Genomic DNA, 144,179 nt, shown 5'->3' with positions numbered 1-144,179 from the left:
GGTGCCAGCAGATAAAATTGCTTGAGGGAAATAAATCGATTTTGCATCAATCCGACATTGACGAAGATGAAAAGGAAAGGGAGTTTTATCCATAATTTTTATCCGTTTCAGTTAGTTTAATAAACACAGTACAGTTTCAGTTAGTTATCGTTTTTTTCTTTTAATTATAGTTTTTATTTATTTCAGTTAACGAAAGTGTTTTTACAATTCTAGTTTTCATCATTTCATTAGTTTTCGTTAACTGGCCAACAACAAATTTATTGTTTCAGTTTTTTGAGCTGATTTAGGATCATTTTGGTGCTGAATCCAAAAATCACATTCATTTTGCTCATTCAGGTCAACTTTCTGAACTATGCTACATATTGGCTTTTCAACATTTTTGCTTACATTTATGGGCATTTTCACATCATATGATACAAAATTCTTTCATATTTCTAGCAATAAATGAGCTCTGAAGATTTGACTTTTGCCAATTTATGATTAATGTTTTTTTAATATTACAGGTGAATGAAATGGCTTCGACTAGAAGATCTTGCAAAAATAAGCCTGACGTATTCTGCTACATCTGCGGTGAATACACCATTGTACCTAACAGGAATCAAGTCACAAGTTTCATAAAGTGTGCTTACCAATCTGATTTTGGTATTAATTATTATATTTTTGAGAAGATCAAATTTTTCCAAATCAAATTAGCAAAAAAACCTGACCTGATTGAGAAAAACAGATGTCATTTTTGGATTTAGCGCTGCAAAATGGTCCTAATTCAGTTGAAAAAACCTAGACAACTTGCAAAAAACACTTTTTTGTAACCCAGTGTAATAACCTTGTTGGCTGTATAGTATTTTGTGTATGTGCCTATATTCACACTTTATGATATTCCATCTTAGACTTTACATCTCCAAATAAGCCTGCTGACATCTGTGCTGGAGTATATATCTTTTTTTGCCACAAAAACCTTTTTTTTACACCTCACTTGTGAACCCAATCCTGTTGTTATTCACCAAAGTAGCCGTCACCTGTATGTTAGCGCATGAATTATTGATGCTCAGCTCAAATCAAGTCATGGTGATCATAGCACGGTGTCAGCGTGGTCGTCCATTTAACTCCGATTTGAAACCTGAGCTGTCATCGAAACCTTAATGCGTGGAAGGCCACCTGTAATGACTATGTCAATACAATCTGTATTCTGCAGTGGTGAGTGCGACCCCATTGTGGCCATCAGAGGAGTCCCCGGGGAGTGTGTGAAAAGTGTGTCTATCCTCTGAATGTGTGAAGTTGTGTGAGGAGCCAGCAGCAGGCAGAAGGCCAGGGGCTGTTGTCTGACACTGATTTGTAAAGGGAGACAATACGGCTCATTGACCTGCCTGGCTCCACTGTCTGTTGCACATACCTCGCCCAGCCCTCCCCAGTGGCTTCGCTGAGCTTTAAACACGAGGAGCAGATTGCCACAGGCGCAGGGAGGGGAGGACGACGGGACACAGGTTGCTTTGACAATGAGAGTCCTCAGAGAAAAGAGTGACGTGACTCTCAGCCAAAACTTTATTGAACACAGTCAGTGGAAACGAAACATCCTAAAACCGCCATCTCTTTTCTATGTGAAAAAAAAAGTATGTATCAGAAAAATTGAACATTCTGTATGACTGTAAAGATGAGGTCCTTTATTATTTCCTCCTGAATTTTGATCTTCTTAAAAAAATGCTGACGTTGGTGGAGGAAGTACCCAGATCATTTGCTAAAAGTAGCATCATCAATGTATAAAAGTATAAAAATAAAAAACAAATAAAAGTGAGAGTCCCATGTTCAAGATGTTACTGAAATAAAGATAAATAACAGAAAGTACTAAATGTCAAAGTGTGGAATGTCAGGTTATTTTTAATTAGTAGTAATATAAATCTGCCACTTAAAGTTACTATAATGGAGTAAAACTTTTTTCCACATGTGCCAGTATGTATGTATTTCTTTCTTTCTTTCTTTTTTTTTTTTTTTTTTTTACTTTATTGCTATTATCAGCAAAAGACAGGTAATTACCAGTACAGAATACTGCCTTATATAAGTGTATATATGAAATTTCATCATACAGTAAGAGGAAAAAAAAAGAAAAATAAAATGCAGCCTTTCATGTATTTTTTTTTTTTTTTTTGCACAAAATAAAAACAGCAATAGAAAAAACAACATTCAAACAAGTAACAAAAATTGTGCAGGAGAGGTTAGAAGCCAAAAAGAAGGCTTATATGAATACCACCCCCGAAAAGAACAATACACACAAAAAAAAAAAGAATTAAAAAATACAATATAATCTTAATGTAATGTATATATCTTCCATTCGTATTAGTGTAGATACAGTGTAAAGATAAATTTACATTCCTATCATATATACTCCTACATTCTCCACAGTATGTATTTCTCAAAAAAAAAAAAAAAAAGAAAAGATAATTCATCAGTATTTACTTTGACAAAGAATGATCTTTTTTTTCCCTTTTGTATTATTCATCTCCTAACCCTGTGATGGTTTGATTTTTTTTTTTTTTTTTACCAAAATCGCTCTTGAAATCAGATTCATTTTAAAGTTATATACTTATTCTCTATTTACCTTTAACTGATGGAATAATAACAAACGATGAAATCATTGTCTGGTTTGGTAATAATATAAAAGTATATATATTATAAATATATAACTTTTTTTTCAGCAGCAGGCAGGATTTAACATCCATCCAGTGTTTGACATCTTTGGTCACATGGTCACGTTGTAAACAAACACCCTCATCCTTTTGTCATCCATTCCCATTGTCAGAGTCTGGAGATGACCTTTTGTCTCTGGTTTCTCCCTCTCTCACCCCTCGTAGCCTTTTCTTTGCCTCCCTTCTCCTTTTCAGAGTCGAACACAAGCTGTTGCTCGTCCCCTGCGGGCCACTCCCTCTCTTGTCTACTCCTCGTCACTCCTCCCCTGCCTCCTTCCCTCACCCCTTCTCGCTCTCCCCACCTGTTGAAGCAATTGTTGCACAGACCATATTGCTGTCTTCTTATTATTTTATGTCACTCACGAGAATCTCCACCCCTTTTCTACGATCTTTTCCTTCCCCTCTCGGCCACTCCCTCGCTCTCCCTCGACTGGGTATAAAACTCTGGAAAAAAAGTGGATGATTCGACAAAGCACTTCAGACACACAGCCTCAACCAGGACAAACAGAGGATCTGCAGGGATTTTTACATTTCTGATCAGCTACAAAAGAGACTCTTCAGGTGACGGTCCTCCGCTGTCACCCTCTGGGACGGGAATAGGTTCATATTTTAGCCAAAAGGCCGTGCAGAAGGACAGAGGCATGTCGTGTCTCTGTGGTGTGAAGAGGTGGAGGATGACCCGGTTCAGGCTGAAGCACCAGCACCAGCACCGGCCCCCGTCCACAGCAGAGGTCCGGCTCAGCTCCGAGCTGCCTGGGACCCCACTGTGTCAGGGCATCGTGTGATCCAGAGGCTGCTTCAGGTGGAGGAGCGCTACATGCCTTCCATGCTCTACGTCACTCTCATCCAGAGGGATCCAGAGCGCAGAGAGGAGCTCACCAAATGGGCCATGGAAGTACGCAGCTGTCACCTCCCAGTTTGTTACCGTCATATCATCAGTGTAGCAGGACACAGCGTTTATAAAAACACTTTTGTTCCTGTCGCCATCACTGAGCTCAATAAGAGATAGTGACATTGCACTTTATTAACTTATTTATTTTATTTATTTAATAGGGACAGTGCATATTAATGAACATCTACAACAGTTGCAGCTGTAAACATGCCAGATTGTAGCAGCAGTGCTAACTTCCATCTGTAGTCCCCAGGCAGGTGACAAGAAAGACAGTTGACAAAAAGGCAAAATATTGTAAAAGACATCATAAAAAGACAGTAGACAGAAATGCAAAACATCCTAAAAACACACAGAACAACACAGTGTTGATGATCTACTGATGGTCACAGGCTTGGTTTTCCTTCATCCAATGTTTAAGTTGTGATTTGAAGGTAGTTCAAAGGTAGTTAATTTTAGTTATTTATTCTATTTCTTTGCTCTATTTATTATTATTGCGACTTCTAATTTTTAAATTTTATGTTCTTATCCTGGTTTTTATTCCAGACTGTTTTTATCTTCTCTGGGTTTTTATTGTGTTTTATTGCATCTTATATCTTATTTATTTATTTAATTCTTTTCCTTATCCATGCTGCTATACTGATGAATAGTGGAACACTGAACACTTTTTGTCTGGACGCTCGATCAAGTACCTGCCGAACAGGTTCAATATGTGTCTTGCTGTAACGCCAAAAACAGTCACCTCGTCTGTAAAACAAATCTACCCACAGGTACAAATAAAGTCACCTGGAACCTTGAACCTTAGCAGTGACGCTGATCCTCTGTGGGTGTTCTTTTCCTCTCCAGGTGTGCAGTGAGTGCAGCTGTGACGAGGCGGTGTTCCCTCTGTCCGTCTCCCTGATGGACAGGTTCCTGTCTGCCTGTCTGTCTGTGCCCGTCTCACCGTACTGCCTGGCCGCTGGCTGCGTCCTCATCGCCTCCAAACTCACAGAGTGTGATAATGTCACAGCTGACACTCTGTGTGCAGCCGCTGAATACAGTTTTCTGCCATTTAACCTGAGGGTGAGTCAGTCATGCAGCGTCCACGCAAGGATGAAGTGAGGTGTGAAGGAGGTGTAGCTGGAATAATGTGTGTGCTGGCTTTAGTTTTAGCACATTCATCACTGTACCACTCCTTCACCATGCTTTACGTTGGTTATGGAAGCAGTTTTTATGTTACAGAAAAGAGCAACAGCTGAACAGAGCTGAACATCACAACTTAATATTCATGACTACACCTGCTCTGTAGTTTAGTTATTATTAGCCTTTAATTAACCAGGAAAAAAATCACATTGAGATTAAAAAACTCTTTTACAAGGGAGTCAGCTGCAAATACACAAGACTCAACTCAACTCAACTAAACTAAAACTAAAGTAAAGTAAATTAAAACTAAACTCAACTCGACTAAATTAAAACTAAAGTAAAGTAAAGTAAACTACATTAAAACTGAACTAAATTAAAACTAAACTAAACACAATTAAAACTAAACTAAATTAAAACTAAACTAAGCTAAACTAAACTAAATTAAAACTAAACTAAGCTAAACTAAGCTAAACTAAACTGAATTAAACTGAACACAATTAAACCTAAACTAAGCTAAACTTAGCTAAACTAAACTAAATTAAACATAAACTAACCTAAACTAAGCTAAACTCAACTAAGTTAAGCTAAGCTAAGCTAAACTAAACTAAATTAAAGTAAACTAAATTAAAACTAAACACAATTAAACCTAAACTAAGCTAAACTAAACTAAACTAAACTAAACTAAATTAACATGAACTAAGCTAATCTAAATTAAGCTAAACTAATCTAAACTAAATTAAACATAAACTAAACTAAACTAAGCTAAGCTAAGTTAAGCTAAACTAAACTAAATTAAACCTATACTAAATTAAACTAAACCTAACCTAAACTAACCTAAACTAAACTAAACTAAACTAAACTAAACTAAACCTAAGGCAAGCTAAGCTAAACTAAGCTAAACTAAGCTAAGCTAAACTAAGCTAAACTAAACAAAATTAAAACTAAACTAAACAAATCTAATCTAAACTAAACTAAGCTAAGCTAAACTAAACAAATCTAAACTAAACTGAACTAAACTAAATTAAAACTAAACTAAACTAAACTGAACTAATCTAAATTAAAACTAAACTAAACTAAACTAAACTGAACTAAACTAAATTAAAGCTAAACTAAACTAAACCAAACTAAACTAAACTAAATTAAAACTAAACTAATCTAAACTAAACTAAACTAAATTAAAACTAAACTAAACTAAACTAAACTAAATTAAAACTAAACTAATCTAAACTAAATTAAACTAAACTAAACTAAATTAAAACTAAACTAACTAACTAAACTAAACTAAACTAAACTAAACTAAATTAAAGCTAAACTAAACTGAACTAAACTAAACTAAGCTAAGATAAACTAAACTAAATTAAAACTAAACAAATCTAAACTAAACTAAACAAAACAAATCTAATCTAAAAAACTAAACAAATCTAAGATAAACTAAACTAAACTAAACTAAACTAAATTCCACAGTACTCCTAAACTTTCTTTGTGTGTCCTATTTTCATCCCTTCTGACTTGCCCCGCCCCCTCCCCTCAGGAAATGGAGCGTGTCATCCTGGCCACTCTGCGGTGGGACACAGCATCAGTGACTCCTCAGGACTTCCTCCCACACTTTGTTGCGTCTGTGGTGGAGAGCAGAGCGGCAGACAGTGACTGTGAGGAGCTGCTGTCCACCCTGCGGCGGCACAGCGACACTCTGTCTGCCATGTGCGCCTGTGACTCGGCTTTTCTCGGAGCTCCACCGTCACTTGTTGCTGCAGCGTCGTTAAACTGCGCCCTTCGAGGTCTGGGAAACAAGGAGGCCTCTGAGCTGGTGCACATGACTGAAGCACTGGCAGAGCTGTGTCAGACTGACCCAGTGAGTACACCCAAACATTTTCACACATTTTAGACCACAGGTGTCAAACATGCGGCCCGGGGCCAAATCCGGCCCGCAAAGGATCCAATCTGGCCCGTGGGATGGATTTGTGAAATACAAAAATTACACTGAAGATATTAACAATCACAGATGTCAAAATCATTTTAATTCAGATTTCACATACAGACCAATTAGATATCAAGTGGGTCAGACCAGTAAAATACCATCATGTTAAACCTATAAACAATGAAAACAGCACATTTTTTCTTCATTTTAGTGTAAAAAAAAGGAAAATTACATGAATATGTTTATATTAAAAACTGTTATTTTACAAAATATGTGAATAACCTGAAATGTCTTAAGAGAAGTAAATGCAATTTACCAATATTCCACTTGTTATTAAATGTTTGTGCATTTGTATTTGTAATGTAAATTGTAATCCACATGTGTAAAGGATAAACTGATAATCTGAGGCAGAATATTGTTAAAATTGCAGTTGTTTTTCTTAAGATGGTTCCAGTTGTTCATGTTATTCTGATTTTGTAGATGTAAACATTATCATAATGTAATTTTACTTTTTTCACTGTTTAATTTGGATTGTATTGGATTGTTTGTTTTATCTTGTTGTACAGTGTCCTTGGGTGTCTTGAAAGGCGCTTATAAATAAAATGTATTATTATTATTATATTATTAAATTTGACTGCTCCGGCCCACTTGAGATCATATTGGGCTGAATGTGGCCAGTGAACTAAAATGACTTTGACAGCCCTGTTTTAGACTAATTATGAATAATCAAATCAGAAGAAAGTCTATAAATGATTTGAGAAATGCATGCAGTTGATCAGAAAACTCACTTTCTTGTCTTTAATTCCAGGCAGTGCTGCAGTGCTACAGTGAGATGATCGAATACGCCCTCCGTCAGCGGCTGAGGAGTGGGCTTCAGCAGGGCCCCATGGAGAAGGATGAGGAGATGGAACCTGAAAGACCCGGAACACCTACTGACATGAGAGAGATTGATTTCTAAACGCTGAATCCGTTGTTGCATTGAAAGTGTGAATCAATCAAAAACCCTTCACCTTCATCAGTCAAACTGATATAAAATTACCTCAAAGTGCTGTGACATGTTTCTATACTTATATTTTTAAAAAATAACATTTTTGAGTGCTTGTTAATTTATTTGGACTTAATTTATTTGTGTTTGCAAACGTGTTTTCCATGTGCCATACTTTATGTCAGTTGTCTATTTTATTGTAGTCCTAGATATTATACGGATGCATCATATTTATACATTTTATTTATTATGTGCAATTATTTTAATGTTAATTTATTTCAAACTTACAAGTGATTTATGTCTTTGTTGTGAATTAAACATAGAACAAGTCTATTTTTCAAGGAATTAAAATGGTTTGTACATAACCTTTGCATTCATGTTTTATTTACTGAATTAGGGATGCAACAGTTGTACATGCTTTCATCACATAAATCAAAGATAGAAGTTATTAGATATAGTTACTAATTCTGTGACATTTACTGAGATGAGGCAGTGTCGATATACGTAGAATGGGGATAGTACAGACTGAAAAATATTCAAAAGTGTATTGGATATTATAGCTAATTTTTACAGTCCAAGCAAGAAACGACATTAAATTTTTTTAAAAGTCATGCTAAAATAGTTACATTTGATGATATATTTTTCATTTGTATGAATAATTTAAAGGGGAAAAGGTGAAAACAAGTGCTGCCAGACACAACAAACCCCACCCCCGCATGTATTTCACCTTTCTGAAGTAAATGGGAAGATTTTAAAGAATCATAACAAATTTGATCTTTGGCCTACCTTTCTATTCTGGGTCACTGGTAACACTGTTCAACAACAAGTTTATTGTTTAAGTTTTTGAGCTGATTTAGGATAATTTTGGTGTGCTGAATCCAAAATCACATTCATTTTGCTCAATCAGGTCAACTTTCTGAACTATGCTACATATTGGCTTTTTAACATTTTTGCTTACATTTATGGGCATTTTCACATCATATGATACAAAATTCTTTCATATTTCTTGCAATAAACGAGTTCTGAAGATTTTAATTTTGCCAATTTATGATTAATGTTTTTTTTTTTTTGCACAATGACGATTTAATGTTCAATTTACATGTACTTACCTTCATCAATATCTATTATTCAATTTACAGGAATTAAAGTTTGCAACACTTAATAAATACATCCTGTTAGAAAATGATTTTTTTCTCTTAAAAACCTATTTTGGGTGAGAACTATATAAAAAATCAACTGATAAAGTCACAAAAATGTAATCAATTTTGCGAGAGGATCAAATTTTTCAAAATCAAATTAGCAAAAAACCTGACCTGATTGAGAAAAACAGATGTCATTTTTGGATTTAGCGGTGCAAATGGTCCTAATTCAGCTGAAAAAACCTAGACAACTTGCAAAAAACATTTTTTTGTAACCCAGTGTAATCTATAAACCCTTATCTGGTTTGAATTGAACCAATAGTTTTGCTGCTAACCACCAAACCGAACCAAAAACAATACCCCTTGCCTCCCTGTTTTTTTGTTTTGTTTTGTTTTGTTTTTTTGTTTTTTTTTGTTTGTTTTTTTTTTGGAGGGGGTAATTCTTTAGAAATTAAAAAACAAACAAACTATAATACAGGAAACCCAGCCAACAGAACAATGAGCAACAGCTGTACCAGCAAATGAGTGATTTCCGACGGTACCTGAACGCAGCACGGTAGTCAATCTCATGACGTCATTTTTATCCGACGCAAATGCAGATCGTGTCAGGGGGGCATTGGATCAAACAACCACCTTACCTGTGGTAAGAAACCACCTACTTAAAGCTATTTTAAGCTAAAACACGTTTAATATGGTTATTATCGGCGGACTTTAAGTGATGATTGACTGGAACATCGTAGACAGACTGTAGAAGAACAGACCTGTGCTAGATGTTTCTACAGCCTGCGGCGACAGAAATAGACACGAACCTGCGTTTGATCTTAAGGTAACACTAACAGGACGTTGGTAAGGACATACAATCAGACTTCAGAACATAGGTTAACTGGCACATTAGATTCCAGTCACAGAAGGCTTTTTGGTCGTGAAGGAATTCACATGTAACAACGTATCTGTGTTAAATTTGAAAACAGTTTGTCGTGTTTTCCTTTCTTATGCTAGTTAGCACTGCAGCTAATATAACACTGGATAGTAATGCATCATGCTCAGTTCTACCTGGAAAACACCATATTTCTCTTGTTTTCCACTTAAGACTAGTCCAAGAGTCCGATCCGACAGTTGCTTTTTACTGACAAATAAAGACACATTTACCATGAATCATTTCAGACTGCTTTTAAGAATCCCTGAGATCTTTTTATACTTGACGAACACCTGGTCATAGTTAACTAAATGTAAAATGACACATTTATATTAATTGAAAGCATATGTTTGCTATCTGCCTGGGTATGTTTTTGGTCGAGGTGACAAAAGTGGTAACTTAACAGAAACATGATAATATTATGATCATGTGTAAACTGAAGAGTACATGTGTTCATCAAGAATAAGCTAAGCTAATGTCAAGAAAATCAGGAAACACTGTGTTGTACGTGGCTGTTCTGGAGCAAAACCTTAAGTAGGATTATTCCTGCATTTAGAATTTGGAAGTGGCCGCTGCTGTCTCCACCTTAAGCTCTTGACAAAAGTCTGATGGGGTTGACACACAAAACACTGTTTTCTTAAGCATTGCCTCACTGAACTTTTATCACTGGATGATGCTGACATGGTGATGCTGTAATTATATATTTATATATATATATATATATATATATATATAATTATATATTATATATATATATTTTTTTTTTTTTTTTTTTTTTACAGAATAGATATATTACATTTCTGATGTAGAAAGGAGGATATTAAGGTCTTGAGTAGGGTTAAAGCTCGAAGACACTGATCCCCTTTTAATTTGTAACCTGTTTTCAATGATCGTGTGTGGATTGCTACTCACAGGTTTCTGTCTTTACTGATGAAATGTTAAAATCAAATGTGGTTGGTTTTGTGAAGAATGGTGTAGAGAAAAATAACAATAAGAACATAAAACCTCTGGTGAATAAGTGTATGGGTTGGGAATAGTCTTGACAATCCGCTAATCATTCAGCTGAGGTTTTATCAAGACTAGATAGATAGATAGATAGATAGATAGATAGATAGATAGATAGATAGATTTACTTTATTAATCCCCTAGGGGAAATTCAGAATACAAAATGTGATCACCGCTCCACAAACACAGCCATACCACATCAACACTCAGTAAACATTCTCTTCTACACTGAAGGAGGATGAACGGGACACCTACCTGGCTGCTGCTGCTGCTGCTTTCTCTCTGTGCCGTGGCCTGGTCTGTGCCTGTTGACCGCAATGGAGCCAACCAAGAACCAAAAGAAGAAGTTCCAGAGGAGAACATGGTAAAGGAAAAGAAGAAGTCTCAGTGATGTTTAATACATTTTTTTATTAAATCATCTAATGTATACTTTAAAGGTTAGAGTTGCATCATAGATTAAAGCTGTTGTAAATTACAGGACACAGGCCTGTACTACGACAGATACCTCAGGGAGGTGATCGAGGTTTTAGAGACAGACCCTCACTTCAGAGAAAAGCTACAGACAGCGAACACAGAGGATATCAAGGTTAGCATCCAAGCAGCTGCTCTTGTCTCTCTGTCTTATTTTCACAGCTTTCTTGTTTACTTTTTTGAGATGATGTAAACATCTGACATTTTGTATTTTCTCATAATTGAATTTTTTGCTTTTCCATCAGAATGGTCGTCTCAGTAAGGAGCTGGATCTGGTCAGCCATCATGTCAGAACGCGCCTGGATGAGCTGAAGCGGCAGGAGGTGTCTCGTCTGAGGATGCTGCTAAAGGCCAAACTGGACAGCACCAACACACAGAGTGAGTGGTGTAACCTCCTGTACATCACAGAGCAGAGGGAATGTTTTCATTGATATACTGTGTATACAGTCAAGATAGCTTAACTGTTTCACTAAGAAACAAAGGAGGTAACACTTATGTCCACCTACAGATGATATCTGTAACATTGATTTTTTTTTTTTTTTAAGATAAAAAGAATATGAAAAAAATTATTCATGCATGAACGGCTGAAAAAGTGTCTTCAACAAATGATCTATAGATAACTGTGTATGTGATGATTGATCTGCAGACTCCTGTCACTGGATTTTGGTGTTCATGGTGTTATAATTGTTTTTACAAAACAGAAATATTAGGTAATTGTGTTGAAAAGAGGCTTTTAAGGTTTTTCTGCCAATTCAAAGACAAATGTTGCTCTCTGTAGAGGAATCTGCATCACAGTAGCTTTAAAATGTTCCCTGGTTTTGTGGAAGTTTTGTTCAGTAAGTAATAGTATAAGTGGTTCACATGAACAGGAAGGGGCCACTTCTGCCTCATTTCAACAGGAAGTTCCTGTTGTTAATGATTAATCCGGACATAAAGAAGATAAACTGAATGGTGGCTGATAAAACTAAAGTCTTATTGCAAACTTTTAAGACAAACTCTGTTAAAGGCCTTTTCACTTGATTTTTTTCATTATGTATTGTTTGCTATATAAAATAATAAATACTGACATAGTCACATCCAAACTAAAATTACTGATGCAAAAGGTACAGTCTTATTAATAAACAGTAAACCTGAAATTTCATCCAGGTTTTAAAAAAAAAATAGAACAATCTATAATTTGTGGAAACAGATCAATCTGTACTAATTTTGGTTGATCCATCCGAATAGAAAACAAAACTACATTTTGCCATTCATGAAATCATGCAAAGTTACATTTTAACCCTTTTATGCATGAATTATGAGAACCTTAATCAAGATTTTTTTTCCTGAGTGTTTTTATTCCTCTTTAGGCATGAAAAAAAAAACAATGTGATTGAATTTTGTTTTAAATCAACCTGTTTTTCATGGAGTTACAAAAATGTCCACTTGGCTACACCATGAATTTTATTCTTGAAGCAAAGAAACATGTATTTAAAACCCAATATCATAAAGTGATATGAAAACAGTGAAATGAAACCATGTTTGCTGCTAATCTGATGTTTTCTCACATTTTAACATATTCTTATACTAGTTATTACTCACTTCATGGAGATAATATGCAAAAAATAAATATTAACAATTGATTTCCACTCAAGAATCAATCAAGAACAGCAAAGTTACAATAGTGGTATGAATTGCAGTTTATGAGATGATGCATAAGTGTCCACTGTGTTGGTTGATATGGAACTAAAACAACAAAACCCATGAATATACAAGAGTAAAGCTGTAGAGTAACTGTCCACTGTAGAGACCACTATGCATGAAAGGGTTAAACAGTCCACAGTTTCTTTGACATATACAGTGTGGAATTGCAGTGGTTCACTACAAATATGTACTCAGTATATTCGCAGAGTGAAAACATACAGAAGTGCATATTCAGGTCATGTTCATGGATCCATATAATTAATCTAAGCAGAGCAGATGGAAGGAGCATATGAAGCACGGACATGATTCTTGTGCAGATTAGCAGGGTTAGCATCAAGCAGTGAATGTAGCATCTACGCATTTAATAATATGTACATGTGCAAGCATAATAAAATATATATTTGTGGAATACATCAGTGCAGATCAGAGTTCTCTCTGATCCGTTCACATCTCAGACCCACAGATGAATTACCATGTAGGTCGTAATTGGTGTACTCAATGTGCTGTGCAGGTCTGCAGATGGACCATGCCTCTCTGCTGAAGCAGTTTGAACATCTGGATCCACACAATCAGAACACCTTTGAGGCCAAAGACCTTGAGCTGCTAATCTCCACGGTAACGCCTTGCAGTGATAAACAAATACCAGTGTCCTGTTGTCCTCTGTGGTTAATTTCCTCTGCGTTGTGTCTATGTCTTCATTTGATGAAACCCTTCAAAGAATTTCTCTTCCATTTCTCTGAATCTCTGCGTAGGCCACCAAAGATCTGGAGAACTATGATGCTGAGAGGCACGAGGAGTTCAAGCGTTACGAGATGCTGAAAGAGCATGAGAGACGGGAGTACCTGAAGGGCCTGGACCAGGAGAAGAGGGAAAAGGAGGAGAAGAGAATGCAGGAGCTGAAGGAGAAACACCGCCAACATCCTAAAGTCAACGCTCCGGTACGCACAAACAGGCCCATGTCGGTGGTGTGAAACTGAGGGAAGAATTAAATCTTACTTATTTTTTATTTCTGCACTTGGAAACACTCAGGGTAGTGTAGCCCAGCTGCGGGAGGTGTGGGAGGAGACAGATGGACTGGATCCACAGGAGTTTAACCCTAAAACCTTCTTCAAACTTCATGGTGAGTGACACTTATTTCCTATTTACCTCCTCTTTTTTTATTTTTTTTATTTAAACTGCACTTAATAAAATTTCTTCTCTGTTCTTTTCAGACACAAATGAAGATGGAGTTTTAGATGAACAGGAATTAGAAGCTCTCTTCACTAAGGAGGTAATTTTTCAGCTAACTAACTAAAAGATTACTAAAGAAGACGATGTATAAAAGTGGTTGATTATCAGTTTGAAACTGCAGTTGTTTTATGTGTTCACTATTAGCTTCTGGAGACCCTCTAAAGTTTTACCTTAATAGTAGTCATATTCTCAGCCTCAGTGTTGGCAATCAACATCTATTCTTTTGCCTTCAGCTGGAGAAAGTCTATGACCCGAAAAATGAGGAGGATGATATGATGGAGATGGAGGAAGAACGGTTGAGGATGAGAGAACATGTCATGAAGAATGTGAGTAAGACTGTGCTTTTATCACATTCCATCATTCAGCCTAGTTCAGTACTTATAAACTGATACTGCTTATTGTTTGTGTCATGTTTTAAGGTGGATACAAATAAAGACCGGCTCGTCAGCCTGGATGAGTTCCTCAAATCCACAGAGAAGAAGGAGTTCAATAACCCCAAAGAGTGGGAGGTAAGGAGCTCAGAGACGGCCAGACGGTCTGCGGTTCAGATCTTAGGATGAGATGGGAAAATGTGGAGAGGAAGTTGAATGGTTAATATTGTCGCATTGATCCAAAAGAGACGGGCAATAGTGTGGCCATGTTTATTACACTGATGAATCAGATCTGGTTCTTCACAAGATTCTGCAGAGTCTGAGTAATGTCATTGTGTAACAGTTTTACAACGACCATGTCTCAGTTTGTCAGTGAGGAAATTATTGACGTAAATCAAAAGTTTTGATGTCATTACACAGTAGAAGAAGCACACAGGTCATATGCATATCAGCTTCACAAACTGCTCCATTCCTCTAAAACGAGCCTGTTTTTGCAAGTTCAGTGGGCTGGAAGATGTGTCTGGGTATGAAGAGGTGTTTAGAATGAATTATGACATGGTACAAGTGGAATTAAAGCAGAACAACAATGAATAGACTGTTAACTAAGTCAGCGATCAGTTTGGATAACACCAACAGCGGAAAGGAAAGTGTTGTGATGAAAAAGCTTCATCTACATCTAAGACACACCTGTACAATAATGACGGTGTCCAGTAGGGATGTAACGATTACCGGTATAACGATAAAGCACGGTAAAATTGCCAACAGTTAGTACTACCATTTAAATTCTAATTATCATGATAACCGTGTTTGATTACCGCACTTTTCCAGAGAAAACGCCAATGTAGAGATCTGTTCTTATGTTAAATATTTGAATATAGTTTTAATTTATTACAATTTTAATTTCCTATACCTAATATTTGGAACCAATATTCACTTTTAAAGTCTTTGAAAAGGTTCATTAAGCATCTGTGTGTTATTTATGCAATAAAGTATATACATTTTCAAATCGGATTTTATATATTTTTTTGTGTTTTCTGGCCTTTTATGTTGATGTAGTAGGTTAAAGTGAAAAAAATGATAGACAGATGATATAAATTAGGTTGTTCTGAAAAAAAAAAAGATACCAAACATGGGTATAGTAAACATTTCTGTGTATAGTATGTAAAGGAAAAATCAAAAGTATTGAAAAACAGACAAAATAGGCTCAGATCACTAAGAGTTAATACATGAATGTTTCTGCAACAGAAGGTACATGGTGCCAGTTATTTTAGTTGTTTTTTCTTGTTGTTTTTTTTCTTCAAAATACAACTTTGTTAAATTATTTCAGTGTGTGTATCAGTACTTTTTGAACATTTTGAGCACAATTTCAACAATACCGTGATAATAATGATAACGTGATAATTTTGGTCACATTAACCGTGATATGAAATTTTCATATCGTTGCATCCCTGGTGTCCAGTCGGCATCCTGATAGGACGCAGGTGGACACAATATCTCAGCACAGTAGATTTTCTTGGTAACACAAATTTAAACACATTTGTGACAGTTTGAGAGGAATAGGTCTGATGTGAAAATAGACACAGTTTCACATACTTGAATTTAACCAGTCATTAAAAATTAGAGCAAAAGCAAAACTGTTCAGTTATATTGTTGCTCAGTGTCATATCTAAAAGGAGAGGAGGTGTTGTTTGCAGTATGTGACATGTCTGACATTGTATTTGAATTACTTGGGGTGGATCAAATCAGACCTGATATTCTGCATTCTTACAATTGGTTTTATTTATTAAATTCAGTAAAATAAATTAATTTATGAAGGTGTTACTTTGTCTTTGATAAAGCCTCCTCTCTCCGTCTGCTCAGAGGTCTATCTGATGACTAAAGCCTGAATACTCCATAAGAACAGACACATTTCACTTGCTCCTAGGGCTGTGAGAACAAAATAACCTCCAGTTTTGGAGTTCTCCTTCTCGTGCGGTGTCCGAGAGCTATTATGTGACTGGTCAGAAATTCAAAGTGGGCGTGGTTAATGTGGAAAAGCAGGAGGCCGCCCATTACATCAGCACTTGAGTTTCTCATGAAGTATGAAGTCTCCTGGCCAGGATGAACTTTATCGTTTTTGTCACCTCAAGAATGTAGCAGAATTAACATGTCATGAGTGGTGAGCTCATCAATACTCAAATGAGAAATTAAGTGTTATTTCTTCACTAATATTTAATATTTGTGCTCCCGTTAATGGTAAAAATTAATTCTAAATATCACAGAAGTATTACAGAATTGTACTCAAAAGACGTTTCGCAAGTTTTGCATAAATTGGATACAAGGTTATTATCGTTAACGAAAACTAATGTAATGACGAAAGCTATAATTGTAAAAACATTTTTGTTAACTGAAATAAATAAAAACTATAATTAAAAGAAAAAAAAACGGTAACTAACTGAAACTGTATTGTGTTTACAAAACTAGCAAAAATGGAAAAAATTATGGATAAAATTCCCTTCATTTTCATTTTTGTCAATGTCGGATTGATATGAAATTGATTTATTTCACTCCATCAGTTTTAGCTAGCGGCACCGTATGACACTTCATGGTCCGACACTTGGTTTAGAGTTGGAAACATGGAGACTAAAGCACCAGAGTCCTGTCTGGGATTTACATGAATACGACGGTGAAGAACAGAAAAGATATGGAAAAAAAAAGAAGCTAAAACCAATACTTGAACTAATCTAAAACTAAGCATTAAAAAAAAAAAAAAAAACTAATAAAAACTAGCAACTTGCTCCAAAAACTAATTAAAACTAACTGAATTAGAGAAAAAAGTCAAAACTAAATAAAACTAAACTATAATGAAAAATCCAAAACTATTATAACCTTGATTGGACACAAAGATTTAAATTTTTAATGTAAGTGCAGTTGTAGCAAGTGCTATATAATTAGGTAGTTAGCATTAGCGAGTGGCTTTGCTATAGGCTAATTTAGCAGTGAACTTTAAGAAAACACAGAAGACTTCTAAGATCAACTACTGTGAGGGAATGATTAAACAGATGCACAGAACTCAATGAAAACCAGGAGACATGAAATGCAAGTAAAACAGTGGCACCTGTATTGACAAGGAAAATAATTGGCTTACACAGTGCTACATTATCTCCTCACAGCAACAAGGTTTAAATCTAGCATCAGCTGGTGTGGGTCTGTCTGTGTGGAGTTTGCATGTCCTCCCCATGTCGGTGTGTGTTCTCTCTGGGTTCTCCAGCTTCCCCCCACTGTCCAGACATACACCTCATAGGTTTATTGGTTAATATAAATTGCCTGTAGGTGTGAATGTGAGAGTGAACGGTTATTAGTCACTATAGTCAGCAATGAACTGGTGATACTTCCAGATGTGTACCCACCTTCACCAGAGCTTTGATAGGCTCCAGGACCCTCCACATGATGAAAAGATTTGTAAAATGAATGAATGTTGGTTTCAAAAATCAGTTAGTTGTTTCCCTGATCATTAGTGTCAGTATCAGCCCTGATAAAAAACTGTCCCTCCAGACTCTGGACACTAAGCCGGCGTACACAGAAGAAGAGCTCCAGCGATTTGAGGCCGAGCTCCGGGATAAAGAGGAGCTGAAGAGGAGAGCCGAGACTCTGCGTCAGGAGCAGGAGCTGCTGAAGGAGAGAAAAGCCCTGGAGGCTCAGAGGAGGGAGTATCAGCAGGTAACACCCTCCGTCTATCACTCTACATCACCTCAGACTTAACCGAAATGTCTAATACGGATGTTTGGAAACATGCTGAGGAGGGATGGGAATCGATAAGACTTTAACTATTCCGATTCCATTATCGATTTTGCTTATTGATCCGATTCCTTATCGATTCTCTTTTCGATTCTCATTGAGTGACGGAATAAAAGAGTACAGACAGGTGTGTTGGCATTAACTGTCTTTTATATTTCCATCTGCACAGAAAATAGAACATATACAGTATGTACAAATAATAAGAACAGATGATGCCGGGCCTGGTGGGGGGGTACAGTACAGTGAAAGTGAAACTAAAGACGCTTTACTGATTCCTGTATTGCTGCATTCCCACTACATGGAGGGGGTATAATGTTTGTTGCCCGAACCAGAACTGGGCCCAGATGACGGCCTGGCCTGGCCTCTGCTACTAGATTCACAAGCTCCACTAAGTAGAGAGTCAAATGAATCACATGTGGACAAATGTTTGAGCAGATTGGAGGGATTCCACAGTTTAGAACAAATGGAAGCTCTAACAGTGTTCCAGTGGACCTGGTGTGGTCTGTTTGACCTGGTCTGGTCTGTTTAGACCTGGTTGGTCTGTTTGGACCTGGTGTGGTCTGGTTGGACCTGGTTGGACCTGGTGTGATCTGTTTGGACCTGGTGTGGTCTGTTTAGACCTGGTCTGGTCTGTTTGGACCTGGTGTGGTCTGTTTGGACCTGGTGTGGTATGTGTAGACCTGGTGTGGTCTGTTTGGACCTGGTGTGGTCTGTTTAGACCTGGTGTGGTCTGTTTGGACCTTGTGGTCTGTTTGGACCCGGTGTGGTCTGTTTGGACCCGGTGTGGTCTATTTGGACCCGGTGTGGTCTGTTTGGACCTGGTGTGGTCTGTTTAGACCTGGTGGTCTGTTTGGACCCGGTGTGGTCTGTTTGGACCGTTTCTGCCTCAACACCATGTTGGCTACATTCTGACCAAAACAATGCAACGTATGCATGATGTCATCGCGCATGCGCAACAAAGGCGGAATCGATAAGCAGAATCATTAAGCAGGCAGGCAAACGATTCCAAGGAATCGAGCTACTGGGATCCGGTTCTCAAAAAGAACCGGTTCTCGATTCCCATCCCTAATGCTGAGACTTATGAAATAAACAGTTTTCAGTCTGCATTAACTACAGGTGATATCTGTGAGATCTAAGCCTTTAGTCTTTGCACGTTTTCAGGCAGTATTAGAGATGTCTCAGAGACAGAAGGAGCAGCCGGTAGTGGACGGTCAGCCTCCTGCTGGTCCTAATGGAGAATTACAGTTCCAACCAGAGTCACAGAAACAGGAGGATAAAGGTAAACACCTGAGGTGTCATACAGGATATCAGTATACAGTATGTTGTGTGTCATGGATTTGTGTTTTATTTCTGTTATTCCTCTTGTTTCTCAGAGGCTAAAGCACCAGCTGAACATGAAGCTGAGGTCCAGAATAATCTGCCTGCAGAGCCTCCACAGAACCTGCCAATACACACCTAATACAGCACACTCTGACAGCCTTAAAACACACACACACACACACACACACACACACACACACACACACACACACACACACACACTTAAACTTTGATTGCACTGTCACAGACATCCAGATGGGTTCTGCTAACTGAATTATGTGAATTGTATATAAATTCAGACAGACTGGCTTTTATCGTTTTATCATGACATATTGTATTGTGTTCATTGCTGTAGTTGACATTCAAGGTGTTGAAATAAAATATGTGATATCTGTATTTATGTCCTCAAAAATCTTTATTTTAAAAGAAGTTTTCATTCTTGTGCCACCTTTTGCATTTCTTTGGAAATCTCTCAAATGAAAAGCATGTATGAGAGGTTCTATTTTTATCAGCAGTATTGTTGTCATTCTTACATTCATGTCAATATACACACATGCCTAAGGAAAAATAAAACTTAATCAAATACTAATGGGGTTCTATGTAGTATTGATATTTTAAACTTTCAATAAAAGGGGAAATCACCTACCAGAACACACTTCGGATCAAAACCACCAACAAATCAACACTGTTTCCACAGACTGTATTACTAATTAAAGTATAAGACTCATTATTTACACACCTGAATTATGGTATCATCAAGATCTCTTCTTCAAACTAAAACTCATAGATGCTTATTTTAACAGTCACTCAAAATAACACTGCTTTATAATCTTTGTGTGCTGCATCAGCTGATAGTTTACATTATAGCTCTGCTAGCTTAGCTCTGTTTTAGACTGAAAACAGCCACATTCAACCACAAATCACCTGTTTTCTGTACAGTTCGTGTTGTCAGTAGCTGAACTAATAGATCTGTTTGGATTCCAACAAACAGTTTAGTCTGAACCGTGGATCAACAAATGGCACCTTAGCAAAGAAAATAACATCCCATAATAACTTCATGCCTTCATAAGCCTCACAATCAAACTCTTCCACGTAGAAGAAATGCTGTCATTTCAGCATCAAACTCCATTCTTTGCATTTACAGCTGTGTCCAGTGGTGAAAACAGCAGTGATTCAGAAAATAAATGAATGATGTCAGTTCTAAATATATTCATTTCAGATGTGAGAGAATAGCACCACACATGCACATCTGAGAAAGAATTAGTTAAAGTTTTGGGATTTTCCTTGAAAACAAAACAAAAAAAAAAAAACTAAAAATTAATTATTGCTGCTCTGAGCACCTCATTATAATAATTTGTACCATTTATGTAATTAAATGAAAAATACATAGAGATAAATATCCAATTTGCTGTATACCAAATAGTGCATAAACCAGGGGTGTCAAACATGCGGCCCGGGAGCCAAATGCGACCCGGCAAAGGGTCCAGTCCGGCCCTTGGGATGTTTTTGCAAAGTCAAAAATTCCACAGTCTTGAATTGAATCAAGCAAAAAAAAAAAAAAGATTAGCTTGAATTAAAGAAAAAATCTTGAATTAAGCAAAAAAAATCTTCAATTAAGTAAAAAAAACCCAAAGTCTTAAATTTAGCAAAAAATCTTGAATTAAGCAAAAAATCTTGAATTAACAACTTCAAATTTCTTTCTTTGTTTTAGTGCAAAAAATAACATTAAATTATGAAAATATTTCCATTTACAAACTATCCTGTAACAATAAAATGTGGATAACCTGAACAAATATGAAGAACCTGAAATGTCTAAAGAAAATTAAGTGCAGTTTGAACTCTTTTCTTCCTGTTCCTCAGTGTTTGTGTCTTTGTAGATCTGATCCAGAATGCACATGGACTAATGAGAAGTGGAGGAAGAATACTGTTAAAATTACACTAATTTTTTCTCAAGAAATTTCAGTTTTTTCAGGTTATTCACATCTTTTTGTTTGGATAGTTTATGAAAGTAAGTATTTTCATAATTTAATGTTTTTTTTTCTTTACTCTAAAACAGTGGTTCTTAACCTGGGTTTGATCGAACCCTAGGGTTCGGTGAGTCAGTCTCAGGAGTTCGGCGAGGTCAAGACACACACTCGACTACAGCAGAAGTCACACTGATTTGCAGTAAATATTCATTACTATTGTAGCCTGATGGAAATTAGGTTATGGTGTGTTAAAATGTGAATGCACATATGAAACTGGTGGGGTTCAGTACCTCCAACAAGGTTAAGAACCACTGCTCTAAAACAAAGACAAAAATTTGGAGTTTTCATTATTTATATATATTATGTTATTTTTTTACTGGTCCGGCCCACTGGAGATCAAATTTAGCAGAATGTGGCCCCTGAATTAACCCTCTGGTATCCAGGTGTGCCTTTTAGGCACACTATGCACTTCCTGTTAAAAAACTTCATATTATTTTTCACAATTTAAATAAGGTTAGAATTCAAAGTTGTTCATTTTTACATGATCTTTAAAATTCTGTCCACCAACTCAAATGTGCACATTGTAAACAAAAGAAAATGACCACTAGCATCTGTCTACCAAGTGTGCATAAAACGCACTATTTCTTCCATTTGATCTGTATGATTAGGACTGAGCTGGATTTACAAAAATAAAATCAAATTAGAGCAGAAAAATAAATCAATATATAATATTTAATAGTTTGATTTATAGGTGTGCATTTTACGCACACTTGGTGACAGATGCTAGTATTTTTGAACATTTGACCTAGCGCCAAAAAATATTATGCAAATTAGCCAATGTTGGGTTAATCACTGACATGCCAGGATGAGAAAATCAAATATGTGATCCACTTTTTATGTAGTATATTGAAAAAAATTATTTTTTGGTGTTTTTTGCATTAAAAAATGGTTTGTTTACATTACAAACACGGCATTTAAAGGGTTAAAAAATGTGACAATTATTGAGTATTTGGTATTTTTATTTACAGCTCAAGTTGATGAAATAGGAAAAAAGTGTAAAAGAATTAAAAACAAACTGTATGAATTTTTTTTTTTTTTTTACATTATTCCACACGTGTGTTAGTAAGGGCCTTGGTGGACGGGATACAAGAGAGTAAAAATGAGTCTGACGGCCCTGGCATAAACCATTCTCTTTGCTCATTTCCTCTTCCTTGTAGTGTGTATTTCCTCACAGTTTTTTGGTATTTTTGTGTTGCGAGTCCTCCTCCTTCCCTCCTCTTCCTCCTCCTCCTCTTCCTCTTCCCCTCCTCTTCCTCTTCCTCCTCTTCCTCCTCCTCCCCTCCTCTTCCTCTTCCTCCTCCTCCTCCTCCTCCTCCTCTTCCTCCTCCTCCTCCTCCTCTCCTCCTCCTCCTCTTCCTCCTCCTCTTCCCCTCCTCTTCCTCTCCTCTCCTCCTCCTCTCCTCCTCCTCCTCTTCTCCTCTTCCTCCTCCTCCTCCTCCTCTCCTCCTCTCCTCCTCCTCCTCCTCTTCTTCCTCTTCCTCCTCCTCTTCCTCCTCTTCCTCCTCCTCTTCCTCCTCCTCCTCTTCTCCTCTCCTCTCCTCCTCCTCCTCCTTCTCCTCCTCCTCCTCTCCTCCTCCTCTTCCTCCTCTTCCTCCTCCTCCTCCTCCTCCTCTTCCCTGGATCCCTGTGTGCATTTAGGGGCCCGTTGTCCACTGTCACGGCCCCCCTGGGACCTGCTGATTCTTGTTGTTGTCCTGCTGATGAGATGCTCCTCTTGCTGCCGCTCAGAGCTTTCCTATCAGCATTCCTCTAACCCGATGACCTCCAGTGACCCCACGCTGCCCCTCCTGTCCTGGTGTCCACGCAGCTGCCTCCTGTCACTCACCGCGGTCATATCGGCCAAATAAAGCTGTGGGCAGGAAGCTGCACGGATCATGAAGTCACTGTTTATTATGATGCGGTCTCCAGGAGTAGCACATATTTTCCTAAACTTAGAGATAAATACAGCTGTTCCTGCACATGATAAAGATTAGACTGCAGCAGATTCAGTATGCACAGTTTCTTATTTCAGATTTTTCATTCAATAAAAAAAACCTGATGGAAATAATCCTCTAATCTCATGACTATCATCAGAAAATAATACTGGATGATGGTCAATACTTTAACATAGCTTTAGCTGATGCTGATAAACATTGGCAAGTCTGGTCAGGTGGATGTAACCATGCACTTTTTCTTATGCATATTCATTTTTAATCCATTTGCATCACAGATTTTTTTGACATAAACTATAAAGGTAATATGATGCATATTTGTTAAACATAAAATGACTTAATATTATTTAAGAAAACATACAGATTCACTCTGTATGTAAAAATGTATCCCAAATATTAATTTTATCCTAAATATCCAGCCTGAGATTTTGTATTTGTATTTATTTATTTAGTTGCAGGACAGTGTGTATTGGCATTAGTTGCAAAGAACAAGATGCATGCACCAGATTTAGCAGAGAAGCTAATTTCCATCTGTGTCCTGGACGAATGACCAACATAACAAAACATCGCAAGAGTACGAAGTACTAATACACTGGAAAGAAACCGTTAAACATGACAGAGATAGGAAAGTTTGCTTCAGCTAAAAGGTTACAGCCAAATACATAAAAAAAGGGCATTCTAAAAGTACAACAACATTTCCTAGAATAAGAATAATATTTTAAAAAAGGAAGAAGAAGAGAGAGGACAAAAAAAAGAAGAAGAAATAAATAAAAATAAATACGTAGGCCACAGGTGTCAAACATGCGGCCCGGGGGCCAAATCCGGCCCGCCAAAGGGTCCAGTCCGAGCCTTGGGATGAATTTGTGAAATGCAAAAATTACACTAAGATATGAACAATCCTTTTAGTTCAGGTTCCACATTCAGAACAATTCAATCTGAAGTGGGTCAGACCAGTCAAATACTATCATAAGAACATAGAAATAATGACAACTCCAAATTCTTCTCTTAGTCAATGTAAATATTTTCATGTATTTACACTAAAACAAAATATAATTTTGCAAAAAAATGTGAATAACCTGAACAAATATGAACAACCCGAAATGTCTTAAGAGAAGTAAGTACAATTTTAACAAGATTCTGTCTGTTATTAAATGTTTTGCATATTTGTTGATCCACTGTGATCTGTAAGTTCTAATGTACATGTGGAAATGATAAACTGAGACAGAATATTGTTAAAATTACACTGATTTTTTCAGTTTGTTCATGTTATTCACATTGTTTGAAAGGATAGTTTGTAGATGTAAACCTTTTCATAATGTAAATTTACTTTTTTCACTCTGAAACACAGAGAAAAGTTTGGAGTTGGTGGGAGAGTGGGTTGTCCAATAACCGAAGGGTTGGCGGTTCGAATCCCACTCTATCCTAGTCAGTCCGTTGTGTCCTTGGGCGAGACACTTCACCCTCCTTGCCTCCAGTGCCACTCACACTGGTGTATGAATGCGTATGAATGTTTGGTGGTGGTGGTGGGAGGGGCCGTAGGTGCAAACTGGCAGCCACGCTTCAGTCAGTCTGCCCCAGGACAGCTGTGGATACAGATGTAGTTTACCACCACCAGAGGGAGAATGTGAGAGTGAATGAAGAATGGATCAACAATATAAAGCGCTTTGGGTGTCTAGAAAAGTGCTATATAAAATCCAATCCATTATATTATTATTATATTATTATTATTAATATTATTATGTTATATTGTTATACATGATAACACTGGGTTACAAAAAAATGTTTTTTGCAAGTTGTCCAGGTTGTGACTTTATCAGTTGATTTTTTATATAGTTCTCACCCAAAATAGGTTTGAAGAGAAAAAAAATCATTTTCTAACAGGATTCCTGTTAGGTACAATGGTGTATTCACCGCAGATGTAGCAGAATACGTCAGGCTTATTTTTGCAAGATCTTCTAGTTGAAGCCATTTCATTCACCTGTAATATTAAAAAAAACATTAATCATAAATTGGCAAAAGTAAAATCTTCAGAACTCGTTATTGCAAGAAATGAAAGAATTTTGTATCATATGATGTGAAAATGCCCATAAATGTAAGCAAAAATGTTCAAAAGCCAATATGTAGCAGAGTTCAGAAAGTTGACCTGATTGAGCAAAATTAATGTGATTTTTGGATTCAGCACCCAAATCCTAAATCAGCTCAAAAAACTTAAACAATAAATTTGTTGTTGACCAGAGTCGTTATTCTTCTTCTTCTTATTATTATTATTATTATTATTATTATATTATTATGTTATATTGTTATATATGACATATTATTTTACTGGTTCGGCCTAGTTCAGATCAAATTTAGCTGATCATGGCCCCTGAACTAAAATGAGGTTGACACCCCAGAAGAAGGCTAATCGTACAATAGCAGCCATGTTAGCCATTTAGTGTTTTTCTTGAATTCCCCATTAAACACTAGTGTTTAATATACTGCACCATGTGCCAAAGAACATTTTAAGGGATCACTTTACCTCAAACTGTGGTTCACTAATGGTAGATGAATCCGCCTCTGGTTAGGGATGACAAAGAGGGTTTCTGCACCTGATGCACGAGCTTTTGTTACATAAGAACCACCTCCTAACACACCCATTTCCTGCTCTGGATCCTCAGGTCCCAAATGCAGAAGAGCACAATAGCAACACTAAATATTACATCATTTTTGGAACGTGAAATAACAATCCAATGAGACTTTGTGAAAACAGAATCCTGAGCTGACTCTGTTGTATTGTGTTGTGTTGTTTGTTTGTTTGACCAGTAGCAAACTACGAAAATTAAAGTAGAATGAATCCTGTACTGAACCAAGGTTCTAATAATTTTGGATTTTTCATTCTAGTTTAGTTTTATTTAGTTTTGACTTTTTTTCTCTAATTCAGTGCATTTTAATTAGTTTTAGAGCAGGTTTGCTAGTTTTTATTAGTTTTCATTATTTTCTTAATGCTTAGTTTTAGTTTAGTTTTAGTATTAATTTTAGTTTAGTCGTCTCTTTTCTCTTCTTCTGTCGTCGTATTCAAATAAATCCCAGACAGGACTCTGCTGCTGTCTCCCAACTTTAGTCTCCATGTTTCCAGGTAGAGTGGGGACCAGAAGACGACTGGAAACCACAAGTGACGGACCTTTAAATATCATATGGTGACAGCAGCTAAAATTGCTTGAGGGAAATAAATCAATTTTGTATCAATCCGACATTGACAAAGACAAAAACGAAGGGAATTTTACCCATAATTTTTATACGTTTTAGTTAGATTTATTAGCACACAATACAGTTTCAGTTAGTCATCATTTTTTTTTCTTTTAATTATAGTTTTTTATTTATTTCAGTTAATGAAAATGTTTTTACAATTCTAGTTTTTGTCATTTCGTTAGTTTTTCGATAATAACCTTGTACTGAACGGCTTATTTTATCGAGAGGGAAGATGACCCTGGAGCATGGACCTGAACTCTGTCTGGTCTGTTATGTACTGGGTCTGCTGGTCTTCAGAGGGCATCATCCACACTCAGAGCTCCTTAACTGCAGATGGTTCTGATAATGTATCCTCAGTGCTGCATGCACTGTGCAGAAAGTGCTGGAGGGGTCACCAAAATAACCTAATGATCATAATCAGACTGATGAATTACAACCACAATGACACTAATGCTATTACAATATACATCTACATTCACATCCATTATTTAACTTTTTAAACCGGATAATGTAAGTCTGTGTTTCCTGTGAGTGAATGAATGGGTACCTGACTGGAATGACACACTGGCACTGAGGTTCAGTTCCAGTTCAGTGGTACATGTTGTTATTCTGATTCCACTTTGCATTCATAGTTTGTGTTTTTGTTTGTTTTTTGTTCAACATACCAGTGTGTCTATAAACTCATGGTATGCACTTTGATTTTGTGTGTAAAAAATGCATCTTTATTTAGAAATGGGTGCTTCTATGAAACTGGGTTCATTTTGGTACCCAGCACTGGTACCAACTTTTTAGACCCAATAATAAAGAGAAATTTAGACATATTTAGACATATTTCTCCTCAGGATATACCTAATGATGACCTCAGATAAATGCAAAAAAAAAAAAAAAAAAGAATACTCTTGCTCTGAGCCATCCCTAAATTAATGAATTTTTGATCAAATATTTGGGCCAAAAATAGGACCAAAATTAGGACAGGAAAAACTACCCAAGTGTCAGTGCATTTGATCTGAAAACATGGCTGTAAATGATCCTATATAGACTACAAATAAAGACACTGTGTTAAATTTGTTGATCCTACTGTTTTTTTCTAATCCAAACATGTGGGTTTGTCATGAATCTCAGTCTCATTCTGGGTTTTGCATGTAACCCATTGTCCACTTGCGTTACATACAGAACCTGCCCATTTAAATGCATATAAATCACAAATGATTCACATCAGCGGTCATTTTTGTGAAACACTCTGCCTTGCATAATTAGTTTAATTCCCAAAATGTACCTGTGAGAGAATAAAGAGATATTTTAAAAAAAATAGTAGTGTGTAATTTTCGTGTCCTTTTGACCGTGTTACATGCAGATTTTTGTATTAAATATAATGTAAAATAATATAAAAATATGTTTTACCTGAAAAAATACTTTCTCTTTTATCACAGTAAGCATTTATTTTTAAAAAGACCCAAAGTGCTTCCAAACTTGCTTCGTAACTTTAGTCTACATCTGGTTTGAATTTTTAGCCCTCATGTCCTGGTTTTAGGACCAGTTTCATAGAAGCACCCAAATACAAGTTCCCTTCCATTAATAACACTCTATATCAGGGGTGTCAAACATGCAGCCCAGGGGCCAAATGTGGCCCGCCAAAGGGTCCAGTTTGGCCCCTGGGACATTTTTGCCAAGTGCAAAAGTTCCACAGTCTTGAATTGAATTAAGCCAAAAAAAAAAGTAGCTTGAATTAAGGAAAAAAATCTTGAATTAAGCCAAAAAAAAATCTTCAGTTAAGTAAAAAAAATCTTCAATTAAGCAAAAAAAAAAAATCTAAAATTTAGCAAAAAAAAATCTTGAATTAAGCAAAAAAAAAAAAAAAAAAAAATCTTCAATTAAGTAAAAAATTCTTCAATTAAGCCCAAAAAAATTCTAGAATTAACAACTTATTTTTTTTCTTTGTTTTAGTGCAAAAAATAACATTAAATTATGAAAATATTTACATTTACAAACTATCCTGTAAAAATCAACTGTGAATAACTTAAACAAATATGAACAACCGGAAACGTCTAAAGAAAATTAGACTTAGACTTAGACTTAGACTTAGACAGTTCCTCAGTTCCTCAGTGTTTAGTGTCTTTCTAGGTCTGATCCATAATGCACATGGACAAATGAGAAGTAGAGGAATAATATTGTTAAAACTGCATTAAATTTACTTATGTTTTTTAATTTACATTTCAGTTTTTTCAGTTTTTTTTTTTTTTGGATAGTGCATAAAAGTAAGTATTTTCATAATTTAATGTTTTTGTTTTTGTTTTGCACTAAAACAAAGACAAAAATTTGGAGTTGTCATTGTTTATAGGTTATTATGTTTTTATTTTTCTGGTCCGGCTCACTACAGATCAAATTTAGCTGAATATGACCCCTGAAAGAACATGAGTTTGACACCCCTGCTGTATATGGTTACACTACTGAACTAAACTACCACAATATTTTCATTTTAATACATTTTGTCTTTGCTTCTAAAATAGATCATTTTACTATGTGTGGATGGATGGATGGATGGATGATTTTATTTTGGTTACATATGTAGAACAAAGTTTATTTCATGTAGTTTTTTCTAACAGTCACTAACTGGAAAAGGAAGAAGCCAAAGCATAAGGTTTATTTGTATATCTTTTTATGCTTATACGTTTCCTTATATTAGCGATCACCACAGCTGTGCTCCTCTGCTACTCTATAAACGTTTAAAGTATTGCAGTGTGTGAGCTCGGTCAATGTAACAGTTTTTAAATTTGCACAAATGATTGTAAGTTTTTGTATTAGGTATGTGTTGATTATGTTTATGTTTATGTTTATGCATTTGGCAGACGCTTTTTTCCAAAGCGACTTACAGGGAAAACCAATCAAATCACTCAGTCAATCAAATTTTATTTATATAGCACCAGATCACAACAAAAATTATCTCATGACACTTTATATGGTATATACGGTATATGATTATGTCTTGTCTTGTCTTGAAGCTGTGTGTTATGCCTCTTTTCTTGCCCAGGTTACTATTGAAAAGAGATTTGCAATCTCAGTGAGTCTTTTTTTTTTTTACCTGGTTAAATAAAGGATATATATTTGTGTGATTTCAAGTCCCAGAGTTTTAACAGACAGTGGAGTACAGTCTTATATTCCCATGTGAGTAAGAAAGGAAATAAAACAGATGAAAAGAACAAATGTTACTTTATGTTTGCTATTCAACATTTAACTATATTTGGGACCTAAGAGATTTAAAATGCAAGTTTTTACTTTTAGGTACTGTTTCATGATATTTTACACACTACAAACAAAAAATTAAGGATATTTCTTTTTTTTTTTTTTTTTTGTCTTTTTTTTAATTTTTTTTTTTTTTTTTTATCATTTTTGCCATTTGTAAATAAAACTATGTCTGGTCATTAAAAAAATGTGTTTCAATTCAATTCACACAAAAAAGTAAAAAGCGCTGTGCAAGAATCCCAGCTGAAAAAAAAAAAAAAAAACCCCAAAATTAAAAATATCCTTAACTTTTTGTTGGCAGTGTATACTTGTCATCATGTTGAAAGCATGTTGAATTTGTTAATTTTTTGAGAGTGACTTAGACGTTAGCATATACTCACTAAATACTGCATGTTTATTAGTGAGGTAATCTGTGATTCAGAGCTTCCCTATTTGCTGACTCATCTCTCTGGCTGCTTTGATCAGTAATAGACTTTAGAGTAAAAGACAGGAAAGGAATTTAGCAAAACACAGTGTGGGTGAGTGCATGCTCCTCGTCTGGCCTGTGCATTTTACTTTTACAACTTCAGTGTCCACAGAGGCGAGGCAGGTTTATTTGTGTTGCACATTTCAGCAACAACGCAATTCAAGGTGCTTCACACAGGACATTGAAATACGACAGGGGAAAAAAAACACATTTAAAACATTAGAAAAGAAACATGTAAAAGGTGATTAACCCTTTCATGCATAGTGGTCTCTACAGTGGACAGTTACTCTACAGCTTTACTCTTGTATATTCATGAGTTTTGTTGTTTTAGTTCCATATCAACCAACACAGTGGACACTTATGCATCATCTCATAAACTGCAGTTCATACCATTATTGTAGCTTTGCTGTTCTTGATTGGTTCTTGAGTGGAAATCAATTGTTAATATTTATTTTTTGCCTATTATCTCCATGAAGTGAGTAATAACTAGTATAAAAATGTTAAAATGTGAGAAAACATCAGATTAGCTGCATTAAACATGGTTTCATTTCACTGTTTTTATATCACTTGATGATATTGGGTTTTAAATACATGTGTCTTTGCTTCAAGAATAAAATGCATGGTGAAGATGAATGGACATCTTTGTAACTCCATGAAAAACAGGCTGATTTAAAAAAAAAATTCAATCACATTTTTTTTTTTCCAATGTGTTCAGCCCTGCGATGAACTGGCGACTTGTCCAGGGTGTAACCCGCCTTCGCCCCTATGTAGCTGGGATAGGCTCCAAGTGACCCTAGTGAGGATAAAGCAGGTTCAGAAAATGAATGAATGAATGAATGAATGAATGGGTTTTTTTCATGCTTAAAGAGGAATAAAAACACTCAGGAAAAAAAATCTTGATTAAGGTTCTCATAATTCATGCATGAAAGGGTTAAAAACAGCAAGTAAGAAAACAACACATAAAACCCCAAAAATATAAACACACATTAAAGTTAGAGTTGTATGCAGAGTTTGGAAGGAGAATCTAAAATGTAAAAAGTCCAAATCCTTTTAGTCAGCGGCAGCAGTGAACAGGTGAGTCAGGCAAATCAGTAAGAAAGAAACCAAATAAAATATCTTCAGTTTTGAAGTTAAGAGAAATATCCAGCTTTCTATTTAAAAAAAAAAGATTGATATCACACCAAAATATTTGACAAAAAGCACATTCCCAAAACAAATGAGTTAATGTTTCATCCGAATTATGACAAAATGAATAAAAAGGGTCGACATTGATCTTATACTTAATCAGAGCTGAATTAGTTGGATAACACCTACGGAACAGTTTTAAAGATACCTCTCTCACTTTATTTGAAATAAATAACTTCCTCGGTAATAACCATACCTTTTCTCAAGTCTTTTTTTTTTTTTTTTAATTTTTTATTGCAACAAGTACAAATACAAATACAAAACAAAAAAAAAAAAAAAAAAAAAAGTGACACTCATTTCCGTCCATATGTGCAAATATAGCAAAGAGAATCACACCTCCAACATGTTACATGAATCAGAAAATATCTGAAAGCATAAGGTAAAATAAAATAACTAAGACTATACAAATAAAAGATAAATAGATTAAAAAAAAAAAAAAAAGGTACAAGGGGTTCAGCACAGTTGAAGATTTTTCTATGAGTGTGTACAGTTTCTCAGCTTGGGCATTATCAATTTTTCAAACGTTTTTGAAACAAAAGGAGTTGGTTTTGAAGTGCAGACCATGAGGGGGAAGTTTGAGCACATCTGCATTTATGTATGGAATATTGTGTTACTATAATTATGTTATTCATCAAAAACTCATCTTTTTTATTTTTGAGGATTACACCCATCTGAATGTCATTATAAGAGCGGAAGTCCATTTCCATAGAACTAGAGGACAGCCAATCATGAACACATCTCCATACATTTTGGACAATTTCACAAGCATAAAATAGATGTTCTGTCGTTTCCACATTTTTATCACACATCTGACAATTTTCTACTTCAAATCTGAATCTTTTTTAATGAATTCATTTGATGGATATATGTTATTAATAGTTTTGAAATGTATCTCCTTATATTTTGGAGGAAGTGGAAATTTTAAAAAATGTTGTTCTTGTCATTGATCTATCCCAGGGGTGTCAAACATGCGGCCCGGGGGGTCAAATGCGGCCCGCCAAAGGGTCCAATCCGGCCCGCGGATGAATCAGCAAAAATTACACTTAAGATATTAACAATCAAGGATGTCATAGTCGTTTTGTTCAGGTTACATATACAGACCAATGTGATCTCAAGTAAAATAATAGCATAATAACCGATAAATATGACTCCAAATTTTCTTAGTTTAATGTGAAAACATAATATTACATTATATCTATAAATAAGTAAGGACAACTCCAACTTTTTCTCTTTGTTTTAGTGTAAAAACTTACAGTAAATGATGAAAATTAACATTTACAAACTATCCTTTAACAATAAAATGCGAAAACCCCCAAATTTTTAAGGTGAAATTTTAATTATTCATTTTTCTTCCTGTTATTAAATATTTTGTGCCTTTGTAGATCCAATCTGTAATATGCATGTATAAATGGTAAGTTGACATGTAATATAGTTAAAATTGCACTTATTTTCTCAAGAAATTTCAGTATTTTTTCAGGTTGTTCACATCATTTTTGTTTGGATAGTTTGCAAATGTACATATTTTTATAATTTAATTTTGATTGCACCAAAACAAGAGAAAATTTGGAGTCGTCATTATTTACAGGTTATTATGCTATTATTTTAGTGGTCCGGCCCCCCTGAGATCAACTTGGGCTGAATGTGGAACTGAACTAAAATGAGTTTGACAGCCCTGATCTATCAGATTTGCTGGAAACTTTGGAGGAAGAGTGGTGCTCCTAGTTTTTCTTGGGTATATGGAGGTCAACAAGGTGTTTCTCTAATAAATGTATTATTACATTTGTTATTCAAAAAATCTACACACCCGATTTAATTTTGGCAGTCTAGGTGTTGTTAATACCTTTTCTCAGTCATTTGATGCACTAGTGGGGCTCTCTCACATTACTTCACCCTCAGCACCCCCACGTCCCCACCCCTTCCCACCTTACCAAAAGAGCTTTAGCCCCGCCTTCCTTCTACTCTGATGGCTGACAGACTGAGCTTTTCATAAGTGGTTTAGTGTGCATTTTCACTGACTTCTCTGTCAGGTCTGCAGCACAAACAGCGGGATGTTTGACAAGGAAGACATCAGCATTTGTCAAAAATAATCTTCCTGCTCTGTGCGTCATGGACAGTTCATGGATAAGCCAGAGGTGTGGTCATAGTAAAACTGTGCCTTTTGGAAGCTGTTCTCAGCCCAAACATTCTTTAAAATGTCTGTGATGGCTGTCTTTAAAAGAGGTTTAGAAATTGGAGAGGAGTTGATTGCATTTAATGTGTTCAGGCGCCAGAGGGTGCAATTGTTTAATTATTTTTGGCAAGTTTCAGATCTCACAGTCAGAATAAATTAAGGAGATGATTCTTCCGCTTTAGGTCTGGGATAATGGGCAGTGATTCTGTGCAGAAAGGAGGAACACCAACACTGTGCAGTGGGAGGTGAGAGGGAAGAGCTGAAGGGTTTTCTGCTCAAAGAATCCTATTTCTTTAAGACCCTGCATCTTTCGGTGAAGAAGAGATGAGGGAGGATGAAAGGCGGATGGTCAAGTTGTGCAAAACACACCAGACAGTGGACGGAAGTGCTACTGCGGCTTTTCAAAATAAAGTCTCCATTTGTGTGGTCTTGGTGGCACCGTCTAGAGTGCGTCTATGATGTTTCACCATCTGTCCTGGAAAGCAGGCCACCTCTCCTGACACTGTTCTGATGTTCTTTGTGACAGGACACAAACTTTCCATATTTCACATCATAAGAGGAGATTATCTGCCAAGAAACATGAAAGCTGCTTTAATATATTCAGGAAGAAATTGCTTTTATAAGTACAGAACTTTTACTTCTTCTACTCCTTTTCGAGCATGTCTAATTCTATTTCATTGTGTATTATATTATTATTATTATTATTATTATTATTATTATTATTATATTATTATTATTATTATTATATATTACTATTATTTTATGTACCAGTACTTATATTTTGCTGGTTGTTTTTTTTTTTTTTCAGTGTTTACATGTCAAATAAATTCATTCATTCATTCATGCACGTAGCTGTACAATACAGTCAGCAAGATAATACATATAACAAACACAAGGGCTTTTTGATGGATCATGTCATTTCGATCATGTAAATGACAATTTAAAACAGAAATGCAAATAAATGGTAATCAAGAGAATGAGAACAAAACAAGACAGTAACTTAAAACTGCAACGTCTTAAACCTCAAAAGTGACATGAGCAAAAAGGAGCAGAAAGAGAAGGATAAACTTATGTAATCCTACCCCTTCAAACCTGTACATACATACTGAAAACAACACTGTCCCAAATTCATCAGTGATTTTGAAACATGTACATTTAGTCACTCATCCATATTACAACACATTCACCATACCCTGCAAAACTGAGATCCAGATAACAAGCTTTCTATGGTATTACCACTAAACCAAACCAAACCAGTGTGTGGTGTCATTTTACTGCACATACAGTGTAGTGCAGGTAGAGAGAAACTATGTTATTTAAAATGACAAGGTTAAAATAATACATAATGAACAAGAACGACTATGATGACTGCTGGTACTACTATACTACTAACTACTACTACTACTACTAATAATAATAAATAATATAAAGTACCATAAATAAAATGGTACTACTACGACTACTACTAATACTCTAATAATAATAATATAAATAATAATAAAGTACCATAAATAAAATGGTACTACTACTACTACCACTACTACCACTACTACTACTACTAATAAAAGTACCATAGATAAAATGGTACTACTACTACTACTACTACTAACTAATTACAATAATAATAATAATAATAATACTAATAATAATAATAATAATAATAATAATAAGAATAAAGTACCATAAATAAAATGGTACTACTACTACTACTATACTATTACTATTACTACTACTACTACTACTACTACTACTACTACTACTAATATAATATAATAATAATAATAATAATAAAAGTACCAATAAATAAATGGTACTTACTGCTATACTACTAACTACTACTACTACTACTACTAATAATAATAAATAATAATAAGAATAATAAATAATAATAATAATAAAAGTACCATAAATAAAATGGTACTACTGCTACTACTTACTACTACTACTACTACTACTAATAATAATAATAATAATAATAAAAGTACCATACATAAAATATAAACATATGTTTCATGTTTTGCAGTTGTTGCTGACATGTCAGTAGGTTGCTGCTCCTCGGGTCATCCTGTTTCTCTAGTGGAAACTTCATAGTTGTCATTTGGCCTTTACCTAATTAAAAAAAAATGGACATGAATATAAGAATAACCATCAAGTAATGTACTTTAAAGTTAACAGCTATTAAAAACAAATATAGTCAGACTAGGTTTCCTGCATGTGCCAGGCCTGGTGTTCTCCTGTGAAAGTCTCCTCCGGATGGCGCCGCTGTTCATTACGCACAGCCTGACGCCACGCCCGGACCGTGCCGTCGCCCCACAGCAGAGAGAGGGGAGGGGATGGTGCAGGCTGGTAACCGGGCTGGAACGGGGATAACCTGCAGCCTCCGTCTCTCAGATGTTCTGATGGAGTGAATCGGGGGACGATGCGCGTTTATTTTCCTACTCTGTCGATCATGGAAATGGTAAGACACACGAATCTTCCGGTGGCTGGCGAAAATCCACGGTGATGTTCGTAGATCCAGCCGTGCGTTAGACCGTCCAGCTGTTTTTAATGGGGGGGGGGCAGGGTGGTGTGTTGTGTGGGAGGGGATGGAGGGGGAGGGAGGGGGGAGAGAGGGGTGTTGATAGGAAATAGACGCCGTGCAATAGGAATAAAGCCCAAAAACGTCTCCTTGTTATCCGACCATTTAGGTTCATCACAGCACAAAAAAAACACCAATTGCGTAACATCTCCTTATTAATCTGTTAATTGGGCCTACATAATTTGCAGGATGATTGGCACCTCCCACCATGATGTGATAGGCGGTGTGAGGCTATCTGAACAGCATTAAATCGCCTGTTTCCCCCCACATCCCCTCCTTTTTGGATCATGATTCTATTTTTCGTTTTAACGACACTGGAGAGGAATAAGCGTTGGAGACTGACCCAGAGTATTTTTTTTTTTTTTTTTACAGAGGTTCCGGAGCTGTAAAAAAAAAAAAAAAAAAAAGGGAGCCTATTTCCTCCTGGATACAGCCCGTAATTACAATTCATGATGACACCCTTTTTTTTCCACATCAATGTATGAACAGCGCCGCAAGTTTTATCCAACCTATAGGCCTGCTAACTGTCCATATTCGGTTGTTTGGAAGCTGCTAGAGGTAAGCTGCCATTCCCCGACTCATTTCCGTACATCATGCGCATTCATTATTACCATTATGACTAGGGGCACTCAGATACATAAGCCGACACATGCACTGATGGATGAATTACTCTGGACGTTGAGTATCGCGATCCCAGTCAGTGGAAGAGACAACCCTGCTGCAATAGCAAATGCTTCTTTACCAAAAAAAAAAAAAAAAAAACACGCCTAGGAGAAGGTGATGTCCTGTCTGTGTGTCAGATATTTGTAGCGATACACAGTAAATTTGCCAGTGTAAAAAATGCAGTGTCAAAGTATTTTAATTCTTTCGGATGTATTCCAACAGAGTCAAATTTGACAAGATAACCTTCCAGTGTTGGTGAAAATAAATTGGAGTAAAAGAGGTTTACACTGTCAGCTGTCATATATTCAGTGTTACAATAAGTTGACTCTCAATTTAATTCAACACCAATAAGAGCAAGATACACAGTAAATTTGCCAGTGTAAAAAATGCAGTGTCAAAGTATTTTAATTCTTTCAGAGTTATCCAACAGAGTCAAATTTGACAAGATAATCTTTCCAGTGTTGGTGAAAATAATTGGAGTTAAAAGAGGTTTTACACTGTCAGCGTCATATAGTTCAGTGTTAAACATAAGTTGACTCTCTCAAATTTAATTCAACACCAATAAGAGCAAGATACACAGTAAATTTGCCAGTGTAAAAAAATGCAGTGTCAAAAGTATTTTGATTCTTTCGGAGTTATTCCAACAATGGACAGAGTCAAATTTGACAAGATAACTTCCAGTGTTGGTGAAAATAATTGGAGTTAAAAGAGGTTTTTACACTGTCAGCGTCATATATTCAGTGTTAAAATAAGTTGACTCTCTCAAATTTAATTCAACACCAATAAGAGCAAGATACACAGTAAATTTGCCAGTGTAAAAAATGCAGTGTCAAAGTATTTTAATTCTTTCAGAGTTATTCCAACAGAGTCAAATTTGACAAGATAACTTCCAGTGTTGGTGAAAATAATTGGAGTTAAAAGAGGTTTTACACTGTCAGCGTCATATATTCAGTGTTAAAATAAGTTGACTCTCTCAAATTTAATTCAACACCAATAAGAGCAAGATACACAGTAAATTTGCCAGTGTAAAAAATGCAGTGTCAAAGTATTTTAATTTCTTTCAGAGTTATTCCAACAGAGTCAAATTTGACAAGATAACTTCCAGTGTTGGTGAAATAATGGAGTTAAAAGAGGTTTTACACTGTCAGCGTCATATATTCAGTGTTAAAATAAGTTGACTCTCTCAAATTTAATTCAACACCAATAAGAGCAAGATACACAGTAAATTTGCCAGTGTAAAAAAATGCAGTGTCAAAGTATTTTAATTCTTTCAGAGTTATCCAACAGAGTCAAATTTGACACAGATAACTTCCAGTGTTGGTGAAAATAATTGGAGTTAAAAGAGGTTTTACACTGTCAGCGTCATATATTCAGTGTTAAAATAAGTTGACTCTCTCAAATTTAATTCAACACCAATAAGAGCAAGATACACAGTAAATTTACCAGTGTAAAAAATGCAGTGTCAAAGTATTTTAATTCTTTCAGAGTTATTCCAACAGAGTCAAATTTGACAAGATAATTTCCAGTGTTGGTGAAAATAATTGGAGTTAAAGAGGTTTTACACTGTCAGCGTCATATATTCAGTGTTAAAATAAGTTGACTCTCTCAAATTTAATTCAACACCAATAAGAGCAAGATACACAGTAAATTTGCCAGTGTAAAAAAATGCAGTGTCAAAGTATTTTGATTCTTTCGGAGTTATTCCAACAATGGACAGAGTCAAATTTGACAAGATAACTTCCAGTGTTGGTGAAAATAATTGGAGTTAAAAGAGGTTTTACACTGTCAGTGTCATATATTCAGTGTTAAAATAAGTTGACTCTCTCAAATTTAATTCAACACCAATAAGAGCAAGATACACAGTAAATTTGCCAGTGTAAAAAAATGCAGTGTCAAAGTATTTTAATTCTTTCGAAGTTATTCCAACAGAGTAAAATCTGACAAGATAACTTCCAGTGTTGGTGAAAATAATTGGAGTTAAAAGAGGTTTTACACTGTCAGTGTCATATATTCAGTGTTAAAATAAGTTGACTCTCTCAAATTTAATTCAACACCAATAAGAGCAAGATACACAGTAAATTTGCCAGTGTAAAAAATGCAGTGTCAAAGTATTTTAATTCTTTCGGAGTTATTCCAACAGAGTCAAATTTGACAAGATAACTTCCAGTGTTGGTGAAAATAATTGGAGTTAAAAGAGGTTTTACACTGTCACCGTCATATATTCAGTGTTAAAATAAGTTGACTCTCAAATTTATTCAACACCAATAAGAGCAAGATACACAGTAAATTTGCCAGTGTAAAAAAATGCAGTGTCAAAGTATTTTGATTCTTTCGGAGTTATTCCAACAATGGACAGAGTCAAATTTGACAAGATAACTTCCAGTGTTGGTGAAAATAATTGGAGTTAAAGAGGTTTTACACTGTCAGTGTCACATATTCAGTGTTAAAATAAGTTGACTCTCTCAAATTTAATTCAACACCAGTAAGAGCAGATACACAGTAAATTTGCCAGTGTAAAAAAATGCAGTGTCAAAGTATTTGATTCTTTCGGAGTTATTCCAACAATGGACAGAGTCAAATTTGACAAGATAACTTCCAGTGTTGGTGAAAATAATTGGAGTTAAAAGAGGTTTTACACTGTCAGTGTCATATATTCAGTGTTAAAATAAGTTGACTCAAATTTAACCCTTTCATGCATAATGGTCACTCCAGTGGACAGTTCTTCTCCAGCTGTTCTCTTGTATATTCGTGGGTTTTGTTATTTTAGTTCCATCTCAGCCAACACAGCTGACACTTATGCATCATCCCATACACTGACATTCAGACCATTACTGTAACTTTGCTGTTCTTGATAAACCTGATCTGCACTGACATGTTTCAGTGTAAATCAACTGTTATTTGTTAGGGAAAAAAAGCTTTTTTTTCCTTTTTTTTTTTTTTTTTTTGCATATTATCTCCATGAAAAGAGGAATAATTAGCATTTGAATATGTTAAAATGTGAGATTAAAATGTGAGATGTAAGATTTTATTTCATTGTTTTAATATCGATTTCTGATATTGGGTTTTAAACACGTTTCTTTACTTCAAAAATTAAATGCATGGACATTTTTGTAACTCCATGAAAAAAAAACAACAACTTGATCACACTGTTGTTTTCATGCCTATGGAGGAGAGAAAAATCTAAACTAAGGTTCTTATGATTAGTGCATGAAAGGGTTAATTCAACACCAATAAGAGCAAGATACCTTTCAGTGTTAAAAAATAATGACTCTGAAAAGCCCCGCCCACCAACCTCCGCATTCAAACTGAGTGACAAGTTGGACTCTGGCATCGCCATCTTCCTCGCATCGAAAAATTGCGTTTGTAAGTTTGTGTGAATAAACTATAGCTTTTGTTATTTCATCCAAGCAGAATCTGTGCAAGAATATAGTTACGTCGTCGTTGTCAGTGTTGGGTACGCATTTTCAAATACCGAATTTCAAATGGATAATGCGATATCGGGTTGGCGGCTTCCATTTTACATGTCATTTTATGTTTACTTTTAATCGCAATATTTCATTTTTACTTGGAATAAATTGGGTACAGAAATAATTGTAACTTTTTTTGGCCCCTGCAGACACTGGGACTATAGTACATCATATGTAACACCGGTAGGAGGTAGTTAAAAATCAACACTCTTTAGAGTAATTTATTTATCAACATGTAGTGTTAAGTAGGTTTAACACTGGAAAAGTTATTTCTTAACACTTAACTCTTCAGTGTTGAATGTGAATAACACTATGGGTGTTACTTTTCACATAGTGTAAAACTTGATTGACACTAATAAGTGTAGTGTAGTGTAAAATATTAACTCTTACTAGAGTAAAGTTGACTCTGAAAATGTAACTCTATGTTCAGTGTAAATTTTACACTTTGTAGATACGGACCATATGTTCACTGAGGTAGTGTTAAAATTAACTCTTCAAGTGTTAAATAAACACTGGCAATTTTACTGTGTATGAGAAAAATGACAGAATACAGGTGGGAAATACAGGTTTACATCATGTTTCCTGTTTGGAATATATGCTTCTAACATGGTCTCTTTTTTCATCCTTTTCCCTCCTCTTGTGTCACATCCTCTCATATATTTGCCTATTTCACCTAAACTCTGTTGTTTTTTTTTTTGTCTCGTTTCCAGGTTGCATCTCTGTGAAGCCTGGACCAGGGGTCAGAGGTCATCTACCAAACCCACACTTCTCCCTCTTCACCCCTGCACCCCACTCCATCCCTCCACCAAACCTCAGCCCCCCCTCACCCTCGCCCTGTTTGCACCGTTGCACCCCAACCACTCCCTTTCCCCGTTTTCACACACATACACCCTCACAGAACTGCCCCATCCATCATCACCCACCACCCCCCCCCCCCCCCCACCCCCTGAGAGGAAAGAGCCCTATAACTGAAGTAATTATTGAAAGTTTCATGACAAGACGTGATTGGAAGTTCACAAGACACTGCGCTCAAGTGTCCTAAGCAGCTTCTCAGTTAACACCTCCCACACCCAGGCCTCAAGATGATGTGCGAGGTGATGCCCACCATCTCGGAGGACGGGCGCGGAGGAGGAGGTGGCTCTTCTTCCCCGGCCAGTGGCGGAGGAGGGATGGGCGGAGGCATGGGAGGCATCGGGGGCTACAGCGGCAGGGATCCCGCGGCGGAGGCGGCGACGAGGGGGGCAGCACGGGCAACCTGGAGTCACTGATGGTGAACATGCTGACGGAGAGAGAGAGGCTGCTGGAGAGCCTGAGGGAGACCCAGGAGAGTCTGGGGACGGCCCACCTCCGCCTGCGAGAACTGGGCCACGAGAAGGAGTCCCTCCAGAGGCAGCTGTCCATCGCACTGCCACAGGTACGTAGTGACGGGACCGGGGGTTCTTTGAAGGGAGTCGTTCGATCAGGAGCGGTTCGCTGAAAAGAGTCGTTCAACAGAGTGGCTCTTTTATGTTTTTGGCATTATTTAGAAACACTGATATTTTAACCCTTTCATGCATGAATTATGAGAACCTTAGTCAATATTTTTTTCTTGAGTGTTTTTATTCCTCTTTAGGTATGAAAAAAACAATGCAAATGATTTTTTATTTTTTTTTTATGAACCTATTTTTTGTGGAGTTACAAAAATGTCCACTCAGCTGGACACCATGGGTTTAATTTTTGAAGTGAAGAAACGTATTTAAAACTCATCAGAAAGTGATAAACTGTGTGAAAACTATGAAATATAAACATTTTTAATGCCGCTAATTGCGACATCGCTACTGTTTTCTCACATTTTCTCATATTCTAATATCAGTTATTACTCATTTCATGGAGATAATATCCTCCTGAGACCCAGGAATTTCACAGTTCAGGCTTTTTTACATTAAAAAATTGTCTTTATTGGAAACTGCATAATGCAACAGTTTTTTCAGATATATTTTTAAAATAATTTTTATTGATTGTTTTTTTAATGGAATGTCCTTTGCAATGGACAGCATTTAAGTTAAACTGTCAAACTTTGTCCCCTATGGAGGACAAAATATATTGTTAGGTCTCAGTAGGATACACATGTATATATATATATATATATATAATATATATATATATTATATATATATATTATATGTGTGTGTGTGTGTAAAAGAACACTTTTTATTTCAGAAAATTGTTAATTATAGTCTAATAACAATTAGCAACTGATTTACACTAAAACATGTTAGTGCAGATCAGGTTTATTAAGAACAGAAAGGTTACAATAATTGTATGAATGTCAGTGTTTGGGATGATGCATAAGATCCACGGTGTTGGCTGATCTGGAACTAAAACAACAAAACCCATGAATAAACAATAGAACAGCTGCAGAAGAACTGACCACTAGAGTGACCACTGTGCATGAAAGGGTTAATGACTAAATAGGCTACATGTGATGATTGACATTCCATTTTAACCCTTTCATGCACAGTGGTCACTCCAGTGGTCAGTTCTTCTGCAGCTGTTCTATTGTTTATTCATGGTTTTGTTGTTTTAGTTCCAGATCAGCCAACACAGTGGATCTTATGCATCATCCCAAACACTGACATTCATACAATTATTGTAACCTTTCTGTTCTTAATAAACCCGATCTGCACTAACATGTTTGAGTGTAAAAAAATGTGAATTGTTAGACAATTTTTTTTTTTTTTTTTTTGCATATTATATCCATGCAGGTATGTTAAAATGTGAGAAAACATCAGATTATCAGCATTTGTTTCATAGTTTTCTCACAGTATATCAGTAAATATGTTTTCTTTACTTCTAACATTAAACGCATGGTGTTCAGCTGAGTGGACATTTTGGTAACTCCACGAAAAATAGGATCATAAAAAAAGCAATCGCATAGTTTTTTGTTTTGTTTTTTTCATGCCTAAATGTCTAGAATAAAATTTTGATTAAGGTTCTCATAATTCATGCGTGAAAGGGTTAAAGGTGTTTAATTGGTGCGGCAGTAAATATTATCTTACCATAAAAAAGAAAAGTTAGTTCAAATGTGTGGAATAAATCCATGACATGAGAGGTGACATTAGACAAATGATGGAATTGGACCAAAAACATCACAGTACATTATGAGAAAGATAGATTTGAAGATAATGTTCTCGATAAACCTGATCTGCACTAACATGTTTGAGTGTAAAAATGAATTAATTGTAATTGGGATTTTTTTTTAAATAGTTTTTTTGGGGTTTTTTTGCATATTATCTCCATGAAGTGAGTAATACCTAGTATTATAGTATGTTAAAATCTGAGAAAACATCAGATTAGGAGCATTAAAAATGTTTTTACGTCATAGTTTTCACACAGTATATCAGTGAATACATGTTTCTGTGCTTCTAAAATTAAGCGCATGGTGTCCAGCGGAGTGGACATTTTTGTAACTCCATGAAAAATAGGTTCATTGAAAAAATGTCAATCACATTAGTTTTTTCATGCCTAAAGAGGAATAAAAAATACTCGGGGGGGAAAAAAATCTTGACTAAGGTCCTCATAATTCATGCATCAAAGGGTTAAACTGAAGTTACAGCAATAATTAGACTGAAGTAATGCAGTAAATACTTGTAAATCAGATTCATCCAGGCCTTTCTCCCAACATACGCTTGTCACAGACTTTTCTGCAATGTTTTCTTTTCCACTAAAACAATATGGAAATGAATGCACACATTACAAAAATTATTAAGGATAATATTGTAAAAAAACACATGTAGAAAATACAGTTGCGGAAAAAATTATTAGACCACCCCTTTTCTTCAATTTCTTGTTCATTTTAATGCCTGGTCCAACTAAAGGTCCATCTGTTTGGACAAATATAATGAGAACAACAAAAATAGCTCATAGTAGTTTAATTTCAGAGCTGATATCTATCCATTTAACATGTTTTCTTGATAAAAAACAAAATCACCTCAGTTCTTACATCAATATCTATGGCATTGTACTGACAAACACAGTGCTTTTAGGCATTCCTGGTTTTCTTTTCTGTCTGTTTTAGTCACATGATACACACAGGAGTTAGGACTTGATTGCATAACCATTGTTTTTTGGTGACTTTTGGTGGTCTAATAGTTTTTTCCACAACTGTATAACACAAGCTAGAAGAGAGCACACACCCCACTCTTCTTGAACAATATCATTAAAACAAAATCAAACCTCAAATTAGTCACCTATTTGATCATGCTATAAACTGCCGTAGTTCTAAGTTAGACTGAGGTTGAATCACTGTTAAATATTAAAGAAATTGATAAAAAATTCCACCTTCCTTCTAGTGCACAGGTGTCAAACATGCGTCCCGGGGGCCAAATCCGGTCCGCCAAAGGATCCAGTCTGGCCCGTGGGATGGATTTGTGAAATGCAAAAATTACACTGAAGACATTAATCATTTTAGTTCAGGTTCCACATACAGACCAATTTAATCTCCAGTGGGTCTAATCAGTAAAATACGATCAAAATGACCTATAAATACTCACAACCCCAAATTTTCCCCTTTGTACATATAAACATTTTTATGCCATTTTATTGTATTTACACTACATTTCCTGGGATGGATTTGTGAAATACAAAAATTACACTGAAGATATTAACAATCACAGATGTATAATCATTTTAATTCAGATTTCACATACAGACCAATTAGATATCAAGTAGGTCAGACCAGTAAAATACCATCATATTAAACCTATAAACAATGAAAACAGCAAATTTTCTCTTTGTTTTAGTGTAAAAAAAAAACAAAGTAAAATTACATGAATATGTTTATATTAAAAAACTGTTATTTTACAAAATATGTGAATAACCTGAAATATCTTAAGAGAAGTGAATACAATTTTACCAATATTCCACTTGTTATTAAATGTTTCATGCATTTGTATTTGTAATGTAAGATCTAATGCATGTGTGTAAATGATAAACTGATAAACTGAAGCATAATATTGTTAAAATTGCAGTTGTTTTTCTTAAGACGTTTCCAGTTGTTCATGTTATTCCAATTTTTGTAGATGTAAACACGATCATAATGTAATTTTACTTTTTTCACTGTTATAATTTGACTGCTCCGGCCCACTTGAGATCATATTGGGCTGAATGTGGAACTGAACTGAAATGAGTTTGACAGCCCTGTTCTAGTGGAACTGCTTCAAACTTTCATGGGTTTTAATCGTAGCCCAGGCCCTACCTTTCCACCGGACTTTGTTAAAACATTAAACCTTGAAAGCAGGGTTGGTAGAAGTATTTAATTCCTGTACTCATGTAACGTTATTGCTGCTAAATTAGGATAAATTACAGTATGTTTACAATCTGACTCTACAAGGATGAGCTGATTGTATTTTTGTATGAAAGTCATCAGTACTCTTAGTCTTGAATCATTTCTAGTGTTTTTAATATTGTATCTGTCATAGCTGAGTCTGAGTCTTTCTTGTTCAGTTTCTACTTTAACCCCTTCATGCATAGTGGTCACTCCAGTGGACAGCTATTCTACAGCTGTTCTCTCGTATATATTCATGGATTTTGCTGTTCTTTTTTTTTTTTTTTTTTTTTTTTTTTTTTTTTACACATATCTTTATTAAAGTTTTAAGACACTACATATCTTTTCTGGCATGAATTGGTAACATTATGTAGATCTCTCCTGAGCATAAACCCCCGGAATCACAATCTCTCCCCATAGTTTTTACATAATTTATCAGTAAATACATGTTTCTGTGCGTCAAAAATTAAACCTGTGGTGGACATTTTTGCAACTTCGTGAAAAATATGCTCATAAGATTTTTTTTTTTTTCATTATTATTATTATTATTTTTTATTATTTTTATTTTATTTATTTTATTTTTTAACTTATTTTTCAGAAGAAAATTTTTAAATCGCATTGTTTTTTTCATGCCTAAAGAGGAATAAAAACACTCAGGAAAAAAAATTTGATTAAGGTTCTCATAATTTGTGCATGAAAGGGTTAAACTATAATAACACGGATCAAAACCTCATATGTTGCATTTTGTGGGTTTTGGTGCTTTAATCGTACCACACAGTACTACACCGACTGAATACCTGACTATTTCTGTCTCCAAAGTTTGGAGATAATTTTGAAATGTGACACATTGAAGCTTGAATTAGGTTATGTCATCATTAAAAGGGCAGGCAGTCAAATCTTACACGTAAAGTTCAGATAATTGTCATGAGGTCAGTGCTAATCAAGCAGTAAAAACAGTTGTATAATGTTTTCTTTGCCTCTGAAGGGATCTGTCTATTGTTTGAGAAAAGAAACCCTGATGATGTCACTGGGGTTATCTCAGTGTAGATTAGGGACAAAAAAATAAATAACAGAAAGTCTTTGTGACAAACTGAGAGTGTTGAGTTTTAAAGATTCGTCATTTATCAAACTGAGAAGGTCTATTAAAAGATGCTATCGAGTTGCTTCATAGGATGTGAAGGATTTAACGTTTTTCAGGTGTGACTTCTGTTCATACAGTGAGAAAATCAGATATGTTTGTTAAATCACATCTTTTCGGATGGGTTCGTGTCCATTCTATCTGCACAGGTTTCTGCGGTAACGGTGTACACTGTTCCCCATAAAGTTGGAATAATAGTTTTCAGACACATTCTTCTTTTTATTCCTGTTCATACACATCAGTAACGAGGTTATTATCGTTAACGAAAACTAACGAAGTGATGAAAACTAGAATTGCAAAAACATTTTCGTTAACTGAAATAAATAAAAACTATAATTAAAAGAAAAAAACGATAACTAAATGAAACTGTATTGTGTGTTTACAAAACTAACTAAAACGGATAGAAATTATGGGTAAAATTCCCTTTGTTTTCGTCTTTGTCAACGTCAGATTGATATGAAATCGATTTATTTCCCTCAAGCAATTTTAACTAGCAGCACCATATCGATGGCCAAAAAACAAAACCTCCTATCTGCAAATTTTTAGATTTTAAGTTTTCACATTAAATGGTGAGAACAAGGAGGATATTGTTAACACATAATATAGAAAGAGAGTCTGAGAACAGTAGAATATGCTTGGATATCTGTAACAAAGACCATACTATAATAAAACTAAACGTTTTTTTTTTTTTGTTTGTTTCCTGAAAAAAGTCATTTTTTCTGATAGGAGGTTTTGTATTCTGGCCATCGATATGATATTTAACAGTCCGTCACTGGTGGTTTCCAGTCGTCTTCTGGTCCCCACTCTACCTGGAAACATGGAAACTAAAGTTGGGAGAAAGCAGCAGAGTCCTGTCTGGGATTTATTTGAATATGACGGCAAAGATATGAAAAAAATAAAACTAAACTAAAACTAAGCATTTAGAAAATAACTAAAACGAATAAAAAGTAGCAAATCTGCTCTAAAAACGAATTAAAACTAACTGAATTAGAGAAAAAACGTCCAAACTAAATAAAACTAAACTAGAATGAAAAATCCAAAACTATTAGAACCTTGATCAGTAATCACCTTTGTCCAGGTACAATTCGAACTGCACAATATATCATTAAAGCATCAACATCGTGATGTACGTGTGTGCAAGGGCTGCACGATATTGGAAAAAACTAACATTGCGATTTTTTTTAACCCTGCGATATATATTGCGATATGAAAAAATACTTAGGAGGATGTAAGAGCTGTGTGGCGCCGACATAAATGATCAAACAAATTAGATGTGTTTCCTCCTGTTGTGGCAACAGGTGGAAGACACTGTCGACACAACATGCTTCAGTATCATCCTTCTTGTGGCCAAAATAATTCCAGATAACTGACATTGCTTTTCTTTTTGGCACACTGTAAAAAAAATCTGTAATTTAACAGAATTTTCACTGTTTATTTGACAGATTTTTTTCTGTATTTTTAAGATACAGGAAAATATCAATGAAATGACAAAAACAGACTGTGATTTTACATGTCAAATGTAAAATAACATGAAAAAACTGTCACTGTGAATAAGCATAAAATTTCAGGTTTTTAAAAGAATTTTTTTTCTTTTTTCACAGAAAGATACAGTTAAAATGTATTGTAATTTCACAAATATTTCTTTTCTATTTATGAGATTAAACTGTTCATTTCAAGTTTAATACTGTAAAAAAAAAAAAATTTAAAAATTAAAACCAGATAAAATTACTGACAATTAACTGTAACAGAAGTATTTGTTCTGTCAGTTTAACCAGACTTGTTTGTTAATTGACAAATATCTTGTGTAATTACAGGAGGTTTCACAACAAAAATGTTGAATAAATGTATTTTTGTGAATGTATAACATGTATAAGCACTGATAAACTGTCCAAATATAGTTTTTATCAGTGGATTGGACAACTGAGTCTCACTGAAAATTATTTATAATTTATAATTTGATTGTTTTAATACATGAAAATATTCTTTATTAAACATTAAAAAGTTATAAAAAAAAAATACAAAATCTCATGTAAAGTTAGTGCAAAAAAACTGTATTTTAATTATGGAAAATTACCATATTTTTATGAGATGGTTATTTTACGTTATTTAACAGTATTTTTTCAGCACCCCCTGCTGCCAGAATAATACCGTTTTTTTACGTTTTTTTTTTTTTTTTTTTACAGTGCACTAAGTCTTCATTTACAGTCATTTTTTCTTGTTTGTTGCCCATTTTTCAATATTGTTACAAACAACAGACAAACAAACACCCCCCACCCCCCCACCCAGTCACCACCAAAATTTAACCATTTGTTCCTTGTGCCGGTATCAACATTTCCTGAAAATTTCATCTAAATCCATCCATAACTTTTAGAGTTATCTTGCTAACAGACAGACAGACAGACAGACAGACAGACAGACAAACCCCAATGAAAACATTACCTCTGCCGTTTCATTTGGTGGAGGTAATAAATTACATTGTCACTATTACTTCATAAAAATAAGTAAAAATGTTTTATTCCAATTTTATGGGTAACAGTGTGGATGTAGCACTGACCATGTAGCTCAACTAGTAAAGCATGTTTTCCACTTGGCCTGTATAGAAATGGTTTGTAAGTACCAGCAGACAGTTTATTCTGGGGTCTGTCCAACGACTTTTGCTCTGTATGTTGTCCTCCATAGCGCTCTGCCAGTAACCGCATGGATTGTCCTCGACACTTCAGTTTTTCTGGATGTTGTGCATTGAGTGTGTCACACTGTGAATCAGATAAAATACAGTTGGAATCGTATTTTAACGCTCAGCTAATCCAGACTGAGATGCACATGTAGGAATGTGGTTTTGATTGCATTTCTAACCCCCTCAAAATGTAGTTTGGATCCAGTTTGACAAAATCACACTTGATGTCTGGATATGTCAAAAAAATGAGAGTCTGAACAAGGCTTTAGTCGTGGATAAAAGTCAGGATATTTCAGTCTCTGCAGCTTTGCATACACATGAACATATTTATATAAAGTGTATCTTCTAAGTCCTCCATCTTTATACAAGTGAAATCAGCTGTGTGCATGTTCAGTTAATGCTGACTGATGCTGAACTGTTTTGTTTAATGGCGGTATTTCATGAGCTCAAACCATCTTGAATAGGGGTGTAAGAAAATGTCAGTTCTGCAATATATCGCGATATTTCCTTTCACAATACTGTATCGATATTAAAAAGTACTATATCGATATTTATAGGTATTGATTCAAATGCAGATATTGTGGAGGTTCATATTTGTTTTTTTTGTTTATATTTTCTTTATTCTTATTTAACACTCTTTTATTAAATAATATTAGTTCCTTTGTTTCGTTCTGATCTAATAGAATCTGAACATTTGAACAGGATCTGAAACTGTAATGTCTGTAAAACACAATTTCAGTTTCAACACAGGAACATTTAATGATATAACATTAGATCCTGTTGGGATCAAATAAAAATGTGTTTAGTATTTGTGCAGATTTCAGGTGTAATTCAATTCTTCCAGGAAAAAAAATATTTAAAAAAAAAAAGAAACGAACAAAAAATGGCCTTTTTAACAGTAGCATGATATATCGTGGTATATTGTATCGTGATCCCAGTATTATGATTTGTATCGTATCGCCAGATTCTTGCCGATACACAGCCCTAATCTTGAACTTAAAAGTCACTTCTGTAAACAAACATAAAACAGATGTACAACTTAAACATGGAGCCTTTTAAAATGGTAACTAATTCACTAGAATAAAGTTTTGTTATTGTATGTTTTTGCAAACTTTGATTACATGAAGTCTCACAATTTCAGAACCAAAAATATGCATCATATCAACATTTTTACACATACCTGTATTGGTGTTATAATGATTTAATTACTCATGGACATGGAGTGTTGAAGTCCTGTCCCCTCCAGTTACAGTCAGTGGCAGTTAAATAACACTGGTCAACAACAAATTTATTGTTTCAGTTTTTTGAGCTGATTTAGGATCATTTTGGTGCTGAATCCAAAAATCACATTCATTTTGCTCAATCAGGTCAACTTTCTGAACTATGCTACATATTGGCTTTTGAACATTTGTGCTTACATTTATGGGCATTTTCACATCATATGATACCAAATTCTTTCATATTTCTTGCAATAAACGAGTTCTGAAGATTTTACTTTTGCCAATTTATGATTAATGTTTTTTTTTAATATTACAGGTGAATGAAATGGCTTCGACTAGAAGATCTTGCAAAAATAAGCCTGACGTATTCTGCTACAGTTTGTAATACTTAATAAATACATCCTGTTAGAAAATGATTTTTTTTCTCTTAAAACCTATTTTGGGTGAGAACTACATAAAAAAATCAACTGATAAAGTAAAAAAAATGTAGTCAATTTTGTGAGAAGATCAAATTTTTCATAATCAAATTAGCAAAAAAACCTGACCTGATTGAGAAAAACAGATGTCATTTTTGGATTTAGCGGTGCAAAATGGTCCGAATTCAGTTGAAAAAACCTAGACAACTTGCAAAAAACATTTTTTTGTAACCCAGTGTTATGCATCATTTATATGTATGATATTTGTCAATTAAAAAGATATTTTTACAGTCAAGAAAGTCAGAGTTTGTAGTAAAACTGATGAACTGTCGTGCTGTGAAAATGCAGTATTATACAGACTACACACCTGAAAGTCATGGAGGTGACATCATCGTCTCTCTACATGGTCTGTTCATTGTCTGAAGATCTCTCTGCAGCTTCAACATGAACAGACTGGACAGATTTTCACCTATTGTAATACTTTTTGTCCTTGCTTTTGAAGATTATAGTAAAAAAAAAAAGCTCCAAGTTAGTCTGACAAGTTCACAGAGCTGTTTAATTGAGAAATAGATGTTTATTTACTATCTTTACCGCAAACTGTGCCACTTTCTTGTCTCATAAATTATCTTTTAAACTGACAAACATATGTGTGAATGGTGACACTGCGCAGATCGAAGAATTATTTGCCTCTCTTCATTGACTTCATTCATATTTTTTCTGGAGTTAGGTCCCATGAGGCATTGCAGAAGAGGCGGGATGTTAGCTCTTTATAGGGAATAAAATGAGGCTAAAGTAGCAACTATTTCTTTCAGAAGCAATTTGTAAAGTTTTTGAAGTATTTGTGGTTACATTTAGTGACAGACAGGGCTTAGTTTAATACAGAAAAACTTAGGTTATTTAGTTAAAAATTAGTTATTCTTCATAACGTAAACCAACTATGGCACAGGTGTCAAACATGCGGCCCGGGGGCCAAATCCAGCCCACCAAAGGGTCCAGTCCGGCCCTTGGGATGAATTTGTGAAATGCTAAAATTCCACTAAGATATTAACAATCATTTTAGTTCAGGTTCCACATTCAGACCAATTCAATCTCAAATGGGTCAGTCCAGTAAAATACTATCCAATAACCTAGAAATACTCATAACTCCAGATTTTTCTCTTTGTAAATGTAAATATTTTCATGTATTTACACTAAAACAAAGTATAATTTCACCAAAAATGTGAACAACCTGAAATGTCTCAAGAGAAGTAAGTACAATTTTAACAATATTCAACCTGTTATTAAATGTTTTGTGTATTTGTAGATCCACTGTGATCTGTAAATTCTAATGTACATGTGGAAACAATAAACTGAAGCATGATATTGTTAAAATTACACTTATTACACTCTAAAACATAGAGAAAAGTTTGGAGTTGACATTATTTATATATTATTATGTTATTCTTTTACTTCAGATCAAATTTAGCTGAATGTGGAACTGAAGTGGAATGAGTTTGACATCCCTGAACTATGGTCTTTAACATTTTTAACTTTAACATTGCAGAGTGGCTGGGGCTCAGTTGGTAGAGCAGGTCATCCCATGACCAAAGGGTTGACGGTTTGAATCCTGGCTCTGACTGTCCACATGTCAAAGTGTCCTTGGGCATTGAACCCTAAATTGCTCCCAGTAGGGTCTGGGAGCCATCTGCTGGTGTATGAGTGTGTGTGAATGGGTGAATGTGAGACCTTTTAAAGCAGTTTCTGCACCATGACAGTGTATAAAATATAAGTTCAGTCCGTTTCCCATTTTGGTCTGATGACTGGGTTGAGTATGGAAATACTGAACAGGGCTGTGTATCGGCAAGAATCTGGTGATACGATACAAATCACAATACTAGGATCACAATATAATATATCATGATATATCATGATACTGTTAAAAAGGCAATTTTTTTGTTTGTTTCTTTTTTTTTATGATTATTTCCTTGAAGAATTGAATGACACCAGAAATATGCACAAATCATAAACATATTTTTATTTGATCACAACAAGCTCTAATGCTATGTCACAAAACTTTCCTGTGTCAAAACTTAACTTCTGTTTTACAGACATTACAGTTTCAGATCCTGTTCAAATGTTCGTATTCTATTAGCTCACAACTAACATCAGAACATTATTTGTGTGCAATCCCAACAAAGGAACTTACATTATTTAATAAAAGAGTGTTAAATAATAATAAATCAAATATAAAAAACAAAACAAAAAACAAAAATGAACCTCTACAATATCTGCATTTGAATAAATACCTAAAAATATTGATACAGTACTTTTTAATATCATTGAACATTGTTGTTATACTTTTAGTACCTTTTAAAATTATGGTGATGTTCTATATCTATGTTCTTATCAGTTTTAAGTTTGTTTTTAGTACTGACTTTCATTGTGTTTATGTATATGAGTGTGGATGTATGGCTGTGATTTCCATTTTGTGTAACTTCTGCTGCCGCTTCTGTCTTGGCCAGGACGTACTTGAAAAAGAGATTTTTAATCTCAATGAGCTTTTTTCCTGGTTAAATAAAGGTTATTTAAAAAAAAAAATTAAATAAAAAAATAATAATGATAATAATAAAAATATCAAAACAGTAATGTGAAAGGAAATGTTGCGATACATTGCAGAACTGATATTTTCTTACACCCCTCATACTGAACAGTTAACAGTTGCTTTGTAGAATATATTAGACTAGCAGACCGGACCAATTAGCAGTCATGTGAATGGGTTTAGTTGTTGACGTGTACTGTACAGTATTTTACTGCCAAAAGCTGCTGTAAACCTCAGGATGATGGCAAAATGTTGCCTTTGCTCCTGCAGTATAGAAGCCAATATTATCCCTCATCCCAGTGCCTGAGAGCTAATCATTTTGTAATTCCACTCAACATATAAGGGCTCCATCTCTATTTTCAGGCAGGAGTCATTGTTGGATGCCTCAGGCAGTAACGAAGCCTCCCTCATTGTTAGTACCTATTTTTCTCTGTCGCTACGCCTGAAATATCAAAATGAAATAACAGATGTAGCAATGCTGCACATTCTCAAAGGCAGTGACTGGACATTAAAGGGCCATATTACCTCATGGAGAGGGGGATCAATATTGCACACACATCTGCAGAAACACCCATACACAGATAGAGGAACACATGGAGCTGTGATACTCTCCACTGTAGATGAGTTCACTGAGTTTGTCTGTGTATGGAGACGTTGCCAAGAGAGAAAAACAGGAGAGAGAGGAATGGAGAGAGCAACAGCATGGTACAGGGGAAGAAACTGGTGATATGAAACACACAGACGAACAAATCAACTTTATTTGCATATCGCTGCATATGAATAAGGTGGCTTCTGGAGTCTGTTTTAGATGTTGTGTATCATGACAGGAGAAAGATCGGAATAGGTGAAGGGTGGAAAAGGCAGGATGCACTGTAAAAACAAACCTTTATAATCTATTCGATAATAGTGAGGTAACCATTTGTGCTCATTTTGGTTGAGTAGATTTGACCCCATATTTGGAGTAAAATGTGACTAAATTTAACAGAAATGAGGTCAAATCCACCTTTCATATCCCAATAGATTACACAACAAATGACTCCTAAAAAGTGAGTAATATTAACTGTCAATTCTTCATAGGAATATGTTAATGTAGGGCAGGGAGTATCATTCTAAATATTAATATTATCGATACTAAGGTGTGTGTGTGCGTATTGGTATTGGATCATTACTAGCGTGATGAGATCGATACTTTTGTTGCAGATCCTCTTCTATACGTTCACCAAATCACTCAAATATTCTCTCTCTCTCCTCTCTCTCTCTCTCTCTCTCTCTCTCTCCTCTCTCCTCTCTCTCTCTCCTCTCTCTCTCTCTCTCTCTCTCTCTCTCTCTCTCTCTCTCTCTCTCTCTCTCTCTCTCTCTCGTATTTTCTTTTAATCCACTGTTGTCTGGAAGGCCATTACAGAAAATAATGAAACAAAGAATCAACTTTAGCTCATGGTGCAAGAACATGCAACGCAACAGAAATATTCATTCAACAAAAAAAAACCTAATAAAAACAGTCAAACACACCATGACTGTGCTATATAAAAAAACCTCGGCACTTCTGATCAACTCAGAACACTGTAAAACACATCAAAACTGTCCCAAGTAATTTGTCCCAATGCATGCTGGGAAAATCCCCCCAGCTGCTCCTCCAACACATCACAATATTATGGAGTAGATTTTAGGGATACACCGGTACCACTTTTTTCCAGACTGAGTACGAGTACGAGTACTTACATTTGAGTACCGATCCTAGTCCTTAATAATCCCATTCCAGTTGTTAGTTCCTTTTGTAAATGTGCTTTATTGTCGTTGTCATTAGTCTGACTGGAACAAAGTGCTGCTACTGACATTTAATGTGTTGGAATGAGCGTTTGTCAATTATTCCACTGGGGGCGCTGCTCTGAATTAACCATACTGGACATACTGGTAACACTACTGTGATACTAATGTTGCAGCGTTTTCTCTGGTAAGGTTTAAAAGTTTAGCTTCAGCAGGAAGAGAAAAGACAAATGAGACACAAGTTTGGTTTTCACTTCCGCTGGCGGCGGTCCGCACCGCTCCGTACTCCCGGTTTCTGACTCTGTCTGGGTACACATCCTCCATCACCTGGAAAATGAATGGAATGTACGCAGAGGACGGACAGAACGCTGCGTCTGTATCTGTCTGTGTCTTTAACGTTACTGTCAGTCGGCGTTACTTTTATCAGCGTCATTTATTTGGTTCCATCTCCACACTCTTCACACTCCACACACATTATTCCTCCTCCTCGTACCTGCTGCACTGAACTGGGAATGTCACACGGAAGGAAGTGGTATCGGTGCAGTTGTATCGGATGTCTTTTACGAGTATAAGTACGAGTACACACACTGAGTATCGGAGCCGATGCCTGATACTCATATCAGTATCGGTGCATCCCTAGTAGATTTTATTATATCATTTTAAGTAGTAATTGTTACTGTTAACAAATAGGTCAACTTTAACCAGTCAGAACAGATTTCACTGGCTAAATATTACTGTTGATTAAAATAGAACTGATTTCCATAGTTTGTATTTACCAACCCCCCAAAACCCTTTTTTACAGTGTGGAGACAGGAGGGAGCAGAGAGGAATCTACAGTTTGGTATCAGTGGTCCATCTTGCACCGTCTTTTACATGAATTAATCCCAGAATTATGATCTCCTTTGGGCCCTGAACATGCCATCTGTACACAGCAATTTTCTCCCTGATCCATCCTTTTCATCTTTTCAAATAAGCATCTTTCTTTCACTTCTTTCTCCCCATCCTCACCCCAGTGAACACATCTGCTCTGGAGCTTGTTATATACTGTACATGCTGTACTCTATAAACTCATTTTAAATGGATTTTTAGCAGGAAGAGGGTGTGAGGTGAGGTGCCTATCTGCTGCCGTGTGGGTAAACTGATCACTGTTAACACACACAGGAGAAGATAACAGTCGCGCCGCACACGCATCGGTGCACTTTAATGGCTCGTTTGCATAAGCATTTTTGAAAAACACACATGATTCAGCGCACACGTGTTTGAGGATGGTCATGTGCTCGGTGTGTATCATGTGTATCGTGCCACAATCATGCATGAGTGGTGAGTCAATCTGAGTGTGGTCAGGCGGTTATGGTACAGTATGTTTTCATAGTCAGATGCACAGTCTAGTTGTGCTTTCTTTGCCGGGGGGGTGTTCACAGCAAGGTTATTATCATTAACGAAAACTAACGAAATGATGAAAACTAGAATTGTAACTGTCTCAGAGCAGTGGCGGCTGCTCGTCTTTCAGAGGGGAAGCTCGTTGTCGGCTTATATAAAAAAAAAAAAAAAAAGTCAAGTTATTTAAACATAAATTCGTCCTTCCGTTCATTTTTAAGAAAATGCTCAGTGACCTTATCGTACCAACTAAACAAGAAAACATTGAAATTATGTTAAATTGAAACAAGGAAGTGCAATGGTTGTGTTTTATTTACAGTCCAAGAAATGAACAAGTCATTTGGTAGTGGTTTCTCTGATTTCACAGCAGAATGTGTGACGGTATTAAACTGAACTGTGTCAGTGAAGGAGCAGATCTGAAAACAGCTGTCAATCAAACGGGATTCCGCCTTTCAACTGATCCTCCAATCAGCACGTGGAAGCCTGGCATCCAGCCCGGCTGAGCTCCGCCCACAGCTCCATTCACCCCCAGAGATGCCGGGCGTCTGGGGGCGGGACAACATGGTGTCATTTATCCAATTACCATTCAGTTTAGAGTCAATGACAAAACCAGTTCCACTCAGTCCCATTGAAGTGCATGGACGCTGAGCGTCTACGGACAAATGCACTGAGCAGAGATGGAGGAGAAAACACAGACACGGGAATGGAGGAGAAGTGAACAACATCCAGTCCACTGATCTGGGATCAAACTGATTCTGAACAAACTCGTCTGTGAGATGAACGTGTTCTAACACATTTGTAGTCAATGAAATGTCAACACAACCAAACAGATTTAACCATTTAATTTTCATAATTTTAGGGGAAGATGAGCTTCCACTGCAGTCTGAGAGAAAACACCACAGCCTGAGAGACAGTGTGGTCATTAGAGTACAGTGTTGTGTGTTAACAGAGTATTAAATGTTACATTCATGATTTTATTTTGTTTAAAAATGACTTCTAGTTTTTACTTTAAAAATGAGATATTGTCTCATGTACCGTTTAAAAAAGAATATCCATTTTATGTAAGAGTTTGTTTCGTAAAGGTCATAAAAGGGTCATGAGACGAGGATTCTGGGAAGAGTGCGTGAAGAGATGCAGAGCAGTGACTGACTCTGAAGAAAAAACGGGACTCTGCATTCGGTTTATGGCGCTAACGTTGTCACAGTGTTTATAGGATTTTTCGTTGGAGTTTGTCTGATGACGAGTTAAAATAAATCTTCGTAAAAACATCAGTATGAAACGTGGCCGTTCATTAAACCAATGCAGCTACAAGAACTGAAAAAACATTTTCGTTAACTGAAATAAATAAAAACATTAATTAAAAGAAAAAAAACAATAACTAACTGAAACTGTATTGTGCACTTACAAAACTAACTAAAACATATAGAAATTATGAATAAAATTCCCTTTGTTTTCGTCTTTGTCAACGTCAGATTGATATGAAATCGATTTATTTCGCTCGAGCAGTTTTAGCTGGTGGTACCATACGACACGTCACCATCCCTCACTTCTCGTCACTTGTTGTTTAGAGTCGGCCTCTCGTCCCCACTCTACCTGACAACGTAAAGATTAGAGTTGTGAGAAAGCAGCAGAGTCCGGTATGGGATTTCTTTGAATACGACAGCGAGGAAGATAAAATATATAAAAAAATTAAAACTAATACTAAAACTAAACTAAAACTAAGCCTTTAGAAAAAAAAATCTAAACTAATAAAAACTATCAAACCTGCTCTAAAAACTAATTCAAACTAACTGAATTAGAGAAAAAAAAGTCAAAACTAAATAAACTAAACTATAATGAAAAACCCAAACTCTTAGAACCTTGGTTCACAGTCACTGAAAGTTAACTTCAGTTCCAATGTCGTCTACTTGATAATGTCACTCACCTTCACTTTGTTGACTTGTCGCTATAGATACCGTTTCATTGCACAAAAAAAAAGATAATCATAACTATCACGTAGCTAACCTCACAATTATACGTAATTGGAGTAAATTACACCAAATCACAACAATTCGACTGGACCGCTGTCAGTTGGAAATAGAAGACGTTAGACTGTATGGACCATAATTCCTGTAGCTCTCATGCTTATTTAACCTCCAGGCATTTGTTTTAACGACAGGCATACGCACAGCCACTCACGATTATTGTGCAATTAAACCAATTTCAGGTGCAGCACGTGCAATAAACCTGGTTGTTAGATTTTATATCAGGGTCTGGTTTAAGACTCCTGGTGGCTATGAAATGTGAACGCTGTGGTGGATATGGCAAAGATTATACGTGCTGTTAGGCCGAGCCGCAAGCATGCATGCGCTCAATTCAATGAAATTCTCTGTGTGTTTGCTTGAATGTGTTAGTTGGCTAATTAAATCAAGACATGTCAAATTATTCATTGTAGTTAACTGTGCTGTGGGGATTAAGGGGGGGGCGGGGGTTGGCAGTAAACCAAACAGACATTTTCCTCACTTACTGGTGTGATGGTTCTTATTCTGTACAATAACTGGGCAAAGTTTAAAGAGGTAACATCATGCAGAGATAATTTCACAACGGAGTTTGGTCTTAACCCTTTCATGCACAGTGGTCACTCCAGTGGACAGTTAGTCTACAGCTGTTCTCTTGTATATTCATGGATTTTGTTGTTTTACTTGCATATCAACCAACACAGTGGACACTTATGCACCATCCCATAATACACTGCAATTCATACCGTTACTGTAACATTCCTGTTCTTGATAAACCTGATCCGCAGAAACATATTTGAGTGTAAATCACTTGTTAGTTGTTATTAGACTGTAATTAACAGTTTGTTGTTGTTGGTTTTTGTTTTTTTTTTTTAAGTTGTTGTGTTTTGTTGTTTTTTGCATATTATTTGAGTGAGTAATAACCACTATTATAGTATGTTAAAATGTGAGAAAACATCAGATTAGCAACATTAAAAAAAACATTTATTTAATAGTTTTCACACAGTATGTCAGTAAATGCATGTTTCTTTGCTTCAAAAATTAAACGCATGGTGTCCAGCTGAGTGGACATTTTTGTAACTCCATGAAAGTAGGTTAAAAAAAAATAAAATAAAATAAAATCAATCACATTGTTTTTTTTCCATGCCTAAAGAGGAATAAAAACACTCAGGAAAAAAAAATTGGATTAAGGTTCTCATAATTCGTGCATGAAAGGGTTAAATTTGTCTGTAATCGTGACATCATGTTTGTGGTCGACCTCTTAAGAGTCAAAAAGCAGCTTATTCTTTCTTGAGGGGCCGTATTTGCAACAACATTTAACAGTGTAAGAGAAACAAAGAATAAGCAGACATAAAAAAGTGTCTCTGGCAACAAACGTCGATGTAACACAGTCATAAGACTTAAGACATTGTTTCATTCTTGCGTTTTTCCATCCAACTATCCCACAAGATTGCTACCAGTTGCCTGTATAACCAACTGGTTTTTACCAAGTCTTTGAGGGTTGCATTCTGAGAGGTAAAGGAGGTTAACACTTTACCACTTTTAATCAGAAACAGGCAGGACATGTTTAGAGAAACTCTGTAAGTCAGTGTTTTTCAACTGTGGGGTCAGGACCAAGGGTCTAATAGTTTGGGATTTTTCATTTTAGTTTAGTTTTATTTAGTTTTGACTTTTTTTCTCTAGTTCAGTTCGTTTTAATTCATTTTTAGAGCAGGTTTGCTAGTTTTTATTAGTTTTTGTTATTTTCTAAATGCTTAGTTTTAGTATTAATTGTAGTTTAGTCGTCTCTTTTCTCTTCTTCTCTGTGGTCGTATTCAAATAAATCCCAGACAGGACTCTGCTGCTTTCTCCCAACTTTAGTCTCCATGTTTCCAGGTAGAGTGGGGACCAGAAGACGACTGGAAAGCACACGTGAACACAAGTGACGGACCCTTAAATATCATATGGTGCCGCTAGCTAAAATTGCTTGAGGGAAATAAAACGATTTCATATCAATCTGACATTGACAAAGACGAAAACGAAGGGAATTTGATCCATAATTTTTATCTGTTTTAGTTTTGTAAACACACAATACAGTTTCAGTTAGTTATCATTTTTTTCTTTTACTTACAGTTTTTATTTATTTCAGTTAACGAAAATGTTTTTACAATTCTAGTTTTCATCATTTCGTTAGTTTTTGTTCGTGATAATTAGGGATGTAATCATATGAAAATTTCATATCACGGTTATTGTGACCAAAATTATCATGGTTATCATTATTATCGCAGTATTGTTGAAATTGTGCTCAAAATGTTCAAAAAGTACTAATACACACACTGAAATAATTTAACCAAGCTGTATTTTGAAAAAAACACAACAAAAAAACAAATAAAATAATTGGCACAATGTACTCTCTGTTGCAGAAACATTCAAATATTAACCCTTAGCGGTCTGAGTCTTTTTTGTCCGTTTTTCAGTCCTTTTGATTTTGCCTTTATATACTATAGAAACAAATGTTTACTATACCCATGTTTGGTATCTTTTTTTTTCAGCACAACTTCATCAATATCATCTGTCCATTATTTTTTCACTTTAACCTACTATAAAAACATAAAAGGACAGAAAACACACAACAAAAAATAAAATCTGATTTGAAAAATGTATATAATTTATTACATAAATAACACACAGATGCTTAACGAACCTTTTCAAAGACTTTAAAAGTGAATATTGGTTCCAAATATTAGGTATAGAAAATTAAAATTGTAATAAATTAAAACTAACTAAATATTTGACATAAAAGCAGAACTTTACGTAGGTGTTTTCTCTGGAAAAGTGCGGTAATCAAACACGGTTATCATGATAATTGGAATTTAAACGGTAATACTAACCGTTGGCAATTTTACCGCGGTTTATCGTTATACTGGTAATCGTTACATCCCTAATGATAATAACCTTGGTCGGGACCCCATGTAGGGTCGCTTGAAATTTCTAGTAATTGATAAAAATAAAGATAAAAAAAACTTACTAATAAAAAATATATGTTGAGTTGACAGAGACAATCACAATAACATAACAGACATGACAAACTGTGGTTGTGAAACTGCAGCGCTGTGGTTCTGTTTCTGTGTCAAATGTTCACTGTGGTCAGTTTCAGATGCTGCAGCTCTTTCATAATTCATAGTTTCAGTTCTTGTTTGTTCAGTATTAATTGTCCTCCTTGTAAATCACAGCTGGACTGACTGGACAGATCCTGACCAAGGGAAATCAAATTCTCCCTTTGTGCAGTAATCTACACCTGGATTTACTGCCTCTGTCCACAATAACAGACATTATATAGACTAGGGATGTAACGATTTGAAAATTTCATATCACGGCTATTTTGACCAAAATTATCACGGTTATCATTATTATTGCGGTATTTATACTTATACACACAATGAAATAATGTAACCAAGTTGTATTTTGAAAAAAACAAACAAAAAAACAAATAAAATAACAGGCACAATGTACTTTTTTGTTGGCAGAAACATTCAAATATTAACATGTAAACATCAAACATACAAATGTGCATTAAAGATGGAACCTTATGGCCAGAGTTTGACCATTTTCCATATTAAGTTTGAGTTGTTTTTGTTTCTTTTTCAGGGATGGATGGATGGATGGATGGATGGATGGATGGATGGATGGATGGATGGATGGATAGATAGATAGATAGATAGATAGATAGATAGATAGATAGATAGATAGATAGATAGATAGATAGATAGATAGATAGATAGATAGATAGATAGATAGATAGATAGATAGATAGATAGATAGATAGATAGATAGATGTTGCTTCTCCAGGAAATGTGCAGTACTGTGAGTTTTCAAAGTGCGGTAATCAAACACGGTTATCATGATAACTAGAATTTAAACGGTAATACTAACCATCGGGAATTTTACCGCGGTTTATCATTATACCAGTAATTGTTACTTCCCTAATATAGACTAAATGTCCTCTAAAATTAACAGTTGTTTGCAACATAGTATAGCAAACTATTACATGATCAAAAACAAATTAATTTTAGCAAAAAAAAAAAAAAAAAAGTCTTCGTTTTGAATGTCTGCGGTTGCTAGAAATTTGTGATGTTAAAATGAGGTCAAGCAAAAGGCTGGGAACCACAGAGCCTCTTTACAACGTCATGTGTATGTGTTTTAGATATGTATATATGATCTTGAAAATGTAAAGACTAAGTAGTTTGATGCACATGTGTCAGTTCTCAAACAACACCCAACCTTGTCCTGACGTTTACGACAGTCGTTACAGCAGAGCAGTTCACCTAATGCATTCTCATGTAAATGTTTATGTTTATTAGGCTACGCCGAAGACGTGGTAGGCTACATGACAGAGAGTAGAGCTGCTGGAAATGACTCCCATCTGTCGCAACACCTCCAACTGTCACTTATCGCACATTTTTACATTTTGGAGTATATCAGTATATCTGGTATCATAATTATGAAGAAAATGTTAAACATCACCACAGTTTTTACAGAATGGGCGTTCGTTCAGGGGACTGAGCTGCTTCTCTCATAAGTTTCTGTTCATGTAGAAAAATCTCTTCAAACAGCTGTTTTGTCCTGAAGTTTGGGAATCCAACCTTCTTGACGAATATCTCTATATTCTTTTTTCAAATTTTTTTTTTTATTGAGCAACAATTTTACATACAGAATGAGTGAAACATTCAGGGCTCATTTTCATAGTTAGGTGCTTCTATGAAACTGGGTTCATTTTGGTACCTGGGACTTTTCCAGCTTTTTAGACCCAATAATAAAAGAGAAATGTAGACATATTTGGCCCCAGAATGTACCTAATGATGACCTCAGATAAATGCAAAAAACTTATACTCTTGCTCTGAGCCATCCCTAAATTAATGAATTTTTAATGAAATACTGGGGCCAAAAATAGGACCAAAATTGGGATATGAAATAGTAGTGCATTTTATTTGGACCACATGGCTGTAAATGGTCTTATACAGACTATAAATAAAGACATTGTGTTAAATTTGATGATCCTAGTGGTTTTTCTAATCTACACGTGGGTTTTTTATGAATCTCAGTCTCAGTCCAGGTTTCATGTGTAACCCATCGTGTCCACTTATGTTACATGCAGAACCTGCCCAGTTAAACGTATATAATTTGTGAATGATTTTGCAACAGCGGTCATTTTTGTGAAACACTCTGCCTTGCATAATTAGTTCTATTCCCAAAATGCACCTGTGAGAGAATAAAGAGATATTAAAAAAAAATAGTAGCACGTCATTTTCATGTCCTTTTGACCGTGTTACATACAGATTTTTGTTTTAAATATAATATAAAATAATATAAAAATGCATTTTATCTGAAAAATAGTTCCTCTTTTTTCTCAGTAAGTATTTATTTTTAAAATAGACCCAAAATGCTTCCAAACATGCTTCGTAACATTAGTCTATATCTGGTTTGAATTTTTAGCCCCTCTGTCCTGTTTTTAGGACCAGCTTCATAGAAGCACAAAATTACATAATTGTGTATACAGTGTTGGAGACATTTAAGTTTGAATATAGTTTTGAGCACACAAATTACATTTTTTGGAGAAATAAAAAAAAAATACAACATAGGTAGAACAACAATAAACTAATACAAATCGAAACTCTTGACCAGTGAGGACCTCTTGATCTTTGACTTGTATTTTGTGTTTTTGGTATGTATTATTATATCTGACTTATAACTGCAGCATATGATATGAAGGGGTTCCAGGTCTTATTAAATAGTGAAAATGTATGTTTCAGACTATATCTTATCCGTTCTAGGTGAAGTGTGTTGGTTACCTCTTCTAGCCACCTCTTCAGTGTAGGGACAGTTGCATTTCTGCAGACCATAAGGATTAGTGTCTTTGCTGTTACTTCACACTGACTGGACTGGACTGACTGACCGACAGACTGACTAACTGACAGAGCAGTGAAGACAAGGCGTGAGTAAAATCCTTTTTTTTTTTTTTTGTTTTCTTCAAAGCCCTGACATGGAACTGTGCACTTGTTTTTTTTATACATTTCGTGGATGAACTGAATCTTTTTTTTTTTTTTTTTTTTCTGAGAAACTGTGGAAAACCCGGAGTGGAATTTTTAGTTCAAACGAACTGAACTGGTTTTTTTCCCCTTTTCTTCTAAAAGATTGATATAAAACTAAAGTGGAAATTTTGTGTTTGATTTTGCTTGGTTGGTGGATTTTTTTGAGTTTGAACTTTGTGGGGCGGGGGGGGGGATTTATGATTTGAATTTGTGTGTTTTTGTGCATTAAATGTTCAATACATGATTTTGAATTTTAATTGGTTTAAATGTGTGATTTCTTTTTCTGTCATTTAATGTGTAGGGTGTCTGTTTAATTAAGACTTGCATCCTTTGTGTAGTTTGAGGTATAACAAACAGACAAAAACTAAATAACCAAAAACAAAGACTTAAGCACATACAAAAGACTGAATAAAACCGACAAACTGACTTTACATCTTAAATGCCAGGAGAGAGACCTGGCTGGCACCCCTTAAAAAAAGAAATAAATAATACAAAATAAATAAATTGAAGCTTCAAACTCAAACTGTCACAACACAGTAGGAGAGGAAGTGGTGCTGAGTCACATTTAGATTCTCAAATATATCGGACACACCCGATGTGATAAGGAGGGGTTCGGGCTTAATGGGAACATTAATGATCTTGGATATCAATCTTTGTATTCTTTTAAGCTTAAAATGTCATGAGCGTGATCACTGTGGTTAAAATGCACTCATGACCTCATGCAGCAGTGAGTCGATAACAGCGCCCTCTTGTGATCCTGCAGGAGTTTGCAGTGCTGACCAAAGAGCTCAACCTGTGCCGGGAGCAGCTGCTGGAGAGAGAGGAGGAGATAGGAGAGCTGAAGGCCGAACGGAACAACACACGAGTCAGTATTCTGGGGACCAGTGTTTATGTGATATATACAGGGATGTTTATGTGTGATATATACAGGGATGTTTATGTGTGATATATACAGGGATGTTTATGTGTGATATATACAGGGATGTTTATGTGTGATATATACAGGGATGTTTATATGTTATATATACAGGGATGTTTATGTGTGATATATACAGGGATGTTTATGTGTGATATGTACAGGGATGTTTATGTGTGATATATACAGGGATGTTTATGTGTGATATATACAGGGATGTTTATGTGTGATATATACAGGGATGTTTATGTGTGATATATACAGGGATGTTTATGTGTGATATATACAGGGATGTTTATGTGTGATATATACAGGGATGTTTATATGTTATATATACAGGGATGTTTATATGTTATATATACAGGGATGTTTATGTGTGATATATACAGGGATGTTTATGTGTGATATATACAGGGATGTTTATATGTTATATATACAGGGATGTTTATGTGTGATATATACAGGGATGTTTATGTGTGATATATACAGGGATGTTTATATGTTATATATACAGGGGCCAAATGTTTATATGTGATATAAACAGGGATGTTTATATGTGGTATATATACAGGGGACCGAATGATTATATGTTATATATACAGGGATGTTTATATGTTATATATACAGGGGCCGAATGTTTATGTGTGATATATACAGGGATGTTTATATGTGATATATACAGGGATGTTTATGTGTGATATATACAGGGATGTTTATGTGTGATATATACAGGGATGTTTATGTGTGATATATACAGGGGCCGAATGTTTATATGTGATATACTGTATACAGGGATGTTTATATGTTATATATACAGGGGCCGAATATTTATGTGTTATATATACAGGGGCTGAATGTTTATATGTTATATACACAGGAGCTGAATGTTTATATGTTATATATACAGCGGCTGAATGTTTATATTTTATATATACAGGGGCCGAATGTTTATATGTTATATATAAGGGGCCGAATGTTTATATGTTATATATACAGGGGCCGAATGTTTATGTGTTATATATGCAGGGGCTGAATGTTTATGTCATATTATTATTTTTATTCTAATTGTAGTCTTTTTGTTTTTCCTGCTCTAAAAGACTTTAACATGCACCCTGTGAGGTTATCAGTAATCATCTGAAGCACTACAGATGACAGATTTATTTATTTGTTTATTTAGCGGGGACAGTACACATTAATGAACATTTCTGTAAATGTGCCAGTATTAGCAAAAAAGCTATTTTTCAACTGTTGTCCCTGGGTAAGATGTAAAATACCAGCATTCATAAAATTAGAAACACTTTAAAAATTATGGCTACACCCACACTTTCCATGGCATAAGTTCACACATACATTACATAGAATTAGTTCACATACACAGTATACATTAGGGTTCTAAAACTCATGTTCTTTCAGGTTCCACATTCAGCCTGATTTGATCTGCAATGGGTCGAACCAGTAAAATAATAACAGAATAACCTATAAATAATGACCGCTGACAATTTATGTCTTTGTTTTAGTGTAAAAAAAAACCCCATTAAATTATGAAAATACTTCTTTTTATAAACTATCCAAACGAAAGAGATGTGAATAACCTGAAAAAACTGAAATTTCTTCAGAAAAATCAGCGCAATGTTAACAATCTTCTGCCTCCACTTCTCATTAGTCCATGTGCATTCTGGATCAGATCTACAAAGACACTAAACACTGAGGAACAGGAAGAAAAGAGTTCAAATTGTGCTGAATTTTCTTTAGACATTTCAGGTTGTTCATATTTGTTCAGGTCATTCACATTTTATTGTTACAGGATTGTTTGTAAACGTAAATACTTCCATAATTTAATGTTATTTTTTGCACTAAAACAAAGACAAAAATTTGAAGCTGTCATTATTTGTAGACATAATGTAATTTTTTTTTTTTTTTGTCACATCAAACCCAGTAGTAAATCTGCAGTCATTCTTTTTTGTCGGTTCTTCTGCTGTTATTATTTGACTGTTGATCAGATTGGTCTGTTTTTGGAACTGCAACTAAAATGAGTTCCACAGCCTTGACTGGAATTTTTACACTTTGCAAATTCATCCCAGGGGCCGGATTGGAACCTTTGATGGGCCGCATTTGGCCCCTGGGACGCATGTTTGACACCCCTTTTATGCACAGTTCACCTTTAAGTATTAGCACCTGAAGAGACTCTGGCGCATGGGCAGGTGGTCCTGCAGCACAAAACAAAGAAAACTTGATTCCAATGAAGATGAATATAAACATGAACAGTTCACCTGGTTCCAAGCAGCTCTTGTTAGGGAGGGGCAGTGGTGCAGATTATCCGGACACACAGGAGAAAACATGCAATGTGCATCAGGAGACCTGCAGAGCTCCAGTGTGTACGATGTTGATTTGATTTCAGACAGTTTTTCAGTTAAATGCCGTGTGTTTTATTTAACTTAAACCACATGTTCTTCCAGTTGCTGCTGGAACATCTGGAGTGCCTGGTGTCTCGTCATGAGCGTAGCCTGAGGATGACTGTGGTGAAGAGGCAGGCTCAGTCCCCAGCCGGCGTCTCCAGCGAGGTGGAGGTCCTGAAGGCCCTCAAATCCCTGTTCGAGCATCACAAAGCATTGGATGAAAAGGTGCGGGAGAGGCTACGGGTGGCTTTAGAGCGCGTAGGAGTCCTAGAGGAAGAGCTGCAGTCCTCCTCTCAAGAGGTGAGTCCACGTGAGAGGTCAGTGGTAGGGCTGTAAGGAAATATCAGTTCTGCAATATATCACAATATTTCATTTCATTTCATAATACTGTATCGATATTAAAAAGTACTGTGCTGATATTTATAGGTATTTATTCAAATGCAGATATTGTGGAGGTTTATTGTTGGTTTTTTGTTTTTCTGTTTTGTTTATATTTTATTTATTGTTATTTAACACTCTTTTATTAAATACTGTTCGTTCCTATGTTGGGATTGAACTAAAATATTGTTCTGATGGTTGTTCGGAACTAATAGAATATGAACATTTAAACTGTAATGTCTGTAAAACATCATTTCAGTTTGAACACAGGAACATTTTGTGATATAGCATTAGATCCTGTTGTGATTAAATAAAAATGTGTTTAGTATTGGTGCATATTTCTGGTGTAATTCCATTCTTGAAGGAAATAATCATTTAGAAAAAGAAACAAACAAAAAATTGTCTTTTTAACAGTATAATGATATATCGTGATATATTGTATCGTGATCCTAGTATTGTGATTTGTATCATATCGCCAGATTCTTGCCGATACACAGCCCTGTAGTCAGTGACCCTGATGCATGCAGCCCATTGAAAAAACCCTTAGTATGTGGGATGGTGTTTACATTATGGTTAAAGAAAGAGTGAGACAGAATTATCTATGACTATCCTGATCACCTATCTGTTTATATCTGTAAATTATATTCATTTTCCATCTATATACGTGTATTTGTTTTTATTAGAGAATTTTGAGATCCAGGTTGAGTTAGTATGGGGGTCGCCATTGGTTCTGGGTGGGGTGGGGTGGTTTATACCAAGGTTATTATTGTTAACGAAATGATAAAAACAAGAATTGAAAAAAAACCCTTTTTGTTTACTGAAATAAATAAAAGCTATAATTAAAAGGAAAAAACGATAACTAACTGAAACTGTATTGTGTGTTTACAAAACTAACTAAAATGGATAAAAATTATGGATAAAATTCCCTTCATTTTCGTCTTCATCAATGTCGGATTGATATGAAATCGATTTATTTCACTCTAGCAATTTTAGCTACTGGCACCATATGATATTTAAGGGTCCGTCACTTGTGGTTTCCAGTCGTCTTCTGGTCCCCACTCTACCTGGAAACATGGAGACTGAAGTTGGGAGAAAGCAGCAGAGTCCTGTCTGCGATTTATTTGAATATGACGACAGAGAAGAAGAGAAAAGATATAAAGAAACTAAAACTAAGCATTTAGAAAATAACAAAAACTAATAAAAACTATCAAACCTGCTCTAAAAACAAATTAAAATGAACTGAATTAGAGAAAAAAAACAGTCCAAACTAAATAAAACTAAACTATAATGAAAAATCCAAAACTATTAGAACCTTGGTTTAAAATTTAGGTGTCACAAAATCATGTATCATAAAATGTGAATTTCTTTCTTTTTCTGTGTTGTACTTTTGAATATGCACAATGAAAATAAATTTAAAAATTATCAAAAAAAAAAAAAAGAAAAAAGAGGTGAGTCCACATGTGTGATAGTGTTTCTGCAGGTGGTAGTGGACGGAGTCTCTGACTTTTGTCATGTCTTATTTCAGGTTGTGACTTTAAGAGACCAAATCAAACGAAGGCAGCAAGGACTAGACAACGGCAAAGAGGTAAGAAATGCATTTAATGTGACACTTTCAAAATGATCCCTGTTTCTGCACCTTCCATTTTACTGAAATGAAACTTCAGGATAATTGTGTTTACAAATAAAACTAGTTTTTTTTATTGAAACCACAGTGAACGTCTTAAAGTTATCCAAAAATGCAGCGTCATACTCAGTACAAAATTATGTGTGTTACTGTCACTCTCTCGGCTGAAAGTATTTTCTATAATACCCTGCATTTTGTGATACACACTTAAAATAGATTGTGTTATAAATTTTGCACTGTTGGTAAAAAGTATTGCATATGGTGAGGGTTATTAAAAAATGTAAGCGTTACCCTTTTGTGATGAGTATTGGAAGTATTATTTAATAACCAACTAAAATGGATGTCTTTACCTGTTAAGTTAAATTTATGTAAGTTATAACAATCCTGCTAAATAACGCTGTAAGTCCAGTGTTGTGGTTGACTCAGAAGTTATTCATAAAAGGCAACTTATCATACGCTGCAAAAATAGAAATCTTACCAAGTGTATTTTTCCTCATTTCTAGTCAAAATATCTCATCACACTTAAAATAAGACCTAATCACCTAAAGAGGAACTTTTCAGTGAGATATAAGAACTTATTTTTAGACAATAGATCTTGAAAATCTTATTTCAAGAAATCTTTCCAAGATAATTTTCACTTGTTCCACTGGCAGATTTTTTGCTTAATTTAAAATTTTTTTGCTTAAAAAAATCTGCCAGTGGAACAAGTGAAAATTATCTAAGTAAGATTTCTTGAAATAAGATTTTCGAGATCTTGTCTAAAAATCAGTTCTTATATCTCACTGAAAAGTTACTCTTTAGGTGATTATGCCTTATTTTATGTGTGATGAGATATTTTGACTAGAAATGAGAGAAATACTCTCAGTAAGATTTTGATTTTTGCAGTGTATTTATCCCACAGTCGGACTTCATCAAAAAGTTACAACTTGCATCACAAGTTGCTCAAAGTGTGACTCAGGTGTTTAGCAATAATCACTGCAATGTGTAATCATGTACTCTAAAATTCCAGGAATATTTATTTGCATATTACATTCAGGTTGTTTATTATTGCAAAATATAGAGTTACGTTGCGTTCCAGTCCACCTGTAACTGGTGTTTTTCCATCCTTCTACCAGTGAAAATGCACTGGAATGTTCAGTCAAACCTGTGACTTCCACCCGTGAACTGGTACTAGATCCATGTTCTCCCAGTTCCGAGTTCTGACGTCACATAGCAATGGTGTCCCCTCATGGATGCGATGTTTATGCAGATTGTTTATTAAAACAAAGTATTGCTCTGATATTATTTATCTGCAAATGTTCTGCCTAATCAGCTGCTCTAGTGTTAGCTAGTTTTCAGTCCAATGAGTGCAACAATAAATTAATACCAAATATGAATCCAAACATACAAATAACATAAAAGGTGGAACAGCTTCTCTTGCCTAAAGGCGTCCATACACTGTGCGATTTTAGAGACGATTTCTCACTCGTGCGACTATTTCTGGGATGGGTCCAGATGTGCTTCTAATGGTGTGTCGTGCCTCCTCACCACCACCTCACCACCAGCAATCGTGTGTTCGCAAGGAAAACGGAGCTGTTTGAAATCCTGCTCGCTCCTCGTGAGGGTATGGTACTGTCAAAGCAGTGCCACGAGCCCATGGGCCTCAGATTCTCACACTGTGCATGTGCCAATACAATAACAGCCAGCTACTGTAAGCTAATGCTAAGCTAACAGTAACTGGCTATTGTCCTAGTGCAGTTTATCTTTTTCATCTTCCCTCTAGTTCCCTTTGCTGTAGGACTGACAGCCCATACTGTCCACGTCTGGACAAACGATTCCTGCACCAAACACGTGGTCGTCTTTTCTTCTTTTTTGATTCCTCACAGATAATGGCACATATTACCAAAGCAGCTCGTTGGTGTTTGTTTAGCATGACCATTTCGTGACTCACGCCAATACACAATCGTCTATGCACTTCCGGATTCCTTGGTATTTTAACGCTGTATTTCCGGATACAACACTGGAACGTATGGTGCGTCCTCTGGTGTTTGGTCCTACAGTGTGGTGCGTCCTCTGGTGTATGGTCCTACAGTGTGGTGCGTCCTCTGGTGTATGGTCCTACAGTGTGGTGCGTCCTCTGGTGTTTGGTCCGACAGTGTGGTGCGTCCTCTGGTGTATGGTCCTACAGTGTGGTGCATCCTCTGGTGTTTGGTCCGACAGTGTGGTGCGTCCTCTGGTGTATGGTCCTACAGTGTGGTGCATCCTCTGGTGTTTGGTCCGACAGTGTGGTGCGTCCTCTGGTGTATGGTCCTACAGTGTGGTGCGTCCTCTGGTGTTTGGTCCGACAGTGTGGTGCGTCCTCTGGTGTATGGTCCTACAGTGTGGTGCGTCCTCTGGTGTTTGGTCCGACAGTGTGGTGCGTCCTCTGGTGTATGGTCCTACAGTGTGGTGCGTCCTCTGGTGTATGGTCCTACAGTGTGGTGCGTCCTCTGGTGTATGGTCCTACAGTGTGGTGCGTCCTCTGGTGTATGGTCCTACAGTGTGAGCAGTCGGGTCGCATACGAGCATCGGTCCGTACAGTGTAAGAACATGAATCGTGAGCCTGACTTTACCATTGATTCGCACAGTTTGAGATGGACCTGCGTGCAATGAGCGAAATAATTGCACAGTGTATGGCCGCCTTTATGCGCTGTTTTTCATCCTCTGTTTTCCTCAAATAAGCAAAGAACAAACACCTTTGGCGATACAAAATGATTGTAAATGAGCATAATGTACGGTCCACCATGCTGGTTTGTTTACATCTAGCTCCCACAATTCCTTGCGCTCGGGCAGTTTGGTGTGACTTGCCTGGAACGTTACAAAGTCGTGAGTCGTGGTTTGAAGTTGTGACTTACAGGCTCAAAAAATGGCCTGGAATGCAGCATTATTATATTATGAAGTGAAAATGTCGTACATTTCTTCACGTTATTACAATGTTCTTACATAACATGTATGAAACTGCTGTACAGCTGATTGAATTTTTCTCCTGCATTCAGCGACTTCCCAACGGACCTTCTTCCATCTTGGATGACGGAGACATCGACAGGCAGAGAGAGGGCGAGATCGAGCGGCAGAGGTCAGAGCTGGGCCAGCTGAAAGAGAGACTGGCCCTCATGTGCAGACAGGTATTTGATTCAGGGACGCTCTTCTGCTCTAATGCTTTCGCCAAAACAAACACAATAGTGCGAGCTGAAGATGGTAATGGACGGAAAACGATGCGTGCTTGCTCGACCTTATATCTCACAATGTAACTCCCCGTCAGGTCGGTGAGATCGAGGAGCAGCTGACGTCCGCCAGGAGGGAGCTGGCCAGATCAGAGGAGGCCAACCAGAAACTACAGAGAGATGTGAAAGAGGTGAGACTGGCTGAGCTGTTGACAGACAATAAACTGCCACTATGTGTGTCTCTCACAGTGGCACAGAGCACTCTATTTTGCTCATATTCAGAAATATGTAACAGTTTGCTATGGTAACAAAACCATTTGCCTACTTGGCAGCAGCGGCTGCTACTGTACGCACAAGAGCCTCTACCCTGTAGCCATGGTGACAGTGCCATGAGTTGAGCTGCAGGCATGTTTGCATGGATGCAGCCCTGTTAATCAGTCAGTGCACTGGTAGCTGATTGAAAGGTGTGTGCAGCATTTTGTGCTGGGAGGCGGTCGAGCCAGTTTACTCCCTGTTTGATTTGTTTCATCTCCTTCATCTTCCCACCGTTTGCCTCCACCTTGTTTCTATTTGTTTCTCGGGCTTATGCAGCTGCATAACTGGATGTCTCTGAAATCTGTCAACACCAACTATTCACTACTATTAATCACTCATCATTGTTAATTAAATAAAAACAATGATAATGACCAATTCCAGTGAGTTCCCTTTGATGTACTTGTAAACATGACTTCTGACCTCCTCTGTGTTTGGCTTTGTTTTCTGTTGCTGTGTTAGTTGTTCAGTGGCAGTGTTCCATTTTCAGATGCTTAATTTAAGTTGTAGTAGTTTAGGTAGTAATACTAATACAGTACTAGTAGTAGTAATACAACGGTCTGAAAAGAGTAAACCTCTGGACCTCATCCCTTGAAAGTTGTTACAGATTTCACCCCTCAGATAGCTACCAAATCCTGGTCACTTCGCTAACAAATCAGTATTTTTGTCGAGTTTTTATCTATGTAATGTTTCTGAATGTGCAGATTTTCGTCTTGTGCTGCGCTGAGTTTACCTTTATGGTATTTTGTTGTTTATTTTGTTCTTTCGTCACATTTTATTTCTTATAGTCTTACTAAAACCCCTCTGGAGAATACTGGTACAAATATTATACTTAGAGTTTATCTACATGTACACCCTCTGTTCTCATCAAATTAACCATGAATGCAGTGAATACAGTAAAAACGCTCCTATATAAGTAAACGCTCCGCTTGAAAAAAGTACATCTTTAGTAGCAAAATGTAATTAGAGTATTGTTGTATAAGTAGTGGTTTGGTCCCAATGACTGATATTAGGAAGGACTGACTTTGGAGAAAATATTAGTTAAAACATAAAAATCCTACCTAGAACACCAAAAGTTTTGACAGTTGGATATTTAGCTATAGATTCACTGATTGATTTACTTGGTTACAATTGATGTTCAGTTATTTAGAGTTATTTATTTGGATACTTGGATGCTAACAATTATAATAATAAAGTTGAAGTTAGCTCATTGCAGAAGCTAATGGAAACCCTGATTTTCTTTTGTTTTGTTTTTTTGATCAGATATCAGAGAATTTAGACGTTTTTTTGACATGGAACGATGTGAAAGTATACATGGAACCTGGGGCACCAATAAGGGGGGGTAAACATGGCAAATTCATGGGGCCCAGCATTTGTGGGGGTGCCATAGAGCAGAAGAGGGGGTCCAGTGGATACAGGCTAGAAGTTGTGAAAATGTCCTGTAAGATCCGCTGTATAATAGAGGCATAGAAGTCGGGAATCGGATGTTCAAAGCAAGTTTCAGTTTCGTTTTCACACTAGCACATTGATGTTACCCTCCCCCCCAACACACACTCCGACAGATAGACAAAATACTGAATTTTATGAAGGGGCTCACAACATTTAGCTTTCATGAGGCCCAGAACTGGTAGTGGCACCCCTGCATGGATCAGCATTATTAGATGGAGGTTTTAACAGCTCATAGATACGTGGAATATGAGCTGACTACATGCTTTTTTTTGTAGGACTATGTGTTGCATTGAAAAAAACTTTACCCATGATGTAAAATAATCATCGCAGAAGTAAATAAAGCTGACATACAATATTTTGTACAAGTTTGTAATAAAGTACACAATAGCGTGAAATGGAAGTACCCTATTCAAATAAAGTATAAGATCCAATTAAACAGGGGTGTCAAACTCATTTTAGTTCAGTTCCACATTCAGCTAAATTTGATCTGCAGTGGGCTGAACCAGTAAAATAATACCATAATAATATAGAAATAATGTCAACTCCAAACTTTCCTCCATGTTTTAGAGCGAAAAAAGTAAATTTACATTATGAACAGGTTTATATCTATAAACTATCCTTTCAAAAGATGTGAATAACATGAACAAACTGAAAAAATAAGTGTAATTTTAACACTATTCTGCCTCAGTTTATCATTTACACATGTACATTATAACGTACAGATCACAGTGGATCTACAAACACACGAAACATTTAATAACACGCAGAATATTGTTAAAATTGTACTTACGTCTCTAAAGACATTTCAGGTTGTTCATATTTGTTCAGGTTATTCACATTTTTTGCAAAATTACACTTTGTTTTAGTGTAAATACATGAAAATATGTACGTTTACAAAGAGAAAAATTTGGAGTTGTCTTTATTTCTGTGTTATTATGATAGTATTTGACTGGTTCTGACCCACTTGAGATTGAATTGATCTGAATGTGGAACCTGAAATAAAAGGGTTGATAATATCTTAGTGTTAATTTTTAGTTAATTTTTGCCTTTCACAAATTCATCCCAAGAGCCGGAATGGACCCGGATTTGGCCCCCGGGCCGCATGTTTGACACCTGTGCATTAAAACACTTAAATGTACTTGTTTGCTTTTACTGCAATGTTTACAACTTTTTTTTTTTTTCTTTTCTATCTCCCAGGCACTCTGTCAAAGAGAGGACATGGAGGAGAGGATTACAACATTAGAACGGAGGTTTGTGTTTTTCCCTGGTCTATAAACTCTCATATTTAGCCTTTTTCCCAGCGGTTCCTTCCTCACTCCTCCCATCTGCCTGCTGTTTGTCCTGGTTTGTAGGTACCTGAGCGCCCAGAGGGAGGCGACGTCTCTCCACGACATAAAAGATAAACTAGAGAACGAGTTGGCTAGCAAAGAGTCCCTCTACAGACAGGTGTAGTCTTTCATCCCTCTGTGTATCCATGTTTCTGCTGTTGATTGGCAGCTTGGCTACGTTTCACGTTGGCACATAGATTGCGCCTTTTAATGCATTTTCTCTTCCCCCTGACTGCTTTAATCATGCTTGCTGCCCTTGGCAATGTTCACCTGTGCACCCTGGTTCACCTCCGCTCCCTCTCATGCTGTCTACTTGCAGAGTGAGGAGAAGAATCGACAGCTTCAGGAGCGTCTGGATGATGCCAAGCAGAAGCTGCAGCAGACCTTGCAGAGGGCTGAGACGCTGCCTGAAATCGAGGCCCAGCTCGCCCAGAGAGTGGCGGCGCTCAACAAGGTGTGTGTGCATGTGTGTGTTCATTAGAAAAACTACGAGTAAAGTCAAATAAACAGCAAAAGAATGAGTGAAATAAAACTAAAAACACCACTTTGCCCAAATAATTTGCTAATTTTCTGAATGAATTAAGGATGTAGCAGTGGAATAATTCAGTTTTTTTCAAGAAACAGGTTTGCAAATCATTTTTTATGTCAAGGCTTACCTGAAAAAACATGAAAAATGAATACAAAATGAATTAAAACTGGTTAATCTGCAACATAAATCAAAAATATTTATGCACGTATAAATTTAAATAAAGCTAAACTGATATTAAAAACATAAAGACTAAATATAATCTAATAATTAGGGGTGTAAAATATCGGTTCTGCAATATATCCAATATTTCATTTCGCAATACTGTATCGATATTAAAAAGTACTCTATCAATATTTTTAGGTATTTATTCAAATGCAGATATGGTGGAGGTTCATTTTTGTTTTTTTTGTTTTTCTTTGTTGTTTATATTTTATTTATGATTATTTAACACTCTTTTGTTAAATAATGTTAGTTCTTTTGTTGGTATTGCACTCAAATACTGTTCTGATGTTAGTTGTGAACTAATAGAATCTGAACATTTGAACAGGATCTGAAACTGTAATGTCTGTAAAACAGAATTTCAGTTTTAATAGAGGAAAATTTTGTGATACAGCATCAGATCCTGTTGTGATCAAATAAAAATGTGTTTAGTATTTGTGCAGATTTCTGGTGTAATTCAATTCTTCCAGGAAATAATCATTTAGAAAAATAGAAAGAAAACCAATTTAAAAACTGCCTTTTAAACAGTATTGTGATATATCGTAATATATTGTGATACCGTGATCCTAGTATTGTGATTTGTATCGTATCGCCAGATTCTTGCTGATACACAGCCCTACTAATAATAGCTCTGTCACACCTTAACCATCCTCTTTTTATGAGGTTAAAAAGGATTTAAAAAAACCAAAACATTTTCACAGGTGCATGCATATGTGGACAGATGTGTGCAGTTGGGAATATGTTTCTGTGCAAAGGCCTGATCGCATGAGTGTGTATTTTTGGGGCATGTGTGGGCATGTGGGTCTGCGCAGCCAAGAATACGTGTGTGTGTGTGTTTTGTGTGCATTCGTGCATGAATGACATGAAACATAAGATCTCAAATGACAGATTTATACCAAATATTTTCATCAGGCAGTTCCAGTAATTCCTAAGAAAACAATTGAAGATGAAAGGCAGTTCAGGGCACAGTCAGCGCAGCTATTTGATCCTGGGGCGTTTAACACGTCAAGAGCTGTACACTGCGTAAATTCTCTATGACTGACTGATTTAATTGCTAATATGTTAACCTCTAGCATTCTTGTAAACACTCCTTCATACATGGCAAATAACCGGCATTAGCCAAACTTTAGGGTCCTGGCCTTAACTTTTCACATGTTCGGGCAAGATGGCTCCTGTGGAAGGATAAGATTAATGCCCTGTAAGACACAAGCAAACAAAATTTTCTGTTGCGCTGTGATCTGTACAGGCATGTAACTAATTGGTAGACTGAGTCAACAAGCTGTTTCCTTTGTGTTAATTTGTATTAGTGTCGCACCATAGTTCACGCTCCAACCCTGCTTCCTTCCTCTCCAATCATTCAGGCGGAGGAGCGTCATGGCAACTTTGAGGAGCGACTGCGACAGATGGAGGCGCAACTGGAGGAGAAGAACCAGGAGTTACAGAGAGTGAGTCATGCTTGTTTTTCTCTCATTCTCTTAGTCTGTTTTCATCCTCCTCCTCTTTCATACCATTTCTTTGTCGAGCTTTACGCGGCACAAAGGCGCAGTAATTTTCTAAACCTTCTATTTGACCGTGCACATTCAGATAGAAATCTTTGTCTCTCAGTCAAGCAGAATGCTTGTTATTAACTCTCCTCCCACCCTCTCTTTTCTCCCTCCTCACACTCATTTTTTTTCTTTTCTCGCACTCGCCCGTCTTGCTCTCTCCCCCTTAGGCGAGGCAGAGGGAGAGGATGAATGATGAACACAACAAGCGTCTCTCCGACACAGTGGACAAGCTACTGTCTGAGTCCAACGAAAGGCTGCAGCTTCATCTGAAGGAGAGAATGGCTGCACTGGAAGAAAAGGTGACGTCCAAAAACTAAAGCAAGCGTCAACACAGTGCACATCTCACACCTGCACTAAAACCAGAAGATCGATTCCTTCTTTCAATGAACGTCCTGATTTCAGTTTATGATCCAAATTGTCTGCCCTCCAGGACGGAACTTGAGTGAGTTTTGCTGTTGTGCCACATCACAGGTGTCAAACATGCGGCCCGGGGGCCAAAACCAGAACCAAAGCCAAAGGTTCCAATCCGGCCCGTGGGATGAATTTGCAAAGTGCAAGTTAGGGCATCAAACTCAAAAATAATATCATAATAACCTATAAATAATGACAACACCAATTTTTTCTCTTTGATTTAGTGCAAAAAACATTAAATTATGAAAATGTTTACATTAACAAACTATCCTGTAACAATAAAAAGTGAATAACCTGAACAATTATGAACAATCTGAAATGTCTAAAGAAAATTCAGTGCAATTTGAACAATATTCTGCCTGTTATTAAATGATTTGTGCCTTTGTAGATCTGATCTGTAACGCATATGTAGAAATGATAAATCGAGGCAGAATATTGATATAATTGTACTTATGTATCTTAACAAATGTAATTTTTTTCAGGTTATTCACATCCTTTTTGTTTGGATAGTTTGTAAACATAAATATTGGCATAACTGAATGTTATTTTTTGCACTAAAACAATTTGGAGTTGTCATTATTGGTTATCATACTATTATTTTACTAGTCCGGCCCCCTTTTGATTAAATTGGATTGAATGTGGCCCCTGGAAGAAAATGAGTTTGACACCTCTGTGCCACATGAAGATTACTTAACACATGAATATGGGTGCTTCCATGAAACTGGTCCTAAAAACAGGACAGAGTGGCTAAAAATTCAAACCAGATGTAGACGAACGTTATGAAGCAAGTTTGGAAGCACTGTGGGTCTATTTTAAAAATAAATACTTACTGAGATGAAAGAGAAACTATTTTTCAGATAAAACACATTTTTATATTATTTTATATTATATTTAATCCAAAAATCTGCATGTAACATGGTCAAAAGGACACGAAAATTACACGCTACTATTTTTTTAAATATCTTTTTATTCTCTTACAGGTCCATTTGGGAATCAAACTAATTATGCAAGGCAGAGTGTTTCACAAAAATGACCACTGTTGCAAAATCATTCACAATTTATATGCGTTTAACTGGGCAGGTTCCGCATGTAACGTCAGTGGACACGATGGGTTACGCACCAAACCTGGAATGAGACTGAGATTCATGAAAAACCCACATGTCTGGATTCGAAAAACCACTAGGATCATCAAATTAAACACAATGTATTTATAGTCTGTATAAGACCATTTACAGCCATGTGGTCCAGATAAAATGGACTCACACCTAGGTAAGGCAAGGCAAGGCAAGGCAAGTTTATTTGTATAGCACATTTCAGCAACAAGGCAATTCAAGGTGCTTCACACAGGACATTGAAATAAAAGAAACAAAAACAAACACATTTAAAACATTATAAAAGAAACATATAAAAGGTGATTAAAAACAGCGAGTAAGAAAACAACACATAAAATCAAAATAAAATAAAATAAAAATAAAAACACACACATATTAAAGTAAAAGTTGCAGTGCAGAGTTTCAAAGAGAATATAAAATTTAAAAAGTCAAAAGCCTTTTAGTCAAAGGCAGCAGTGAACAGGTGAGTCTTTAACCTGGACTTAAAAGAACTCAGACTCTCAGCAGACCTGATATTTTCTGGTAGTTTGTTCCAGATATATGGAGCATAGAAACTGAACGCTGACTCTCCATGTTTAGTTCTGACTTTGGGAACACAGAGCAGACCTGCACCAGATGACCTGAGTGGTCTGGATGGTTCATACTGGACTAGAAGGTCTCTAATGTATAAGGTCTCTAAGGTAGTTTTTCATGTCCCAATTTGGGTCCTATTTTTGGCCCCAATATTTTATTAAAAATTCATTAATTTTGGGATGGCTCAGAGCAAGAGTATATATATTTTTTTGCATTTATCTGAGGTCATCATTAGGTACATCCTGGGGCAACATTTCTCTTTTATTATTGGGTCTAAAAAGCTGGAAAAGTGCCAGGTACCAAAATGAACCCAGTTTCATAGATGCATCCATATTTAAATTAAAGGAAATACCAGTGATTTGTAATTAAAAAATGCTTATTGGAAACCAGATAGAGAAAAGGATTGCACAATACAAAACCAGTACAACCAGGACAAAAATATTGTCTTTTATGCACAAAGTACCCGCAAAGGGTAGAAGTCACTGCAAACTGCATGGCAAAACAGATAGCGCCGCTGTAATTTAAGGAATATTCGTATATTTGATGCAAAATCAGCCCCATTCTATGCAAGTAAACAAGCATATACAAAAACTGCTTAGTTCACAGAAGATGAGCACAGGTGCAATTGGACTGCTGCAAATACCGCCTGCAGCAAGCTGGTGTTAAAGCATGCAAACCCACCTCTGAGTCACTACTTCTTTCTGTATTTGTCTCTCTCTCTCCAAATCTTTGAATTTTTTAAGCTTGATTTCATTGAGTTCACTTTTTGTAAACTCTTAAGACTTTGAGTTTTTTGTAAGTGATTATAAAAAGTACTAACGATCAGGCTGCTCCTTATTAGCCCACAGTCCAGTCTAACAGTTGCAGAACACACAACATCAATCACTTTCATTCGCCGTTACAGCTGCTGCGTCATGTGCATAAACACACACAACCTCCTCTGGGGTTCAAAGAGGTCGTGACACACATCCAGATGTGACACCAAACAGAAAATCGGTACTATTGTTTCAGCAAATACACAGATGGACGCTTCTATGAAACTGGGTTCATTTTGGTTCCTGGCACTTTTCCATCTTTTTAGACCCAATAATAAAAGACAAATGTAGACATATTTCCCCCCAGGATAGACCTAATAATGACCTCAGATAAATGCAAAAAAATATATACTCTTACTCTGAGCCATCCCAAAATTACTGATTTTTTTAATAAAATTTTGGGGCTAAAGATCGGATCCAAATTGGGACATGAAAAACTACCTAGGTGTCAGTGCATTTTATTTTGAAAACATGGCTGTAAATGGTCTTATATAGACCATAAATAGAGACACTGTGTTAAATTTGATGATCCTAGTGGTTTTTCTAATCCAGACATGTGGGTTTTTCATGAATCTCAGTCTCATTCCAGGTTTCGTGTGTAATCCATCATGTCCACTTGAGTTACATGCAGAACCAGCCCAGTTAAACGCATATTAATCACAAATGATTTTGCAATAGTGGCCATTTTTGTGAAACACTCTGTCTTGCATAATTATAAAAATAAAAACAGTAGCGTGTAATTTTCATGTCCTTTTGACCATGTTACATGTGAATTTGTGTATTAAATATCATGCAAAATAATATAAAATGTGTTTTATCTGAAAAATACTTTCTCTTTTATCTCAGTAAGGACTTATTTTTTTAACTTATTTGTTTTTTTAACATTACTTTAAGTGTCACACATTAATCAGACACATTTCATTAATTGCTGGAGCCTATTTGTAATATTTCATCAAAGGCATGTATTTGGAGGGTTACTGTTTTCATTATGAACTGATCGGTGCGCAGAGAAACAAAGGGCAAATTGAGCTCAGGTGCAAAACATCATGGGTGTGTTTGAGCCAGCATGGAATTATCCCATGTCTTTTGTGAATAGGTGCATAAAACAGAGCAGACTCTGTGCACAAATTCTGTGCAATTCCATGAACAATTAGTGGATGTAAGCCATTCTTTGTGGATTCAGACCTTGTTTTAGTGAAAAAACCCGACTTCCATTTTCTGGTTATTTTTCACATTTCAGTAAAAAATTTGTAACATTTCGATGCTGCCTCTAATTTTCCCCTTACAAGATTTCCAGGTGCTGGAAATTACTTTCTCTAACCGTGGTCATCATTTCATTCACAAAATTCTCCTGTGCAGCTTTAAATAATTGCATATTTTTCTTGCTAACCGTGCTTTCCAGTATGAAGAAGCTTAATTAAAATAAGAGTAAATTCATTGTTTGTGCTCCAGAATGCCCTGTCTGAAGAGCTTTCCAACATGAAGAAACTCCAGGACGATCTCTTGGCAAACAAGGTGACTATGCCTCAGGGATTCATTTTTAGTTGAAGTCAGTCGACATATTCTCTGGTTTTTTTTTTTCAACAACTCGGTCTTTTTTCCATGTCCAGGACCAGCTGATAGCTGAGCTGGAAAGGATTCAGCTGGAGTTAGATCAGCTGAGAGCGAGACCCGGGGGTTCTTATTCCAGGTTGGTTCCATTTAAACATCAACGCCACAGGAAGAGTGAAACTCGCACCATTATTTTGAGTCTCCTGCATGCACTGTGTGTCTGTTATCTTGTCAGACATTGTAGATAAATCAGTCAGTGTTGGAGGCGTTTAACACTGTCAGCAATCGCAGGCTGAAACAGCGTTGATATGTATACACACTCATTGACTGACTGAAAACACATTTTTCTCATTTGCACTTTATCATCATCACACTTACAGACTTCTGCAGAGCAAGGTTCGAATAGTTTTGGATTTGTCATTATAGTTTAGTTTTATTTCGTTTGGACTTTTTTGTCTCTAATTCAGTTCGTTTGAATTAGTTTTTAGAGCAGGTCTGCTAGTTTTTATTAGTTTTTGTTATTTTTTAAATGCTTAGTTTTAGTTTAGTTATAGTTTTTTTAATATCTTTTCTCTTCTTCTCTGTCGTCGTATCCAAATAAATCCCAGACAGGACTCTGCTGCTTTCTCCCAACTTTAGTCTCCATTTTTCCAGGTAGAGTGGGGATGAAAAGATGACTCCAAACCACAAGTAATGAGAAGTGACGGACCGTTAAATATCATATGGTGCCAGCAGCTAAAATTGCTTGAGGGAAATAAATCGATTTTATATCAATCCGACATTGGCAAAGATGAAACGAAGCGAATTTTATCCATACATTTTATTCGTTTTAGTTAGTTTTGTGAGCACACAATACAGTTTCAGTTAGTTATCATTTTTTCTTTTAATCATAGTTTTTATTTATTTCCGTTAACGAAAATGTTTTTACAATTCTAGTTTTCGTCATTTCGTTAGTTTTCGTTAACGCTAATAATAACCTTGCTGCAGAGCTGTTAATAGGAAGATGATGCACCTTTCTACATAACATGAAAGAAAACCTTTCATTTCATACATGCATAGATTTTTTTTTTTGTGTTGTATGTTTTGTTCTTCTCCATTTTAGTATGCAAATTTTTTTTTTCTTAATCTTCTAACCAACAACAGTGATCCCTTACTCCCACTGTACTCACTTTAGTTTCACTCTTTGTGGGTGTGTTGTGCTATTTACGTGTTTGTTTTTCTGTGTGGTTTTATACTGTAATTACTGTCACAACCTGATTTCCCCTGCAGCAATAACAGTCGTTTCATCTTGCGTTCAATCATCTTATCCGCCCCTCCATCTCTTCAGTCGCTCTCTGCCAGGTAGCGCCCTGGAGTTGAGGTATTCCCATGGGGGCGGGTCCCTCCCGGTAGGTTCCACCGCTCATCTGGATCCCTTTGGCAATGCCTCCACTGGGGGCGTGGTCAGGCGAAGTCACCGGGCCCGCTGGAGCTCCGCCCGAGAGGACTCTACCAAGGTAACCACGAAAATACCTGAGTCTGGAACCACACAGTCACATGATCCCCACACTTATCACCATAGATCAGTGGTTTCCAACCTTTTTTGGCTCGTGACCCCATTTCAACATCACAAATTTCTGGCGACCCCAGACATTCAAAACAGAAGACTTTTTTTTTTTGTTTTTTTGTTTTTTTTTAATTGATTTGTTTTTGATCATATAATAGTTTGCTATACTATGTTACAAATAAACCTTAATTTCAGAGGACTCGATAGACAACCTTTGTATCTGTTTAGCTGGTGTAACTGTTACCTTTATAATAATAATAATAATAATAATAATAATTATAATAATAATAATAATACATCAGTTTTATATCGCGCTTTTCTAAGTACTCAAAGACGCTTTACAGTAAACAACCAAGGGACAAACATACATCCAACGAGTAAACAGATACGAGGTTAATACTAAATGGTAATCGAAGAACAAATACAGAGACAAATACTGACAAAAGAAAAACACACAAAAGAAGGTAGGTGAGAGTGGAGGAGGTTGAACGGGCGGTCAGTTTCTGAATGATGATCTGAAGAGGTGGGATTTAAGTTGGCTTTTGAATGAGGTGAGTGTGTCGGAGTTCCGGATGTGAATGGGTAGAGAATTCCAGGGGGGGGGGGCAGCAATGGCAAAAGCCCTGTCACCCAAGGTGCGGAACTTAGTCTTTATTCTTATTCGTTAGTCTTCAACTTATATCTAATTCTTTAATGCCTTTGGAAGTTAAACTAATAGACTGTTCAAACAAATACACTTTCATCTGGGAAGAAAAGCAGTTAACATTTTATCAGCATATTTTTTGCATTTATAGCATTTAAAAAAAATTAAAATAAATAAACTCCAGTTAGTATAAATGTTGAAGGTTCTTCCACTTAACTCATCCATCCTTATTGGAGTTTGAAATGGTCATAAGTTGTTAATAAATGCATTTTGGTTCAGATATTTCCTAATTCAGTGGTTCCCAACCTTTTTTGGCTCGTGATCCCATTTTAACAAATTTTCACAAATTTCTAGCGGCCCCAACTGAGACTTTTTTTTTTTTTTTTTTGCTAAATTTTTTTTGTTTTGTTTTTTGGATCATGTCATAGTTTGCTATACTATGTTGCAAATAAATGTTAAGTTTAGAGGACATTTAGTCTATATAATGTATATTATTGTGGACAGAGGCAGTAAATCCAGGTGTAGATTACAGCACAAAGGGAGAATGTGATTTCCCTTGGTCAGGATCTGTCCAGTCAGTCCAGCTGGGATTTACAAGGAGGACAATTAATACTGAACAAACAAGAACTGAAACTATGAATTATGAAAGAGCTGCAGCATCTGAAACTGACCACAGTGAACATTGTGTGGCAAAACAGGTGTGAGCCAATCAGCCCCGTTATATCCCAAAAGGGGGTGTGGCCACAGTAAAACAAAATGAGAAGAAAATCCAACAGAAACCAGAAATAAATTTTTAAAAAAAAGAAGAAAAATCTAAAATGATAAACCTATCAACCGGCCTCTAACAGTGTTACTACTTTTGTTTTTGTTACATGTCATAAAGTTGGATACATCAGTTTCCTAAAATGTCCTCATGAACCGTAGAGGCAGATGTGAGTTTGAGTAATCCTCCTCTCCTGTTGTTTCTGTGCAGTACCCAGACTGGGAGAGTGGAGGTCTGCTGGGGACTGGATTTGAAGCGGGTGTGGACGTGGGCTGCTCTGATGATGAGGAGGACAGGGAGACTCTGTTCGGCTCCGAGCTGCTGTCCCCCAGTGGACAGACGGACGTGCAGACCCTGGCCATCATGCTGCAGGAACAGCTGGAGGCCATCAATAAGGAGATCAAGTAAGGAAGCCAAACTAGATGAAGCACGGAGGGAGGATGAGTCTACGACAGGGGTGTCAAATATACGGCCCGCGGGCCAAAACCGGTCCTCCAAAGGGTTCAGTCCGACCCAAGGCGGTGAATTCGCAAAGTGAAAGAATTACAGATGGTTAAAGGAGTCACTGAGGCTTAACAAGTTGTATTAACCCTCTGGTATCCGGGTGCGCCTTTTACGCACACTTTGTACTTCGTTTTAAAAAACTTTATATTGTTTTTCACAATTTAAATAAGGTTAGAATTCAAAAGTTGTTCATTTTTGCATGATCTTTAAAATTCTGGCCACCAACTCAAATGTGCACATTGTAAACAAAAGAAAATGACCAGACTAGCATCTGTCTGCCCAGTGTGTCTAAAACGCACTATTTCTAACATTTGATCTGTATGATTAGGACTGAGCTGGATTTACAAAAATAAAATCAAATTAAAGCAGAAAAATAAATCAATATATAATATTTAATAGTTTGATTTATAGGTGTGCATTTTACGCACACTTGGTGACAGATGCTACGATACGAGTATCGGCATCGGCTCCGATACTCATTGTGTGTACTGGTATTCGTACTCATAAAAGTAATCCAATACAACTGCACCGATACCACTTACGGCTGTGTGACATTCCCAGTTCAGTGCAGCAGGTACGAGGAGGAGGAATAATGTGTGTGAGTGTGAAGACTGTGGAGATTGAACCAAATAAATGAGGGTGATAGAAGTAAGGCTGACTGACAGTACCGTTCCAGACACAGACAGATACAGACGCAGCGTTCTGTCCGTCCTCTGCGTACATTCCATCTGTTTTCCAGGTGCTGGCGGCAAGGTTATTATAGTTAACAAAAATTAACGAAATGACGAAAACTAGAATTGAAAACTGAACGTTAACTGAAATAAATAAAAACTATAATTAAAAGAAAAAAAACATAACTAGTCCCCACTGGTCCCCACTCTACCTGGAAACATGGAGACTAAAGTTGGGAGAAAGCAGCAGAGTCCTGTCTGGGATTTATTTGAATACAACGACAGAGAAGAAGAGACCACTGAACTAAATTAATACTAAAACTAAACTAAAACTAAGCATTTAGAAAAAAATGAAAACTAATAAAAACTATCAAACCTGCTCTAAAAATGAATTAAAACGAACTGAATTAGAGACAAAAGAAGTCCTAACTAAATAAAACTAAACTAGAATGAAAAATCCAAAACTATTAGAACCTTGATTCCAACATTGTTTGGGCGGCAACCTGTCCCACATATCTCAATAAGATTATTTTAATTCAAAAGAAATTTTTAAGAATGATCAGTTTTTCTAAGAGACTCCACTCATCTGCTCCTCTTTTCAAAAAATTCAGTTTTCTCTCAGTTTTTGATGTGAACGTTTACCAGACCTGTGTCTTCATGTACAAATATGTTCACTTTACTCATATTCTTCCTAAAGTTTTTCACAATTTCTTTATGTTGTCTTCTGTTATTCAAAACTTTCGGATACGATTTTCAAGCAAATTTGATCTTCTGTACTGCCGAACTTCAGTCTGTCAGTATTCTCTGAAATATGGTGGACCAAATCTGTGGAATAATCTGACACCTGAACTTCAATCAACATCTACTTTATCGTTGTTTAAAAAGCATCTGAAAAGGACTTAAAAAATGTAAGGCTGTGTATTACTTGATTTGTATTTGATGATTTGTAATGTGGATTACATTTTTATTGTTTTTACTTCAGTTTATTATTTCAGTTATATTGTATTTTTTAAATTCTTTTTTTGTGTATTGTTCATTTCGGAGGAGGTATTCATATAAGCCTTCTTTTTCGGCTTCTAACCTCTCCTGCACAATTTTGTCCCTTGTTTGAATGTTGTTTTTTTTCCTTTGCTGTTTTTATTTTGTGCAAATAAATAAAAAAAACAAAAAACACATTAAATGTCAGTAGCAGCACTTGGTTCCAGTCAGACTAATGACAACAGCAATAAAGCACATTTACAAAAGGAACTAACAACTGGAATGGGATTATTAAGTACTCGTATCGCTACTCAGTATCGGCAAGTACTCAAATGCAAGTACTCGTACTCGGTCTGGAAAAAAGTGTTATCGGTGCATCCCTAAGATTTTTAAAATAAGCTTAGCAGTAACACTGTGAATTCTCCTTGTCTTATTCTTCTTTTTGTCTCTTTGCACATCCAACAACTAGACTGATCCAGGAGGAGAAGGAGAACACAGAGTTGCGGGCTGAGGAGATCGAAAGCCGGGTCAGCAGCGTGGCGTTGGACAGTCCTCCCATCCCTCCGTCCTCCCTGGGGAGGGACAGCACAGGCCGAGGCTTCATCCCCTCATCTATCACCTCCTCCACGCTGGCCTCCCCCTCACCCCCCAGCTCTGGACACTCCACACCTCGCCTGCCCCACTCCCCGGCCCGAGAGACAGACAGACAGGTACTGGTCAATGTGGGAAAGTCCTATTCCTGTCAGCGTTTTTTTTTTTTTTTTTTATCTCTGTGTCCAGCCCTGTTTATGCAAACAGCTCCTCCAGACAGTGACTCATGTAAATAAAGCACAAGTAAATCATGCAGTCGAGGTCAAAGAAGTTCAGTTACTTTTCATGTTAGATTGGCCAAGCAACTTCCAGCAATGGTGTGATGTTTTGTGTCAGACAAATAGTTAGATGGGTTTCAAAATATGGTGCAATTCGACCCCCAAAAAAATGTATTCTGTGGTGATTGTGCAAGAAAAATATCTATGTGAATGGAAGAGAAATGTCTCGAAGCGCAATACAAATAAAGAAGGATCCGCGATGTAATTTCTCAACCAAAAGACAATAATCTCATAGGTAACAGAAGCAGAAAATTATCTCAAGAACAAAAAGATGAGGTTAGAGTTGGACCTCCGTAGCCAAACTTATGTAACAGATAAATGGAATAACATCACCTGGCTCAGTCTGTCCTAGTTTCCGTTGTTTGGGTTAAAATCAAGAGTAGAAAGTATTAACAAATCAGATCCAATTTGCATCAGAATTAATACCAGTGTCATGTTAGTGTTAGTGATACTCTCTATATTTTGATGTATTACATGAATGCATCGTACACATTAACAGCGTTCTACTTAGATTATTCATTTATTAGACATTGGTTGTGGATTTACCTTTTGAAATAAATCATTTTCATGTCTGTAACACAAATTTAGAAAAAATACATAAATACATAAAAGAGAACAATGCAAATACAGACAAAAGAAACTCACACCTACTGATTCCCCTAAAATGCCAAAATGTTCAGTAAACGTACCCACACAGAGCTCTATACATACTGTACATTAACATGCACCCACACAGTATTATTACATTATTTCTTTTCCTCATGTATGATTAGAAACAAGAGCAGGTTGTTAATAATAAGAAGATGAGGGAAAAGATGCCTTTAAGTAATAAAAGGAGGTAAAGCAAACTGGGCAGGCTATTCCAATTAGATGGAGTGTGTTTTTTTTGTTTTTTTTGTTCCATTGCCCAGTTTCTTTATAAGTTTTAGAAGCAAAGACATGAGGATGGTAAGAAAATGAACTCTAAGATAAGCTGCAAACAGTGAAAATGTCTTCTTGAGTTAGGTTTTAACCAGTCATCCATAAAACAGTGATGTAAAAGGGAAGTAAAATCAACATAATATGAACCATGAAAGCATGTGAGATGTTTAAATGTATTATTTTTATTCTGTTTTGTTGTTTTTAATTGTATGGCTTTTTATGTTTTTTTTTAATCAATTCTTGTATTTTATTCTTTTATTTGTGTTTTACTCATTTTTCTGTGCAGCACTGTTTTCTTTTTTTGTACAGTTCTATGTCTTTTAATCTATTCTGTATTTTTTTTTTTTTTATTTTGGTTTCAATTATTCTTCTGTACAGCACTTCGGTCCACTGCGGTTGTTTTAAAGTGCTTTACAAATAAAGTTGGATTGGATAATAAATATGCTGATGACATGACCATCACCTTAATGTGCTATTATATTAAATTTATACAACCCAGATACTACCCCATGTAGGGGTGGAAGAAAATATCAGCTCTGCAATATATCGTGATATTTCATTTCACAATACTGTATCAATATTTTTAGGTATTTATTCAAATGCAGATATTGTGGAGGTTCATTTTTTTATTTTTGTTTCCATTTTATTTATTATTATTTAACACTCTTTTATTAAATAATGTTCTTTCCTTTGTTGGGATTGAACTCAAATCCTGTTCTGATGTTAGTTGTGAACTAATAGAATCTGAACATTTGAACAGGATCTGAAACTGGAATGTCTGTAAAACAGAATTTCACTTTGAACACAGTTTGAACATTTGGTGATAGAACATTAGATTCTGTTGGGATCAAATAAAAATGTGTTGAGTATTTGTGCATATTTCTGGTGTAGTTTAATTCTTCAAAGGTTATAGTCATTTAAAAAAAAAAAGAAACAAACAAAAAATGGCCTTTTTAACAGTATCATGATATATCGTATTGTGATCCAAGTATTGTGATTTGTATCGTATTGCCAGGTTCTTGCCGATACACAGCCCAAATCCCAAGACAGAAACTATTAAAATGGACTGAATTTGTCTGAGTGACACCTAAACAGAGCTGATATAAAAATAGAATTTTAATGCGATCCAGGTCTGTGATTTCTGCTTTTCTGGAGTTAAAATCCAAGTGACATGTTGCGAGAAATATTTATTTAAACGATTTTATTGCGTGTTGCAGAATAATAAGGACGACGATCGGTCCCTGGCACTTCTTGACTCGACGCCTCCTCCCACTCCTCGTGCGCTGCGGCTGGACAGGATGACTCTCACACATCCAGGGGCGATGCTCGACGACCCCCGGGAGTTCCGCAGGTAAAGCAGCCGCACATGAAACATAACGATGTGAAGAAAAGCTTGTGATGTGCATAAGGCTGAGTGATTCCCTCGTCCCCTCCAGTCTTTCAGCAGATGGCAGCAGCTCCAACAGCAGCCAAGATTCACTGCACAAGGCCAGTAAGAAGAAAAGCATCAAGTCTTCCATTGGCCGCCTTTTTGGGAAGAAGGAGAAAGGAAGGATGGGCCAGCCTGGACGGGACGGATCCGCATCCCTCGGTGAGCAGATTGGGAATAATTGAGCGACATAATGCTGACTGTATATCCACACAGTCAGTATTTTCATTTAAATGTGTCTGAGCTGCCAAGGATGAGAAGTTCAAGATACAACCTCATCAATATGTCATATATGTGACCTTTAACCTCCCCGTGTCTCTCTCAGCTTCTACACCCTCTGAAGATCTGGCCTCTGGAGACCCCATGGGGATGAACAAGACCGGGACTCTGGGTCCTGCAGATAAAGACCGCCGCAGCAAGAAGAAGTGAGTCCAGGAATGATTTCAGACTTACTCCTGTTTGGATTTTGGATCCGATTACTTTGGTATCATTCACATGACTGTTTATTAACCCCTTTAAACACCAAAGTCGCACCATTACAAGTAACATAAATAAAACAGACCATAGCTATAGAAGGAGCTGCCAAATCTTGTTACCAGTGTGCCCCTTCAGTCCTAACACCATTTCAGGGCATGTTTCTATTCAAAGTGAAGAAGAAAAGTGAGTTTAAAGGTGTGGTCCTGAGCTGGTTTTGTAAGTAAGGAAGGTTTATTTACACTAGCCGAACCGTGTTAAAAACTAGTGTAATAGACTAGTGTAATAAGCAACGTGCAACAAACACACAGCACTTTAGCCCTTTTTTTTTTTCCCTTGCACTTTAGGCGTCTTTATATGTTCTGTGTTGTGGTTCTCAAATACAGTCCATGTCCGTTTGATGTGACAGACTAACTGTCGTTGTTGTAATGTGTCCATGTGATGATGTTTTTTATCTTGTCTTGTGAAGTAATGATATGTGGCACTGTGCCCAAGATGAATTTCCCTCAGGGGACAATAAAGTTTATTTTACTTTACTTTTACTTTACTTTACTACCTCTGCCAAGGAGGTTCTGTTTTTGTCAGCGTTGGTTTGTTTGTCTGTCTGTTTGTCTGTCTGTGTGCAAGATAAGTCAAAAAGTTATGGACAGATTTGGATGAAAATTTCAGGAAATGTTGATACTGGCACAAAGAACAAATGATTAAATTTTGGTGGTGATCAGCGGTGGGGGGTGGGCGGGCCCATGGGGGGGCCCACTGATCGGCCTTGGCGGAGGTCTGCGCTCTCCAGATGCTTCTAGTTTAGTTTTAGTTTGGATAGATAAGGACAGATGTGGCTACTCTGCTGCTTGGATGAAAAGCTACTGAATTAAATCAAATTTATTTATATAGCACCAAATCATAACAAAAATCCTAACATGACACTTTACATATAGAGCTGGTCCAAACCAGACTCTAAGCCAGTTTACAGAAACCCAACAGAATCCTCCAGGAGCAAACACTAGTGACTGGTGACAGTGGAAGGAAAAATGTCCTTTTAACAGCAGAAACCTCAAAACCTTAAGTATGAAGTAGGGATGTAAAAACCGGGGGGGGGTTTTGACCCCTGCCACCCCCCCGCCAACAAATCGCACCGATGTAACATGTTACCATTTGATCATATGACACTAATTAAACCCCTGTAACTCTTCCTCCTCTTACCAGGCATGAGCTACTGGAAGAAGCATGTCGCCAAGGACTTCCCTTTGCATCTTGGGATGGACCTACTGTTGTGTCTTGGTTGGAGGTACTGTCAGGTTTCGAAACGTTTTAGACAGTAAAACATACCCAGATAGCAAAGAGATACTGGGAGGGATCTGGAACAGAATCGCACCCCGACTCGGCCCGAAACCGTTTGGCAGATCCGTCCCGGCGTCCAAACGCACATCGGGCCAAAACAGGTACTGCTCCGCGAAACAGATCTTCTACAGAAACGGTCCAGCTCTGGCCCAGCTCTGTTCAATCACATCTAGAATATACACAAGTATCATGTTGGCCCAGATTTGTATTACGACTCTGGTCCAGATTCATATTACGATTCTGGTCCAGATCAGCGTTACAACTTTGAAAACCAGTCTTGGTTGTGAGATGGGAGACTGTTTTGGGCCGAATCCGTAAGCCAGCACAACTCTGGAACTGCTAGAGAGAGCTGAAAGACAGATCAGATGCAGATTTGGTCCAAAGTCAGAAAACGGATGTAAGCTATAAACGGATGTAAAGGCTTTAATGCGGGTCCGGCCCAAAGGTAACTGCTATCTGGGTAGGATGTAACTGAGCCATAAAACATGAGGTTTCACTCCTCTTATTCCTTGTGTGCTCTGCTTCCTCTCAGCTGTGGGTGGGAATGCCGGCGTGGTACGTGGCAGCTTGTCGGGCCAACGTGAAGAGTGGTGCGATTATGGCCAACCTGTCTGACACGGAGATCCAGAGGGAGATCGGCATCAGTAACCCGCTGCATCGCCTCAAACTGCGGCTGGCCATTCAGGAGATGGTGTCCCTCACCAGCCCCTCTGCCCCCGCCAGCACCCGCTCTGTGAGACCCCCCACATCAGCCACACACACATTTAAGATTCACAAAAGGAGGCGTTAGAACTGCAAATATGAGCATACAGTTAAAATGTCCTTTTAGCTTTAAAGGGGTCATATTTTTCTAAACCCAGTGTGAAGTGTATTGACCTAGATCAAGGGTGTCAAACATGCGGCCCAGGGGCCAAATCTGGCCCGCCAAAGGTTCCATTCCGGCCCGCGGGATCGAAGTGCATAAATGAACCTGAACAGTCCAGGTTGTCCAAATCCTTTTGGTTCAGGTTCCACATACAGACCAGTGTGATCTACAGTCAAAAGAACAACACAATAAACCATAAATAATGACGACAAATTTTCTTTGTGAAAAATTAGTGAAAGTGAAAAAAATAACATTACACTGTGAAAATATTTACGTTTACAAAACTATTCTTTCACAATAAATTGCAAATAAATACGTCAATTAAAACACAGATGAACAACCTGAAATGTGCAGTTTGAACAATATTCTGCCTGTTCCTAAATGTTTGGTGCATTTATGGATCCACTGGGATTTGGAGTTGTGTTCATAATAATAATAACAGATGGAATATTGTAGAAATTGTTCAAATTTTAGTTCCAAACTCCAAAATTTTAACAATTTTCTGCCTGTTCCCAAATGTTTATGGAACACTGTGTGTAAATGTACATGTAGAAATAATAAGTCGAGGCAGAATATTGTTAAAATTGCACTAATTTTTCAAATGAAATTTCTGTTTTTTCAGATTATTCATATCTTTTTTGTAAAATGTAAATATTTTCATAATTTAATTGGGGGGTTTTTTGTACTAAAACAAAAAGAAAAACTTGGATTTGTCATTATTTATAGGTTATCAAGTCATTATTTTACTGGTCTGGCCCGTTTGAGATCCAATTGGACTAAATATGGAACTGAACCAAAATGAGTTTGACAGGCCTGACCTAGATAGAGCATATGTTGAAAAATAATCATCATAACTTAAACCGTTTTTTTCCACTAACTATTTAAAGCCCCTTCTTATATAATGTTAAAGGGCTCATATTTGTCTAAACCCACTTTTCTTCGTCTTTGGTTCATTTATTTGTGTATTTGGACCCTAATAGTTCAAAAACTTTGACTTTGGACCCTCCAGGTGTTGCAGCAAAGCTATGTTTATATTCATTTCGGCAACAATCAAGTGGATTTCTATAACCCGTTTTAATTCCTTCTTAATTTGTTACGTTTTATAACTAGTTACATCATGACATTTGCACATATAAGGTCAAGACTTCCAACGAATATTTCTCCAAGTACGCCATAATTGTTTATCAGCAGCAACGGTTGTAGTAAAAACTGAAAATATGTCCAAATTTCGAGCCGATTACCTAAAATGTTCAGTTGTTGGTTGTATTAACAAACACAAGTGGCTGAACGGGACAGAAAACACGGGCAACAACCTGGAGGGGGCGGGGCCTGAAGTGGCACATGTGCATTTAACCCTTTCATGCATGAATTATGAGAACCTTAATCAAGATTTTTTTTTTTTTTTCCTGTTTTTATTCCTCTGTAGGCATGAAAAAACAACAATGTGATTGAGTTTGTTCTATGAACCTATTTTTCATAGTTACAAAGTCATATGTTTAATTTTAGAAGCAAACAAACATGTATTTACTGATATACTGTATGAAAACTATGAGATGAAAACATTTTTAATGCTGCTAATTGGATGTTTTCTCACATTTTAACAATACCTGCATGGAGGTACTATGCAAAAAAAAAAAAAAAAAAAAAAAACATTTTGAAAAAAACAAAACTGTTAATTACAGTTTTATAACAATTAAGAATTTCATTTTTTTTTTTTTTACAGGCAAACATGTTACTGTAGATCAGGTTTATCTGGAACAGAAAATTTACAGTAATGGCATGAATTATGGGATGATGCATAAGTGTCCACTGTGTTGGCTGATAGGGAACTAAAACAACGAAATCCATAAATATATAAGAGAACACGTAAGGATTAAACCAGGGGTGTCAAACTCATTTTAGTTTAGGGGCCACATTCAGCCCAAATTGATCTCAGGTGGGCCGGACCACTAAAATAATAGCATAATAACCTGTAAATAATGACGACTCCAAATTTTTCTCTTTGTTTTAGTGCAATCAAAATTAAATTATAAAAATATGTACATTTGCAAACTATCCAAACAAAAATGATGTGAACTACCTGAAAAAAAACTGAAATTTCTTGAGAAAAATAAGTGCAATTTTAACTATATTACATCTCAAATTACCATTTATACATGCATATTACAGATTGGATCTATAAAGGCACAAAATATTTAATAACAGGAAGAATAATTAATAATTAAAATTTCACCTTCGCATTTTACTGTTAAAGGATAGGTTGTAAATGTTAATGTTTTCATCATTTACTGTAAGTTTTTACACTAAAACAAAGAGAAAAATTTGGAGATCTCCTTACTTATTTATAGATGTAATATAATATTATGTTTTTCACATTAAACTAAGAAAATTTGGAGTCATTACACTGGGTTACAAAAAAATTTTTTTTGCAAGTTGTCTAGGTTTTTTCAACTGAATTAGGACCATTTTGCACCGCTAAATCCAAAAATGACATCTGTTTTTCTCAATCAGGTCAGGTTTTTTTGCTAACTTGATTTTGAAAAATTTGATCTTCTCACAAAATATAATAATTAATACCAAAATAAGATTGGTAAGCACACTTTATGAAACTTGTGACTTGATTCCTGTTAGGTACAATGGTGTATTCAGCGCAGATGTAGCAGAATACGTCAGGCTTATTTTTGCAAGATCTTCTAGTCGAAGCCATTTCATTCACCTGTAATATTAAAAAAAACATTAATCATAAATTGGTAAAAGTAAAATCTTCAGAACTCGTTTATTGCAAGAAATATGAAAGAATTTTGTATCATATGATGTGAAAATGCCCATAAATGTAAGCACAAATGTTAAAAAGCCAATATGTAGCATAGTTCAGAAAGTTGACCTGATTGAGCAAAATGAATGTGATTTTTGGATTCAGCACCAAAATGATCCTAAATCAGCTCAAAAAACTTCAACAATAAATTTGTTGTTGACCAGGGTTATTTATCGGTTATTATGCTATTATTTTATTTGAGATCACATTGGTCCGTATGTGGAACCTGAACAAAAACAACTATGACATCCTTGATTGTTAATATCTTAAGTGTAATTTTTGCTGATTCATCCCACGGGCCGGATCGGACCCTTTGGCGGGCCACATTTGGCCCCCGGGCCGCATGTTTGACACCCCTGGGTTAAAGGGTCGGCACTCAAAACGACCTTTCTCGTGTCAGAAATAGGGTTGAAGATGGACCTGTGGAGTTGAATTAATGACAAATTCAGACCCAAGCAGAACATTTACAGTTTATGTAGACCCCAGGGAAGTGTTTTAAAATGCATAATTCTATTTAAAAACACTAAATATCACTCCTTTAAAGTGAAGATATAAAAACACTTCATTCCTTGTCAGTTTAGAGACTTTTAGACCATTTGTTTTGCTGAGGACACACAAACACTGCTTTTCTATTACCAGTATTAAGTACTTGACCAGATGTTAGTGATTTAAAGATTAGTTGAAACATTAATGACCTCCATCGGGGATTTTTAAGGAAACAAGTAACAGGACACAAAAATAAATGTAATTAAGGATATGTGATATCATACCAGGATAAAACACAGATGGTATTGAATCAGTATTAAGATGGAAACAATGACAGAATGTGAAAAACTAAGGGTTTAATTTGACAGATTTCACACGGATGCAGGAAATGGGGAAAAAACTGCATCGGATAAATGGCAAAATAAATGTATAGTATGTGCACATTATCCAAAGGAAAATGGTAATAAAGTGTATGGATGCTGATAAAACTCAGGCCTCTTTGCCAGCACATGTAACTTCCCAAATTCCCAAAATCTCATTTTTTTGCCTTCTCACAAAGCAAAGATAAACCAGATGTTGTAAAATGCAGTTAAACTATTGCACGCACATGCGGCTCATTTCTGCGTCTGCTTTTCTTTTCTCCCATACCAAGAAAGATAAAGTGACGAATGACCAAAAGCCATCTTTTTACGACTGTCGATTTTGAGTCTTGAAAAATGAACTAAGGCTAAGTTTTACTCTGCCTGTGCTCTCCCTATTCTTTTTATTAGTGTCCTATTTATTTTACAACAGTGATCTTATCCATGAGGCTGTTGTTAAAGGAACAGTCACACAACTTGCACATTTGTCAGTTTGCAGCATTCATTCAATGCTTAATATTTAAAACTGAATACACCAAGAGTATATATTTAACCCTTTCATGCATGAATTATGAGAACTTTAGTCAAGATTTTTTCTTGGATGTTTTTATTCCTCCTTAGGCATGAAAAAACAATCCGATCAAGTTTTTTTTTTTTTTTTTTTTCATGGATTTACAAAAATTTCCACTCAGGTATACCATGCATTTTATTTGTGAAGCAAAGAAACATGTATTTAAAACCAAATATTAGAAAGTGATACAAAAACGATGAAATAAAAACATTTTTAATGCAGCTAATCTGATGTTTTCTCACATTTTAACATATTCTAATGCTAGTTATTACTCACTTCATGGACATTATATGAAAAAAAAACAAAACACCCCTGCTAATTACAGTCTAACAATTAACAATGTATTTACACTCAAACATGTTACTGTAGATCAGGTTTATAAAGAGCAAGCAGCAAAGTTACAGTAGTGGTATGAATTGCAGTGTATGGGATGGCGCCAGTGTCTCTCCAGGTGTTTGTACAGGGTGACACAAAAAAATGGGAACTTTTTAACAATCCAATAAAACCAAGAGTGATGGAAGAAAAATATTTTATTCATAGTAATTGAAACCTTAAAACATGCCATTTAAGAAACAATGATGGAATTTTCATTTTTTAAAAATTCCTTCCTGTAGATGGCGTCCTCCTGTATGAATGCATTCTTGAAATCTGCTGTTGAGATTCCTCATTGACCGCTGCAACATCTCAGCTGGGATACTGGGAATTTCATCCTGAATTCTCTGTTTTAACTCATCCAGAGTTCTTGGTCGAGTCGTGTACACTTTACTCTTGAGATAGCCCCACAAGAAAAAATCACAAACGGACAAATCTGGCGATCTAGGGGGCCAGGGAACGTTACCGAATCTTGAGATCACACGGTTACTGAACAATTCTGGCACAGCCGCCAATGGTTACTAAAATGGGGGTGTGTTTACTTGCTCAAGGTCACTGTCTCACAGTGCTGCCCCTTGCTCATGTCTGCCAATACGCACTTCAAAAATTTTTTGGGTCACCTATACTATTACTGAAAGGTGACCTGTGTATACTGTGTATGTGAACTAATGCTAGGTAATGTGTGGGTAATGCCTTAATTTCGTAAATGTTTCTAATTTTATGAATGAACTTTACATCTTACCCAGGGACAACAGTTGAAAAATAGCTTTTTTGCTAATACTGGCACATTTAAAGAAATGTTAATCAATGTGTGCTGTCCCTACCAAATAAACATATAAATAAAATAGTAAATAAATAAGCACCCACTGTGTTGGCTGATTATGCAACTAAAACAACAATACCTGTGAATATCCAAGAAGAACAGCTGTAGAATAACTGTCCACTGGAGAGACCACTATGCATGAAAGGGTTAATATGTTTAATTAAATTGTGAAATATAGATCACACTGGGTTACAAAAAAATGGTTTTTGCAAGTTGTCTAGGTTTTTTCAACTGAATTAGGACCATTTTGCACCGCTAAATCCAAAAATGACATCTGTTTTTCCTCAATGAGGTCAGGTTTTTTTGCTCATTTGATTTTGAAAAATTTGATCTTCTCACAATCTGCGCCCAAACTTTATCTTGGTCACCAAGTTTAATACCAAAATAAGATTGGTAAGCACACTTTATGAAACTTGTGACTTGATTCCTGTTAAGTACAATGGTGTATTCACCGCAGATGGAGCAGAATACGTCAGGCTTATTTTTGCAAGATCTTCTAGTCGAAGCCATTTCATTCATTCATTCATTTTCTGAACCCACTTTATCCTCACTAGGGTCACGGGGGTCGCTTGGAGCCTATCCCAGCTACATAGGGGCGAAGGCGGGGTACACCCTGGACAAGTCGCCAGTTCATCACAGGCTGAACATATAGCGACAAACAATCACTCTCACATTCACACCTATGGGCAATTTAGATTAACCAATTAACCTATTAGTGCATGTTTTTGGATTGTGGGAGGAAGCCGGAGTACCCAGAGAGAACCCACGCAGACACGGGGAGAACATGCAAACTCCACACAGAAAGGTCCCACCCCCCATCGACTGGTGTTGGAATCAAACCCAGGACCTTCTTGCTGTGAGGCACGAGTGCTAACCACTGCACCACCGTGTCGCCCGCCATTTCATTAATATTACAGGCCATTTCATTCACCTGTAATATTAAAAAAAACATTAATCATAAATTGGCAAAAGTCAAATCTTCAGAACTCATTTATTGCAAGAAATATGAAAGAATTTGGTATCATATGATGTGAAAATGTCCATAAATGTAAGCAAAAATGTTAAAAAGCCAATATGTAGCATAGTGCAGAAAGTTGACCTGATTCAGCAAAATTTATGTGATTTTTGGATTCAGCACACCAAAATTATCCTAAATCAGCTCAAAAAACCGAAACAATAAATTTGTTGTTGACCAGTGTTATATTAAATATTCCCCATGTTGCTTAGATCCAGAGAATTCTGTCATTTTATTCAGTGTAATATTCTCTTTCATCTATTTGCCTGTCAGTGAATTCATAGCATAATTAGTGTTACTTGTACTCAGTTGTGTAGTGGTCCCTGGAAAAGTGGGTATACTCTCAATGTGTCACTCACTTGAAAGTCATTTATTCTGCCTTTCTCGTTTGCATTTCCAATAATCACGCATTTTTCAACGAGACGTGCAGTGACCTGTCAATCAACTGGGGTGGCACTGGCACCTGAAGTGTCCAGTCAGGTTCCAGAGATCGCCAGCGCTAAATTAGCAATATTTTCTTCAGCATGACCCGCCCTACTGTGCCTCTGATTGGCTCATCAGTCCTCATGCCTAAAGTTAAACCATCGAATCAGTGACGGCACCGAGTACTAGCCAATCAGAGGCAGAGTAGGGCGGGTCATGACTTCACCATTCTAGGGGCAAAAATGAGCAATTTGGCTCAAATACGACTGAATGGTGCGCATCAGGGGGATTTAGAAGCGGGTCTACGCAATGCTGACGGAAAAATATGTAGGTGTACTCCGTATACCCATATACCCTGAACTACACCACTGCTTGTGGGTGATTCAAGGAATGATTAAAAATATAGTGAGTAAAACTTTCACACATAAAAGTGTCAATAAACATGATTTCTACCCGCATCAAATCTGATTTTGAACAACAATGATGGTCAAAAGTGTGTCACTAGGACAAAAGGACTCTCCTAGTGATTAGTGCAGTCCTGTCTTAGTGGCTGATGGCAAATACCATTCAAGAGTTCTTTCAATTAAGAGAGCGTCACTGTAATTTAAGAGGTCTTTATATTTTTGAATGTATGAAAGTGAAGACAAATGTGAAGTCCACGTGGGTTTGGGTTGTGGGTGTGAAACTATGGAATGGACTTGATGATGAATTTAAGTTGTTCACTTCTCTGACAATGTTTAAAACATGCCTTCAGTATAAGATCATTCAGGAAAATTAAATGGAGATGGTAGATGTGTTTTGGTTGTTTTTGATTCTTTTGTTATAATACGAATCCTTGATGATGTACACATTTAATTTAATGTAAGCGGTGTGTCAGGTGAGAAAGATAGGCAAAAAATAAGCTTTTGCTTCTGGCCTACTCTTTTTTTATTTTTTTTTTTTATTGTGGTTGTTGTACTGTGTGCGGTGATTACTGTACAAACTAAAAATAAATCATATATTCAAATATTAGGCTTAAAATAATTCTAATTGGAATTACTGGCTTTGAGGGGAAATCATAGCTAAAAAAAAACAAAAACAAAAAAAAAAAGATCCCTCTTATATTTTTACCCTCCTTGTTGTTTCTTTATTACTTTGAAAGTCACAGTTGGTTAATTTGCAGGCGATGCAATATGTGGTGTTTATTTTCTCATGGCTTCACTTTTCTCTTGTTCACACGATCACAGTCGACCAGTAACGTGTGGATGACCCACGCAGAGATGGAGTCCCTGAACGCAGCCACCAAGCCTCCGGTTAGTGCCTCCGCCGTCGTGTCCTGTCTCTGTCCCTCTTTTATGTCTTTCATGATTATTTTATCCAGTTTTGAATTATGTTCAGCGTCTCGTCTGGTCTGAATCATGTTGACACGTCTCTCTCCTCCCCCTCTTTTTTTACTCTCTCTTTTTCTCTCTAATTTTGATTTACCTCTCCGTCTCTCTCTCTCTGTGTGTCTTTAAATGTCTCTCTGTCGTTGTGGGCCCAGGCCATAGTGTTGAGCATCTTCTTCTCTCCCTCTGGTTTCAGTGTGAACTGCTTCCGACTAATTACCCGTTCACTAACACACTGTTCCTCCCTTTGTCCTTTTCCTGTTGCTGCTGCTGCTGCTGCTTCTCTCCTTCCTCTGCTTCTCCTCCATCATCTATCCATCCATCCATCTATCCATCCACCTTGCTCTTGACCCCGCTGCCCTTTCCCTCACCTTCACCATCACTCTCTCTGGCGCTGTCTCTCTTTCTTTCTCTCTATCTGCCTCTTCTCTTCTCTGGGCATCTCAGGAGCTGAAAGAGTTCAGCTGGGATCAGGTAAGGATCATCTGCACCTTTTGAAAAAGTCCGATATAGAATAGAATACAATACAATACAATACAATACAATAGAGAAGTGAAAAAAGACTATAAAAATATCATATAAAATGCTGAAAAATATTGGCAATATACAAAACTACAAAGATAAATTATTAAATATCCAAATAATGCTGAAATATGCAAAAACTAACTATACTACAGATGAGAAATATGTACAACATATAAGGATATATACAGGTAATAAATACATTCAAAGGTTTTTATCAATAAAACTGAAGAAAATGTGACTTTTTCGGGAAAATATATCATTAACAGTTGTCTTCAGCCACTGTCATTTGTCAAATTGCATGGGTTTAATTCCAAAAGCGTCATATCTGAAGACAATGTAAAGCTGAGAAACATTCAATTTACCGGAATTACATCAATGAACTGATAGGATTAGAGGTTAAAAAGTTATAAACATTCTGGAGTTTTAGGTTTAAAGAATAGAATAGAATAGAATAGAATAGAATAGAATAGAATAGAATAGAATAGAATAGAATAGAATAGAATAGAATGCAGTACAACACAATAGAATAGAGAAGTGAAAAAAGACTATAAAAATATCACATAAAATGCTGAAAAATATTGGCAATATACAAAACTACAAAGATAAATTATTAAATATCCAAATAATGCTGAAATATGCAAAAACTAACTATACTACAGATGAGAAATATGTACAACATATAAGGATATATACAGGTAATAAATACATTCAAAGGTTTTTATAAATAAAACTGAAGAAAATTTGACTTTTTCGGGAAAATATATCATTAACAGTTGTCTGCAGCCACTGTCATTTGTCAAATTGCATGGGTTTAATTCCAAAAATGTTCAAAAGTGTCATATCTGAAGACAATGTAAAGCTGAGAAACCTCATTTTACCTGAATTACGTCAATGAACGAAAAAGTTATAAACATTCTGGACTTTTAGGTTTAAAGAATAGAATAGAATAGAATAGAATAGAATAGAATAGAATAGAATAGAATAGAATAGAAAAACCTTTATCGTCACTCTGTGTATAATGAAATTAGGAGTGCTACTCCAGTCAGTGCAACAATATTAACAAAACACCAGTACTACAGAGATAAGAACAGAGAGCATATAAAATTACAAAATTAAAAATAAGATAAGAAAATAGAGTAGAAATTTTAAAATGTTATAAAGTAACATGTATGTATGACAGTATGTATATCTATGTACAATATATATATTTTTTTGGAAATGGCACAAGCTTCCTGATTGCTACTAACTGACTTCTTTGCACAACATAATGTAGAAATGAAAATTCAAGGAAGAAAAAAATGATAATACACACAAAAAGAGAAAAAGAGTCATGTTCAAAAAGGAGTGAGAAGAAGCCTAGCTTATTAGCTGTCACCCTTTTGATATTACCAGTATGTAGAATGCCACCATGTTGTGAATTTGTCAATAAGTGGATCTCTAGTGTGGTAAACCAGAATGAGTCATGAGCTGCTGACTTGTACCAGATATGAAGCTGAGCATGAATCAGTGTTGATCATCTGTGGTCGTCCCCTTCAGATACTGGCCTACGGCGATATGAATCATGAGTGGGTGGGTAACGACTGGCTGCCCAGCCTGGGTCTGCCACAGTATCGCAGTTATTTCATGGAGTCCCTGGTGGATGCCCGCATGTTGGACCACCTGACCAAGAAGGAGCTCCGAGGACAGCTGAAGATGGTGGACAGCTTCCACAGGTAGAGCTGCATGCCCACTCTTGTGTCTTTTGCAACCAAATATCCTCTCATGTCACTTTGCTTCCTCGTTTCCTTCCATTGACTCAAGGCCACAGGTGTCAAACATGCGTCCCGGGGGCCAAATCTGGCCCCCCAAAGGTTCCATTCTGGCCCTGTAGGATGAAAGTGCATAAATGAACCTGAACAGTCCAGGTTGTCCAAATCCTTTTGGTTCAGGTTCCACATACAGACCAATGTGATCTACAGTCAAAATAAATACAATAACCCATAAATAATGACGACAAGTTTTCTTTGTGAAAAATTATGTGGAAAAAATTGAAGCGAAAAAAAATCACATTACACTGTGAAAATATTTACATTTACAAAACTATTCTTTCACAATAAAATGCCAATAAATACATTAATAAAAGCAAAGATGAACAACCTGAAATGTGCAGTTTGAACAATATTCTGCCTGTTCCTAAATGTTTGGTGCATTTATGGATCCACTGGGATCTGGAGTTGTGTAAATAATAACAGATGGAATATTGTAGAAACTGTTTAAATTTTAGTTCCAAACTCCAAAATTTGAACAATATTCTGCCTGTTCCCAAATGTTTATGGAACACTGTGTGTAAATGTACATGTAGAAGTAATAAGTCGAGGCAGAATATTGTTAAAATTGCACTAATTTTTCAAATAAAATTTCTGTTTTTTCAGCTTATTCACATCTTTTTTGTAGAATGTAAATATTTTCATAATTTAATTGTTTTTTTGTTTTTTTTGCACTAAAACAAGAAGAAAAACTTGGATTTGTCATTATTTATAGGTTATTAAGTCATTATTTTACTGGTTCTGGCCCACTTGAGATTAAATTGGGACTAAATATGGAACTGAACCAAAATGAGTTTGACAGCCCTGCTCTAGGTCTTTGTGTGTGTGTGTGTGTGTGTGTGTGTGTGTGTGTGTGTGTGTGTGTGTGTGTGTGTGTGTGTGACATGGGAAATTCAGAGGTGTTAAAGGAAATGTCGGCCGCTCAGGTGTGTGTCTCCAGGCCCTTTTTAAGTTCTCTTTTAAAAGACTGGAAGGGTCAGAGGTGGTGGGTTTGTGGTAGATTATGTTAATGCTCTGTGAGTACAGGTGAGAGTTAAAACACGCCCTCAGTTAACCTACGTCAATCGCTCACCCTCCGGCTCTTTGACCTCTCCCAGGGTCAGCTTGCATTACGGCATCATGTGCCTGAAGCGTCTGAATTACGATCGCAAAGAGCTGGAACGGAGGAGAGAGGAGAGCGTCCACCAGAACAAAGGTGAGCACTCTTTCTTTAACATTATCTACATGTAGGGCTGTGGATCGGCAAGAATCTGGGGATACGATACAAATCACAATACTAGGATCACGTTACGATATATCACGATATATCATGATACTGTGAAAAAGGCAGTTTTTTTTTCATTGGTTTGGTTTCTTTTTTTAATGATTATTTCTTTGAAGAATTGAATTACAGCAGAAATCTGCACAAATACTAAATACATTTTTATTTGATCCCAACAGGATCTAATGCTATATCACAAAATGTTCCTGTGTTCAAACTGAAATTCTGTTTTTTTTACAGAAATTACAGTTTAAGATCCTGTTCAAATGTTCATATTCTATTTGTTCAGAACTAACATCAGAACATTATTTTAGTTCAATCCCAACAAAGGAACTCCCATCTACCTCTCAGACAGTAAAAAGTGCTTTTAGGATGCTTCAAATAACCATTATTTAATAAAACAGTGTTAAATTATAATAAATAAGATATAAACAATAAAGAAAAACAAAAAAACTAAAATAAACCTCCATAATATCTGCATTTGAATAAATACCTAAAAATATCGATATAGTACTTCTTAATATCGATACAGTATTGGGAAATGAAATATCGCGATATATTGCAGAACCAGTCTTTTCTAACAGCCCTAGTCTTGACTGTGTTTTATTTATTTGTCTATTTTAGCTTTATTATAACTTACTTAGAACATTTCCTCCCTTTTGAGGCACACCACTATACCATCAAAGTTTGGCTTCAGGAATTAAAATAAACTGAAACTGACTCTGGTTCAGACAAATAAAAACCCTCTTAAACATGATTCTCTTAAACCAAACAAAGATTTCCTCTGGGTTTCGATGTCTCCCACATCGCCCGAGGATGATTTAGACCACCCTCGCTTCTCTCCCCCCTTTCTTACAGAGAACAGATTATAAGCCACAACTTTCTTGTGTAATTACGCTGGTTAATGATTACATAAATGTCAACATGTTCAGCCGTTAGTTCTCCCTCCACTGAGCTGTGGGATACATATGTTCTACATTTACAGTCCCAGTTCATCTTGGCTGTTCTCCCTGCGCAAGAATTTCCTAAGTGAGGAAATGTGTGAGTTTTGTGCTTGTTTGATGATGGGCTGACCTGTGCGGTCCATGTGAGACAATAAATCAGTTTACAAGGAATTTCACTGATTACGCATGAAACTTAACATAACTCTTTCCGAAGGATATTAATAATGCTGAACAGGTCTGTGTGTTTCATCAAGCTTGAATTTAAAGAAATGACCAGAATACTAAGTTGCTGCAGAGATCCTGCAGATGGATGCCCCCCCCACCCCCCCCCTCACCCTTCACCTTCTCCTTCTTTTTCCCAGATGTGATGGTGTGGTCGAATGAGCGTGTAATGTGCTGGGTGCAAACTATTGGCCTGAAGGAGTACGCTGACAACCTCCGTGAGAGCGGCGTCCATGGGGCTCTGCTGGCTTTAGACGACACCTTCGACTACACTGACCTGGCCCTGCTGCTGCAGATTCCCAATCAGAACACACAGGTACTGGGTGCTGGTGCACGTCTTGAAAATCTTCAAAAGTATGGGATTTTGAAATGCTGTTTTCCAGACCTTGAAAAGTCTGAAATTTTGTGAGAAAGTTTTAATAAAGTATGGAAAAAAGTGTCTCTCATAGTCAAATGTTAAAGTATGGTCAAAGCACATAATCTTGTAAGATAAGAAATACATGAGGAGAGTAGATAAAAAACTTGATACGATTCTTCTAACCCAGTGTTTTTCAACCTTGGGGTCGGGACCCCACGTGGGGTCGCCTGGAATTCAAATGGGGTCGCCTGAAATTTCTAGTAATTGATAAAAAAAAAGAAAGAAAGAAAGAAAACTTACTAATAAAACATATGTTGACAGAGACAATCCCAATCCATAACAGACATGACAAACTGTGAGTGTGAAACTGCAGCACTGTGGCTCTGTTTATCTGTCAAATGTTCACTGTGGTCAGTTTCAGATGCTGCAGCTCTTTCATAATTCATAGTTTCAGTTCTTGTTTGTTCAGTATTAATTGTCCTCCTTGTAAATCACAGCTGGACTGACTGGATAGATCCTGACCAAGGAAAATCACATTCTCCCTTTGTGCAGTAATCTACACCTGGATTTACTGCCTCTGTCCACAATAATAGACATTATATGGACTAAAAGTCCGCTAAAATTAATGTCTAATTGCAACATAGTATAGCAAACTATTACATGATCAAAAACAAGTTAATTTTAGCAAAAAAAAAGTCTTTGGTTTTGAATGTTTGGGGTCGCCAGAAATTTGTGATGTTAAAATGGGTCACGAGCCAAAACCACTGTTCTAACCGGTCGGTATTGGAATGATTCTAGGGAAACTTGTTTGTGTGATATCCATGCACTTTTGCAGTTTTCATATGTTTTGAAAACATTTCTGTCAGTTAAACATAATTTACTGCCAATTATGCATTCATTCATCCATGCATTTATTAAAATGAACTTTTCTACTACACACAACAGGCACAATCTCAACCAAAAAAGTAGGAACACAAGTATAAAAGTACAGAAAATCAAGGTCTTAGGGGAAAAAATAACAGTTTTGTAAAAGTCTGGAATTTTTATTTGGATAGAGTAAGCACCCTGCAGGTAGCTCCACTTGGAAAGACACTCCTACAGCCAGTTGTTCACTGTTTTAGCTGTTTTTGTGTTTTTATCAATCAGTCAAATTTCATTTAAATATCATCACATCCTAACAAAAGTTATCTCAAGACACTTTACACTCAAAGCTGGTCTAAACCAGACTCTTAACTCTTTATAGGGCACTCATTGAAATACTCTGAAATTCAAAATGTCACCCTTAGTCTAACTGGACATCATCAAATGGGGTCACCTGAAATGTCTAGTAATTGATAAAAATGTAAAAAAAAAAAAATATATATATGGTGAGTTGACAGAGACAATCCCAATCCATAACAGACATGACAAACTGAAGCTGAAACTGCAGCACTGTGGTTCTGTCTATCTGTTAAATGTTCATTGTGGTCAGTTTCAGATGCTGCAGCTCTTTCATAATTCATAGTTTCAGTTCTTGTTTGTTCAGTATTAATTGTCCTCCTTGTAAATCACAGCTGGACTGACTGTACAGATCCTGACCAAGGAAAATCACATTCTCCCTTTGTGCAGTAATCTACACCTGGATTTACTGCCTCTGTCCACAATAATAATAGACATTATATAGACTAAATGTCCTCTAAAATTAACGTTTATTTACAACATAGTATAGCAAACTATTACATGATCAAAAACAAATTAATTTTAGCAAAAAAATGTATCTGTTTTGAATGTCTGGGGTCGCCAGAAATTTGTGATGTTAAAATGGGGTCGGGAGACAAAAAAGGTTGGAACCGCTGCAGTAGAATAAGCTAAATATTGTCCTGTATATAAATCATTCTAACTCAAATACCAGACTGAAGAGGGAGGACTTAGGTTTACATTTAAAGATTTTCACACCTCCAGCTGCTCTCGGATAGACCATTCCAGAGACTCAAAGGATAAAATGTAAAGACTGTCTCCCCAAAGGTTTTAGTCCTGAACTTTGGAGCGGACTGGTGCCGGTGTGAGGACTGTAAAATACATGTTATGTGTTCTCGTCCTCTGATCTTTGTAAATACTCACACCACAAAGTTCCGAATCAGCTTTAACTGATTAGAATATTTTTTGGTTAGACCACAGAGCAGAGCTTTAAGTCGATGTTACTCGCTCCATATAAAAACATGCATTACTAATGGACTAATGAGCAGGTTTTAAAGGCTAATTTTAGACTGAAGCTACTCCAGATCACCTTGTTATTGAACTATTTTCCTTCCAGAACCAAAGTATTACATAACCTGTTTTTTGTTTTTTTGTTTTTTAAACGTTAGGTATAAAAAACTGACTGAAACTGTCAAATTCATATATGATACTAGTGGAAGCTGATTAAGCATCCACAAAAACAGAAGAGAAAATATTCACTATATTCATTAATAACTACTTAAAAGCCTAAAAACTAGATAAAACTAACTTGTAAAACTCTTTGAGCCTCACTATTGTGTACATAAATCCCAAAGTTACACAGTTAGGAGGCTAATTCACATTTCAATAAGTGGCTTTAATAACATTTCAGTGTTTTATTCATTCTGTAAGTATCATCATAAGCTTTAATGATTTTAACAAGAAACATTTAAAATAGAGCCACTATTAAATGGTCAACACAGTGTCATTTGTTAATACACCAGTCAAGTTGTATTTATTTAAAAAAATTCTAGAAATATTTTAGGTATTATAAGTGAAGAAAAGCATTAAAAGCAACACGTTTCATTTAACACTAACCCTTGTATTTTACGTTTTTCATTGACAGTAAGGTGTTTTTCTATATTTGATTTATTAATGTACATCTTCATAAAAGCTCAGCATAAATTCAAAGGTTTTTATGAATAAAACTGAGGAAAATTAGGCTTTTTCAGGAAAATGCATCATTAACAAGTGTCTTAAGTGTCTTAAACCACTGTCTGCATGGGTTTTATAGAATAGAATAGAATAGAATAGAATAGAATAGAATAGAATAGAATAGAATAGAATAGAATAGAAAAGTGCAAAAAGATTGTATCAAAATATCACATAAAATGCTGAAAATATTTGTAATATACAAAACCATAAAGATAAAACATTAAATATACAAATACTGCTAAAATATGCAAAAACTAACTATACTACAGATAAGAAATATGTACAACATATAAGGATATATACAGGTTATTAATAAATTCAATGGTTTTTATAAATAAAACTGAAGAAAACTGGTCTTTCTCAGGAAAATACATCCTCAACAATTGTCTTCAAACACTGTCATTTGTCAAACTGCATGGGTTTTGTTGTTGCTGAAGATACCAGTGTTTCCACATTCACTACAGAGCCGCTGAACGTCCAAAAGTGTCATATCTGAAGACAACGTAGAGCTGAGAAACTTCATTTTACCTGAGAATGCCAAGAGTGTGCAAAACAGTCATCAGAGCTAAGGGTGGCTACTTTGAAGAAACTGGAATATAAGAGATGTTTTCAGTTATTTCACACTTTTTTGTTAAGTACATAATTCCACATGTGTTCATTCATAGTTTTGATGCCTTCAGTGAGAATCTACAATGTAAATAGTCATGAAAATAAAGAAAATGCAAAGAATGAGAAGGTGTGTCCAAACTTTTGGCCTGTACTGTACATATATATATATATATATATATATATATATATATATATATATATATATATATATATATATACTATATATATATGTATATATATATAGAGAGAGAGAGAGTACAAAAAAAAAAGTAAACATTTACCAATGTACCATTTTAAATTAGTAAATGAATGTGTTGGTAGAGTTGGTAGAGCGGCTCGTCCAATAACCAAAGGGTTGATGGTTCCAATCCTGGCTCTGACTGTCCATATGTCCAAGTGTCCATGGAAGACACTGAACCCTAAACTGGTCCCAGTTGGACCTGGTGGATTTGGAAAGAGCTGTGGACACCATGAAGGAGGAGATAATGAGCTAAAGAAGTGCAGAACATTTACCAGTTAAATCTACAGGTTTTAAATCTTAAATCTACATGTTACTCCTTAAATATGTTTACAGTTGGATGTGTTTTTTACAGTATTGTTCTGGAAACCACAGCTGCCAGTTTTTTTCCATAAAAACAACAAGATTTTTTTTTTTACAGTGTACAAATACTGCTGAAATGTGCAAAAGCTAACTATACTACAGATAAACAACACATAAGGATATGTACAGGTAAAAAAGGACATATTCAAGGTAAAATTAAAAGACCAGATGCATGGGTTGTGATTATTGCACTGAAGCAGGCTGGGTCATGCATTGTCCAGGTCTGATGTACGTTTGTTTAATCAGAGCTATCGACGCCAGCGTTGCAGCCTCATCCTGAAAATGGGCCATGTTCAGTCCAAACTCATCTGTGAGCTCTGCATCTCTTCTCTCCTCCAGGCCAGGCAGCTCCTGGAGCAAGAGTACAACTCCCTCATCTCCATGGGAACCGAGAGACGGCCTGATGAGGTCAGCATGCCGATCAGTTTGAGGAAAACAAAAATAGAGGTTTGACTGTGTTGATCTTTTTACCTTCACACTCTACTCCGTCTGCGTGTCTGCCAGGATGGAACTAAGACGTTCACCCGCTCACCCTCCTGGAGGAAGATGTTTAGGGAGAAGGACCTACGGGGCGTGACCTCTGACTCCGCCGAGACCCTGCCTGCTAACTTCCGTGCCTCAGCCATCTCCACGCCCTCCGTTACCCTGAGAAAGGTTCAGAGTGATGGTGAGTACGACCCCTGACCTCTGACACTTTGACTCTCATGTTCAAAGGGATGTTCCAGTTTAGCGACGACGACGTGGGAAAGCCAGATACTTTACCGAGGATCACTCACAGTGTTGGAAAATAACTGCATTACATATTTAGAATGACATATTTTGTTTCTATATTTCACACACATTTTGGTTATATAATGTAAATTAGGGATGTAACGATTACCGGTATTATGATAAACGGCGATAAAATTGCCGACAGTTAGCATTACCGTTTAAATTCTAATTCTCATGATAACTGTGTTTGATTACTGCACTTTCAGGGGAAAAAACCCTATGTAAAAACATGCTTTTATGTCAAATATTTGAGTAGTTTTAATTTATTGCAATTTTAATTTTCTATACCTAATATTTGGAACCAATATTCACTTTTAAAGTCTTTGAAAAGGTTCGTTAAGCATCTGTGTGTTATTTATACAATAAATTATGTACATTTTTCAAATCGGAATTTATATTTTTTTTGTGTGTTTACTGTCCTTTTGTGTTTTTATAGTAGGTTAAAGTGAAAAAATAATAGACAGATGATATAGATGAAGTTGTGCTGAAAAAACAGATCCAAACATGGGTATAGTAAACATTTGTTTCTATAGTATATAAAGGCAAAATCAAAAGGACTGAAAAACAGACAAAATAGACTCAGACCACTAAGGGTTAATATTGGAATGTTTCTGACACAGAAGGGACATTGTACCAATTATCTTATTTTTTTATTTATTTTTTAAAATACAACTTGGTTAAATTCTTTCAGTGTGTGTATGAGTACTTTCTGAAATTTTGAGCACAATTTCAACAATACCGCGATAATAATGATAACCGTGATAATTTTGGTCACAATAACCGTGATATGACATTTTCATATCGTTACATCCCTAACGTAAACACTGTCGAATGAGTTTTTTCTAATTTGGTATCGGCTGATTTTGTTCATTGTTCTAGCTTAAAGTCTAAGGACAGTAGTGAGTATTTAAAACATTAATATGTTATTTATTAAGTTATTTGATGATAAGAATGGGGGTGGGATTAAATCAGTTTTTCTTCTTCCCACTACTTTTCGAGTGTAATGAATGATTTTGGAATTTTGAATTTGCATATATTCTGTAAATGTTCGAAATAAACAATTAATAATAATAATAATAATAATAATAATAATAATAATAATAAGCATTCCTGTTAAATACAATAGAAATAGATTTATTTATTTATTTATTTGTAATGTTTATTTGATAAGTGACAATGCAAATTACATAGTATAACTTCTGCTTGTTACAAACAAGCTATAGTAACTGGTGATTCACATATTAGATATCGATTATAGCTATTGCTAGTTTCTATTTCCAGTCCTTAGTCAGGCTTTTAGCAGAGAAAAAAAAGAAAGAATGGATGAGAATGGTCAATTGCTATGTGAATAAATATGTGAACCATGGAAAATACCAATCAAAAGAGAATTAAAAACAAAAAAAGAATATAAAACATGGGTAACTGTGTATAATTACAGTTAGAATTTAAGCAGCTAACATTCTTGAAGTCAATAGATTACTCAAAGGGATCTCTAAATCTGCTATATTTATTCCCCATAAACCCCTAATGAAAAAAAAAAACAAAAACACACATGTATCTGCTCCATAGTAGGTTAAATTCATGCAGTACGATCTACCTGTAATCTAGCACATACAACATTCAGAGTTACCATCACGTTTAATGAGTAAAGTTACATTATTGCTTTTTGTGTTCCAGCTTTTTCACCCATTTCATGACGTTTAAAACTGACGGTAAAAACTTAAGCCTTTTCTGGTGTCATTTTCATTTGAGGAGGATTAGATAAAGGGCAAGGAAATGCAGAGAGGAAGAAAATCATCTGAATTCCTTCATGTTTAAATTTCATCTTTGCAGTGGTTCTCTCTCTAGTTTGATTCTCTGGAAAGTTAAAGGTCAGTTCCTTATTCCTTTTATAAACTCTGTGTTTCCACATACACAGAACTAGAACTTCGATCATTGACGTGTTCATCTGCATTCCCAGCTTCACTTTTATTCACACTTTCCCCAGTTTTGACAATGTTTAACTAATCCAAACTATGCTCACTTTGTGTGATTAATAGCTGTTTATATTACACATTAATCACTATGTATCCATTGGCAGATTTTTTTTGCTTGAAATAAGCAAAAAAAATCTTGAATTCAGCAAAAAAAAAAATCTGCCAAAGGAACAAGTGAAAATTATCTTGGTAAGATTTCTTGAAATAAGATTTTCTAGATCCATTGTCTAAAAATCAGTTCATATATCTCACTGAAAAGTTACTCTTTAGGTGATTATGTCTTATTTTAAGTGTGAGGAGACATTTTGACAAGAAATGAGGAAAAGACACTTGGTAAGATTTAATTTTTTCCAGCGCAATGTGGTGGCGCACCATCTACCTGGAAAATAATGGTTGGTTGAAGCTCATTCAGTTGTGGTGACACACATTCAGTCAAACGTTTGCAGTAATTGATCTCTAGTTGAAGAAAAATGGACCAACGATTCAACTGCACATGATCCACAATGTGATTAAAAACTTTGATAACCACTGAGTACACTGAAGTAATCTGATTAACATAACTCATCAAATACTTTCATAAGAAATGTTTTAAATTGTAAGGAGACTTTGTGGACACCCTGTATTGGATATATTTATATTACCGAGACTGAATATTGGAACAGTTTACCACTCAACATAAGAGACTCACAGTCATACGCTTCCTTCAAATCACAACTTAACCCTTTCATGCACAGTGGTCACTACAGTGGACAGCTATTCTATAATGTAATTTAACCTGAACTTCTATAACAGTATAACTTCTAAAACATTTTTTGTAACCCAGTGTGATGAATGAATGAATGAATGCATTTAAAACCAGTCTTAAGTCATGAAAATTTTATTTACAGCTGCAGTTGTTGTAGATGTTCATTAACATGCACTATCCCGAATTAATTAATTAATTAATTAATTAATTAAAAAGTAACCCTTGCAACAATGACTAGAGCAGGGGTGTCCAACCCTGGTCCTGGAGAACCACTGTCCTGCATGTTTTAGATGTATCCCTCTTCCAACCAAGATTATTATTGTTAACGAAAACTAACAAAATGACGAAAACTAGGATTGTAAAAACATTTTCGTTAACTGAAATAAATAAAAACTAGACTTAAAAGAAAAAAATGATAACGAACTGAAACTGTATTATGTGCTTACAAAACTAACGAAAACGTATAAAAATGATGGATAAAATTCCCTTCATTTTCGTCTTTGTCAATGTCAGATTGATACGAAAGCGATTTATTTCGCTCGAGCCATTTTAGCTGGAGGCACCATACAGTACGTCCTCTGGTCCCCACTCTACCTGGAAACATGGAGACTAAAGTTGGGAGAAAGCAGCAGAGTCCTGTGTGGGATTTATGTGAATATGACAGCTAAGAAGATGAAAGATACGACAAAACTAAAATTAATACTTTAGAAAAAAAATTAAAACTAATAAAAACTAGCAAACCTGCTCTAAAAACAAATTAAAACTAAGTGAATTAGAGAAAAAAAAGTCCAAACTAAATAAAACTAAACTAGGATGAAAAATCCTAAACTATTACAACTTTGCTTCCAACACACCTGATTCAAATGCTAAGCCTATCATCAAACTCTGCAGAAGCCTGATAATGACCGTCAGGTGTGCTGGAAGAGGGAACCATCTAAAACATGCAGGATAGTGGCTCTGCAGGACCAGGGTTGGACACCCCTGGACTAGAGCACGACAGGAATAAGGGCCAAAGGTCTACTGTAGGTCGGCTGCAGGATCAGGTGCAACCATTATGCAGATGTCATGATAAATGAGGCGTGTGTTTGCATCTTAACTTCTTGGAAATGAGCCTTGAACAGAGACATTTGTTTTCATCCAGCATACAGTAAATGTTATATAACACACTGCAAATGCAAAACCACAGTCACAGACACATGCACGTAGCAGCTGGTTGTTTTCATGCTACTCTGCCATTAGTTTGGCAGTGGAATTTTCTGTTTCCTTTCAGTTAAAGGCACTGGCAATAACAAGGAACAGACGCTTCAAAGCACAGAGGAAGACTATTATCCCAAATTCCACTTCTTAATAGGAGTGCTTGTGGAAGGTCAGTGTTGTTTTGCAGAATCCGATAATGACCTGGTCTGTGTCTGTTTCCTTGTGTCTGACACAGCCAACTCTGGTGCCCGGGGTGAATCTGCCTCAGTGAGGACGTACTCCTGTTGAGGGGCTGAGGTGAGAACTGTCCGTTAATTAACCCTGTCTGCTAGTGTTTCATCCATGTGGGTTCAATCTGTGCGTTAAGACAAAACTGTTTTCTTTACCCTTCTGAGATCGCTTGCACATGTGCCGAGCAGATTCCCCGTGTCTTGTTTTATGTGTTTGTTGTAGTGGATTAGTTGTAGCCTGGGATTTGAGTAGTTCCCCTAAGGTCTTTAAGTGGTGGGGTTTGGTTGGTGGGGATTTAGGCAGAGTTGAATTAAGGCCGTGGAAGCAGTGACATGGGAATAATACTGTTTCTCCCTTCAGGGCGCTGACTGGATTGGGACTAGAGGACCCTCTCGCTCATCCACGGAGAAAAAAAAGCAATGAATATAACCATTTAACTTCAAAATAAATCTATCGGTCTGACCATTCTGCAATAACAGAAGCAGAGCGCGAAAGGAAGAAATGGGAAAATGACGTGAAGAATGTATGAATGTATTTTCCGACTAGACTTTGGAGAGTTGAATGAGATCAGCTGTTTTCTCTCTCTGTTTCTCTCTTCCTGTCATTCTGTCTTTCTATCTCAGTGTGACTGTGTCGTGGGGTTACGAAAAAAGACGAAAAAGAAGAAAGACAAGGACAGCACCGGTGTCGTCCCGTGCAGATCCCCCCGCCCCCCCCCCCTCCTCTCTTCATTCCTGTTGGTGTCTGCGCACATTCAGCAGAGTTGGCAATATCAGGGCTCATTTTCCTACCTTCAGATTAAACCACTTGCTGCCATTTATTCTCTTGTCGTATAAAAAACAAAGTATCATGTCGCCTTACAAGTTGTGCTCGACAACAGGTGTTTTTATTGTTAAACAGGGGGGGGGGGGGGATGACAGGATGTAAAACCATTAAGGGGCACATGTAACCGAGGCTAGATGGATGGAGATGGTTGTAACTCTCAATGACACCGGTGCTCTCCTTTCTGCTGACGAGTCGGTCGGTCGGTGTCCAGTGACGACCATTGTGGCTCTATTGTCGGCCTCTATGGTCCTGTCGGGGGTGTCTAAGTGTCCCAATTGGTTGGAGCGGTGTAGTAAAACATGTCTGAATTCAGGCAACCATTAGCCCCGACCACATCAGAGGGACTTGGCTTTTGTCCGTTGGCACCTTGAAAGCTGATAGGCTCCGTAATCTCTTTTGAAGGATCCCCATTATAGAGATCAAAGACACAAAGGTGGATGGGACAGGGCGGGACGACCCCATCGAGGCATTGTGTTCAATGATTTCATGATGTCTTTGATAGGAAATCCATAAAGTTAGCACTGGGCGCCATTTTCTAACAAGGCGTGTTTAACAAAAGGCCGTAAGTTACAACAAATGGCTTTATTAACGTTAACAAAGACGCTCCTAAAACTCGACAGATAACCTTTGTGTCTGTTTAGCTGGTGTAACCGTTACCTTTATATCTAGCGCTTTAATTCCTTTGGAACTCAGGTGTCAAACATGCGGCCCGGGGGCCAAAACCGGTCCGCCAAAGGGTTCGGTCCGGCCCCTGGGATGAATTTATGAAATGCAAAAATGACACTAAAGATATTAACAATCAAGGATGTGAAAATCATATTGGGTCAACTGAATCTAAAGTGGGTCAGACCAGTAAAATACTATCATAATAACCTATAAATAATGAAAAAGGCAAATTTTTTCCTTTGTTTTTGGTGTAAAAAAGTAAAATTACATGAAAATGTTTACTTGACCAAATTATACTTTTATAAAAAATGTGAATAATCTGAACAAATATGAACAAAGGAAATGTCTTAAGAGAAGTAAATGCAATTTGACCAATATTCTGCCTGTTACTGAATGTTTTGTGTGATAGTAATGCACATGTGTAAATGGTAAACTGATAAACGGAGGCAGAATATTGTTAAAATTGCACTTGTTTTTCTTAAGACAATTCAAGTTGTTCATGTTATTCAGATTTTTAAGAAAACTTTGTAGTTGGAAACCTGATCATAATATAATTTTACTTTTTTCACTGTTATTTTACTGGTCCGGCCCACTGCAGATCAAATTGGGCTGAATGTGGCCCTGGCTTAGACAAACAACATTTTTACACATAATGGTTTACAAATTTGTCTCACAGGTTATGTAAATGTGCCATTTTTCCCAAACTTTTTCACCCAGTTCTTTCTGAAGTCGTATTGTTGAGGTCATCTGTTCTAGTAAATGGAGATGTTTTACAATATTGGTAAAGGCAAAAATGACACTAAAGATATTAACAGTCAAGGATGTGAAAATCATATTGGGTCAATTGAATCTAAAGTGAGTCAGACCAGTAAAATACTATCATAATAACCTATAAATAATGAAAAAGGCAGATTTTTCTCTTTGTTTTAGTGTAAAAAATTGATATTACACAAAAATGTTTACATTTATAGACTAGCCTTTTACAAAAAAATGTGAATAACCTGACATGTCTTAAGAGAAGTATGTGGAATTGTACCAATATTCTGCCTGTTACTAAATGTTTTGTGTATTTATAGATCCACTGTGATCTCTAAGTGGTGATGCACATGTATAAAATGATAAACTAAGGTCTAATATTGTTAAAATTGCACTTATTTTTCTTAAGAATTTTCAGGTCGATCAGATTTGTTCATGTTGTGTTCAAGTACGGTTCGTAGATGTAAACATTTTCATTACGGAATTTGACTTGGTTCACTCAAAAACAGAGAAAATACTTTGGAGTTGACATTATTTATCAGTTCTTATTCTATTATTTATATTATTTTACTGGTCCGGCCCAATTTATATCATATTTGGCTGAATGTGGAACTGAACTAAAATGAGTTTGACACCCCTGCTTGGAAGTTAAACTAATAGACTGTTCAAACAAATACTTTTGTCTGGGAAAAAAAACAGTCTATTAACATTTTATCAGCATATTTTTTGCATTTATAGCAAAAAAAAAAGTAAAAAATTAAAAAATAAACTCCAGTTAGTATAAATGTGAAGGTTCCTCCACTTAACTCGTCCATCCTTATTGGAGTTTGAAATGGTCGTAAGTTGTTAATAAATGCATTTTGGTGCAGATATTTCCTAGCTGGTGTAACCGTTACCCTTTATATTAGCTCTTTAATTCCTTTGGAAGTTAAACTAATAGACTGTTCAAACAAATACACTTTCATCTGGAAAAAACAGCAGTTATTAACATTTTATCAGCATATTTTATGCATTTATAGTGAAAAAAACAATTAAAAAATTAAATAACTCCAGTTAGTATAAATGTGAAGGTTCTTCCACTTAACTCATCCATCCTTATTGGAGTTTGAAATGGTCGTAAGTTGTTAATAAATGCATTTTGGTGCAGATATTTCCTAATTAATTAAAGAACGTGATAAATCTGGAAAGGGGTTTTACACCAGCGGATAGATTTCTCACTATTTTACAATCGATATGGTAATAAATCTTTACTTATTGAAGCAATAATAAACGATCTGGCATTATTAAAGGTGCGTCACAGTTGACACCGCCTGTGTAAACCACGTCTTGTTAGAAAATAGCGCCTCAGTTGACAGACGCTAAGACCGGACGCCAATGAAATGTCCCTCCAGCAACGTTGTCGTGCAGTTAATGACTTGTAATCATCAGCTCAGGGTCTTGTGTAATCCTGATGATGGGAGAGGTGGCAGAGAGACAAAACAGCGACTCAAAGAAAAAAGAAAGGAGGTGAAAAAATAAGAAAGGATGGACAGAACCGGGTCATTTTACTGCACACAAGCCATAACAGAAACCAGGAACTCTCTCGGGGGGGGGGGGGGGGGGGGGTGAGATCAGAGAGAGGCAGGAAGAGAGGCCGAGCCCCAAGGAAGCCCAGGAAACGAAACCTTTAGCCTCTGTGTTTACGATGCATGTCAAACAAAACGACAATGACCTAAAACATTTTTTTGGTGGTGAAGATGATATGAGGTGTCGATAAAAAAAAATATATATCTGTATGATAAACCTACAGGGTGGGAGCCTGGGGATCAATTTGTAAAATGTGTGTATTTTTTTCAGTTGTATTTTTCATTTTTTACGATAACTATTATTTTCTTTAGGTATGTATTGGATAAATGTATGTACATGTTCTGTTCCTTCTTGACTTCATTTGAACTAGTTTTAAAAGTAAATATGAAACATTGAAAATGGTCATTCAAATACGCTACTGTATGTGTACATTTTGAGAACAAATTGTGCAATGATTTAACAGATTTCCATGATTCAAGTGATAGTAATACAAATTGAAAATATCATCTGGAAATAAACAATAATGATGATGATGATGATGATGAAGATAATGGTGATGTAAAAGAAAAAAAGAAAAAATAAGCGGTCCAAATGGATCTGCTGATCATCAAATGTTTTCTTTTCCTTCATTGGAATGTACATTTATTCAAGTTTTGGACTGAACTTCAACCTCAAGGTACTTTTAAGGTCTGTGTTTCTATTTGATGCACTTTATGCTTGTCTTCTATTACACTCCAGAGCCAAATATTGTACTTTTTTGTCTGGTTACTAGTTCCCTGTCTTGTCCTATGAACACCGCAGCTCTCCAAATATGTCAATGTGATATACTAAGGATTAAGACTTCCTTATGGGTCGAGCAATTCTCCTACTTGAAGACACTCCTTAAAAAACCCTTTTGGATCAGATGAAAACAGCCTGTTTTTATGTATTGACTCATAAGACAACAGTGCCTCTAATTGTAATGATCTTGAAGTATTGGTGTAGATTTAACCAGTACACTGGGTTACAAAAAAATGTTTTTTGCAAGTTGTCTAGGCTTTTTCAACTGAATTAGGACCATTTTGCACCGCTAAATCCAAAAATGACATCTGTTTTTCTCAATCAGGTCAGGTTTTTTTGCTAATTTGATTTGGAAAAATTTGATCTTTTCACAAAATATAATAATTAATACCAAAATATGATTGGTAAGCACACTTTATGAAACTTGTGACTTGATTCCTGTTAGGTACAATGGTGTATTCACCACAGATGTAGCAGAATACGTCAGGCTTATTTTTGCAAGATCTTCTAGTCGAAGCCATTTCATTCACCTGTAATATTAAAAAAACATTAATCATAAATTGGCAAGAGTAAAATCTTAGGAACTCGTTTATTGCAAGAAATATGAAAGAATTTTGTATCATATGATGTGAAAATGCCCATAAATGTAAGCAAAAATGTTCAAAAGCCAATATGTAGCATAGTTCAGAAAGTTGACCTGATTGAGCAAAATTAATGTGATTTTTGGATTCAGCACCAAAATGATCCTAAATCAGCTCAAAAAACTTCAACAATAAATTTGTTGTTGACCAGTGTTACCAGTATATAAATAGTTCAAATGAGCTCAGTTTTTAACATATACAGTGATAAAATGCTGATCACAGACATTGATTAATGCAGCAAAATTCATCCAAAACATCATATACGGTATAATGTACTTTAATTTGAGTAAGTGAATTTAATTTTACTTGTACCACAGTATTTTCTCTCTCTCTATTTGACTACTGATTTCTTATTAACACCTAATTAAATACATGTAATTTATAATTGAAGCCATGTACGTTTTACGAGGTATACTTCAGTGTAGGTGGTTTAGATATAAAGTAATCTGCTTCTAACCAGCTAATTACACCTGTACATTCATGATAACTTTCCTTTACTATGAACTTCCTAAGACCCAGGAAATGTCAGCAAAGTACCAGCTTTTTTTGTTTTTTACTAAATCAGTGCCTATATTGGAAACATCATGATGCAACAGTTTTTCAGTTTTTGCAGTTTTTAAAAATTTTATGGAATGTCCTTTGTAGTGGACAGTTTTTTCTTTTCTTTGTTTTTGTATAAAGTTGTGAAACTCTTGTCCATAAATGTGGACAGAAAACCCATAGCTGGGTCTGAGGAGGTTATCAGTATATAACATAGTTAAATGAGCTCAGTTTTTAACATATACAGAGATAAAATGCTGCATAGACATTGATTAATGCAGCAAATGAATCCAAAAACATCATATACAGTGTAATGTACTTTAACCCTTTCATGCATGAATTATACGAACCTTAATCAAGGTTTTTTTTCCTGAGTGTTTTTATTCCTCTTTAGGCATGAAAAACAAAACTCTGTGATTGATTTTTTTTTTTTAATGAACCTTTTTTCATGGGGGTGTAAAAATGTCCACTCAGCTGGACTCCATGCATTTCATTTTTGGAGTGAAGAAACATGTACTCACTGATATACTGTGTGAAACTACAGGGGTTGGACAAAATAATGGAAACACCTTAAAAAATCAACAAAATATAATTTCATATGGTGTAGGTCCGCCTTTTGCGGCAATTACAGCCTCAATTCACCGAGGTATTGATTCATACAACTTGTGAATTGTTTCCAAAGGAATTTTCAGCCATTCTTCAGTTAGAATACCCTCCAATCTTTTAGAGACGATGGCGGTGGAAATCGACGTCTTACTTGAATCTCTAAAACTGACCATAAATGCTCAATAATGTTGAGGTCTGGGGACTGTGCCGGCCATACGAGATGCTCAACTTCATTAGAATGTTCCTCATGCCATTCTTTAACAATTCTAGCTGTATGGATTGGGGCATTATCATCTTGAGGTGAAGGTGTTTCCATTATTTTGTCCAACCCCTGTATGAGATACATTTTTTTAATGCTGCTAATCTGATGTTTTGTTACATTTTAACATACTCTAATATTAGTTATTACTCACTTTATGGAGATAAGATGCAAACAAAAAAAACCTTGTTGTTTAAGAAAAAACTGTTAATTACAGTCTAATATCAACAACAACTCAAACATGTTACTGTAGATCAGGTTTATCAAGAACAGCAAAGTTACAGTAATGGTATGAATCGCAGTGTATTATGGGATGATGCATAGGCATCCACTGTATTGGCTGATATGGAACTTAAACAATAAAATCCATGAATATACAAGAGAACAGCTGCAGAATAGCTGTCCACTTTAGTGACCAGTATGCATGAAAGGGTTAATCTGAGTAAGTGAATTTAATATTTACTTGTACCACAGTATTTTCTCTCTCTCTCTATTTGATTACTGATTTCTTACTAACACCAACTGAATACATGTAATTTATAGTTGAAGCCATCTACGTTTTACGAGGTATACTTTAGGTGGTTTAGATATAAAGTAATCCGCTTCTAACCAGCTAATTACACCTGTACATTCAAGGTAACTTTCCTTTGCTATTAAATCCCAGTACATGTTCTGCAAGTCCGTGTTGATCAGGAAAGAATTTGCTGAGTATAAAGATCCTTTATTACAGACAAACAGAACAAACCAGCAGATGGTAAAATTAGCTCGTTTCGGTGCCACATATTTTACAAACCCCACAGTTTTACATTCATGAACCACATTTAACAAGTTCCACAGATGGAGATCCATCCAAGTCAGCAGCCGGAGTGAAATCCTGTTCAAACGTGCCCATGTAGCTGGTGTATAAATCACATTTCCCTATCATATCTGACCATTACAACACTCCTGATATTCCATATGGGAAGAGTAGGGAGCAGTAAATAAGAGCCTCAGTAGGTGGCGCTCCTTCCTCTTACAAGCCGAGCGGACCGGAGGCTGGAATTATCATCAGACACTGGAGAGACCTACCACTCCATGAGGGCTTCTTCTATAAATACACACAGATATACATAGCTTCATACATAAAGGTATACTGGTGTCATATTATACACATATACTGTATAAAGGAATATATTAATATCAAAGACATACACATGCTTACATACTAATCAAAATAACTTAGATTATGTAAAGATAAATCATACAAAAACAGTAACATCTCTATATAAGACAATATTCCCTAAGATCTAGTGTTGAGGTCTTCTTGTTTTTTCAAAAGTCATTGGGAGTTGTGGTGGAGGGAGGCAAAGGAGGAAAAGACTGGATGAAAACACAAATAACTTCCACCGTTTTTTCGTTTCAGGAAATGACACCAAAAAGTAACAGTCAGAGATATAGTTGCGAAACGTTCATTGTTTTAATTTCCCTTAATTTTTTTTTTTTTTATTTCAATGTTCAGGTAGTTTTATGAAAGCATAGCTAGCTATAATTTATACGAACTGAAAAGGGTGTGCGTTAAATTTGCAAAACTTTGATTGTTTTAATTTCCCTTAAATTTTTTTTGATTTCAATATTTACTTAGTTTTATAAATGCATAACTAGCCATAATTTATATGAACTGAAAAGGGTGTGCATTAAATTTGTGCAAATCCATATTTTTTTGTACATTTAAAAAGGCGAGTTATGCTGCGTTCCAGGCCGTTTTTTGAACACATAAGTCACGACTTCAAACCACGACTCACGACTCAGGCAAGTCACACCAAACTGCCTGAGCGCAAGGAATTGTGGGAGTTAGATGTAAACAAACAAGCACGTCAGACCATACGTTATGTTCATTTACAATCATTTCTATCGCCAAAGGTGTTTGCTCTTTGCTTATTTGAGGGAAACAGAGGAGGAAAAACGATGCATAAGGCAAGAGAAGCTGTTCTACCTTTGATGTTCTTTGCATATTTGGATTCGTATTTGGTTTTAATTTATTCTTGCACTGATTGGACTGAAACTAGCTAACATTAGAGCAGCTGCTGATTCTGCAGAACATTTGCAGATAAATAATGTCACAGCAATACCTTGTTTTAATAAAATCTCCATAAACACCGCATCCATGGGGGGGGGGGGCGCTATTGCTACGTGATGTCAGAACTCAGAACTGGGAGAACGTGGATCTAGTACGAGTTCAGGTGGAAGTCACAGGTTTGACTGAACATTCCAGTGCATTTACACCAGTAGAAGGATGGAAAACACCAGTTACGAGTTGCCTGGAACGCAGCATTAGCCCAGTGCTAAATCCAAAGCAGGACAGAACTGAAGCAGTGTTCCATTGTTTCTTGTAGTTCTTGTGTTCAGGTTGTACTTGACCTATGTTTTCAGTCGTCTTAGTTTTGGTTTGGGTAAACTCTAATAGCCCTGCTGAGCGCTCACAGCTGCTCTCCTCTGTGTCATTTTCTACTTCTTGCTGTGTCTTCTCTCTTTTTTCTCCCTCTCAGCCTCTCCCCCTTCCCATCAAGACCTCCCTCCCCAGTGCCTGATTGGCTCTGGACAGCAGCACACAGACGCAGGACGAGTCGATGCGGATCCACCTCCATCCCGTTCGGTTGTTTGCATCTTTGGTGAGCGCTCGCACAAACGACTGCTTGGCTTTGCACTCGCTCACCCATTGTTTTTTATCCACACCTAAACATCCAGCCCCAGCTACGCCCGTCCCCATGGGCCTCGCCGCTCCGCCTCCAGGTTTGGCCTGCTCGCAGTCTCATAGAAGTACTGTTTGAGCGGCCCTGTCTGCGTCTGAATTTCCTGCAGGATGGTCACCTTCTGCCCGTGGGAGTCGATGGCCGTCTTTTGTCTGTGACCCAAACACTTTCGGACTCGCACACTGACTTCTCCCCTCGCCTCCTGTCCATCAAATGTGAACGTTTGTCCCTTTTAACGGCATGGGGAACCTCACTGGGGGCTCTGGAGGAGCTTGGAGTTGTGCTCCTGTCAATCGCCCGGTCCCCGTGACCCTCGATAAGTGTGTCCATGTCCTCCTGCTCCTCTCCGTCCCCGTCCTCCATCATGCCGGTCTCCAGCAGGAGGATTGGTGGATGTTCCGGAGGTGAAGGTGAGGGCGAGAACAAGACCCTTGGATGTGCATCCAAAAACATTTCATCACCTTCCAGGATACTGTCCGGTCCTAACCCCAGACCCATCCCTGCCTCCAGGGTCAGGCTCTCCTCTGCCAGACTCTGCTCCGTCCCTGATGTCCTTTGACTCCCTGTACTGACCGTTGGTGAATCTCCCAACTGCTCCGAGGAAACAGTTGGTTCTGGTCCTGTTTGACCCTTTAGAATAGCAGCAGGACTGACAGCAGAAACCTGCAAAGGTGTTTCTGTGGAGTCCTGAAAGTCCTTCTTGGAAACCTCCGCTGTGTAATCTGGCCTACTGCTGGAAGTTTTGTAGTCCTTTGGTAGAGAATTATCCTCTGAAACATCGTGGGTCCTGAGAGTTCCTCCTTCTGTGAGAACATCCAAACTGACGCTGCTTTTGACTTTGCTGCCTGAGTTGCTTTTTGATTGGTGGATTCCTTGATTCTCCACTTTGAAAATGGAAGTCTCTTCATCTGAAGAGGATGTCACGTAATCCTTCTGGCTCTGGAGGTTTTGTTTGTTGGTGTGTTGGCTGAGACTAACAGCCATGTTGTAATCCGTTTGTGATGCGTTTGCGTGGAAGTTGAAGTCTGCTGGAGGCTCCGTGGGAGCTGCGACGCGAGTAGCCGGGTCATGATGGTCTCTGTGGCTGTCGAAGCCAGGCTCTGTTGTCGCGGCAGCAATCCTGGAGACGGGGTTGTGAGGGAAGGGCAGGGCCGAGGCAATCACCATGGCAACCAGGGGAAGCCAGTGCATCACTCCCAAGACGTATCAGCTGGTGGATAAAAGGAGGCAACACAAGAGAGAGACGACAGACACAGGAAGAGAGAGAGAGAGAGAGAGAATGTTATTTTAGACGATTGTAGGTTATACAGTTTAACCAACCACCGCAGTTTAAATGTAAAATGAGGGTTTTACAGGGGGCCCGCAGCTTTATGACCACGGTGCTTTAACTGCCGGGGTATGGTTTTAAAATCTTGGCAGAACTTGTGGAAAAATAGTACCAAGTACAGCAAGGTCACCGTCTGTTTCTTCATGTGGGATGATGGAGTTCAGCTACGAACAGCAGCAGATTGTGCTTGTCTGAATGGCTGACCTTCAACAGAGACACTGACAACCTGGTATGTATGCGAGTCCCAAACTTTACAGCCAAAAGATCTAGAGTAAAAAGACATCTGCAACCCAAGAATATACGTCTTTTCATTTGTGTTTTATGGCTCAGACTTGTTTTTGTTCTGTTTCTGTGTTTGCTATGATCCAAGAATTTTGCAGTCTCTTTAAAGTGTAGAAACATCAGGACTATCTGCTAAAATAAATGATAGAGAAGCATCACTGAAAAGAACAAGTATTCATCTGATCCTGTTTAGTTTGAAAGTATTTTGTTCTCCATTGTAAATGTAGTGTTTGAGTATGATTAATACTGTTCCCCCTTCATGACATAGTTCTACTTAAAGGTAATGTAGATATTTTCCAACACAAGCATGTATTCTTAAATTGCAGTGCAGCTCAGTTTGTCAGTAGCCCTTTATTTCATTTGTCACCTTTTGTTTTCAGTTGGTAGTTTAGCTGCTAGTCCATTAGCAGTTCAACATTTATTTTTGGAAATGCTCAGGTCTTTTTTTTTTTTTTTTAGTTGTTAGTTTGATAGTCAGTTTTAGTCTTTGTTTAGACTTTTACTGCCATAATCACCACCTTAACCCTTTCATGCATGAATTATGAGAAGCTTAATCAAGATTTTCTTTCCTGAGAGTTTTTATTCCTCTTTAGGCATGAAAAAAAATGCAATTGAATTGTATCATTACTTTATTTATTTATTTATTAATCAACCTTTTTTTCATGGAGTTCCAAAAATGTCCTCTCAGCTGGACACCATGTTTTCATTTTAGAAGCAAAGAAACATGTATTACTGATACACTGTGAAAACTATTAAATAAAAACATTTAATGCTGCCAGTCTGATGTTTTCTCATATTTTAACATATGCTAATACTAGTTATTACTTCACAGAGATAATATGCAAAACAAAGCTTAAAAAAAAAAAAAAAAAAAAATGTTATTTACCATCTAATAACAATTTGCTTTTTTTTTTTACCCTCAAACATGTTAGTGCAGATCAGGTTTGTCTAGAACATTAAAGTTACAGTAATGGTCTGAATGTCAGTGTTTGGGATGATGTGTAAGCGTCCACTGTGTTGGCTGATATGGAACGAAACCAACAAAACCCATGAATATACACGAGAACAGCTGGAGAAGAACTGTCCACTGGAGTGACCACTGTGCATGAAAGGGTTAATGACTGTATCCATCCAGCACAGACACTAACGTACAAGATTTCTACTTTTGTAAAATTGCTTAATGACTGAAATGGAACATATGCAATAAATAATAAATAAAGACAGATGACGACTAAATGAAATTACTACTTTAATTCTTATTTTGTTAGCTTTGCGTATATTCTATACTGTTTTAAAAATTTCATTACAAAAATATTTTTGCATTCCTTGTTTTTTTTTTATTTCATTAGTTTCTCAAATCATAATAACTACATTGCAGCGTATAATAACAAAGTACTTATTAAAGGTTTTACGTAGCACAAATGAAAACATCCTGCCTGTCTATTTGAGGATATTTATGACCTTACAGGACACATTACAGTCATTTTAACTGTTGCACAACAAATACACATAGATAAGATACAAAACTCAAATAAAACACTCCCTCGTGCGAGCCGAAGGTAAACATTTCCAACCATGCAGAACGCTTTTAAGGTAAATTAGTTTGTCAAGTCTGACATAATTTCAATGAACACAAATGATGAGAGGATTAGAGATGATTCATTCAAGTGTTTCACCTGTGACTAAGTCGACAAATATTCCAGTCGCCCAGTCATGCGGTGTGTGTGCGCAGAGGGGTGGCATTCAGGTGGTAGTCAGCGGAGGTGAGAGACAGTTTAGTTCTAAGTTCAAAAGCAGGGAGGAGGTCACCACTTGGAAAGAGTTAAAATAAGAGGAATGATGAGAATGTCAGAGATGCAGCTTTACTGGCGAAGCTCCTTCACGCTTTCCTCAGGCAGTAGAGACATAAAATAACACGCAGGGCGACAGAAAATAACTGTGTTTGTTTGCTCGTGGTGTGTTTGTTTGTGCTTTGTACGGGCATGTGAGGGCGAATGAGAGGATGTATCATCGCTGGCCATCGGTGTCTGTGTGTGGGCACATGAATGAGTGAAAACTAAAGCTTTTCAGTGACAGGACACGTATTCAGCCCGACCACACCCTGGACACAATGCAGCCACCGAGGAGCAACAAGGTTTGGTTGACACATCACTCATGCAGCCTCCTCCGGGTTCAGTGCCTCCTTGTCATGCAGACAATAAATCACTTCAAAGTGCTGTGGGCTTCCTGTTTGCTTATGCTACTGACTGGTGTACCGGGCCTGCCAAAAGAAACTGAGGTGATCTGTGTGATTGAAGCAGATTATCCAGTAAACAGGCTGTTAACACGCCCCTTCAACCAGGGCTCTCAAACTCCTGTTCTTTCAGGTTCCACATTCAGCCTGATTTGATCTCCAGTGGGCCGGAACCAGTCAAATAATAACAGAATAACCTATAAATAATGACGACTGCAAATTTTTGTCTGTGTTTTAGTGCAAAAAAAATCCCATAAATTATGAAAATACTTACTTTTATAAACTATCCAAACTACGAAGATGTGAATAACCTGACAAAAACTGAACTTTCTCAAGAAAAATCAGTGCAATTTTAACAATATTATGCCTCAGCTTATCATTTATACATGTGCGTCGGACTAAAAAAGACAATAAACACATAGGAACAGGAAGAAAATTGTTAAAATTATGCTTAATTTTCTTTAGACATTTCAGGTTGTTCATATTTGTTCAGGTGATTCACATTTAACTGAATATTTTTATAATTTAATGTTATTTTTTTGCACTAAAACAAAGACAAAAATGTGAAGTTTGTCATTATTTATAACATAATCTAATATTATTTTTCCACATAAAACCGAGAAAAAATCTGCAGTCATTCTCTTTTGTCGGTTCTTCTGCTGTTACTATTTGACTGTAGATCATGTTGGTCTGTATGTGCGACCGGAACTAAAATGAGTTCCACAGCCTTCACACTTTGCAAATTCATCCCAGGGACCGGATTGGAACCTTTGGCGGGCTGCGTTTGGCCCCTGGGCCACATGTTTGACACCCCGGATGTAAATGTAGAGAGACCAGCCAGTGCTAATTAAAGCTCAGCAGAAAAGGCTGTTCAGCTATGGGAGCGGTGTCTGGGGTGAGGATGGGTGTTCGAGAAAAAACTTTCAATACCAGTACCTCGACCTCAATACTCGTTATGACTAGGGCTGTTAGAAAATATCAGTTCTGCAATATATCGCAATATTTCATTTCGCAATACAGGATCGATATTAAAAAGTACTGCATTGATATTTTTAGGCATTTATTCAAATGCAGATATGGCGGAGGTTCATTTTTGTGTTTTGTTTTTCGTTATTATTTATATTTTCTGTATGTTATTTAACACTGTTTTTATTAAATAATGGTTATTTGAAGCGCCCTAAAAGCACTTTTTACTGTCTGAGAGGCAGATGGGAGTTCTTTAGTTGGGATTGAACTAAAATGATGTTATGATGTTAGTAATGAACTAATAGAATATGAACATTTGAGCAGGATCTGAAACTGTAAGTTTGAACACAGTTGGAACATTTTGTGATATAACATTAGATCCTGTTGTGATCAAATAAAAATGTGTTTAGTATTTGTGCAGATTTCTGCTGTAATTCCATTCTTCCAGGAAATAATCATTTTAAAAAAGAAACAAACAAAAAAACGCCATTTTAACAGTATCATGATATCTTGATATTATTGTGATTTGAATCGTATCCCCAATTCTTGCCGATGCACACCCCTATTTATGACACAATTTAGCATTTTAACAAAAAGTAACGCACAATTCACATTAGTTTCATCAGCACATCTGCCTGTTCACACACTTACGAACTAAAAGCAGTTTTACATAAAGCGATTTACCCTGAGGCTGTCTGTTAATGTAATAATACTGAAACTTATACAGGTCAGGGGCTGTGTATTGACAAGAGTCTGGCGATACGATACAAAAAACAATACTAGGATCACCATACGATATATATCATGATACTGTTAAAAAGGCAATTTTTGGTTTGTTTCTTTTTAAAAGATTATTTCCTGGAAGAATTGAATGACAGCAGAAATCTGCACAAATACTAAACACATTTTTATTTGACCCCAACAGGATCTAATGTTCTATCACAAAATGTTCCGCTATTAAAACTTAAATTCTTTTTTACAGACATTCCAGTTTCAGATCCTGTTCAAATGTTCATATTCTATTAGTTCAGAACTAACATCACACAGTATTTTTTTGCAATCCCAACAAAGAAAAACATTATTTAATAAAAGAGTGTTAAATAAGAATAAATAAAATAAACAATAAAGAAAAACAAAAATGAACCTCCACAATATCTGCATTTGAATAAATACCTAAAATATTGATACAGTACTTTTTAGTATCGATAGTATTGTGACATGAAATATCACGATATGTTGCGGAACCGATATTTTCTAACAGCCCTACTAGTCGGTGATACACCTTTGAAATTTGATATCGAGGGAATAATTTCAGGAATTTTTCAATAGGAAATTTGATCAGTGTCATAAAAGTATGGATGTTCAGTTCCCTGCCCTCGTACAGGAAGAAGAAGAAGGTAATCTGTAACCTACTATGAGACGAGGGAGTAAAAGGTGGTGATGGAAATATAGATTATAAACCCAGCAAAACCCTCTGAGACCTCATAAGAGGTGTGTTTCAGCAGGAGGGTTTTCTGCTTCTTAAGGGCTTTCTTGGAGCACTCAGACACCACACAGAAGGCAAGCGAGCAGACTCTAAGTGGTTTCTTTGTGAAACAGCAGTAGCAGCAGCAGCACTTCATCAACACGCTCCATTTGCTACAATGACACGCATCATTTGCGTTCCCTGCGAGGCTAGACAAGGACCGCGACGTTCTTTTCCGCCCTTTGGACCAGACCCAGGCGCGCTGAATCCCCTCTGACAAACACAAAAAAAATCTTATAAATCAAGAACCTCACTCTGTAAATACAACTCCACTCAACATTCTACACTTAGTTTAAGCCTAATCTCCATATCTTTGAATTCTTTGGAATAAATCGAGGAGAGAATCAGCTGAAAAAACAGGGCAAAGCCTGCGTGAACACACAAACAGCCACCTCATCAAGCAAAAATCCATGAATAAGCAGCCTAAACAGTCTAAACCAGGGGTGTCAAACATGCGGCCCGGGGCCCAAATCCAGCCCGCCAAAGGGTCCAGTCCGGCCCATGGGATGAATTTGTGAAATGCAAAAATTACACTAGATACTAACAATCCTTTTAGTTCAGGTTCCACATTCAGAACAATTCAATCTCAAGTGGGTCAGACCAGTAAAATACTATCATAAGAACATAATAATGACAACTCCAAATTTTTCTCTTTGTAAATGTAAATATTTTCATGTGTTTACACTAAAAAAGTGTAATTTCACAAAAAAATGTGAAAAACTTGAGAATTAAGTGCAATTTTAACAATATTCTGCCTGTTACTAATATTTTGTGTATTGTATTGTGTATTGTGTACTGTGATCGTAAGTTTAATAATGTACATGTGTAAATGACAAACTGAGGCAGAATATTGTTAAAATTACACTAATTTTTTTCAGTTTGTTCATGTTATTCACATTGTCTGAAAAGATAGTTTTGTAGATGTAAACCTTTTCATAATGTAATTGAACTTTTTTCGCTCTAAAACATGGGTGTTAAACTCATTTTAGTTCAGTTCCACATACAGCCTCATATGAAATAAAGTGGGGCAGATCAGTCAAATAAATAATGTAAATAATAGGATAAAAACTTAGAAATAATATCAACTCTAAAGTTTTCTCTATGTTGAGTGAAAAAGTATAATTCCATAACTAAAATGTTTACATCTACGAACCGTACTTGAACGTAACATGAACCAATATGAACCTGAAAATTCTTAAGGAAAAATAAGTGTAATTTTAACAATATTACACCTCAGTTTATCATTTATACATGTGCATCACTACGTACAGATCACAGTGGATCTACAAATACACAAAACATTTAATAATAGACAGAATATTGTTAAAATACTACATACTTCTCTTAAGACATTTCAGGTTGTTCATATTTTTTGTGAAAAGCTAGTGTGTAAATGCACACTTTTTTGTGTAAATTAACTTTTTTGACACTAAAACAAAGAGGAAAAAATAGCTTTTTTCCACTATTTATAGTTTATTATGATAGTATTTTACTGGTCCAACCCACTTTAGATTGAACATCTTTGATGGTTAATATCTTCAGTGTAATTTTTACATTTCACAAATTCATCCCAGGGGCTGGATTGGACCCTTTGTTGGGCCAGATTTGGCCCCCGGGCCGCATGTTTGACACCTGTTCTCTAAAACACAAAGAAAAGTTTGGAGTTGACATTATTTCTATATTATTATATTTTTTATTTTACCGGTTCGGTCCACTTCAGATCAAATTTAGCTGAATGTAGAACTGAAGTGAAATGGTCTGACAGCCCTGCTCTAAACTCTGACGTTAACTGTGATCACACGGATCCCTGAGTCTGTCCAAAGCGATCGACCCAACGTTCCAAACCTTCCGGTCGTTTCATGTTCAGTCACACTCACAGGCTGGGATCCTCCCCTGTCGGCTTATTACATGTCCACTAACACAAAAACACAACCTGGAGATGCAGTTATTTTTTCAACTGTGCTCCCAAACTGTGAAACATTCCCGAAGGAGATCAGGCAAACAACCTCAGCAGACATTTTTAAGTGACAGTTCAGGACAGATCTATTTCACTTTGCTTTGAAGCACTCCTTTAACATGCACAGCTTCCTTGTCTCTGGATCTCTGCTTAGGATTTCATTACATTAAGGTTTTAGAGGATTGCACTTCAACGTTTTCCTGCTTTTGTTTTAGGAACTTTGTGCTATGGTTCAGAATTTTCCATAAACTTTCCAGATGTTTACTACTCGCTCTAAGATTTTAATTACTTCACCAAAATAATATAGCTTATTACATTGATTACTTTTCTAATACGTGTTTCAGAGAAGGTAAGAAAGCTGAAAAAGACACCAAACACAAAGCAGACTGTATAATACTGTTAGACATATTAAAAGTTTTTCAGTAAAACTTTAATTAAAATGTGAATATGCTGATTTTAAAGCACAATCACCAAAGCTAATTTCAGATATGTGGATCACAAATCCTGGCCGTACTACGGGTAAATTATAGTCATTGTATGTAATCTTTTTGCCAAAGATAACACACATTCTAACCTTCTTATAATAACCAACATTTTGATGAATAAGTATAATGAAGCTGAGCTGTAATAGCAGTTTTTTTTAATAATGTAATTGCGTAATGCTGTTATATGTGACTACTTAGGCTAGTCTCACCACTAACGCTGTAAAATCACAAAACCAAATGACAGCTACTCCTTATATTTTATGATTAACCTGCCTCATCATGGTTAATCAGATATGACAGAGAAATGCATCATAAACTGAGAAGCTGTAAATTTCCTTTTTTGCCACGCCACATCACTAACACAAATAATAAAAAATTTGCGGATCATTTTTGTTTTGTTTTATATTGACAGATGACTATAATTTTAATAATCAACATAATAATTACCATACATAAAGTTAACTCTGTCGTTCCAACCTTTTTTGGCTCGTGACTCCATTTTAACATCACAAATTTCTGGCGACCCCCAACATTAAACACGGAGACATTTTTTGCTAAGACTAATTTGTTTTTGATCATGTAATAGTTTTCTATACTATGTTGTAATAAATGTTAATTTTAGAGGACATTTAGTCTATTTAATATATGTTTTTATGGACGGAGGCAGTAAATCCAGGTGTAGATTACTGCACAAAGGGAGAATTAGATTTTCCTTGGTCAGGGTATGTACACTGGAAAAAATGCCCCTCTAAAAACAAGTAAAAAGATTTCATACAAGATACTTTAGCTTGAATTAAGCAAAAAAATAAATGTGCCAATAGAACAAGTGAAAATTATCTTGAAATTTGAATTTGAGATTTTTTTGTTTTTAGTTTTGCTTAATTCAAGACTTTTTTTGCTCAATTCAACTTTTTTTTTTGCTTGATTCAAGATTTTTTTTTTTTTTTTTTTTGCTTAATTCAAGCAACAAAAAAAATCTGCCAGTGGAACAAGTGAAAATGATCTTGGTAAGATTTCTTGAAATAAGATTTTCCAGATCTATTGTCTAAAAATCCGTTCTTATATCTCACTGAAAAGTTATTCCTTAGGCGATTCTGTCTTATTTTAAGTGTGATGAGATATTTGGACTAGAAATGAGAAAAATACACTTGGTAAGATTTAGATTTTTTCCAGTGTACAGTCAGTCCAGCTGTGATTTCCAAGGCTGACAATTAATACTGAACAAACAAGAACTGAAACTATGAATTCTGAAAGAGCTGCAGCATCTGAAACTGACCACAGTGAACATTGACACAGAAACAGAACCACAGTGCTGCACTTTCACAACCATAGTTTGTTTTTTATGTGTTGTAATTGTCTCTCTCAACTCACCAATATTTTTTAGTCGTAAGTTTTCATTTTTTATCAATTAGTAGAAATTTCAAACGACCCCATTTGAATTCCAGGCGACCCCACGTGGGGTCCCGACCCCAAGGCTGAAAAACACTGCGTTAACTCTTAAACAGAAGCTGTATAATATACACAAACATTTGGAAAAACAATAAAGGAAATTGCTTCTTGTGTAAATGTGGCACCTGGCGAACTGGGCTGACTTGTCTTTTGAGCGCTGCCAGTGTGAACCACAGGGGTCTAATCCACATGAGACAGCATGAGTGAAGACGGAACCAGGGGAATGACGGGACAGAGTGCCTGGAGCTGGGAGACCCTCCCCAGGAAACAGATGCCATAAAGCAGCTCCACACCTGGCAGCGGCTACTGTGCCATTAGCCTGTTAACCGAGTAATCCCCCCTCATGTGTGGTTAATGTCAGACACGTCCATCTGACACACAGATAATGCATTCTGTGTTAGTATTAGGACCAGGCCCCGTCTCTGCTTAATCCTCACTTTTTGAAGTCAAGTAGTCCAAAGATGGATGGGGGTCGAACATGTCTGGTTTGAACCTCGCCGTGCGTCTTTCAGCAAATTTTTACTACAGGTTTCGTTAGTGCAACATGTAGGGCTGTGTACTGGCAAGAATTTGGCAATATGATAAATCACAATACTAGGATCACAATACAATATATCACGATATGTCATGATACTGTTAAAAAGGCAGTTTTTTGTTTGTTTCTTTTTTTTTAATGATTATTTCCTGGAGGAATTTAGTTACAGCAGAAATCTGCCCAAATACTAAACACATTTGTATTTGATCCCAACAGGATCTAATTAGGGATGCACCAATACCACTTTTTTCCTGACCGAGTACGAGTACTAGTACGAGGGCTGTTCAATAAGTTCATGGCCTCACCCAAAATACTGGTTGTTATAATACAGGATGTTACATTCTTTCGTGATGGGATAGTGATGCTTGAACATCAATGGACCAAGTGCATTGCTGTAAATGGAGATTATGTTGAAAAATAAAACATAAATTATCAGTCTGTGTTGTTCTGTTCTGGGTGAGGCCATGAACTTATTGAACGGCCCTCGTACTTACATTTGAGTACTTGCCGATACCGAGTACTGATCCTAGTCCTTAGTAATCCCATTCCAGTTGTTGGTTCCTTTTGTAAATGTGCTTTATTGTCGTTGTCATTAGTCTGACTGGAACAAAGTGCTGCTACTGACATTTAATGTGTTGGAATGAGCGTTTGCCAATTAATCCACCAGGGGGCGCCGCTCTGAATTAACCATACTGGACAAATACCACGAAGAAGAGGAAAGTTTAATGAGAAGAAGAAGAAGAAAGTCAGTAATAACAAACCTGTAGACGACAGAGGGAACACTACTGTGATACTAATGTTGCAGCGTTTTCTCTGGTAAGGTTTAAAAGTTTAGCTTCAGCAGGAAGAGAAAGACAAATGAGACACAAGTTTGGTTTTCAGTTCTGTTGGCGGCGGTCCGCACCGCTCCGTACTCCCGCTGGTATTCTCTGTTTACGCATCCGCGAGCACCTGGTAAACAGATGTAATGTACGCAGAGGACGGACAGAATGCTGCGTCTGTATCTGTCTGTGTCTGAACGGTACTGTCAGTCAGCCTTACTTTTATCACCGTCATTTCTTTGGTTCCATCTCCACACTCTTCACACTCACACACATTATTCCTCCTCCTCGTACCTGCTGCACTGAACTGGGAATGGCACACGGCCGTGAGTGGTATCAGTGCATTTGTACCGGATTACTTTTACGAGTACGAGTACACACACTGAGTATCGGAGCCGATGCCGATACTCGTCGGTATCGGAACATCCCTAGATCTAATGTTCTATCACAAAACGTTCCTGTGTTCAAACTGAAATTCAGTTTTACAGACATTATAGTTTCAGATCCTGTTCAAATGTTCAGATTCTATTAGTTCAGAATGAACATCAGAACAGGATTTGAGTTCAATCCCAACAAAGGAACTAACATTATTTAATAAAAGAGTGTTACATAATAATAAAAAAAAAAAAAAAGAAAAAAAACAAAAATGAACCTCCACAATATCTGCATTTGAATAAATACCTAAAAATATCCATACAGTACTTTTTAATATCGATAGAGGTTTGTGAAATGAAATATAGCGATATATTGCAGAACCGATGTTTTCTTACACCCCTGGCGACAAGTACAAATGTGGACGTTTAAAACAATGACGACCATGTGACACAGACACACATGCAGGTAGATGTTTGTCTTCTCCTCTCTCTCTTACTGAGTGTATGGCTACAGTAAAAGCCTCGGCCTCACATGTGCTTATTTACAATGCCTGGCTGTCCCACTGTGCAAACAGCCCATTAATTCCAGCTCTCTGATTGTTTCAGTCCACGCTCAGCCCCCTCCTCTCTAACCTTGGCTCCATAGCAGTGACATCCTTCTTTCCTACTTTCAGATGTGGAAGAAGTATTCACATCTTAAAGTATAAATACTACACCACTCATGTAAAATAGATGTTTTATCTGCAGAAAACTCATAAAGCACAGGTGTCAAACATGCGGCCCGGGGGCCAAATCCTGCCCGTCAAAGGGTCCGGTCCGGCCCTTGGGATGAATTTATGAAATGCAAAAATTACACTGAAAATATGAACAATCCTTTTAGTTCAGGTTCCACATTCAGACCAATTCAATCTCAAGGGTCAAATTGGTAAAATACTATCATAACATAAATAATGACAGATCCAAATTTTTCTCTTTGTAAATGTAAAATTTTCATGTATTTACACTAAAACAAAGTATAATTTCGCAAAAAAAAAATGTGAATAACCTGAACAAATACAAACAACCTGAAATGTCTTAAGAGAAGTAAGTACAATTTTAACAAGATTCTGTCTGTTATTAAATGTTTTGTGTGTTTGTAGATCCACTGTGATCTGTAAGTTCTAATGTACATGTGGAAATGATAAACTGAGGCAGAATATTGTTAAAACTACACTTATTTTATCAGTTTGTTCATGTTATTCACATTGTTTGAAAGGATAGTTTGTAGATGGAAACCTTTTCATAATGTAAATTTACTTTTTTCGCTCTTAAACATAGAGAAAAGTTTGGAGTTGTCATTATTTATATATTATTATGTTATTATTTTACTGGTTCGGCCCACTTCAGATCTAATTTAGCTGAATGTGGAACTGAACTAAAATGACTTTGACAGCCCTGACATAAAGCGTGAAAAGTCAAAGTAGTTTCAGTGCAATAAAATGGTCCCTGTCAGTGTTTTACTGTCATATATGATATTTTGGGTTTAAAAGCCCTTGTTTTCTTCAATTTCTTGTTCATTTTAATGCCTGGTCCAACTAAAGGTACATTTGTTTGGACAAATATAATGATAACAAAAATAGCTCATAGTAGTTGAATTTCAGAGTTGATATTTATCCATTTAACATGGTTTTCTTGATAAAAACCAAAATCACTTCAGTTCTTCCATCAATATCTCTGTCACTGTACTGACAAAAACAGTGCTTTTATTCATTCCATGTTTTCTTTTCTGTCTGTTTTAGTCACATAATACACACAGGAGTTAGGACTTGATCACATAACCATTGTTTCTGATGACTTTTGATGGTCTAATATTTTCTTCTGTGACTGTATACTGCTGCATGCACGTGTATGTCGCTAATTGATCTATTTTAAATAGTGGAGGCTAGTTAAACTTAAAACAATGCATCAGAGTCTATGAGATCATTATATCGTTAGCCTCATAGCATAATTGCTTACGTCATATTTTTTCAGGTCATAGACAATGATGCAAAATGAAGCAGCAGTGTTAGAGTAAAGTCACACTGATATCACAATTTGGCCAAAAATGTCACTTGGGTAATTATGCTGTGAGGCTGACGATATGTTTGTCAAATGTTTCTAATATGTGAAGAATTTTAACTAAAAAGTCTGATTTGGGACAATGCATTTTACAGTTAATCTAACAGGGTTTTTAATACTGTCGCATGTTTGCCACATTGCATTGTGGGTAGTGGGCATGTAGTTGAAAATGTGTAATTTTTATGTGCAGGGGTTCAGCGGGGTTGTGGTGTTAATATTAGTTTTGACTTAATGTGTTTATGGCAATGTTTATTGGCCTTTTGTGTTTACTTTTGTATTTTTGTAGAGCTGCACCATGAGTGAGAGCCATAGGCCGAACAATGGCTGTTCTGTTAACCTGTAAATGACAATGTTCTGATGAATCAATAATGTCTAAATTTGCCAAATTAAGAGTAAATCCCAAACTGACAGATTGTATTGACATAGGTTCCTTGCACACTTACATCCTTGCTATAATTCAATCATTTGTTCCTTGTGCCAGTATTAACATTTCCTGAAAATTTCATCATAATCCTTCCATAACTTTTTCAGTTATCTTGCTAACAAACCAACAAAAAACCAACCCTGATGAAAACATCACCTCCTTGGCAGAGGCAAAAATCACTTTTTCGGAAATGGCGGTCTTCTCCTGGATCTACCTCCATAGTTGTTGAAAACAAATCTGTTGGCACACTTCAGATTTCACTGTCATGGTTAGATTTGGTGTTCGTTGCTTTTCAATACTATAATATGTTCCCTTATTAGATTGAAAATTCCAAAACTCCACTATTTTTTCCCATTCTAGATCATGGTATCCAGAATTTTTTGATTTTTTGATCCAGATCAATCTTCAATATCTTGTAGAACCTGTTGGGAACTTATTATGTTTTGTTTTTTTGTTTTTTTTTACCAAGCACTCTGACCATTCATTGTGCAGTTCCACATATACATGTTGAAAATATCCCTATCTCCCAATGATAAGGAATCCTTTTAAAAATTCCTGGATCCAGACAGTGATCCGGATCATTCCCAAAATCTAATCCTGTGTTAGCCTACACGTCCCATTTTGGACATTTCCTGAAAATTTCATCAAAATCCATCCATAACTTTTTCAGTTATGTTGCTAACTAACCAACCAACAAACAAACCCTGGCCAAAACAGAACCTCCTCTGCGAAGGTAATAATACATGAATTTTAAGGTCAACCCCAAAAAAGAAACACTTGTTCTTTGATTACGACAAAAAATCAAGAAAAGCAGCATTTCTGGAGACATATGATTGTCACCAGACAGGAAGAAGGTGGAATCTGAGAAGGAAATGAAATCTGTCAGACAAATGTAATGGAGTAAAAAAACAATAAAACAGTTTCCCCTGAAGCTGCACAATATAGAAACAGACAAGAACCATGATGTCAAACTGAAGCACTGAGTGACAGTAGTGCCCTTCCACCTCTGCCTCCCAGGCCATGTGCAGGATACGGTGCACTGGTGGAAGGTTTGGCCTAAATGCCCTTTTTCCACAGCCTCCTACAGAGTCTGGACATCAGATGGAGACTTGAGCTGCAGGTAAACTTGGACCTGTGTGATCTACCTGCGGGTTCCACTTGTGTCTTAGTCGCTTCCATTTCACTCTGACTCACTGCCAAGTCAAATAACACATGAAATTGGCAACAACTCCAGGGCTGCCAAAGAAAATATTAGGTAAAATAGCGTGCGTAAAGTGATTTGCGACCTTGTAATAACAGATGACAGATGTTTTATGGGCTTCAAATTAATCCCCAAAATTATATGACGTAAATAGAGTTACTGTATGAGACGCCTGGGTGAAAACGGTTGAAATAAATGACATAGGCTTTAAATTAATTCATAAATAAAAGTAGATTTAAACTGGAATAAAGAATTAAATAAAAGATAATGTTTGCAAATGTCTTAATTTAATCTAACAGACATTTGCTCCATTATGTAACTCCAGCAACAATGAATTACACACTTAATGAACATATATATAAATATAAATATCTATTTTTAGAAAGTGTACCTAAAACCATTTGACACAAAGCCTTGAAGGCCTACTTGTATGATTGAAGGCCATACCGTTTAGGTGAGATCCGGACCCCGCGTCCTTCCAGCTGACACCACATTGATTATAGAGTCCTGTCGCCAGTTGCTCAACTGGTGGAAGAAAACAAACTCTAAAGACACTTTCGTTCACAGACCAAAAGAGAAAAAAAAACACTATTCACACACGTTTCTTTCTTCTCTTAATAGTCCGTGACATCGCATGTGCGCCCCGAAATCCGACGAGGAAAAAAAAAAAAAAACTCAAGTAGTCAAAACCAGAAAAGTCTCCGCTCCTCTGCTGTCCTGTCCTGGGTGCGCTCCACTCAGGAAAAAAAAAAAAGACGCATGGAAAGAAAACTGTGTTCAAAAAAGCTGCCACCGACTGTAGGTATTCCATTTGTTAATATTCCTTCCGCGGGGTCAGGGAAAAGTCATCTCAGTTCAAAACTGTGAACGAAGAAGTGGAGAGGTGAAGAAATTGGCCAGGCGTTTTAAGACCTCAACTCCGCCTGAAATGCGTAAAGTCGCACAAAGTGTCAAGTTTACGCACGTAAAGACCGAAACCCCGGCAGCGGAATTTTCAAAATAAAATACCTTATCGCGGATTTCTATTCAGTGCTTTAATTTCAAAAATACATTCAGTCACTTCCGGCCCCATTTGTTCTGATATAATGTCAACTTGACGCATCCAACTTGGTTTCTCTTGGGAAGCGCAAAGACAGGACGAGCTATTTTCCTTCAGAGGTTAGTGTATGAAAAGACACAGCCCACAACGTGTTCCATCTGTCACAGCGGATGCAACTAGTATGAGGAAAAACAAACACATGACTCCCATATAAAACTCTGATTCTAGATTTAATGCGCAGAATGATCATAAATGTACATTTCCTTGCCAACTACTTCACACGTCCTGAGTTTGATGTGCGTGACAGAGATGTTTGACATTTTCCTCCCCTTCCTTCCATCCCCGCCCCGGTCTTCACGAGAAAAAAATGTTTGATAATTTACCAGCAATGAGGTGTAGTTGGTGAGAATCCAAGTAATGTGAGTTTATTATGGTTTGGCAAATTATTGCAAACAAGCTGTTGTAAGACTGGGTGGTGGAATGCGTCAGGGTCCTGCGCGTCTGCAAGTGCACGAGTGCAACAGAATCCTTTTTGGCACAATCAAACCTTCCGTTTTAATGCGAAATCCGAGTCTGCCTTCAGATTGCTTCCCCTTGGCTTGTTTTTTTTTTTTTTTTTTTTTTTTTTTTCGGCCGTTTGGCAGCTAAGTGCCTTGCTCAAGGGCACTTTGACAACTTGATTTGCATCTCAATGTGATGACTTCATTGCTTCGTCTAGGTATCTTCTTTCATACCTTATGAATATAGTTGGGTCTGTGTCTGCACATTAACTACAGCAACAAATGTAAGATCCATTAACATTTCCAAGTATAAATACGCCGGAAGTACTTAAAATACATGAACAAGGTTGAGCTTTTAAATAGACTTAAAATAGCATATATGTACAGAAGTGGACCAATCCAACAGGAAGATTAGACTGGATGAATAAAACCGGATGCAATGCAAATGGGATTGGAAAAAACTGGAGATTTCATCATTAAAAGGAACTAAGATGAGACTTAACCTCCTAAGACCCAGGAAATGTCAGCAAAGTACAAGCCTTTTTTTGGTTTGTTTTTTATTAAATAAGTGCCTATATTGGAAACATGATGCAACAGTTTTTTCAGATGCAGTTTTTAACATTTTTATGGAATCAATCAATCAAATTTTATTTATATAGTGCCAAATCATAACAAAAGTTATCTCGTGACACTTTACATATAGAGTTGGTCAAAACCAGACTCTCCTGGAATGTCCTTTGTGGTGGACAGTTTTCTTTTCTTTCTTTTTTTTTTTTTTTGTATAAAGTTGTGAAACTCTTGTCCTCAAATGTGGATACAAAAACCATAGCTGGGTCTGAGGAGGTTAAATATGGTATTAAAAAAAGAGAAA

General features: G+C 36.4%; 3 protein-coding genes, 1 long non-coding RNA gene and 1 pseudogene across 6 annotated transcripts in view; 4 read left to right on the top strand and 1 right to left on the bottom strand.

The window, feature by feature from the left end:
• Positions 1-7,757, top strand: part of LOC115424107 (G1/S-specific cyclin-D2-like) — a 13,281-nt gene extending 5,524 nt beyond the window's left edge. The window contains exons 2-5 of the mRNA XM_030141210.1: positions 3,292-3,573; positions 4,414-4,629; positions 6,221-6,541; positions 7,416-7,757. Coding sequence (XP_029997070.1) covers positions 3,292-3,573; positions 4,414-4,629; positions 6,221-6,541; positions 7,416-7,565 — 969 coding nt within the window. The 3' untranslated portion in view covers positions 7,566-7,757. The remainder of the gene's footprint in view (positions 1-3,291; positions 3,574-4,413; positions 4,630-6,220; positions 6,542-7,415) is intronic.
• A 1,553-nt stretch (positions 7,758-9,310) lies between these two features.
• Positions 9,311-20,081, top strand: LOC115424753 (nucleobindin-2-like). Of its 3 annotated transcripts, XM_030142165.1 has the most exons (14): positions 9,381-9,557; positions 10,887-11,016; positions 11,131-11,238; positions 11,369-11,501; positions 13,318-13,421; positions 13,559-13,744; positions 13,836-13,926; positions 14,018-14,076; positions 14,270-14,362; positions 14,456-14,545; positions 17,942-18,106; positions 19,346-19,463; positions 19,558-19,668; positions 19,713-20,081. In XM_030142165.1, the coding sequence occupies exons 1-13, from the start codon at positions 9,502-9,504 to the stop codon at positions 19,641-19,643; spliced, it is 1,419 nt and encodes a 472-aa protein (XP_029998025.1). In that variant the 5' UTR covers positions 9,381-9,501; the 3' UTR covers positions 19,644-19,668; positions 19,713-20,081. The 3 variants fall into 3 exon arrangements, with proteins under 3 accessions (XP_029998026.1, XP_029998025.1, XP_029998024.1); XM_030142166.1 differs by lacking the exons at positions 9,381-9,557; positions 19,713-20,081 and adding an exon at positions 9,311-9,374 and having other exon boundaries at positions 19,558-19,698; XM_030142164.1 differs by lacking the exon at positions 19,713-20,081 and having other exon boundaries at positions 19,558-19,698.
• A 21,099-nt stretch (positions 20,082-41,180) lies between these two features.
• On the top strand, positions 41,181-117,165 carry LOC115424435 (liprin-alpha-3-like). Its single transcript, XM_030141706.1, is given in 32 exon segments — positions 41,181-41,205; positions 41,534-41,665; positions 41,668-41,873; positions 65,760-65,861; positions 68,369-68,608; positions 70,212-70,271; positions 73,325-73,453; positions 73,591-73,683; positions 76,451-76,503; positions 76,606-76,699; positions 76,901-77,035; positions 78,691-78,774; positions 79,044-79,175; positions 83,240-83,302; positions 83,398-83,477; positions 84,666-84,834; positions 86,501-86,694; positions 88,913-89,153; positions 91,451-91,584; positions 91,670-91,824; positions 91,988-92,087; positions 93,340-93,421; positions 94,007-94,207; positions 102,430-102,495; positions 103,018-103,044; positions 104,632-104,807; positions 105,998-106,095; positions 107,468-107,643; positions 112,145-112,213; positions 112,310-112,472; positions 116,730-116,791; positions 117,086-117,165. Coding segments are annotated over 30 exon segments (3,699 nt in total). The 5' UTR covers positions 41,181-41,205; positions 41,534-41,541; the 3' UTR covers positions 116,783-116,791; positions 117,086-117,165.
• A 1,635-nt stretch (positions 117,166-118,800) lies between these two features.
• On the top strand, positions 118,801-136,012 carry LOC115424437 (uncharacterized). Its single transcript, XR_003936081.1, has 3 exons — positions 118,801-118,952; positions 122,394-122,400; positions 135,978-136,012. It is a non-coding gene; the product is annotated as an uncharacterized LOC115424437 (long non-coding RNA).
• Positions 125,767-142,537, bottom strand: LOC115424436 (uncharacterized; annotated as a pseudogene).
• Positions 142,538-144,179: the final 1,642 nt, after the last annotated feature.

This window comes from Sphaeramia orbicularis, chromosome 8 (genome assembly GCF_902148855.1).
Source record: "Sphaeramia orbicularis chromosome 8, fSphaOr1.1, whole genome shotgun sequence".
Lineage (NCBI taxonomy): Eukaryota > Metazoa > Chordata > Actinopteri > Kurtiformes > Apogonidae > Sphaeramia > Sphaeramia orbicularis.
This window is presented reverse-complemented; position numbering and strand designations above follow the sequence as displayed.

Bases quoted from the DNA above. Each gene is read 5' to 3' on its own strand.
- LOC115424753 (XM_030142165.1), top strand. From the start codon at position 9,502: ATGTTTCTACAGCCTGCGGCGACAGAAATAGACACGAACCTGCGTTTG. The intron at 13,422-13,558 runs GTAACGCCTTGC...ATCTCTGCGTAG, and splicing joins TTGAGCTGCTAATCTCCACG to GCCACCAAAGATCTGGAGAA. The intron at 14,077-14,269 runs GTAATTTTTCAG...TTTTGCCTTCAG, and splicing joins AAGCTCTCTTCACTAAGGAG to CTGGAGAAAGTCTATGACCC.